Source organism: Ursus americanus, chromosome 20 (assembly GCF_024610735.1).
Source record: "Ursus americanus isolate L20-20 chromosome 20, mUrsAme1.1.p, whole genome shotgun sequence".
In the NCBI taxonomy this organism is placed as follows: domain Eukaryota; kingdom Metazoa; phylum Chordata; class Mammalia; order Carnivora; family Ursidae; genus Ursus; species Ursus americanus.
The window spans coordinates 45252771-45390811 of NC_142146.1; the positions used below are offsets into that span (position 1 = coordinate 45252771).

At 38.1% G+C, this 138041-nt stretch overlaps 3 protein-coding genes across 4 annotated transcripts; 2 read left to right on the forward strand and 1 right to left on the reverse strand.

The window, feature by feature from the left end:
• Positions 1-43889: 43889 nt before the first annotated feature.
• On the reverse strand, positions 43890-47962 carry SERP1 (stress associated endoplasmic reticulum protein 1). Its single transcript, XM_045812761.2, has 3 exons — positions 47489-47962; positions 47115-47190; positions 43890-45910 (listed from the first exon to the last, which is right to left on the reverse strand). The coding sequence occupies exons 1-3, from the start codon at positions 47570-47572 to the stop codon at positions 45870-45872; spliced, it is 201 nt and encodes a 66-aa protein (XP_045668717.1). The 5' UTR covers positions 47573-47962; the 3' UTR covers positions 43890-45869.
• A 177-nt stretch (positions 47963-48139) lies between these two features.
• EIF2A (eukaryotic translation initiation factor 2A) lies at positions 48140-81548 on the forward strand. 2 transcript variants are annotated; one of them, XM_045812742.2, is made up of 14 exons: positions 48140-48270; positions 57302-57371; positions 60323-60397; positions 63877-63995; positions 65187-65286; positions 65639-65721; positions 67128-67201; positions 67339-67483; positions 67666-67782; positions 70243-70814; positions 74149-74262; positions 79576-79704; positions 80478-80543; positions 81153-81548. In XM_045812742.2, exons 1-14 carry the CDS (start codon positions 48243-48245, stop codon positions 81216-81218), a joined length of 1758 nt encoding a protein of 585 aa, XP_045668698.1. In that variant the 5' UTR covers positions 48140-48242; the 3' UTR covers positions 81219-81548. The 2 variants fall into 2 exon arrangements, with proteins under 2 accessions (XP_045668698.1, XP_045668704.1); XM_045812748.2 differs by lacking the exon at positions 63877-63995.
• A 15846-nt stretch (positions 81549-97394) lies between these two features.
• On the forward strand, positions 97395-119110 carry SELENOT (selenoprotein T). The gene is made up of 6 exons (XM_045812730.2): positions 97395-97637; positions 113157-113267; positions 113814-113940; positions 115994-116081; positions 118026-118179; positions 118656-119110. Exons 1-5 carry the CDS (start codon positions 97501-97503, stop codon positions 118148-118150), a joined length of 588 nt encoding a protein of 195 aa, XP_045668686.1. The 5' UTR covers positions 97395-97500; the 3' UTR covers positions 118151-118179; positions 118656-119110.
• The last annotated feature ends 18931 nt before the right edge of the window (positions 119111-138041 follow it).

The following is a 138041-nucleotide window of genomic DNA, read 5'->3' on the forward strand; positions in this document are numbered from 1 at the left end:
ACAGTTCCGTGATGTAAATTACATTCACATTGCTTGCTACCTTTACCACCATCCGTCCACAGAACTCCTTTCATCTTGAAAAACTGAAACTCTGTACCCATTGAACAGTAACTCCCCATTCTTCCCTCCTCCTACCCCTGACAACCACCACTCTACTTTCTGTCTCCATGAATTTGACTACCCTAAGTACGTCATGTTAGTGGAATCATACAGTATTTGTCCTTTTGTGACTGGCTTATTTCACTTAGCATAATGCCCTCAAAGTTCATTCGTGTGGTAGCATGTGTCAGAACTTCTTCTTAAGTATGAATAATATTCCACTGTACATGTATACCGTATTTTGTTTATCCATTCATCCATCAGTGGATACAATGGATGCATCCATCATCCGGATACTCTGGTTACTTCCACCTTTTGTCTACTGCAAATAATGCTGCTATGAACATGGTGATAACACTGGCTATTCTTCCCTTTTAATAAAGAGATAGTGATGCCCTGGCCTGTCTTTAGTAGACTCCTAAGCATCTAGCTGAAATTTAATATCATTTAAGAGCACTATATTGTTTTTGTTATATTTGTTTTTATGGTTTTATTTTTATGGCAACTATATTAGTTTATGAGGGCTAACATAACAAGGAACCACAAACTGGGTGATCAAAAAAAAAAAAATTACTGCCTTACAGTTTTGGAGACTAGAAATCCAAAATCAAGGTGTTGGCAGGGCCATGCTCCATCTGGGACTCCGGGTAGAATTATTCCTTGCTTCTTATAGTTTCCTGTGGTGACCAGCAATGCTTGACATTCCCTGGTTTACCATCAGCCCAGTCTCAGCTTCCCACAGCAGATGGTCATCTTCACATTGTCTTCCTTTTGTGTATGTCTGTGTCTGTGACCAAAATTTCCCTTTCTATAAGGATACCATCAGACTAGATTAAGACCCATCCTAATAACTCCATTTTAACTTGATTATCTCTGTAACGACCCTATTTCAAAATAATGTCATAGTCTAAGGAAATAGGGGTTAGAAATTCAATATACATTTTTGGGGGGGGGGGACACAATTTAACCCATAACAGCAAGGAAAATTGGTTTTCCATTTATACGGTGATATACAATAGTAGAATCTAAATCTCATTAGTGACTAAATATCCATTATTAAGTAAAGATGAACAAGCTCTCCATTAAGATGCATAAATTGCACATGATTCCTTTTCTCTTGAATTTCTATTTTCCATTTCACTCCCCCCACAAAATTATAACCCAATGCGGTGGTTTTTAACCACTGGTGATTTTGTGCCACAAAGAACTTTTGGCAATATCTAGAAACATTTTTGGTTGTCATAACTTGGGAAGTTGGGGGATATGCTACTGGTGTCTAGTTGGTAGAGGCCAGGAATGCTGCTAATTACTCTTAAGAACACAGGAAAGCAAGCCCCAAAACAACAACAGAGAATTAACTGCCCCATAATGGTGGTTAAGAGACCATGACTCCATGTCATACATTCTTAAGCCTGAAAGTCTTTATAACCCTACTTACTGCAATGAAAATATGCTTATAAGAATCAAAATATATTTTTGCGATAGACCGAATGTTTGTGGAACCTCCCCTTCAAATTTATATGTTGTAATTCTAACTACAGTGTGATGGTATTCAGTGTTTGGGAAGTGATTAAGTCATAAGACTGGAAACCCTCATGAATGGGATTCATAGTCTTATAAGCAAGGTTTCAGCGAGATCTCTCATTCCTTCCACCATGTAAGGACACAATAAGAAGATGGCCGTCCATGAAAGAGGAAGTGGGTCTTCACCAGGCTCTGAATCTGCCCACACCTTGATCTTGGACTTCCTAGCCTCTAGAACTGTGAGAGATAAATTTCTGTTGTTTGTCAACCATCTGGTCTAAGGTATTTTTATTATAGCAGCCTGAACAGACTAAAACAATTTTTATTACCCATGACCATAAAGTTCTAGGGGTTAAAATTTGTTTTCAATTAAGTTATTAGTATATCATTAAATCAGTATACAATTAATTTAAGAAATCCAGAAAATATTAAAAACCATGAAAAATATTAAACTTAATAAGCTCTACTGGAAATACATATCTAAATAAGAGAACTATTGCTGATAATTTTAAGTATCCATGGATGAATATTATTAACTTGTTGAATGAGACAGATTTAGTATTAATTTCATTTTTATTTTTCATTTTTATAGACGTCAGCTCTGAAAAACCTTGTTGACATAAGTAGATGGGAATGGGCGGGGATTTTTTGTTTTCATTTTTGTTTTTTAAAGATTTTATTTATTCATTTGACAGAGAGAGAGACAGCCAGTGAGAAAGGGAACACAAGCAGGGGGAGTGGGAGAGGAAGAAGCAGGCTCCCAGCAGAGCAGGGAGCCCGATGCAGGGCTTGATCCCAGCACCCCGCGATCAGGCCCTGAGCCGAAGGCAGACGCTTAACTACTGAGCCACCCAGGCGCCCCAAGGGAATGGGCGTTTTGTTATGGCAACATCAATCCTTGAATTCATTGAGTTCTATCTCAAGATCCACATAGTGATTTCTCCTCACATACTATTTTTAGTGATCCACATGTTGAAAATTCAATTAGGTCTTTCTTCAATTTTGCTGAAATAAAAATTGAGAAATTCCTACCTTGCAAAAGGACTTGTTACCCAAACAATACCTAAACTGATATTTCAAATTATTGTTACCCAAACAATACTTAAGCTGTTTAGACTCCAGAGACTTTTATTCTCCAGAGCAAGGCCTCACAGTAAGAATAGGACAGGGAGAGAAGACAAGGGGAGAAAGTGTCCCCAGGTAGGCTTGTATTAGTAAAGAATACCCACAGAAGGGGCACCTGGTGGCTCAGTCAGTTAAGCGTCTGACTCTTGGTATCAGCTCAGGTCGTAAACTCAGGGTCCTGAGATCGAGCCCCACATCTGGCTCTGTGCCCAGAGAGGAGTCTGAAGATTTTCTCCCTCTGCCCCTCCCCCCTCAAATAAATAATCTTAAAAAAAAAAACTTCCAACTATGGACATTGAGAATCTGAAAATTAATTGCCTTAAAACTATCCTCGCTTGTTCCATTTGTAAAGTCTTCATTCACCACTTTGAAGATCACTAACATAAAATGTCCTTTTAAAATATGCTTATGCAAAATACACCAAAAAAATGAGTCAATTTAAAAATATATCTTAACCAAGAAATAAAGCTGTAGTACATGCAATGAAAATGTGAATGGTGGATAAATGACTGAAGCAGAGAGAATCCCGCCATAGTGGATAAAGCACAGGCTTTGACATCGCACAAATACAAATCTGAATTTTAGGGACCTTGCACAAGTCACTTTACCACTGTGAGCCTCAGGGTTTTTCGTTGAAACCTTCTCCTTTCAGCCTACAGTGACAGTAAAATGGCAACTATACCTGTTTCATAGGTGGTTTCTAAGGGCTGAACAAAATACTATATAGAAAAATGCTCTGTAGACTATAAAAGAAAGTTATAAAGCCTTGTTCAAAGTGATGTTAGAGTGTTTCCTCTCCTCCCCCCCCCCAGTATTAATTGAATTAATAACAGATGTCTCAGTAGAGGAATATCTCCTCCTTGAGCCTGAGTTCTGGGCTGAATAATGCAGATTCAAGATTTGGGTTCTAATATCAGAAAAAAATCAACCCAAAAGTTAAATGCATAGCTTCTTATTAGCATTTTTTATCCCCTTGTTAAGTATAACAATTGTGTCCTTAAACCATCAAGCTTCAGCGAATGCTAAGGTTGCTCCCTCCCTTAGAATGCTAAGAAATTGCAGGAGAAAGAGACTTCATGTGTAAGAGCCCGCCTGCAGAGCTCCTACATCCGTCCGACCGTCTCTTCACACGTCTCTTCACACGTTTTCTCACGGACAACAACTGCTCTGCTCCGTTCCCACTGTCTTATCTCACAGTTGCCATGCACATGTGAGGTTATTATTTGATGTTTATTATTAAGCACTTATAACATACAGAATTGTTCCTCATGGACTGAAGTCTGAAAGAAGAAAGTTTCCAATGAAAAACCAGTGTTGTGGTTCAAAAGCTTTGTGCAAGTTAAAAGAGCAAAATGTTTTAATAGGTCAACATAAAAATGAATGCTTGTACCCGTCAGTTTCTAGAAAAATCAGCAGAGAGCTATCAAACAGGAGATAATGGAAGATTTTTAGAACATCTAAATCAAGAACACACAAAGACAGAGGCGCCTGGGTGGTGCAGTCGTTAAGCGTCTGCCTTCGGCTCAGGGCGTGATCCCAGCATTCTGGGATCGAGCCCCACATCCGGCTCCTCCGCTATGAGCCTGCTTCTTCCTCTCCCACTCCCCCTGCTTGTGTTCCCTCTCTCACTGGCTGTCTCTGTCAAATAAATAAATAAAATCTTTAAAAACACACACACACACAGAGACTATAAAATGTTTGTACTGTTTATGCACTTCTTTCCTTGGTTACAGTGTTCTTATATTTAAAAATGGGATTTTAAAAAATATTGTGTTGGAGACAACATAGGGATATTTTACCACATATAAGATTTTACCCCAAACAGTACTGCCGCTATTAAGCTATGTCGTAAAGTAACCCCAACATGCTATTTTTAGGAGTTAGTTTTTATGTCACATTTTCTAACAAAATATAAAATGAAAACATTTTACTTAATCTCAGTATGCTTTGTTCTTTGTAAAATGCAATGATTTAATTTTTTTCCAGTCTTATTATTCTTCCTGTTTTAAACTTTTTAATGCAATAAATTAAATTTATATCATTCTTGCAGTATTAATGTGTTCAGGAGACATCATTTAGCTGCCTCCTTTAATCCAAGCACATGTTGTCGCCTTGAGTTTTTGGGGATATTCAGTCAAAATACATTCTAATTTAAAAAGTGTTCTGAGGTCAAGTAAGTTTGGTATACGTTAAATTCAACATTTAAAATCTGCTGCTGTTCAAAAATTTTGGCTGGATATGGAAACACACAGGTAAATATTCATGATCAATTGTCTCCTGAAAAACGACAGAATAACATCAATATTAATTTTGTTTTTTAAAGACTATATGTATGTATATTAAAAAGTCAGAAAATAGCCTCCAAATTGTTAGCAACAGTTACTTGGGGGCTAGGGGCTGAGAATGAGAGGGGGTGTCAGAGAATTTTCAGATTTTTATACACATTTTTATAGAATATATTTATAATGCACAGACATTATTTTTCTAACTTATAAAGACTTTATTTTTAATTACAATCAACAGTGAATGTAGTTTTATCAGTAGCAAAACTAAGCGGATTGTGAGAGTTATTTTTATTTTTTATTTATTTATTTTTTAAGATTTTATTTATTCAACAGAGATAGAGACAGCCAGCAAGAGAGGGAACACAAGCCGGAGGAGTGGGAGAGGAAGAAGCAGGCTCATAGCGGAAGAGCCTGATGTGGGGCTCGATCCCATAACGCCGGGATCATGCCCCAAGCCGAAGGCAGACGCTTAACCGCTGTGCCACCCAGGCGCCCCTGTGAGAGTTATTTTTAAACGTGGGGTCTCTAACCCACCCATGTATTTGAAACTTTGCCTGATTCAGCCATGTTGGAATTTGAGACCATCTCCTCCAACATCTACCCCACATCTGCCTCCCGGAGCTGCCCCCCTGCCCAAGGACCGCATACGGTATGAACAGTAGGAACGCAAGGCTCCCTGCCCGAGCACTTCGTTAGCATCCACCGCGAGCTGGAGCCGAGGTGCTGCAGGGAGCTCCAGAGCAAGCTTCTCAGAAGAGAATCTCCGTTTCCGCTCACTCAAAATGAAAGAAAAGTCATTTCATTCAGTTGAGAAATGTTTAGATAATTCTCAGCTTTTCGGGTTCTGGTTTGAATTGCTTATTTCCCCGCTATAGACTTGACTTCTCTAAAACACTGTTTCTGCTCTGTAAAATAGGTTCTGCAGACTCCCTCTCCTCCACATTTCATGGTCAAGTGTCTCCCAAACTCATCTGATCACAGGCATCCCCGGAGACATTTGTTAAAAATAGGATTCCAAGGCCCCAATCCCAGACCTGCTTGGTTAGGATCTCTGAGGGCACTGCAGTTCACCCAGGAGATTCCTAGAGTCAGGGAAATGTGAAAAACGTTGCCTTAGTTAAATGAATATCTGAGTCTTAAACTTTTGTTTTGTGACCCGATGTGTCCTAGAGATGCTCCAGCCGGTGGCTCTGAAACTTAGAACCTCAGAATCACCTGGAACATTCGTTAAACCACAATTGCTGGGTTCCATTCCCACTTTCTGATACAGTCAATCTTAGGTGGGATTGAAGAATTTGCCTTTCTAATAAGTTCCCATATGAATGCTGCTGCTGGCCCTGGGGATGACGCTTTGAGAACCACTCAAGTCCAGTTGCTTCCTACCTTTTGAAACCACAAGCCATAACAGGAGAAACATTTTACATTGGATCCCATGCTCACACGTGTTCATCTGAAAAGTTACACAGAACGAAACTCAATTCTTGCTATTCTTGCTATGAGCAATACACTCTGGTATTTTATATTTTATTTCACTCTTTAAAAAGTCCACTAAGTTAATTGCACATCCCAGCAATAGGTTGTGATCAGCAATTTGGAAAAAAAAATTAAATCTAACCCAATCTTTTAAAGGTCTAGATCAGTAATCACACTTTTTTGATCATATGCATTAAAAGTAAAACGTTTTTGAACATGTACTTTTCCCAAATTTATACATTTATAAATTATATACTTCTACTCTCGTGATCTGTATATAAAATATTAGTAGAGCTTAATATATGTCTCTACATTTTAGATGGAAAAGAAATGTAAATAAAGGTTCTAACACTTCTTCTGGGTCCTGAGTATATCATCTTTGCATACTGCTCCACTTGGAGACTCAGACGCCCAGAAGCTTCCAAGGCCACACAGCTGGCTTCCAGTGAGGCAATTTTGCTTTAGTTTAGAGGCGCCTGGGTGGCTCAGTCGGTGAAGCTTCTGCCTTCAGCTCAGGTCATGATCCTAGGGTCCTGGGGTCAAGTCCCCTTATCAGCTACTTGCTCAGCGGGGAGCTTGCTTCTCCCTCTGCCTGCCACTCCCCCTGCTTGTGCTCTCTCTCTCTCTGACAAATAAATACATAAAATCTTTTTTTTTTAATTTGTTTTTGTTTAAAGCACTTAAAAAGTAAGTAGAGACTGGTTAATTAACAAGACAGTGTTGGCTTTTTTTTTTCTTTTGCTCCATTTTTTAAAATCTCCAAGGGTTATAGGAAGAAATGTGAATACAATCGCATTTTTTTGAAAAGGCTACCAATTTCCATATGACGTAACACCGCAGAAGCATCAAATATGATAAATGGTGGTGATTCACAGTCCTTATGAGATGGGCTTTTCTAAAACAATAAGGCTGGGTCCGATATCCCCACTACTTTCTAGTTACAACTGTGCCAGACCGTTTGCTGAACAAGGAGACCCTCCCGGAGACGTTCTGCCCATAGCTGGAATCTGGCTCCTAATTTTATTGTGTCCAGTTCCTAGTAAATAAGGAGAAGTAAGCTACAGACACTGGGCCATTTCCCCCTCTGTGGTGAGCTGTAGCGACTGAAACTTTTGGATCCCTAAGAGGCAGGAAGCGGGATCTGCTGTTACCCTGTGTTCCCAGAAGAGAAATTTTATCTTTGTTCCTGTCATAGAACATCTTCACAAGGCTCTAATGAGGCAGCTTGCACGTGACCCACTACGGCTGTCACACACATGCGCAGACAACTGATTTGATTGCCAATAAGGTTCAGAATAATTATGTGGCCCCTAGAATGAATGATAACTTTCAAATATGATAGAATGAGAAACCCCTAGCTTAAAAAAAAATAAACCTAAAGCTCCGTGACTGCTGATGAACAGTAAAATATCTCACCCCTGAGGACACTTCTAAAGTTACAAAGAGGGAAGTTAAAGAACTCAAGTGATTTCTTTGCATGAGGTGGGAAGATCTTACGAGTTCAGTGGAAAAAAGACAAAACAAAACACTTGACTTTAAAACTGAACTTTGAAGTTTGCAAATAAAAGCAGCCCCGATTCTCAGTTCAGAAAGGGGATGCTTGAAGGTTAATCAGCCTTTGAAAGAGCTCTGTGGGATTGCTGACCCGGATACCGTCCGAGCACAGGGGCAAGGAGAAGGATCAAAAAGGTGATGGCCCCAAGACAGAGAGTCGGACACAGTCAGACACGGCTCCCATTCTGTGTTTCAGCTCAGCTTTCAACCGCTCCATGTTTCACTCTGTGTAGAGTGTGTGTGTGTCTGCCTCTCTTTCTTCCTCTTTCTCTTTTTTTTTCTGATTTTATTTTCTACTTCATCTCACCCATCCTCCAACTGGCCATAATGTAGCACAGAAATGTAAATATGTTTACTTTTGTTAAACTGATTTAAAGTACACCCGTTTCCCAATTTTAATTATAAAAGTCATTGATTGAACACCTGATGGTTCTCCTTGAAAAATTATGCTTGTTTTGAATTTGCATGTGGTCTTTGATCTGTGAGGCTTTATTCCCTAAGAAATCAGTGGCTCACTCACAAGAGGAAAAAATTCTCTGTGCCCCTAATTTAGATTACAGAATCGCTCTCATTCCGGATAAGCCAGAAGACACTGAGAATACTTTAATTAGTTTTGTTTGGTCTCCACCTGGTGGTGAGAAATCAAAACACAAGCCATTAATAGAACTGGAAAACCAAAACAGTCGTTTCAATTCCTCTTTTAGGTATATGAGATCAAATTCTCTAATGAGAAAATGCTTTCAAACTGGAAAAAAAAGTAATTATTATGAAAATTAAGAAAGACTGTTCTATGCCTTTCTTTCTTTAATTTACTTTTTTTTTTAAGATTTTATTTATTTATTTGACAGAGAAAAACAGTCAGCCAGCCAGAGAGAGAACACAAGCAGGAGGAGTGGGAGAGGAAGAAACAGGCTCCCAGTGGAGGAGCCCCATGTGGGGCTGGATTTCAGGACCCTGGGATCATGCCCTGAACTGAAGGCAGACGCTTAACGACTGAGCCACCCAGGCGCCCCTAATTTGCTCCTTTATAGGAAACAAGAATGGAGAAGGCTTAATTTTCCAACCTCTGGGATGACTTTCTACCAGAGTCTGACATTCTCCCAAACCACCTATGTTCATTTAAAAGTGTCCCTGGATGCACTGATAGTTTTTAATGGAGATTCAAAATTTGTAACTGAAAAACACACAGCTTTGAAAGTACTAATAGCCCATGAAGAAGACAGTGTTTAGAGTATGAGAACTGAACCAAGAAGGCAGCAGTCACCTTGTTCGACTGCAACTGGGAACATACGTGTCACGCAGCACAAATTTTTTTGATGCTCTGCATATGTCTATTAATGACCATGAAAGCATGGTAAGTATTGATTTTGGGGTTACAAATAGATTTTAGGAAGTAGGCTGTTATGGACTAAATTGAGACTCCCCAAAATTGATATGTTGAAGTCCAAACTTCCAGTGTGACTGTATTTAGAGATAGGGTCTTTAAGGAGGTAATTCAGATTGAATGAGATCATAAGGGTGGCGCCTTAACCCAACAGGACTGGTGTCCTTATAAAAAGACTTTGCAGGTGCGTAGAGAAAAGGTATTGTGAGGACATAATGAGAAATTGGTCATCGGCAAGCAAGGAAAACAGACTTCACCAGACATGGAATTTTCCAGCACTTTGATTTTGGACTTATAGCCTCCAGAACTATGAGAAAATAAACTTCTGTTTAAACCACCCATCTGTAATATTTTGTTCTGGCCCTAGCAGACCATACATAGGCAAATTTGCAAATACAGAATCCACAAGGACTGACTTTTTCTGAGGATTGACTGTATTCTTTTTAATGTTAGCCTCCCTGCTGAATTGTAAGCTACATGAGGGCAGGAACTGTGGATCTCCCTGTTCACTGGAATTTCTGAAACACACAGTGCCTTACCTATAGTAAATACCGAATAAATACATCATGAATGAGTGGATAAATACAAGGTATGTCATAGAGTTTCATTTCCAATGTCTTTCCTTCCCCTCCTATTATTCCTGTTCTTTCAATATAGTATCATTATACTTTTCATATATACTACTTTTTTCATATGTTATTATTGCCGAGAAATCAGAACGAGTCCTACGAACTGATGGCATCCTGTGTTCACTGTATTCCAGGCAGGAGCTGTGACGTAGTGGTCATTGCCCGTGGCATGAATGAACGTGGTCATGGCTGTCCAGATTATCTTCACTTCTGTTGAGTTGTGCCCATTGTCCTATTGAATGTGTTAAGCTTTATTGCCTTTTAAAACATCTTCAAAATGTCTACGCTATGATTCCATGTTGAAACAAAAAGTCATTGTATACAAAGGACGGCCTCGTGGTGAAGGTGTGGGACTTAAGTCTGATCTTTGTAAAGCAAATATTTGTTGTTGGAGGAGTTACTGCAGCTCTATATTTTCTTGCAGAGCAGCAAGCAAGTGCTTTACGAGACCTAAGAAAGGAAGATATCCCTGAGCAGATGAAGAGGAATTACATTCTATTAAGGAGGTCTGTGCAAAGACTGCTTGTCACCTTGCTACCCAAAAATTGGTGTAGAACCAGCAGCAGCTGGGAGCTTCTTAGAAATACAAAATTTCAGCTCCACCCCAGACCTACTGAATTAGAATCTGTATTTTAACATGTGCCCAGTCAAGTTTGAGAAACACTGGGTATCACATGCCAAGATACGCACCTGAATGAGTTTGGAGATCTTGCCAAGTCCCGCGGATGAGATGGAAGAATTGTCAGAGTAATGAGAGGTTTGTGTGCCCAATTACGGCCCAAGGACTTCAGCTGTGCCACAGCTTAACTGGCAGCATTCTTTTTCATTCTTAGTGATTCACAAAATAATGGTCCTTCCTACAGTCAGTGGCATCTTAGGTTTGAGGGAATACAGTAGTATTGGTTCGAGACCTTACTTTTGCTCTAAATTATCATTGGCACAGGTGCGGAGACCCAAGAGGAGCTAATTTGTCACAATTTACAGTCACTCAAGCAGCAAACTCTCAAATCAATAATGTTTTTCAGTTTCAGCTCCTGGAAAAGCCCAGATTAAAGCATCAGTGGAGCGGAGAGAGAGAGAGAGAGACAAAGGGCCCTTCTCTGGGAGGAAGCGAAGAAATAAACCATATCTTCACGAATGATCGAAGTCCATGCAAGAAATGCTTCCGTGACTGAAGATTGAAGAGGGATTTGAAAGACGGGGAGAAGAAGTATGCACAAACAGTCTTCATTTTGAGAGGTGGACCTTTTTAAAATTTTCAATTATGACATTTTATGATATTCCTCTTTCATTCTTCACTCTGGTTCACGATGGGGGGATGGTAAGTAAAATGAGCAGAATTGGGGTCTGCAGTAACCGGCTTAATGTTAACAATGATTGTTTTTCTGACTCATTTCTGAGTGTTTACAGGTTCATACATAACTACAAAATGTATACAAATATATTCCTTGCAAGCCCTCCGATACTTTCCTCGATATCATGGAGGTTAATTTAAACCCACAGGCTCCAAAACTGACTACCAAGGTTCATAGCCCAGCACTAGCACTTACTGTGTGACTTTGGGAAAGCTAGGTAACCTCTCTGTGATTCATTTCCATCATTTGAAAACAGAAAAAATAAAAAGCTCTTGTGAAGACAAATGAGCAAAGCACTTAGAATAGTGTCTTGTATATAATAAGTGGCCAGTAACTATGAGACGTGGTTCTTTCTGATATGAACATTTTTAGCCTTGAGCATTAGTTCGCAGGGTATGGTCCCTAGGCTAGCAGCGTTTGCATCACCCGGGGAATTTGTTAGAAATGCAAATTCTGAGTCCAACCCAGACCTATTCAATCAGAAACTCTGGGAGTGGGGCCTGGCATTCCTTTGTTTCCACATGTTTCAGGTGGTTTGATGCCGACTAAAATTTGAGAACAGTTGCCATAGGGGGCTAGCCCTTTAGGAGTGGTGATCTGCGGGTCAGGTACCTAACTCTTCAGCTTCCTGCTCTTGAGCTGTTTAGCATGATGGAAAGAGCCAGTGGAGACACCAAGTCAAGTCACAATCTTGTGCAGGCCTGCTCTGAAAGCTTGGTAACACTGCACTTACATTAGAACGAGCAAGGGATTGAAAAGCAGAGTGTAGTAAAGATCAGGCCGCGTGAACAAGAGAAGCCAAGTCAACAGGAAGCCAAAGTCCCCAAAGTACTTAAAGCACAGCTAGGAGAGAAGATCGGATGGTAAGATTGTAATAATAACGTGCGATCGCAGGGCTGCGACGGCAGTGAATAATCAGGGAAGAAGGCACAATGAGCCAGAGAGAAGACGAAATGGCCAGAGATGTCAAAGCAGCTTAACTGTGTAGTACAACACTTCCCTAGCTCACGGTGAGGCCCTGAGCCCCACTATGAATTTTGCTTAGTCATTCTTTGGGGACGGGTGCCTTTAACATCTCGGTTACTGATGATCAAGATATTGACAAGGTCTGTGGCTAACTACGAAGATTGCTGCGTTTGTTACCTTCTGGGGCCTGGGATGAATTCCCTCCTGGAAATTTGTACTTAGTTTCCTTGGTTATTTGACCACGGTTGCTTGGGCCTTGGCTGCCATTCTCTTGGTGCCTGTGATTGCTGTTTGCTCCCCTTGGCGATGTTGAAGGATGGCCACCGGAAGTGCTCTCAAGAGCAAAGTCTTGTTTACTGAACTTTAGCTGAGGAGTTGATTAGAGACTCGAAGTCATGTGTCCAAATGCTGCTTTTTCATTTTTTGTGGCCTTGGAGAAAATTTTGCTTTGTCGCATGTGAATTTCACACAAGGGCATCAAGAAGGCCCTCTCCATCCCATGTCTCTCTTCCCTCTACCCCCCGCCCCAAGTGCTGCCAGGTCAGGAATAACCCTATCTCTTTATCTCCTGTTAGATCTAGAAATTTCACTGTCCTAGGCAGGGCATTGAACTGTTAAAATGTAAACCCTCAGAGGATTTTGAAGATGCTTGCCTTGCTAAATTGACCCCACAACACTTTGCAAGCCCTTGGTATCACATAAAATCTCAACTAGAAAGAAATAGTACCTCTAAGAAGGGTCCATATCTGATGCTGCCGTGGAATGCTTTATTCTGTTCTCAGCTGAACTGTCCCAAATTAGCCAAGTGACTCATGGTTACTTAGGAAGCACAGAAGAACTGGGGACCATGCAAGGTTGGTAACACAAGTGATCAGAGGGTCACAAAGTCTAACCCAGTGTACTGGCCTGGAAAGACTTTCTTCTAAGATCGTATGGCCGCTTAGAATAAATACACAAAGAACTGTAGTGTCCTATCATCCTTTTCTGCTTACTTTTCCTTCAAATACATCTTGTCCCCAAACACAAAAATATTTCTTATAGCAAAGATAAATCCCCAAAGTGAAAAAGTGGAAGCAACTGAAGTGCCAATCCATGGATAAATGGATAAACAGAATGTGGTATAGACACACAAGGGAATATTATTCAGCCGTAAAAAGGAAGGAGATTCTGACACAGGCTACAGCAGGGATGAACCTGGAGGACATTACGCTAAATAAATAAGCCAGTCACAAAAAAGCAAAGACTACATGATTCCACTTAGATGAGAAATCTAAAGTTGTCCAATTCATAGAGACAAAGTAGAACGGTGGTTGCCAAGGTCTGAGAGGAGGGGAAGATGGGGAGTTATTGACTAATACAGAGTTTAAGTTTTGCAGATGAAAAAATTCTGGAGATCTGTTTCACAGCGTTGCGAATGTCCTCAACACTATTAAACCATACACTGAAAAATGGCTCAAATTGTGAATTTATGTCATGTGTTCTTTACTACAATAAAAAGAAAATCAGGCTTCCCTTGAAAAGTGGCTAAAATAGTAGTCTATGTGTATTTTACCACAGTTAAAAATAAAAACAAAAGGTAAAAAATAATAGAAATAATCCAAAAGGCCAAAGTGCCACATAAGATCCCTGTACTTTTTCCTTATACCTGGATCATAAGAGAGTCCTATTAGACAGTGGCTTTTAATGAAGTACTGAGAAAAAAACTGGAGCCGAGAAAGAACAGTTAACCTGACTGAAGTCCCCCCAAAATATAACCTAGGCGGTCTGCCTCAGCATCTGCTGTCACAAATGCTGAACTAAACAACACTCTTGCACCAGAAAAACAGACAAGTTCAAAAAGGAAAAAAAACTCCTTGTCAATCCAGGGTCGCCGCTGCTGCCCTGCGGAGAGGGGACAACTGTGCCTCTGACCCTGAGCACAGCTTCCGTCTGGACATGCGTGCAGGAGTACCCCGTGTGGGATGGGAAGCAGCTGCTGCCGATTTGATCTGAGACAGGAACTAGAAGGGGGAGCTTGAATTTCATCGGGAGCTTTGGGGTGAATGTTTGCAAGAAACTCCTGTCTCCAGAGTGTACCAGTGAAGGGTTCTGCAGGGAGGTGGTGGAATTCTCTGGAACAGTTTTTCTGCAGTGTTCGTGCAATCCCGTGCCAGGTCAAAAGGGAAAAAGTACTCATCAAGTCTCAAATTTTCACTCCGTAATTTTTTTGTTAACTAAGATGATTTGCATCCGCAGGGACTTAAGCTGAGGTCAGCAGGAGCCACTGTAGTCTCCAAACCTCCTGAGACCAGGGAAGAGGATGAAATCAGGGTCATGGAACACAGCTGCAGGGGGGATGTGTGTGACACACAGGAGAGGAGCCAGGCCCGAGATGAGGCTGGAGTAAAGGTGAATGTCATTTCCCCATTTTTTTTTTAAGATTTTATTTATTTATTCGACAGAGATAGAGACAGCCAGCAAGAGAGGGAACACAAGCAGGGGGAGTGGGAGAGGAAGAAGCAGGCTCCTAGCAGAGGAGCCTGATGTGGGGCTCGATCCCAGAACGCCGGGATCACGCCCTGAGCCAAAGGCAGATGCTTAACCGCTGTGCCACCCAGGCGCCCCCATTTCCCCATTTTGACGTAGGTTTTAGGTACATCCGTGGTTCCAAGTTTCCTACAAGGAACACGTATTATCACTTTGCTCAGGAGAAAAGACCTCCTTCCCGATCCTCAGCCATGCTCTCTTATAATTAATAAGTGAGCAGAGATGAACCTGGCCCCTGTCAAAGGTGATGAAAAGTCATAGACTGTTGTGGATTCTTTCCACTGTCAAATTTTGAACGCCATCTTAAAGAAACATAAAGCTAAATCTCGACTTCACACCATGCATGAAAATAAATTTCGGTTACATTGTAGAATAAATGTTTTAAAACGCACATAAAGAATACTAAGAAAAATACAGTAATATTTGTCTAACTGTGGATGAGAAAGGCCTTTTTTAACATGGCGCCGATGCTGAAAGCAAGATAATGAAATAAAAGGCATACAGGTTGGAAAGAAGTAGAATTATCTCTATTTGCAGGTGACATGGTCTTTTATGTGGAAAATCCTAGGGACTCTACTAAACTGTAAGAATTAATAAATGAGTTTGAAGGGTGCAGGATACAAAAATCAATATGCAAAAATTAATTATATGTCCATACAGCTGCAATGAGCCAACAGAAAATGAACAAATTTATTTATAACAACATCAAAAAAGAATAAAATGCTTATGAATAAATTTAACAAAAATGCAAGACTTATACTCTGAAAACTGCAAAACGCTATAGAAAGAAATGAAAGAAACCCTAAACGTAAGAGCTGAAACTGTAAAACTCTTCAAATGAAACATAGACATAAGTCTTTGTGGCTGGTTTCTTAGACAGGACCCCAAAAGCATAAGTAGCAAAGGGAAAAAATAAACGAGGGGGACACCATTAAAATGAGAAACTTTTGTGCCTCAAAGGACATTATCAAGAAAGTGAAAAAAAAAAACACAGAGTGGGACAAAATTTTGGCAAATCACATATCTGATAAGACTTCTATGCAGAACATACAAGAAACTGTGTGTTGCGGGCAGCGCTGTGAATTGTGTAAGACTGATGAATCACAGACCTGTACCCCTGAAACGAATAATACATTTTATGTTCATAATAATAAAAAAGAATGAAACTATCACAGCTCTGTGATAAAAAGGCAAACAACTCATTTGTTTAAATAGGCAAAGGCTCTGAATAGACATTTCTCCAAGGAAGGTACAGTAATGACGAGCCAGCACATGAAAGGGTGCTCAATATGATTAGCCATCAGGGAAATGTCAGTTAAAAGCCCTGCTGTACCCAGTTACCTTTTCGTGTAGGCAAGGCCTTTACGGATGATCCAGCATCTCAAAACACTGGACACAGACTCTCAGACTGTCACTTGCAGTGGGCCTGGGGGAGGCTCTCAGCCTCCACGCCTTGCAAGGCGTTGGGCAATCTCGTCCAAAGGGTCCCTTCCAGCCCCAGGGAACCCAGAGAGCTGTGCCTCTGGTCTCTCCCACCCTCCTTGACCTCTGGCTTTATTGCTTCTCTAGGCTTTTACAAAAGAGCAGAAGAACTTTTGACTTCTGGTTGCTTCTGCGTTATCCTGCAAGAATCCTGGAGGCCTCAAAGCCCTGAAGACCCCAAATTTAGAAAGAACAAACACGACTTTAAAATTCCGTAAGTTATCTTGCCATAGATATCTCTTTCTCTCCCTTAAATAGCCTGATAATGTATTATTCACAAGACTTCAAGTTTATATGTAAGGGCAAAATGTGGAAGACTGCCCTCTAAGTCCTAATTACAGTACCAATAAGCAATCGCATATTTTTTCTCATGTTTTACTTTTGCTTTTTAAAATTATCCAATTATTATTATGGTCATATTGACCACAATATAAACAATTTTTTAAAATACACAAATGACCCTATTTTGGTTTTAAACAAAACAAAACAAAACAAAAACAAGGGGGCGCCTGGGTGGCTCAGTGAGTTAAGCATCTGCCTTCAGCTCAGGTCATGATCCCAGGGTGCCAGGTCATGATCCCAGGGTGCCAGGATCGAATCCTCCATCGGGCTCCCTGCTCAGTGGGGAGTCTGCTTCTCCCTCTGCCCCTTCCCCCCAACTCATGCTCTCTCTCTCTCAAATGAATAATTTATTCAAAATATTATTAAAAAATCTTTAAAAATTCTACTTCACACAAGTGTTCAGAGCAACCTGACAGTCTTTCCTTCCCTGTAAATTTTCCATCGCTCCCCCCATTTAAGAAAACAGGATGCTTCCGCCTTTTACCCCATCCCCTTAATCTCTTCTACTTGAAACCCCAACTGCCTCTGTCAGGTGCGTCTCCGTGCAGGACACTGCTGTTGCCTCGCAGACGAAGGCATAAAAAGGCATAAAACCAGTGAAGAGCAGTACCAGCTGCTTGCCCATTGCTGGAGGAGGAGGTCATCTTTCCTGGCTTTTATCCCACCTGACAAGGACTTTTCATCCCTCCAGCTTCTTTAGAGTTGCCAGGGTTGAGCAGGAAGGGCCGCCCCCCACGTGCTCTCAGCTGTCTGGTAATCTTACATTAGCCAAATCGGCTTCATCTTCCTTCCTAGAAACAGGAACCAGAAGGTCCAACCCTGACATCTAAAGGAAAATCCTGAACGTGATTTCATCTCTCAGACTCCTGTTGTGGTTTTCAGAATAAGCTCAGAAGCGTGGCTTAGAGTAGTAGGTAGCTGGAGAATGGAGTGTAACCCTAAAGTACTTGTACCCTCTGCGCATTCTGGAAACCAACAACTGCCCTCCGCTACCTGTCACCCACTCCGCTATAAAGAACCTGATACATTAAGGTCCCAAGGGTGACTACAGTCGAGTGTTTATTTATGGCCCCTTCTATTTTCTCCAAAACGTCAAGAGAACGTGGAGGAAATATTAATGTAATTCCTTTTCTTTCTTTACCCCTGATTGCCACCCCCAAGTGAGGCTCCATCACTTGAGCAAAAGATTGGAGAGAAAATGCTGGGTTTTATTACGAAGATAAAGAAACCATTGTGAAGGTAAGGTCTTCTCTGCAACAGAATTACTTTCAAATCCAAGGCTGCGTTCACAAAATGTACTCATGACACCCGTCAAAGAGCAGTAAGGCAGACTTATTCGGGACCATGTCTATAGTTGTAGGGACCACTGAGATGGGGTTTTGCTGGGGGGAGAGATCAGGCTCAACTCCAAATACAATCAGGAAAAGTGGGAACGTATAGCCAAGGATGGACCTGGGGTCAGTGAATGGAAAATTACTAAGAGGAAACATCAGCGGGCAGGGGGACTCTGGCTAAGCTGACCTGACAGGATTCTTGCTGAAGGCGGGCAGGGGGATCAGACATCACCAGGGGGATGGTGGCTGAGGAACCCAACCCCACGTCAAAGAGAGGGGATTCTGGCCGAGCTAACTTAGCAGGATTCTTGCTAAAATTGAACAATGAAAAGGCAAACACAGAAGCCCAAAGTCAGGTCCTAGTTGAAAAGAGATGTCTTAGTCTGAGCTGCTACAACAAAAATACTGTTACAGGATTTTTTTCTCTGTTGGTACCTGCAGTTCTTGGTCACGCCGCTTTGAAGAATGAAGAGATAGACCAGACAGAGTGGTGGGCAGCAAAGCAAAGTTTATCGAGCGATAGCAAAGTGATAATACAAAGCTCCCAAGGAGGAAGGGGACCCAAGAGGGTTGCCACCAGAGTTTCTAAGTCTGGGGGGTTTTGTGGGCTTGTTGTCGCTGCTGTTTTAATCTGATGAACCCTCCCTGCGCCTGTCGTCCAGTCAGGCTTTTGTCATCTATCTCTCACGTGGGGAAGGGTGGAGGGCTCCTTCCAGGGTGCTGTAAAATCCTTTTAAGGGTGGTTTCCTCTTAGGGTGGGGGCCCCTTGTCCCTGCCTGCCTGCCTTCCAATTATCTTCATCAATAACACAGACTAGATGGCTTAAACACCATTTATTTCCCATGTCCCAGAGTCTGGAAAGTCCAAGATAGAGGTGCCAGCATATTTGGTGTCTGATGAGAGCTCATTTTCTGGTTCATAGATGGCCATCTTCTCATGTGTCCTCACATGGTGAAAGAGGTGAGGGGGCTCTCTGGGGGCCTCTTTTATAAGGGCATTAATCCATTCACAAGAGCGCTATCCTCCTGTCCTAATCACCTCCCAAAGGCCCCACCTCCTAATATCATCACTCTGGGGGTGGAATTTCAACATATGAATTTGCAGAGGACACCACATTCAGTCCACAACAAGGGACTTGAGAGGAGACTGATAAAATTTGGTCAAAGAGAGGCTGGCAGTTGTAAGAATATTTGGAAAGAGCAGAAGAGATGATTGGGATTCTTCAAGGCATAACTAAGCCGTATTTAGAGTCCACTTTTGCAGGTACTCTGACTCCAGCCTTTCACTGCCTGTCTGCCACAGTACAATTCTGTAAACTTGTGGACGAGTGGCAGCAAGGCAAAGTTATCTTGTCTATAGACGTGCAAATATATTGTTGGCGGATGTTTGGGATTGACTTTCCTCCCTCCCACAGAAAAAGCCAGTTTTCCTGTTCGCTTGTAAATTTGTTTCAACATTTCTTTATTCCGTATAAATTTGTGCTCCTTTCACATCTCCTTTGAACTAGATAACATCCTACCGATTCCTTCATTAACAATGAGTTGAATAAATCTTTAATTAATCTTTAGTGTTCATATTATATCTGCATGAATGTTCTGATTTTAGCCTTATTTTAAAACCCTGTAACAAGGTCAAGTCTCCCAATTCCAATGAGAGAATGGAAAAATCTACCCTTCCGTTCAAAGAATTGCTAAATAAAATATAAAAATAATCCCCTCAGGAGAATGAATTTACAGGCTATAAGGCACCTGGTTCCACATGGGTTAAGCAGGTGGAGGTGAATAAATTTAGCTTTAAATAAATTTTCTTTAAAGGTCTACACCCTCAGTGAAAGAGTAGATCAGAATGAAATGTGTCCACCATAGTCGGGAAGATGTCAAGGAAGTCTGTCTCTGTTCTGGACTCAGAAAACACAGTCCCAGCTAAAGATGAGTTTACTGTAAAAAATTGTTAAAGCATGAGAAATCATTCCACCATGAGTGACAGTCAGTGAACACAAGTACCAGAAGTTGAGATAACTAAAAAGACAAACTGAAGCAGAGGAACATAATTATCTTTGAAATTATTTAAAATATTTTTTAAATAATCAAAACTAAATAAAACAAGGCCCTATTTTTTAAAAACAGGCAGATTGTGAACAAAATTTGAGAAACAATTGAAGAAATTTTAGAAGTGAAAAAGAGTTATTGGAATTAAAAAAAATTCACACGACTGATAAGTGAAAAAACCAATTAAACAAAACTAAAGAGATAATTATCAGGCTAAAAGTGTGGATAAAATGATTCAAAATACCACAGAGTGATAAAGAGAAGAGATTATGACCAAAAATGAGGAGACACAGAACACCGTGTGAGAAGGCTAAACATAGTTGGAATAGGAATTCTAGGAGGAAAGAATGAAGAGAGAGAAACTTGAAGAGATAGATGGCAGAAAAATGTCGAGCCTTGGTAAAAGACATGAATTCCCAGATTCAAGGATCACTGTGATGTGGAAATCAGGAAAAATAAAAATAGACCCACTGTCGCAAACACCTGAGTAAAACCGAAAAACATCAAACACACAAAGAAAGTCTTTTGAGACTTAAGATCCCTGAGAGAAAATACCTGTAACTCACAAAGAAAGAGCAATAAACTGATAGATGATTTTACAACAGCAATACTAGAATGGCCAGGAAGTGACAGAATACTGTCCTCGGACTGCGGAAGGGAAAGAAGTGTCACTGTGGACATCAATAACCAACTCATTCCAGAAAGAAGAAAAAATTAAAACATTTTCATATAAACACTCACTGTTAGTTGCTGAAAGAATTACTGAGGGATGTACTTCAGGAAGAAGGAAATGGAACTCAGAAGGAATGAGATGTAAGAAAGAACGGTGAGCAAAGAAATTGATAAACATGGAGCAAAGTAAAAACATGTTCATAAAGCCAGTAATGACTAATTTGGGCAAAAAAGCCCCACTATGCAACATTAGCATAAAATATGGGAGAGGGAGATGATTGAAATCAAAGCATTTTAAGGTCTTCCTTCAAGAAGGAAGACTAATTGAAGATTAATTTGAGACTTCATCAAATATACCAAGTTAAGTTTTTAAAGGGTTCACTGAGTCAATAGAAAAGGAATGTTTAATTCTGAGAAACATGGAGTGGCCCAAAAGGGAAACAAGGAACCCCTAGTTGGCTGCTCTCCCACACGTGCTAATGCTCTCGCACACGCAGCACCCAGCCTCCCGAGGCCACTGTGCCTCATGCACCAAGGAGAGAGGCAGAGACCCAGACCGCCATTGCAGCCATGCCCAAGAATAAAGGTGGAAACAGGTGCAGAGGTAAGAATGAGAATGAACCTGAAATAAGAGAACTAGTGTTCAAGGACAATGGAGCAGTAAGCCCACGTGACCTAAATGTTGGGAAATGGGCAACTGGAAGCAATGTGTTTTGATGGTCAGAAGAAATTGAGAAAGAAAGGTTAGGATAAGAACTTCAGACATGTAAGTGTTGAGTTTACAAGCCTCCTAGACAGCGAAGTTACACATTTTACATTGTATTGCTAATAAAGCTGGAGAGATGAACTTCCAGGACAAGCTACAGTCAGAGGCAGGTTACATTTGTTTCCAGAGATGACGTCGAAATCCTGTTTGATGACGGGGATGATGGTGAAGACACTGAGCATATCCAGATTGAACTCAACATTTTACATTCTGATCTTTCTGAGGGTCAGAATTTGGATCATTGCCACGATCCATGAGGGCGCCTGAAACATTGCCAGCATGAGTGAAGTTTGCTCAGCGGACTGATTTTCGATGTTTGTTTTAAAGTATTCTGTTTCTTTAAAAATTGATGATACTAAATTACCTTCAATCAATGTTAAACCCACTCTATTCTTTTATTGTGATGGAATTTACTTGGGCCAAAACCCCACAACATCTGCCGCTTAGAAAAAAAAAGAAAAAACTTATTACTAGTTTCCCTGCTGTGGCCGCTTTTCCTCGAGTATATGGATGTTTTGAAGAAATTCTATGCCATATAATTATCATGGATTAAATATAAACCTCTAGTTTTGACTAGTCTGTTCACTGATCAGAGTCCTTCTGAATATTCTATTTACTTTGAGGTCTTGAGACTTCAAAGGAGACAGAAATCTGCATTTGAGATCACGATGCATGGCTCTTTCCTTCATGGTTTAGTAGCTTGAGCTTTTTCTTTTTTCTACTAATTTTGATATCACACACATTCTTTGCATAATCTTATGTTGCCATCATAAGGAAATCAACAAAAGCTATTTCCGAAGACAGTTTTGAGAAATTGGGTTTGAATTTGTTAGTTTTGTAGTTGCAGAAATTGAACACTGGGTGGCACCCAATCATCAAAAATATTAATGTATTAGGGGTTTTTGTTGTTTTTTACTTGCTATGAATGAAAAATTTAGCAAAGGAACTACCTTTTTAACCTTTTATTAAATATGAAGTTTTAAAACTCCTCCTTTGGAAATAATGTCAAAGTTATAAAATATTGCAAAAATAAAAACAGTACCCAAAACATACATATATCCTTCACCCCGATTTACCTATTACTAGCATTTTATACCATTCACTTTTGTTTCTTTTTAAAGTAAAATTTTTTTTTAAATTTTTATTATTATTTTAATTCCAGTATAGTTAACGTACAGTGTTGTATTAGTTTCAGGTGTACAATACAGTGATTCAACACTTCTGCACATTACCCCTTGCTCATGATGCTAAGCATACTCTCTAATCCCCATCCCCTATTTCCCCAGCACCCCCCCCCCCCCACCTCCCCTCTGGCAACCATCAGCTTGTTTTGTGTAGTTAAGAATCTGTTTCTTGGTTTGTCTCTTTCTTTTTTTCCCTTTGTTTTGTTTCTTAAATTCTACATATGAGTGACATCATATGGTATTTGTCTTTCTCTGACTGACTTATTTTTCTTAGCATTATACTTCCTAGCTCTCTCCATGTTGTTGCAAATGGGGATATTTCATTCTTTTTATGACTGAATAAGATGCCATCGTGTCTGCCCACCACATCTTCTTTATCCATTCATCAGTCAGTGGACACGTGAGCTGCTTCCAAAATTTGCCTATTGCTGACAATGCTGCTAACAACATCGGGTGCATGTATCCCTTTGAATTTAGTATTTTTGTATTCTTTAGGGAAATACTTAGTAGTGCAAATGCTGGTTTATAAGGTAGTTAGTTCTGTTTTTAACTTTTTGAGGAACTTTGCACACTATTTTCCACAGTCGCTGCACCAGTTTGCACTCCCACCAACAGTGCAAAATGGTTCCTTTCTCTCCACATCCTCCCCAACATTTCTTGTTTTCTTGTATACCATTCACTTTTATCATTCTCTCTCTCCTTTTCTTTCTAATAAATCTATCTATGTATGTGTACTTTTCTGAACCATTTTCAATAAGTTACATCATGAGTCTTACCCATAAGTATTTTAGTGTGTATTTCCTAATAACGGGAATACTCAAAAGAATATTCAAAATATTCTTTTGATGGTATTTATAGAATAGAGTATAAAATATTAAAATAAAAAATGTTATTCTTTCCAAAAGCCTCATACACTGTAAGATATTGTTTTGTGTGCTTTATGTACACTTAAATTGTGACTTAGAAAGGAAAATAATTTCAAATTAACTTCTACAAAATATGTTTTTCTCCAATTTTCCCTAAGCTGGAAGAGGAGGAAAGAACTACAACTTAACGAAAAGATGATCTCCAATTTCTGAAATAAAAGAGCTACAGATAAAAATTATAATAAAGAAAATGTCATGCAGGTAAGGTATATTTTACCCTTAAAAAGCCCGGAAATCTGAAGTCCCAGTTGATCCAACAGAAGGTAGGAATGGAAGTTAAAATTAAGCAAAATAAAGCAATGATAATGATGATTACAGAAGTTAAAACACAATCAAAATCCAAGTATATGCTATTTAAACTAGACACAAAACATAGTACCATAGAAAGATTGAACATAAAGGGATAGAAAAAGATACTACAGAAACAACATCCAAAAGAAAGGTGAATATATATTTACACACAAAATAAAATATAATAGACAAAGTCAAAAGGCATTATTAGGATGGATACTACATAATGAAATAAACTATCAAAAAAGATATTCCCGAATTAAAATACACCTAATGGGGTGCTTGGGTGGCTCAATCGGCTAAGCATCTGCCTTCAGCTCAGGTCATGATCCCAGGGTCCTGGAATTAGGCACTGTGTCCAGCTCTTTGCTGCTCGGTGGGGAGCTTCTCCCTCTCCCTCTGCCTGCCCCTTCCCCTGTTTGTGCTTTCTTTCTCTCTCCCTGTCAAATAAATGGATAAAATCTTTAAAAAATAAAATAAATCTAACATATCCTCAAAATATTTAGAGTAAAAATATACAGAAACATTAGAAATTTAGAAACCCATAAATTTTTACCAAGAAGTTGAAACACTAATAAAAATCTATATTTAAACAACATAATTAACAATTTGACCAAAGGAGCAAACACAGGACTGGCACCAAAAACTAGAGAATACACATTGTTATTTTTAAGCTTATATGGCACATTATAGAAGGTAACTACATGGGGATATTGGCTAGGAATGTAAAAACAAAGCAAAACAAAACAAACACAAAAAAAAAAAACGGAAAGGAATTTGCTAAAGTCTGGCTGCATATATTCTTTGACCCAAAATTCTCACTTCTAAGAATTTATCTCAAAAATGTATTTGCACATCTGAAGGCTGGGAAGATGGCAGAGTAGGAGGACCCTAAGCTCACCTCATCCCGTGCATACAACTAGACAACACTCACATCAGTGTAAATAATCCAGAAAACAGGCTGAAGACTAGCAGAACAGAAGAACAGACTGCAGCTGAAGGTAGAGAACAGGCCACATTGAAGAACGTAGAAAGGGTGAAGATGTGGTTTGGGAGCAAAAGAGACTATGACCACTCATGGTTGAGAGAGAGCCAGGTCTTGGAGAAGGGTGAGAAACAGATTATCACACCAGGGAACACAAATCCTTATAACATTTGCCCTTGAAGTCAAGAAGGGCTGAAATTCATGAGTTCTTACAACCAGCAGAACTTAAAGCCTGGAATTTTAAAAATTAGCGGGCTGTGGGAGAGCTCCACGGCATTAGGAAGCTGCGTCTCCACCCTTCGAGAGACAGCTCCACAGCCAGCAGAAATACATCATAGGAGCAGAAATTTGAAAAACACCCATAGCATATGAGATGAAGAGTGATTTACTCATGTCAGAGCATGACGCTGAGAAGCAGAGATCACAGGGAGACCCCTCTGGGAACAAAGAAACTGGTGGGTGCCATTTCTCTCCTGTGCCCCTCAACACAAGCAGGGGGCCACCTGTGGGAACCAGTGCAGTGTGGACATTTGCTGCCTAACTTGCTTACACCAAGCCCTGTCCCCCTGCACTTTGGCAGATCCACCCTTACCAGTTGTGCTTGCCTCAGTCCTGGCACTGCAGCATCTCCCCCCCACCCCCACCTCCACCCCTGGAAGACCGGCACAAACGTCACCAGCACTGTATCTTCTGACCTGCCTTTTGCAGGGCCTCTGTTCTCACAACAGTGGTGGCTGGTCTCATTTTGCAAGCAGACCAGTGCACACCTGGTTAAAATGTGCCCCACCCAGCAGGGACCAAACGCTGCCCACAATAGGCAAAGACAGCCTCTGCAGATGACTGGACTAAAGGAAAAAAAGGCCAGGACCCAACAGCAGAGCACACACGACACACATAGGAGACACTCCCAGAACTGCCAGGTCCTGGGGAACAGAGGCACTGCACTACAGGACACTATAGGACCTTTTCTTCGTAAGGCCATTACCTTAAAGAGCAAGAGACATAGCTAACGTTCCTAACCCTGAGGAAGAGGCACAGAGAGGTAGGGAAGATGAGGAGACAAAGGAATATGTCCCAAATAAAAGAACAGGGCCAAATCATAGCAAGAAACATAAACGAAACAGGTATAAGTAACATATCCCCTAGAGAATTTAAAATAATGATCATAAAGATACTCATAGGACTTAAGAGTGGAGGACATCAGTGAGACCCTTAACAAAGAGATGAACCATCAGTGATAAAGAACACAATAAATGAAATTAAAAATACATTTGATGAAATAAATAGGAGGCTAGAGGAAAGAGAAGAATGAATTAATGACTGGAAGACAGAGTAATGGAAAGTAACCAAGCTGAGCAAATGAGAGAAAATATGAATTATGCAAATCGAGAAGAGTCTTAGGGAACTCAGTGATTCTATTAAACACAGTAACACTCCCATTATGGGGATCCCAACAGAAGACAGAGAAAAGAGGGAAGAAATTTTATTTAAAGAAATAATAGCTAAAAACTTCTCTAACCTGGGGAAGGAAACAGATATCCAGATCCAGGAGGCACAAAGATTCCCCCTGTAAAAATCAACCCAAGGAGGTCTACATCAACACATAGTAAATAAAATGGAAAAAATAGCAATAAAGAAAAAATTTTAAATCAATTAGAGAAAAGAAGATAGTTACATACAAGGGGGAAACCCCATAAGGTTATCAGAAAATTTTACAGCAGAAACTTTGCAAGCTAGAAGAAAGTGGCATGATGCATTCAAAGTGCCGAAAGGGAAAAAGCCATCCAGCAAAGCCATCATTCTGAATATAAGGAGAGGTAAAGAGTTTCTCAGACAAATAAAAACTAAAAGAGTTAGTGACTACTAAACCAGCCCTACGAGAAATATTAAATGGGACCCTTTGAGTGGAAAGGAGAAACCGTAAGTGAGAGTACGGAAAGAAAAATCACAAAAGCAGTAAAAATAAGTATTTCTATAAAAGTCAGTCAAGGAATTCATAAAATAAAAGGATGTAAAGTATGACGTCAGATACCTAAAACATGGGAGGGGAGAGTAGTAAAGAATGGGTTCAAAGTTAAATGACCATCAACTTACTATAGACTGCTATATGCAGAGGATGTCATATACAAACCTAATGGTAACCACTATTCAAAAAACCAGTAACAGATATGCAAACAATAAAGAGGATCCAAGTGTATCACTAAAGAAAGCCAACAAACCACAAAAGAAAGCAAGAGAAGTAGAGAAAAACTACAAAACAACTACAAAACAAATAACAAAATGGCAACAAATACACATCTATTAATAGTTACTTTGAATGTAAATGGAATAAGTGCTCCAATCAAAAGACATAGGATGACAGAGTGAATAAAAAAATAAGACCCAGCTATATGCTGCCCCAAGAGACTCACTTCAGACCTAAAGACATCTGCAGATTGAAAAGTCAAGGGATAGAGAAACATTTATCATGCAAATGGTTGTCAAAAGAAAGCCAAAGTAGCAATACTTCCACGGTACAAAATAAACTTTAAAACAAAGACTATAACAAGAGACAAGGAAGGACACTCTGTAACATTAAAGAGGACGATCCAAAAGAATATATAACAATTATGAATATTCATGCACCCAGCATGGGAGCACCCAAATACATAAAACACTTAATAACAAACATAAAGGAACTAATTGATAGTAATAAAATAATAATAGGGGACTTTGACACCCTACTTACATCAACGGACAGAGCATCCAAACAGAAAATCAGTAAGAGTGGCTTTGAATGACACACTGGATCCAACAGATTTAACAAATATATTCAGAACATTCCACCCTAGAACAGCAGAATACACATTCTTTTCAACTGCACATGGAAAATTCTCCAGAACAGATTATATATTAGGCCACAAAACAAACCTCAACAAATTTTAGAAGATCAAAGTCCTACCGTGCACCTTCTGACCACAACACTATGAAACTAGAAATCAAGCACAAGAAGAAGTCTGGAAAGAGGAAAAATACATAGAGGTTAAGTAACATGCCACTAAACAATCAGTAGGTGAACCAAGAAATCAAAGACATAAAAAAAAACACAACAACACGGAAACAAATAAAAATGAAAACACGTAGGTCCAAAGTCTTTGGGATGCAGCAAAAGTGGTTCCAGGAGGGAAGTTTATAACACCACAAGCCTACTTTAAGAAGCAAGAAAAATCTCAAAAAAACAACCTAATCTTACACCTCAAGGAGCTGGAAAAAGAGGAACAAACAAAACCCTAACCCAGCAGAAGGAAGGAAATAATAAAGATCAGAATAGAAATAAGTGATATAGAAACTAAAAAAAACCTGTAAAACAGATCAATGAACCCAGGAGCTGATTCTTTGAAAACATCAACAAAATTGATAAACCTCTAGTCAGACTCATAAAAAAAGGAGAGAGAGAGAGTAGACCCAAATAAACAAAATCACAAATGAAAGAAAAAAACACCATTACAGACATAAAAACAATTGTAACAGAATATTATGAAAAATCATATGCCAACAAACTGGACAACCCAGCGGAAAATGAATAAACTCCTAGACATATAACCTACCAAAACTGAAGGAAGAAGAAATAGAAAATTTGAATGGACTGGTTACCAGCAATGAAATTGAACCAGTGATATAAAGAAATTCCCAGCAAACAAAAGTCCAGGACCAGACAGCTTTACAGGTAAATTCTAACAAACACTTAAAGAGTTAATACCTATTCTTTTCAAACTATTCCAAAAAATAGAAAAGGAAGGAAAGCTTCCAAATTCATTCCATGAGGCCAGTATCACCCTGGTACAGCAACCAGATAAAGACACCACCAAAAAAAAAAAAAAAAAAAAAAAGGGAGGACTACAGACTAATATCTCCAATATCTCTGGTAAACATAGATGCAAAAATCCTCAACAAAATACTAACAAATGGAATCCAACAATACATTTTTTAAAAAATCATTCAGCACAATCAAGTGGGATATTTTCCCAGGATGCAATTGTGGGTTCAATATTCACAAATCAATCAATGTGATACATCACATCAATAAGAGGATAAAAAACATATGATCATTTCAACAGATGCAGAAAAAGCACCTGACAAAGTACAATATCCATTCATGGTAAAAACCCTTAACAAAGTATGTCGAGGGAATATGCCTCAACATAACAAAGGCCTTATATGAAAAACGCATGGCAATCATCCTACGCACTGGGGAAAAACAGACCTTTTCCTCTAAGGTCAGGAACTAGACAAGGATGTCCACTATCACCACTTTTTTTCAACATAGTACTGGAAGTCCTAGCTACAACAATCAGACAACAAAAAGAAATAAAAGGCATCCAAATTGGAAAGGAAGGCTTAAAACTTAAACTATTTGTGGATGACATGATACTATATAGAGAAAACCCTAAAGACTCCACCAAAAAACTACTAGAACAGATCAATGAATTCAGTAAAGTCACAAGATACAAAATCAATGTACAAAAATCTGTTGTGTTCCTATATGCTAATGATGAAGCAGCAGACAGTGAAACTAAGAAAACAATCTCATTTACAATTGCTCCAAAAACAATAAACTATCTAGGAATAAACTTAACCAAGGAGATGAAAGACCTGTACTTTGGAAACTATAAAACACAGATGAAAGAAATTGAAGATGACACAAAGAAATGGAAAGACATTCCATGCTCATGGATTGGAAGAACAAACATTGTTACAGTGTCTATACTACCCATAGCAATCTACACATTTAATGCAATCCCTACCAAAATACCATTTTTCACAGAACTAGAAAAAACAATCCTAAAATTTATATGGAACCACAAATGACCCTGAATAGCCAAAACAATCTTAAAAAAGAGAAACAAAACAACAAAACTGGTGGTATCACAATTCCAGGCTTCAAGTATATTACAAAGCTGTAGTAATCAAAACAGTATGGTACTGGCACAATAATAGACACATGGATCAATGGAGCAGAATAGAAACCCCAGAAATAGGGATGCCTGGGTGGCTCAGTTGGTTTAGCATCTGCCTTTGGCTTAGGTCATGATCCCAGGGTCCTGGGATCGAGTCCCACATCAGGCTCCTTCCTCAGGGGGCAGCCTGCTTCTCCCTCTGCCTACTGCTTTCTCTGCTTGTGCTCTCTCTCTCTCTCTCCCTGACAAATAAATAAATAAAATCTTTTGAAAAAAGAAAGAAAAGAAAACCCAGAAATAAACCCATGATTATATGGTCAATTAATCTTCAACAAAGGAGGAAAGAATATGTAATGGTGTTGGGAAACTGGACAGCCAAGTGCAGAAGAGTAAAACTGGACCACTTTCTTATACCATACACAAAAATAAACTCAAAATGGGTGAAAAACCTAATATCAGACCTGAAACCACAAAAATCCTGGAAGAGAGCACAGGCAGTAATTTCTCTGACATGGGCTATTGAAACATTTTTTTTAATATGTCTCCTGAGGCAAGGGAAATAAAAGCAAAAATAAACATCAAAATAAAAAGCTTCTGAACAATGAAGGAAACAATCAACAAAACTTAAAGGCAACCTACTGAATGAGAGAAGATATTTGCAAATAACATAACCAATAAAGAGTTAGTACCCAAAATATATAAAGAACTTATAAAATTCAACACCCAAAATATGAATGATCCAATTAAAAAATGGGCAGAAGCCATGAATAGACATTTCTCCAAAGAAGACATTTCTCCAAAGAAGACATGGCCAATAGACACATGAAAAGATGCTTGATATAACTCATCATCAGGGAAATGCAAATCAAAAGTAGAATGAGATATCACCTCACATCTGTCAGAATGGTTAAAATCAAAGACACAAGAAACAACAAGTGTTGGCGAGGATGTGGAGAAAAAGGAATCCTCTTACACTGTTGGTGGGAATGCAAACTGGTACAGCCACTGTAGAAAACACTATGGAGGTTGCTCAAAAAGTTGAAAATAGAACCACCCTATGATCCAGCATTTACACTACTAAGTATTTCCCCAAAGAATACAAAAATAGTAATTCAAAGGGATACATGCACCCCGATGTTTTTAGTAGCATTATCTACAATAGCCAAATTATGGAAGCAGCTCAGGTGTTCATTGATAGATGAATGGATAAAAAAGATGTGGTGTATAGATACAATGGAATATTACTCGGCCATAAAAAAGAATGAAATTTTACCATTGCAATGAAATAGTTGGAGCTAGAGCATTATGCCAAGTGAAATAAGTCATCAGAGAAAGACAAATACCATATGATGTCACTCATATGTAGAATTTAAGAAACAAAACAAAGGAAAAAAAAGAGTGAGAGGCAAACCAAGAAAGAGACTCTTAACGATAGAGAACTGATGGTCACCAGAGCAGGTGTGGGAGAAGGGGTGGGTGAAATAGGTGATGGGGTTAAACAGTACACTTATCGTGATGAGCACTGAGTAATGTATAGAAATTTTTATACACCTGAAACTAATATAACACTGTATGTTAACTATACTGGAATTAAAATTTAAAAACTGAATAAAAATACATATTTGCAAAAGGCATATACTATAAGGGAGTTTATTCCAGTTCAGTTTTTAATAGCAAGAGACTATAAAACAGATATCTATGAATAGGTTATTGGTTGAAGTTGAATAAATCATGGCACATCCTGAGGAATATCTCTATATACTAATATGCCCTAATGCCCAGCATATATACTTTGAATTTTGTTTTCCTCGATATATTTTATTTATTTTTTTAAGATTTTATTTATTTATTTGAGAGAGAGAGTGAGTGAGAGAGAACACATAAGCAGGGGCAGAGGGAGAGGGAGAAGAAGACTCCCCTGATGAGCAGGGAGCCTGATACGGGACTCAGTCCCAGGACCTTGGGATCATGACCTAAGCCAAAGGCAGATGCTTAACTGACTGAGCCACCCAGGTGCCCCACTCCTGGATATATTTTAAATGAAAAAAGGAAAGTGAAGAAAAGTGTATATGTACAATGCTACCATTTATCTAAGAAAGTGGATGTGATACATATCTACTTAAGTAGATGATAGATGATAGATAGATAGATAGATAGATAGATAGATAGATAGATAGATAGAAAGGTAGAATTAGGGAATAAAACAAAACCTCTTTTTAAAAAGTTGTTTACAACCAGCAATTCCCACTTCTAGACATATACCCAAGAGAAAAGAACACACATGTGTCCACACAGAAACTTGAATGTTCATAGAAGAATTATTCATAATAGCCAAAAAAAGGAAACAACCCAATGTCCACCAGCTGATGAATGAGTAAACAAATTGTGTATATCTGTACAATGGAATATTATTCAGCCATGAAAAGGGAACTCTGAATACATTATGCTAAGTGAAATAAGTCAGTCACAAAAGGCCACGTATTGTATTATTCCATTGATAGGAAAGGTCCAGAATAGACAAACTCACAAAGAAACAAAGTAGATTAGTCATTGCCAGTGTCTGGGGGGAGATGATTTGGGGTGACTGATAAAAGGGGTTTCTTTTGGGGGAAATGAAGTATTCTGAAATTAGATAGTGACTGCTGCACAACTTTTAAAATATACTAAAACCCACTGAATTTGTACTCTTTGAAAGGGTGAATGTTAAACTATATTAATTGTATCTCAATAAAAATTTTTACTTCATCAATAGGCACAGGCAACAGAGTGGAAAGGGCAGGAATAGGAATGGATTTCTCTGAATATATCTCGTTTACTAGATTTAAGTTTAGAATTGTGTAAATATGTTACATAGTTGTACAATCATGTTAAATTTAAAAATTAAAAAGCAACCCTTAAGGATGTACTCCTGGTATGACAACATTAAGACCTCTGTGGTCCCTCTCCACAGTGAAATTGGTGAAAATCACTTTTGAAAATTCATTCTCTAGAAATGGTCTTTGGGCCATTTAGCAAATGAAGAAACTTTTATTCAAGAAAACCTACTAAAGCTTAGTAAGAACAGTAAGAATCCGTGGCATCTGAACCATGACCCTCTCCCTCTCCTTTGCAACTCAGAGTGATGGAAACTCCTCTCTAGATGGATACAGTCAAAAACACAGGGTTCCCTTCTTCCACCCAACTCCCACCCATGAGACAGAGACTCTGTGTTGGGTTAGGCACAATGAAAGTACTAGCGTCTGATTCCCTTTGTCCCAGGTCATTCATAAAGCAGAGTTTCCATGCCCAGGCAAGCAAGCCAAGAATACCAGTGGTTACAGAGCAGAAATGAAAAAAGTACAGAACGGAAAAATAATAGAGAAAATGAATAAACCAAAAAGTTGGTTCTTTGAAAAGTGCAACAAAATTGATAAACCTTTAACTAGATTGATCAAGAAAAAGAGAGAGAAGGCTCAGATAAAAGAGGGAACATTACTACTTATCTTTCAGAAATAAAAAGGATTATAAAGGAATATTATGAACACTTGTATGCAAACAAATTAGATGACTTAGATAAAATGAACAAATTCCTAAAAAGACAAAAATCTGAGTCAAGAAGAAATAGAAAATCTGAGTAGAAAACAGATTGAATTTGTTGTTCTAAAGCAATCCACAAAGAAAGTCCAGACCCAGATGACTTCATTGGTGAATTCCCTTTTTCTCCCCCAGTTTTACTGAGATATAATTGATAGATTATGTAAGTTTAAGTTGTACAACATAGTGATTTGAGGTCTGTGTATATTGCAAAATGATAACCATTTACTGGAAAATTCTACCAAATATTTAAAGAACAATTAACATCAATTTTTCATAAACTTCCAGGAAATAGAAGAGGAAAAAAATGTTCCCATTTTGTTCTCTGAGACCACTATTACCCTGATACCAAGACCAGACAAATACAACTCAAGAAACAAAAACTATACCATGATCTTTTATGACTATTAGTGCAGAAATTTTTAACAAAAGTGTAGCAAATTAAAATATCTAACTGAAAAAACCACAGCTAACATCCCACTTAATGGTGAAAGGCTGAATGCCTTCCTCCTATGGTCAGGAATAAGACAAAGATAGCTGCTGTTGCCATGTCTAGTGGCAATATTGTACTAGAGTTTCCAGCCAGAGTAATTAGACAAGAAAAAGAAATAAAAGGCATTCAGATTGGAAAGCAAAGAAGAAAAATCATCTCTATTTGCAGATAACATAATCTTCTTCGTAGAAAATCCCAAAGAATCCACTAAAAAACTATCAGGACTAATGAATTAGTTCAGTAAGAAAGTAGGACACAAGGTCAATATAAAAACAGAAATTGTATTTTTATACAGTAGCACTGAACAAATAAAAAATGAAATTAAGAAAACAGTTCTGTTTATAATGAAATCAAAAAGAATAATACTTAGGAATAAATTTAACAAAAGTTAAAAATATACACCCTGAACACTGCAAACCATTGTTGACAGAAATGTAAATAAATGAAAAGATACATGTTTATGGATTGGAAGACTTGATATTGTTAAAATGGCAATGTTCCCCAAGTTGATCTCCAACATCATCCCTGACTGAATGCAAGTTGGCTTCTTTATAGAAATTGACAAGCAGATCCTAAAATTCATATGGAAACACAAGGGGACCAAAATAGCCAAAATAATCTTGAAAAAGAACTAAGTTGGATGACTCAAAACTTACTACAAAGCAAGAGTGATCAAGACATTGTGTTACTGGCATAAAGCTAGCCATATAGATCAATGGAATAGAATTGAAAGTCCAGAAAAAAACCCATTTATAGTCACTTGAGTTTTCAACAAGGATGCCAAGAGAATCAATGGGGAAACAGTAGCCTTTTCAACAAATGGTGCTAAGACAACTGGATAACCACACACAAAATAATAAAATTGGACCCTTACCTCATACTATCTACAAAAATTAACTCAAAATTGATCCAAGACCTAAATGTAAAATCCAAAATTATGAAACTCTAAGAAGCAAACATAGGGGTAAATCTTCACGGCCTTGGATTCAACAGTGATTTCTTGGATATGACACAAAAGCACACGCGACAAAAGATACAGATAAACTGGACTTCATCTAGATTTAAAACTTTTGTACTTCAAAAGACACTGTCAAAAAAGTTAAAAGGACAACACACTGACTGAGAGAATATATTTGCAAATCATATATCTGATAAAGGACTTGTATCTAGAATTATATGAAGACCTCTTACAACTCAATAACAAGAAATAAGTAACTCAATTTTTTAAATGGACAAAAGAGATCTTACATTGAGTATTTTTTTTAAAGATTTTATTTATTTATTTGAGAGAGAGAGCACATGAGCAGGGGGGAGGGGCAGAGGAAGAGGGAGAAGCAGACTCCCCGCTGAGCAGGGAGCCCAATGTAGGACTCAATCCCAGGACCCTGGGATCATGACCTGAACCAAAGGTAGACGCTTAATCCACTGAGCCACCCAGGTGCCCTGTATTGAATATTCTTACTAAACAAAACTAAGCAAAGGATCTCCAAAAATATTTCACTAAAGAAGGTATGCACATGGCCAATAAGCATATGAAAATCATTAGCCATCTGGGAAATGAAAATCAAAGCCACAATGAGATACCGCTTCATACTCACTAGGATGGCTAGAATAAAAAAGACAGTAATAACAAAGGATGTTGACATCCTTTGACAAGGGTTGACAAGGATGTAGAGAAATTAGAACCTTTATACACTGCTGGAATGTAAAGTGGTGTATCCACTTTGGAAAACGCTCTAGTGGTCCTCAAAAAAGTTAAAGCATAGAGTCCACACTTGACCAAACAATTCTACTCCTAGGTATATATCCAAGAGAAATGTAAACACATGTCCACACAAGAACTTGTACATAAATGTCTATAGCAACATTATCCATGATAGTCAAGGGTGGAAAAAACCTTATTATCCATGATAATATCCATAGTCAAGGGTGGAAAAAACCTTAATCTCCATTAAATGATGAGTGGATCCACGAAATATGGCATATCCATATAATGGAATACTGTTCAGCCTTAAAAACGAATTAAGTGCTGATACATGCTACAACATGCATGAGGCTAGTTATAAAATACCACATAGTAAATGATTCCATTTATATGAGATGTCCATAATAGGCAAATATAGAGACAAAATAAATTAGCGGTTGCATTAGGCTATGGAGTGGGGGGAATGTTGAGTGGTCATAGCCAAGAGGTACTAGATTTCCTCTTGAGGTTATGAAAATCTGACCATGGTGGTCATTGCACAACTCTGAATATGCTGAAAACCATTTAAGTGCACATTTTAAAAGGGTGAATTGTATGGTATGTGAATTATATCTCAATAAAGCTGTTAAAAAAAAAAAAAAACAAATCCTGAAAAGCAAAGTCAAATGGAACAAATGAACCTAACTGGATATCAAGTTAGTGGCATAATCACACAGAGAAATTTCAGATGATTTAAAAGCTAGTAATTTGGCTCTATATCCCTCATGAAATATTGCCTAAGGACAAAAAGAACTTCAAAGGCATTTTTTCTTTTTTTTAGAAAACTGCTTTTAATAGTCATATTGTTAATAAAATTATTATTTTATTTTGAAACTGTTGTATAGTTAGTGGGATAAAGCAACTAAGTAATCACATTATTGTTGTTAGGAACCAAGATTTTTCAAATTAAGAAAAAATAAAGAATACAAATATAAAATTCAAGAAACAAGTGAAAACCTGTCATCTTAAATTTGAATTTGAAATACCACTATAAAATCATGATGTACTTTCCCCTAAAAATACCTATTTTTTAGTTTCACTCACTAAAAGTCTTAGAAACAGTGAGAACACAGCTGCAATAAACTCCCCTAGAGTTTAGATTGTAATCTCTGTAAACTGTAAAATACCATATTGTGGTAAAAAGAACCATGGCTGACAGTTCCAAGTCTAGGGAAGGAAATATCTCAGATGAATTTGGGGCATCTTGCTATGCCAGTCTTTTTCTATGTGCTTTACCTGTAGTTGCTCATTCAATTCATTTGTAATTGAAAAAACAGAATTAAAAATATTGCCCAACGTCACGAGGGAACAAAGTGAAAAAACAAACAAACAAACAAACATACAAATCAGGCTTCAGAGCCAGCCCTTGAAAAGCTGCTCAACCTTGCTAGTAATTAGAGAAATGCATATTAAAATAACTCTGAGCCAATTTTACCCTCTTATTAGAAGGGCAAAAGTTAACGTCTATTGAAATAAAATTTTACAGAGCTCTCAAGAAAATAAAAACTCTTACATATTGCTGGTGGAAACTTAATTTTTCAGAATCTGTTTTGGGTAGTTAATTTACCATACCTAATTACATTTGAAGATGCATATACCTCGTGCTCAGAAATTCCCCTTCCAGGGGCGCCTGGGTGGCTTAGTCAGTTGAGCATTTGACTCTTGATTTTGACTCAGGTCATGATCTCGGGGTTGTGGGATCCAGCCCTGCATCAGGCTCCACACTCAACGGGGAGTCTGCTTGGGATTCTCTCTCTCTCCCTCTGCCCCTCCCCCCTAAATAAATGAATAAATAAAATTCTTTTTTAAAAAATTCCACTTCTAGACGGAGAAATTATATATTTATACAAGGAAACAATATATAAACATCCCTACTCATTGCAGCCCAGAGTACAACAGTGAACAAGTAGAAACAGCCTCAGCATCTCTCAGAATTCTGGATGCATTAAGTGTGGCTTAGTCATAATAGGTATACTCTGTGTGGCAATTAAAATGAGTGAATCAGATCCACTGGAGAAACCTCAAAATTATGTTGAGTGAAAGGGAAAATTGCATATAAAATGTACAGTTTGATGCTACCTATGTAAATTTCCAAAGTTCTCAAGAGTATGTATTGTTTATGAATTTATGTATGTGTAGTAAGGTACAAAAATGCATATGAATGGCCTACACTAACTTCATAAGGCAAAGAAAGGGTGTTTTTGTCATATCTTTAACATTTCATTTATACTTAAAAAAAGATTTAAAGCAAATATGCCAAAATTTTAACAACTGTGGCATATTGATGATGGCATGTAGACATCTCGTGTTATTTTGCATATATTGGAAATTTTTTATGATTACAATATTTAAAAATCCAAAGCACAATATTCTATATTAAGCACAGTCTGCTCATTTAAAAAAAAAAAAAAAGGAGTGAAGGCTAAATTGCAATGTGGTAGCTTGCACTGGATTCTAAAACAAAGAAAGGACATTAGTGGAAAAACTGGTGAAATCCAAATAGAGTCCTAATCTAGTTGATAGTACCACCCCAGAGTTAGTCTTAATTCTGACAAGTGTACCGTGGTTATGTAAGATGTTTACATTAGGGGAAGCTGAGTGAAGGGCACAAAGGAACTTTCTGTACTATCTTTGCAACTTCTCTGTAAATCTAAGCTTATTTTTTTTAGTTTAAATTTAATTAGCCAACATACAACACATCATTAGTTTTTGGTGTAGTAGTTCAAGAATTCATCAGTTGTGTATAACACCCAGTGCTCATCACATCACGTGCCCTCCTTAATGCCCATCACATAAGTTTAGTTTTAAAATGCATGAAAGTGTCAAATCAAATTCCATATATTTTCTCTAAATGTTTTTCTGTTTTCTTTTTTTTTAAAGATTTTATTTATTTATTTGACAGAGAGAGAGACAGCCAGCGAGAGAGGGAACACAAGCAGGGGGAGTGGGAGAGGAAGAAGCAGGCTCATAGCGGAGGAGCCTGATGTGGGGCTGGATCCCAGAACGCCGGGATCACGCCCTGAGCCGAAGGCAGACGCTTAATGACTGCGCCACCCACGCGCCCCCCTGTTTTCTTTTAACAGGGATCCAAGCATTTCCTAAGGACAAATTTCATGAGCTTATATATTTACCAAGTGCCCTTTCCATGTCTGAGGTAGCATTGCCTGTCGCTGTGAGCACTACCCTTCCCCAGCAATGGCAACTTTGATGCGAGGTAATAAAAAGGGATGTCACAAGAGCCTCTAAAGCGGAGATAACCGTGGGGACAAGCAGTTTGTGAGACAATGTATCCCCGGTTTCTCTTCAGCTTTGCAAATGCAGTAGATCTTCTTACTGCAGTCCTAATTAGCGGGATAGGAGTCACAGCCCAGTAAGCTTTGAAACGCCATTCAGAAGGCAGGACTTTGGGAAAGTACAATTACAGTTCAAGGTATATGAATAGCAAGTGACCCTAAGAAATACGTGACTTCCTGCCAAGTCATACACAGAGGCTACTGTTACTTTCTGTTCTCAATGAGGAAGGCCCCTCACCCTATCAGAGATGTCTTGTTTTTTGCAGTTCATGAAGTTAGTGGATCGTATTTATGTAGATAGAGCATTCTAGCTTTTCAAAGTGCCTTCACTACCAAGGTTTCATAACAGTTGCATGAAACAGGAGGGCAAGTGCTTTCTTTTCTGTAGGCAAAGAGAACAAGGCCTAAGGAGGGTAGGTATTTGTTTAGGAACCAGAACTCTGAGACCTCTTGAACACTTCTCAAAGTTTAATTTGTATATGAATTACCTAAGGATCCTGTGAAACTGAAAATACTGATTCAGTGGGCCTTGGGTGAGGCCTAAGTTCTATTCCTAGCAGGCTCCCAGGTTACTGTGGGTCCCCTGGCCACACTCTGAGTGATAGATTAGACCATTGACATAGGCTGGGTATTAAACTCTATTGGTCTACTTTTCCTGCGATTACTTGTTGGTGCAGATGGACTCTAACATAATGTTTAGCAAAGAAAGGGATCTGGCCTTGGAAAGCATTCTTTTTTTCAAAAGGTTTTGTTTCATTCATTCATTTATTCATTCATTCATTCATTTGACAGAGAGAGAGAGAGCGCACCCAAGCAGGGGGAGCAGCAGGCAGAGAGAGAGGGAGAAACAGGTTCCCTGCTGAGCAAGGAGCCTGATGCGGAACTTGATCCCAGGACCCCGGGATCATGACCTGAGCCAAAGGCAGATGCTTAACCACCCAGGCGTCCCTAAAGGTTTTATTTTTAAGTAATCTCTACACCCAATGTGGGGCTTGAACCCATGACCCCGTGATCAAGTCTCATGCTTTACTGACTAAGCCAGCCAGGCACACCTTGAAAAGAATTCTGATGCTGTTCTCAATCAAGCAGAAGTGACTGTTAGACCTTCCTTCTTCATGTAATCCATCTGTAATTAACAGGAAGTTGTGCACAAGTAACCAAGGGTGGAAATATTCTTGGATATTGCCAGTGTTTATTTATCTTTATGATTTGGGCTTTGTCAGATCTGTCTCAATCCCAGAGGCATTTGGACCTTGGCATCTACAGTTGTTCATTAATTGGTGCCTCAAGTATCAGAACACAAACTTGTAAGCTTTGGTGGCTCATCCTAGTCCCATGGCACTCCTGGGTGTCAGGAGTTAAGTGGTTCTCCAAAGCTCCACATGGCTGCATGGACGGCATTTTCCCAAGTGGGCACTGAGAGTTTCCTTTGCCCAATGTATGAGATCTGGTTTGGTAACTACATGACATGGTAAATGCTAGTCAGTGTGCTGTGGCGTTGCTGTAGGGAATTTCTTTGTGAAGGAAACAAGCTGTCCCTTTCAGGGACTGGATCTGGTTTGGGAGGAACAGAGCCATCTGGGTTTGCAGTCTGATTTGGAGAAAGGTGCACCCCTGTGACATCCTTGTCCCTTCCTATGCTCTAGGATCGGGTCTGGGACAGAGGACAGCTAACAGCCCACAGGCACCTGCTCTGAACAGTGTGGTTGTCGGACACCTTCCTTATAACTGGACAGACTGGTGTGGTGAGGTATCAGCTTTCTTTATAAAGCACTTTTTATAGTTTTCTCAATGACACTTATAATGAACGGTTCTCAAATATGCCTGAAGGACAAATACCACTGTTGATGTATTTCCAAATATCAAGCCTATACTGAAAGAGTTCATTTCAAGGGTAGACTTGGATTATGGTGCTGAGCCCAGCCATCAAGCAGAGGTTGCCAAGAATGGAAGTAGTTGGGAGGGCTGTTGTATCAGAGATGGATTATTTTACGAGACATGTTCTTACTTTAAAGATTATTCTGATGTGATAGGGCATTTGGTGCTCTATCATTCATCTAAAACGTTGAGCTCCCCTTATGTGTGTGAAGTTTTGTGCTAGCCTCAGGGCCCCTGGATGGCTCAGTTGGTTAAGCGTCTGCCGTCAGCTCGGGTCATGATCTCAGGGTCCTGGGATCGAGCCCCATTATCAGGCTCCCTGCTCATGGGGAGCCTGCTTCTCCCTCTCTTGCTCCCCACTGCTTGTGCTAATAAATAATCTTTAAAATAAAAGTTTCATACTAGCCTCAAAGGTGGTGAAAGTAGATGAAAAAAAAGAATGAAAAATATGACATTTGTTCTTAAGGATTTCATATTACAGCTGAGAAACTGAGAAACAAAACTAATAAACATGGCAACATAATAAATGCTGACTGGTCCAGAGTCATCAATCCCAAAGAGTGTTTCTAATTCCCATGACATGGGAAAACTTCACAGAGGTGGAATTTAAGCTGGACTTTGAAGGATAAATAGTATTGTAAAGTAGGGAAAATGAACAAAAAGAGCACAAGGTATTTGAAAAGTGAAAGTAAACTTTTTGGGCTAATTTGGCTGTGGAGAGAAGCGGTGGGGGACAAAGCTGAAAAGGTAGGTTGGGCCATGCTGTGAAGTCTCCTGAAAAATCAGAGCTAAAGAGGTATTTCATCCCCATGGCAGCAGGAAGCCACTGAAGTTTGGTAAAAACTCAGGTTTTACCTTCACAGAACTGTTACGGGGTTTCATAAGATTCATACATAATCTAAAAAAAAAGAGCAAGAGACATTCCTAAAGAATCAGAATTCCTTGGCACTAAATAAAGAGCCAATTTGGTCACCACAAAACTAGTTTTCTAATCCTTGTTCTGCTACTGGTTCACTGACGATGGGAAAGACCACTTCTCTAGGCCATAATTTCCTCAACGGGCTAATCAAGATAATTTCTAAAGTTCCTTCTGGCTCAAAAATCAATTATTTTCATTCTCCTGATTCAGACTTCTTCATAACAATGAGAAAAGAAGAAAAACCTGTTACTAATGCTTTTAATGATATTGGAATCATAGTTTTATTTAAATTTGCAGATTTGTTCTATCTGCATCCCATAGAAGTTTGCATTGTGAAAAAAAAGTCACACGTGATTTATTCACTGAAATTTTGTAATAATATGAGTCTAGGGAGGGCACATGATTGCATTTTTTTTTTTTTTGCTACCAGATTATAAGATTTTTCAACATCGCAGGTGAAAATTTTTAAAACAAAATACAGTAAGATTATATAACAAAATACTTTTTAAAAATGTACTCTTGAATATGTTACAGTGGATAACATCACTGATTTGATCTATTTTTTGTGCTGTACAGGAAGTATCAATAGTAAATTTGTCACCTAAATTCATTTTCAAAAGAAATTACATCCATATAAGGACAAGTTTTTTTGTTTTTTTTTTTTTTTTGAATTGGCAACATGCAAAAAAATTTTTTAAATTAAGAGTTTTTCTAAAAGCAGAAGTAAAGAGCTTGTGAAAACAGAAGCGTTCTGTGTGGTTGTTCTGCAATCATTCCTATGGTTTCTCTAGGGTACAGTTGAGTCCGGAAATCTTGGTTCTAGTTTCTGCTCTACTTCAACTAGCTCTGTGAGAGTGGACACCATTTATCTGGTTTTACTTTTGAAATACTGACCACAATTATGGTCTTCATTTTATTGTCTTTCCCCCCCCACTACTGGACTGGAAGATAACTTCAACGCTGGGACTCTGTATTCACAGCTGTAACTCTGTATCTGGCACATAAATCAATATTCACTGAATAAATGAATTTTTTCTCTGTAAACTGGGGCAGTTGGACTAAACTGTCCATGTCCTTTCTATCTTTAGGATTCTGTACAATACACAAATTTACTTTGAATTAACGAAGTCCAGATAGTTGAATTTTCCCCTTTAGCTTGGCTTCTAGCCTTTTATTGCTCATTAGTATTCTTTTCAAATTAGGACGTTTCTGTCCTAATTCAACCTGAAGGTAAAGCACTACAAGTAGCTAGAGCGGGATGAAGTTTTGACAGGAAATGATTCTCTAAGGGAGTGACACAGAATTTGCTGTTGAACCCAACTCCTGCTTGTCGAAGTTCTGGTTTGCATCTAAAACAGTAAGCCAAAAAACTAAAAAGGTAGGTAAAGACGAATCGAACTTCCAAACAATTTCTAAGTGGAAAATTTGATGCTCCCAATTTTACAGATGCTGTAAGAGTAATACAATGTTGTTGACGATGACCCTCCCAAGAACACGATCCAGCTCTCCAGGATAGTCCTTTGTGCCAGCACAACCCCAGTAACCTCAGTGAGAAGAGCCGTGGCCCCCCCAGTTGAAGATACACACTTCTTTGATGTAAGTCAAAGCCCGTTACAATACATCCTGTTACAATGAAAAGCTTTCCTTATTTTGGAAGCCCACTCAATTATTTTGAGTAACATTATATACATCCCAACAGATACAATGAAATCATTGACAACTCCTTGAAATGTTAAAGGTAAATGACAGAGTAATTGGATAATGTAGACAACCTCCCAATATTATCATGCTGTGTTTAACGCTGGATGACGTAAAATTCAACTGGGGAAGGGAGACCGAAAGAACTGTGATTTTTCCTTGAATGAGACTTGGATAATGAGATGAGGGTAAATCCTAGGAAAGGAACTATTTAATTCACTGTGCTTTTAATGTATTTCTTGCTACTTATTCCCAGTTATAAACTTTTAATCTGTGTCTCTAGGTACTATTTATTTTAACTCAAGTACAACATAATACTAGGCATTCTTTAAAATAATTTTCTATTGACCATAAAAAGTACACTCCGATAAGAAATCTGTAAAATCATTTCCTTTTAGAAGGCATGAAATATTCAGGGAACTTTATTTTTAAAGGATAAATCAAATAAGACATAGCTTTCATTGACCCAAACATGCATATTCCATCCTTAATATAAAATGTACTCAATTAGGAAATTACACATGAAATACAAAGGGAATGCAACTTTACATATGTAAAATGACTGCTAGCTATAGCAATTTAACAAATTAATAGACATTGTACAATTAAAAACAAAAACAAAAACCCTAACATCTTAAAGCCAATTATCTATAGTAAACCAGGGGAAATTCTAATATGGAATGGTTTGACTCAAAGCAAAGAATAAGGCACCTGCTATAAATTTAGAACAATAACTTTCATTTTTAAAGTTACAATAAAATAGAATTAGTCAACCAAGACACTTGCTTCCAAGAGGGAAACAAGTACAGGGTTGATTTCCTGGGTGAGAAAGGCAGGTAACAATGCAGATAAAAACCTGCTGGTCCAAGGTCCTCAAATTCCTTCCCTATTTCTTGAGTAGTTAAGTTCCTAAACATCCTTACCTGCTCCTCTCCCTCATTCTACCCTTATATTTAGGGTTATCAGAAGCTCTCTCTGAGGTTCACACTGTGTATGACTAGGCAGCAGATTTCCCTTCTGTTCCTCTTAAAACAGCTTATTTTAAAAGAGATATCCTGAGGCAATTAACAAAGCAAATGAGCAGCTTTCTTTCCAATTCATTGATACATAAAGACATTTCTCAGGCTTTTTTTTTTTTTTTTTTTTTTTTTTGGTAAATCAAGTTATACTATGTATTTAAATAGCCAAAACTTAACAATTTTCAACAGTACCAGAAAGCCCAAAACCTGCCTTCTCACCCTTACCATTAGTAAAAAGAAACTTTGATCAATCATAACCTATAAAATTATACAACAAAGGGAAGACTAAAGACTGATCCTTATCAGTAAATCCATTTAATTCCAGATGGTACTTTAGTCTGATGTATCTAGTACCCTAACAAAATTTTCATCATAAATCTAAAAAATTATTTCCAAACTAACTTTTTAGTTGATGTGCCTTTTTTGGTATTAAAAGTGCTATTAATGTGCGAAGATGTCTTATGGCACATTGGACTCATCAGTATGTCCTGATGAGACACCCAGTTTTAGTAGTATTTTTCCCTAAAATGTTGTCTAGCATAGTAGACCCCTTTGATATATTAAAGTAATTCTGGTGAAATCAATGGTGACATAAACTTTCCCTGACTTTACTCCACCATGGTAGCTTTTAGTGAAAACGAAGTGACTCATTAAGTTACAAAATGCTCAATCAAGTTGTTTTCTTATGGCATTTCAGGTTAGTATAATTACTCATGCAAAATCCAAGGTAGTGTAACAGAAATAATATTGTTAAAATAGATGTTGTAGCTATAAGCATCTCCCTTTATATTAAGCATTTAGCTTTTTAAAAATTTAGGTGCTAAAGATTATGGGAAAACTAGGCTGTGTAGTTGTTCCATTATAAGCACTTTATTACAGGACAGTTACATGACCCTATGTGGGAGTGTGCTTTCAATTTAAGATACAGTAATAAAGTGCCTAGCTATATAAAAACCGTAACTCCAAATTTTAAATTAAGCTAATTGCATTTACACATTAGGGTTAACAAAATCTAGACCCTGTCTACACAGATTTAATCTAATTACCTATACTGGATACTGTTTTAATAACCACATTAAAAAAATTTACTCTCTACTGACTGAATAAGTAGGGTCCACTACTGTAGCTTAACAATCAAATTTTATTGCTTTATTCATGTGGTGCTTTTGCAAGGCACTGTGGTATGGACTAGAAAACTTGGAATGACTCGTGAAGAAACCTTGGAATGACAAATGAAGAATGATATGAAAAGTCATTCTGAGGCAGGATGCTTTACTGAATTGTTTTTAACCAGGGTATCAAACATCAGGAATGAGTTCAAGTTAAAATTCACAGGAGAATGGAAACATCTTAAGGTCAGTCACTTCACATGCCCATCCTGATACTTTGAATAATCTGGAAAATTGCTGTAAAGAGAAAGAGCAAATGATTTAGTAAGCACATTTTGAATAAAATAGGTCTGGCAACTGACAAATACTTATTACGGTAGTTCACAAGAATCCAAGAGCACCCTTAAAATTACTTGCAAATGCTATGTAACTTCATTGAAATAAAAAATGAAGACAAGCCTACTCTAACAACTGAATGTCTAAATTATATTTTTAAATTTCAGGTTCTCTGAATTTTACGTCGAAATGTCCAAGAGATTTTGCAATACACAATCGTTTTAGAAAGAACTTAAAGCACCAAAGCAAACAGGTTTTTCTAGCATAGAATTATTTTGATTTATTCCCAAAATATTAAGTGTCTTTTTAAGGCCTGGCCTGTAATATAACCATGTTTCCTCATTCTCACAAAGCTGAAATTTGATAATCTTTAGGTTATATAAATTGCTTGGCTCTTGGCCATTTATCAAGAGAGCTTCTACTAGTAAGTTTAGGAGGCAGGCAAAGTGAAATGTTTAAGAGAAACCTCAGTAACTTTAGAATGTCAGAATGTAAAAACAGAAACGTGTACTTCAGTATCAACAACTTGCACATTAAAATAATAAATGGAGAGAGGAAAGATATTCTGTAATTTGCAGAGGCAAGAATCTATTAACAGCAGGCTAATCTGATAACTTATTTTTCCTACCATATGCCAAACGTTTCTTTAATCTAAAAACATTTATCTCATACATTAAGTCAGGTCCGTTTCCTTTATGCGGATTCAATTCTTTGCAAGAGCTTTACTTTATAAAATATACCCAATTTTGATAAAAAGACATTAGATTCTGGGACACGTTAAATTAAGTTCAACGTCCATGCATACACCATGTTCCTAAGCTTTTTGCAAATGTATCGATAATGAGGCTGCAAAACATTCTGAATTCTCATTCCATGAAGGTTTTTTGTTTTGGTCTAAATTTCTTCCAACTTGATCATTACTAACTAAGGATCTGACCTCGTTTTCTGATCTCCTGTGAGCACAAATCAAGCTGTGAGAAGTTTCTGGAGCACCACCCTCTGTGCATATGTGGGACAAGGAATTCGTTCGGATGAAAGAGACTTATGTGGTGCTCCCGGCAGGTGAGTTGAAAACTACGCTGGTAGGATTCACCACTGATGGGTCACCACGTCATTCAAACCCTACATCCAACGCCCTACCCAATGGTAGCCCCAAAACACTTACCAGAACCACAAACAACAAAAATGAAGAGAGCCAATAACCAGGGTCCTACAGACGCCTTCTCTTCGGGAGCATTTCTCTGCAAAAATGAAAATTCGCTTTTCAAATGCAAAACCCCACTCCGACCCCGAGCTCCTGCAGCCTACACCTCGGGCCAGGTGACCAGGTCCTCTCACCTCACAGGTTTCCCCTCCGTTCCCGAACCGCCAAGCTCCAGCACCCACGTTCCCGAACCCCCTCCCCCAGTCTGCCCCCGCCAACTTAAAGAGTCCAGCTCGTGGCCTCGGTCCCCTAGCCTGGGGGAGAACTCGACGCGGCCCTACGACCCGGGCCTGAGCCCAGGCTGCTGGACCGAGGGGCGCCTGCTCTTTCCTTACCGAGGTCTTGGCGACGTTGCCGCGCTGGGTGATGTTCTTGCTGTGCTTCTCGTTGGCCATACGGATTCGCTGCTTGGCGACCATCTTCCCGGCGCCACCACCTGCCCAGCCACCCCCTGGACTCGCTCGCTCGCCTCCCCTTGGGCCGCCGCGACGCTCTGCTCCCGGAGCCTGTGCCGCCGGAGCTAGGAGGCTCTCAGGCGGGGCGCTAGCTCCGGCCGCTGGGCCTGGGCTAGGCGAGCGCGAGTGCCGAGCGACTGACGACGGCGGACTGGCCGGCCGAGAGGCGGGCGCGCGGGACGACAGCAGGCCGCCGGGATATTCTTGCGCCGCCGCTCTGGCCGCCGCCGGGAGCGTGGAGTGAAAGAGGAAGGAAATGCAACGCAACAACCGGGCAGCGCTGTCCGTAGCCTCGAACTACTTCGGGTTCGGCTGCCAACGTCAGCACTGGGCGGGCTCCGCCCCGCGGAAGTGCGGGCTCCGCCTGCTAAAACAGAAGCAGAGGGAGGACTAAGGCGGGCGCACGGGCCCTAACCCAGCCCCCCGACGCTCTTTAAAGTGTTGTTCCGGAGCTGCGCGTGCGCCTTCGGGCTCCTTTTCCGGGGCTCTCTCCAACCGGAAGTGAATTGGCCCCGAGGCTTGTGATACCGGAAACAGCTATGCGCGGTTTCCCCGCCTGAGAAGACGTGTAGGGGCCGGGTTTGGCCCTCGTGAACTCTGACCCAAGCGCGTGGGTTTCTCTTTCCGGGACAAGATGGCGCCGTCCACGCCGCTCCTGACAGGTAAGTCCTGAACGAGCAGGGGACTGTTTTTCAGAGCAGTTTCTTTTTGTGTCTTTGCTCTTGGGGATAACTCGAGAAACACTGGTGTCTGATCCACCTTTCCTTGTGGGCTGTAGAAGAGCTAGAGAGCCTTTTGCGTTTCTTGGTGTAGCGTGGCAATCGGAAGTGAGGCCCCCGCCTCTGGGCTTCAGCATTCCCCTCCCTTTTGGCCCATCCATCATTCCTCCCCGTCGCTTCAAGTTCCACTGGAATTGAGGAAGGAAAATAAGATCGGAAAGTGCTAGTTGAATTTGTTGCCCCGGGTGTACAACACTGGTTTTATACGAACCCTTATCTGGTGACAGACCTTGTTGACAGTGAGAAATCGTTTATCTCTTTAATAAGGGACAAACATAAACAAATGACTAAGTCCCTAGAATGAGCACACACATAAAATACACCCGAACTTAAGTAATACCCAATTCTGCGCTGCTTGCTTTAATGAGATTTGTAGGACCGGATAGAGAGAGTAGAGCTGTGGTAGTGTAAATTTAAAGTGATAAAAGTGTGCTCTGGGGTTGTAGCAGTGAGCAATATAGAAGAGATCTAGCAACGTTTGATGTTGAAATGATTATGAGCATTTTCGAATTTGAACATGAGAGGATTCCTGAGATTTTGAAGAGGAGGCAGAGTTTATAATTTTGGAAAAGATAATTAACTTAGTCTTGGACTGTGCCTGGGAAGACTGGACCACGGTAGTGCTTGGGATTCTCATATGAGTATCAAATAAAGAGAGGGAAGTTGGGAGAGAAAAGAATAGAGGCTTTTTTAAAGTCATGGATAGCTTGCACGGAAGGGAAAAAGTCATTAACAGAAAGGTTGTCTACTTTTGAGGAAGGGGGTTATGTCCCCTGAGACTTGAAAGGAACCTTAAAAAACTTTTGCACTTTTTCCCATTCTACATTTTAAGATCTTTATTATTAAACACCACATCCACTCATATCAATCTGGCTACTGCAGTTCCTTCATCAGATATTTATCAAATACTGAGATAATTTGTTAGATGATTATGGCAGGCAGATACTGTTTAAAAGGCATAATTACATAATTAAATGAATTTTTTTCTTTAGCTTCATGAAGATAACTAGTATGTTATTCACAGTTTTGGAATGCTTATTTGAACTCTAATAAAAAATAGTACATTAAACTTATCTGATAAATTTTCTCTCCTTTAAAAATCCTTACAGGGTCTTCTCAGTGCTAACAGGGTAAATTCCATCCTGTTTAGCATAGCATATGGAACCCTTCATAATCCTTGAAGAGCTCTTTGCATTTCCTTGTCTGCCACCGTATTTTGTGCTTCATCAATATTGAACTGCTTATAAAACCCTCAAAAAATCTACCTCTTCAGTCTAGGACTATCCTGTTCCTCTTAATTTGGCTTACTTCTTTTCATCTTTTAAAATTCATTTCAAACATCATTGCTTTTTGAAGTTTTTCTTCACTCTTCCCAGATGATCAGTCAGTCCCAGGCTATTTTTGTACCTCATATATATTTGAATTTTTTTTTTCCACATAGGTTAATTATCTGATTGTTTAGATGCTTTTCTGCCTTGCTTGACTGTGAACTCCTTGGTGGCAGGGGCAAAGTTTTACTCATCCCTATCTTCTCAGTACCAGGTACAGGCATGGTAAACAATAGACACTCTAGATGTTTGATGGAGGAATAAAATAATGAAGGATAATCACTTCATTTATAGTCAGATTAATTAAGAATGACAATTTTCTTACAATGCTTAAAATCAAGGACTTTGTAAGAGCTTAAAGGTGAGATAGTCATTCTTTTCCTCATATTCTCATATTCATAGAGGCCCAGAGAGATTCACGTTGCAAATTAGCAGAATCAGGATTGTATTTAGTCATTCAAATCCATGGTCCATTTTTCTTTTACTTGAACACACTGGTTAATTTTTTAAACGTTGTTAGTATAGATATTTCAGCCAGTAATAGATTCTTTTACCTCCAAAATCTTTTTTTTAAACTTAAACTCATGGGATTTTGGAGTTTAAATTAATTTGGACAGTAAATTTTGTTAGTTACAACTTTTAATTGGAAATGACAAAAAGCCCAAGCACGCCTGGGTAGCTCAATCCCTTGAGCACCCGACTCGATTTCAGCTCAGGTCATGGTCTTGGGGTCCTGAGATTAAGCCTCTCACTGTGGGCTCTGCACTCTGGGGGGGGGGCGGTCTGCTTGGGATTCTTTCCATCTTTCTCTCCCTCTGCCCCTCCGGGTTGCATGTGTGCGCTCTTTCTCTAAAATAAATAAATAAATATTTAAAACAAAATTCATTCTCAGGCTAACATTCTCCATATTTACATTTAACCAGCTCAGCAGCCCCAAAGGAAAGCACATTTTTTGCGAGTCTCAATGCTGGTTGACTTTGGCTCAGCTGGATCTTGCTCATCTTTGAATCAGTCAATTTTTAATCGAATCACCAGGACTAAATTATATTCTCACCCTTGGATAGTTTCCCCTGGAAAATTAGAGTCTTCTAAAAGGTGGGTCCTGGATGCCAGGCATATAAAACAGTGGCCCTTACGTGAAACCCATATTTCTAATCAGCTTATTATGTGAAACCCGTATTTCTAATCTGGTTGAGGCCACTGAGATAATTTTTTCAAAATGGAGTTATTGTCCTACATTGATAGGTACTGCACATTCAGTCACTTCTAATTAAAATAAATTCCTCATTAGAAAGTCATATGTAGAAAAATTGTTTTCGTTATTGAACTTTTGAATCCGTACTTATTTTTGCTTTTATTAACTTGTAATATAGTTTATGTTCTGTTATGAATCTGATTTTATGTGTCGTCTTCTTTTTTTTTTTTTTTAAAGATTTTATTTATTTATTTGACAGATAGAGACAGTCAGCGAGAGAGGGAACACAAGCAGGGGGAGTGGGAGAGGAAGAAGCAGGCTCATAGTGGAGGAGCCTGATGTGGGGCTCGATCCCAGAACGCCAGGATCACGCCCTGAGCCGAAGGCAGACGCTTAACCGCTGTGCCACCCAGGCGCCCCTGATTTTATGTGTCTTCTAATACACTTTGTATATCCATTTATTCTTGTATAAGTTACTCAAACTGATTAAATCTAGTAAAGTATCTTAGTGTTCCAAAATGTCTTACAGCACTTTTTCATAGTTATGCTTCTGTGTAAGAACGTATGAAATAAAATATTTGCTTTAAATAGTGATTTATATGTACAAACAAGACTGTAGTGACTCAATATGATTTTTATGATGAATTCAATTGATAATTAGTTCCCCTAAAATAGACATATCTGGCATAAAGAATAAAACCAACAGTTTCACCAGTTTTAAAGTAGCTGTGGTTTGTACTTTTGTTTCATGGACTTTATTTTTACCTTAGTACAAAATCTTGATCTATTCAATTTTTTATTTTAATGAAACACTTTTGTTCGGTGTTCCCAAGCAAATCCGTTCTTGAGAAATGTTGAAAAACTCTTTTCCAGAGGCACCTGGGTGGCTCAGTCGGTTAAGCGTCTGCCTTCAGCTAGGTCATGATCTCAGGGTCCTGGGATCGAGCCCCACATCGGGCTCCCTGCTCAGTGGGCAGTCTCCTTTTCCCTCTCACTGTCCCTCTGTGTGTCTCTCTCAAATAAATAAAATCTTTAAAAAAAAAAAAAAGGAAAAAGAAGAAAAACTTTTCCCCAAACTTTTGATTGGTTTAATTTCTTGCCATATTGTGAACAAACATTATTAAAAATGATGGTCTTTTAAAAAGCCTTATATATTGATATAACTTAAGACTTATAAGAAGTTGCAAAAACAATAAAGGGAGTTCTCATGTACCCTTCACCTAGGTTTCTCCAATGATAATATATAACCATAGTACATTATTAATACCAGCAAATCGGTGCTTGTACAGTAGTATGTACTAAACTATAATCCCTATTTGGATTTCACCAGTTTGTGTGTGTATATGGTACTAAGAAATTTGATCACTTATGTAGATTCATGTAACCACCACTGTCAGAATATAGAACTGCTCCATCATCACAAAGAAGACGCTACCCTGGGGCGCCTGGGTGGCTCATCCAGTTAAGCGTCCGACTCTTGATTTCGGCTCAGGTCATGATCTCAGGGTGGTGAAGTCAAGCCCCGTGTCAGGCTCTGCCCTGGATGTGGAACCTACTTAAGGTTCTCTCTCTGCACCACCACCTCCCCCACTGGACACATGCTCTTTCTCTCTAGAAAAAGAAGAAAAAGATGCTCTCCTTTTATAGTCAGACCCTCTTTCCACCTCTAACCATGGGCATCCACTGATCTGTCCTCAGTAATTTTGTCATTTCAAGAGTGTTATATAAATGGAATCAGAATGTACAACTTTCGGATTTTTGTTTTAAAACTGTTCTTTAGGGGCGCCTGGGTGGCACAGCGGTTAAGCGTCTGCCTTTGGCTCAGGGCGTGATCCCAGCGTTATAGGATCGAGCCCCACATCAGGCTCTTCTGCTATGAGCCTGCTTCTTCCTCTCCCACTCCCCCTGCTTGTGTTCCCTCTCTCGCTGGCTGTCTCTCTCTCTGTCCAATAAATAAATAAAATCTTTAAAATAAAAAATAAATAAATAAAACTGTTCTTTATTTAGAATGTGAACATGTGCATGTTGAAAAGCAGTTGATCAATTTGACTGAAGATTTTTCTTCTCCAGAAACACATTAAAACGAGGAAGTGAAAACCACATGAGACTGATTGCTACTTGAGTGACACTCAAGAGTGACACTTTTCACACTGACTTTTCTGTCAAGTGTTGCCTTTTAAGATTTTGAGTTAACAATCTGTATGAAAGAGTGTGGGTTAAGTAGTTTTTGTTCCTCACTCCTGTTCTGTCTTAGTCCATTCAGGCTCCAGTAACAAAAATATCATAGAGTAGGTGGCTTAAACACCATTTATTTCCCATACTTCTGCAGTCTGGGAAAGTCTGCTCCACGGTGCTGGCAGATGCGGTGTCTCCTGAGAGTCCACTACCTGGTTCACAGACAGCCCATGTCTGCTGTGTCCTCATAGGGCGGAGGGGCAAGGAAGCTTCCTGGAGTCTCTTTGATACGGGTGCTAATCCCATTCCTGAGGGCTCTGCTGCCCTAATCTAATTACTCTCAAAGGCCTATCTCCAAATACCACCACATTAGGGATTAAGTTTCAACATTTGAATGAGGAGGGTGATAAACAGTCTATAGTAGATCCTTTGGAGTTTTCCACCTGTCTTAGTTTGGTAAGTAGGTACGAAATAGAAATTTTAGAGAAGGAAAACCTTGTACTGGTTGCCCTGAATAGTCTGAAAGTTCCCACTGTTGTGGTCAGAAGGCTGCCTTCATGGGTTCTGCAGTATAGCTACCACTTTAGTCCAGTCGACCCTTGGACAAATGTGTTTGAACTGTGCAGGTCCACTTACACATTTCTTTTAAATACAGTACAACACTGTAAATTTATTTCCCTTACGATTTTCTTAATAACACTTTCTTTTCTGTAGATTATTCAATTGTAGGAATATAATAAATAATACATACACAAATATGTGTTAATTGACCATTTATGTTATCAGTAAGGCTTCTGGTCAGCTGTAGGCTATTAGTAGTTAAATATTTGGGGGAGTCAGGTTATTCATGCATTTTCGGTTGCACAGGATTCAGCACCCCTAACCCCTGTGTTGTTCAAGGGTCAGCTGTATAATGTACAAACACTTTGAATTTCACCCCAAGTAAACATTGTGGTTGGTGATAACAGCAAAGTGAACAAATATGGAGGACCAAGGTCACTAGTTACAAGTTCATGAGAGCACGAGAAGCTGAGATGAGGTCGATAAAGCTTGTTTTTTCTTTTTTGCCAGTCACTTCAGGCATATGTTCTCAGGGCCAGCAGTTAAGGCAACAGAACATGGTTTGGTTGCATCATCATATGGCACATTTTCTAATTACACAGCAGCTTCATTGGGGCTTCACTGACAATATGCTGTTTTATTTTCCTAGGCCTTTATGTAAATAAGAGAGCCCTTACTGTGTTAAATTTGCAATAGCATCTTGTGGGAGGCACCTCATTAGGCTGACACAATTTTACGTAACCTAGTAATAATGTGTAATCTGGTAACTAAACTCCCTGGTTTGGTAAATTCACTTTTTATTGATCCCTCAAATAAATGTTTGTTAAAACCATTATTATAGTATTAAGAAAAGAATGGCCTGTTTTCTTCTAAATGCTAATGTGTCGTACATGATACTACAGCAATTGATTTGGTGACGAGAAATAGCACTATTTTGCCTGTGCAGTAAGAGAATTTTGATGCTAAATGATGAGAATTATAGTTCATAGTTTTAAAATGTTTTAGGAAACATTTTCTGGCACAAAATGTATTTGAATGTCATTAGAGATTTTTTAAATAGGTAACTTCAGTGTTTCAGTCAAGGCATAGCAATAGCCTGAGCTCCTTTGAAATTATTGTCTTGAGTGCAGTTATGGATTCATTTTTTTTAAATCCCTAATGCCTAGCACATAGAGCTGTGCAGGGACCAGATCATATAGTGCCTTGTAAGCCGTGTATTGTTAGGAGTTTAGATCTTGACGTATGCAGAACACTTTGCTAGGCTTCATTCTATTCAAGGCCAAATGACCTGTAACAGTTCGACAATTCGGCCTAGTGCTCTGCATGTGAGGAAACATGGTATCAACTTGCGTACTTGTGGATATTTAACAAGAAACTCACTATTTAGTGACATGTTTATTTATCTTATGTCCCTCCACTAGAATGGAAGCTCCATGAGGTTATAGGTTTTTGTCTTATTCATCAGTGCTGCTTTTCCTTAATAACTTTCTAACCTCAAATTACTTACTTTGGGACTGTAAGTTATATTACTTTCAATATCTGAAAATTGAGCTAGTTAATTCTCAGGTAGAAAATCAGTGTTAATGAGAAGGGAAGTGGAGGCAAGAGTGACCGCTATTTACCAGTTTTGCTTCTTTCTCAGTAAAGAATGGAAGATTTGTGAACAGCTGGCAGAAACGGAAGCAGATAGAATTAAACCATGAACCTCAGTATAAGTTTTTCTTCTATTCAGAGCTTAAACTGTTGCTGCTAGCAAGAATTGTAGCTGATAAAATAGTAACTTATCACCAAGTTCTGCCAGTTTTATCTCCTAAATATTCAACACTCATTCACCATTTCCACTGCTCCCCACCAGTCCAAGTTTCCATACTCTCTTATGGGACCACTGCAAAACTGTCTTGAATAGTCTTATCCACTCTTACTCTCTTCCAGTTTATTCTCTGCACTGGACCAGATTGACCTTTTCAAAATGCAAATCTGGTTCTGGAAATTCACTTAAAACCCTTTTGAAGTTTCCCACCTTAGGCTTACAGACCAGTGTTGCCTAACTTAGGCCACAGGATCTTGCTTGGTCTGAGCCCTGTTTGCTTCTCCAGCTCCAGTTACTTCCATAAAGGCCTTCTTCACATTCCTCTGATGCTCTGTCGTCTCTCTTGCCATGGAGTTTTTGCACTTGTTCCTGTTCTCTTTGCTCGTTAACTGCTATCCATCCTCCCGATCTCTGCACACAAATCCTGTATTCAAGGACACTTTCCCTGATCTTCCATTTTTAGATCAAAACTCCTCTTATTTGCTGGATTAGCCCCATAGATCTTTACTTTGTAGCACTAAGCACACTTAACAGAATTCCATGTATTTGACTAATTATGTGATTAATGAGGTCAGGGACAGGGCTGATTTTCTTCCCTATTGTATCTCTGGTACTCAGAAGAGGGTCTGGGAGGTAGTTTTTATTTTTTACTCAGTAAACATTTTTCAGATGAACAAATCAATTTCTTTGATTCAGCTTTAGAAGCTTCTGACTCAGCCACTTAAAAATATGTAATTAATGTGGAGCGCCTGGGTGGCTCAGTTATTAAATGTCTGCCTTCAGCTCAGGTCATGATCCCAGGGTCCTGGGATTGAGCCCCGCATCAGGCTCCCTGCTCAGTGAGGAGCCTGCTTCTTCCTCTCCCTCTGCCTGCTGCTCCCCCTGTTTGTGCTCACTTGCTCTGTCAAATAAATAAATAATCTCTTTTAAAAATAAAAATATATAATTAATTCTGTTGATGTTTTTGCTTAATCTTGAACTCTGTTCCCACTTTACTTTTTAGGATATTACTGTTACTGGGAACTTAGTAAGTGAATGTGTCTCATCCCACTTGTTCTCTTAGTTTGAGAAATTGTAAATATATTAATAATGCCTTACATTTTTTAAGAACTTTGAATATATTCTGTATTTTTATGGTTTTTTTTTTTTTTTTTTGTATAAAGCACACAGCCACCCTGTTTTCTAATATTTCCTCTTCTTCCAGGTTGCAGACTGCCAACTTTTTATTGTAGCTTTACATGGCAGAAAGAAAGCTAGCTAGCTCTCTGGGGCTCTTAGAAGGGCACTAATCCCATTCATGAGGTCTCTACTCATGATCAAATTGCTTCCAAAAGGCCCCAGTTCCAAATACCATCATCACATTGGGATTAGGGTTTCAACATGAGAACTTGATGGGGGGGGGGATAAACATACATTTTACCTATTGATTTCTCAGTAGTTGCATGATTTCATGCAATAGGGTTAAGAAAAATGTACCCTTTTTTAAAATTAATTAGTTTTTTGGAAAATGTACCCTTTTAAGGCTAACATTCTATAGTTCTATGAAATGTTTAATAATTTCATTGATACTTTGAATTTTTTTTTTTAAGATTGTATTTCTTTATTTGAGAGAGAGAGAGTGAGAGAGTACCTGAGCTGGGGGGAGAAGCCGCCTCCCCAGTGAGCAGGGAGCCCGATGCGGGACTTGATCCCAGGATCCCTGGATCAGGACCTGAACTGAAGGCAGACGCTTAACCAACTGAGCCACCCAGGCACCCCTAAAAGCTTTTTGTTTTTTAAAATATTTGTGATTACTGAGTATTTGTTAACAAACTAATGGTGGTTCTTTCCATTTTGTTTCTGTAGTCCGAGGATCAGAAGGACTGTACATGGTAAATGGACCACCACATTTTACAGAAAGTGCTTTGTTTCCAAGGTATGGTTTATATTGTTGACTGATGTTATAGGGAACTATATGATACATCCTAAATTGTTTTTGTTATTGTTATATTCTGAACAAAAAAGGAAGAACAGATAGGCTGGTTTCTTGGGGTGTGTTATATAATATTAACAGAAGATGGAACGAATGCATATTCTTTATCAAGAAAAATGATCGATCTTTAGATTTGAAAATAATAGCTTCAGCATGTTTAAAAGAAAAAATGTAGACATTAGTATATTTGAGTTCAAGCCTTTAGCTCGATTGTGATCTTTAAACACCGTTCTTTACTAACAGGAACTAGTTCCTTGCAGAAGCAACTGACTTTAGGTCTAGAACAGAAGACATACAGATTGAGCTAGAGACATCTTGGGCCAAAAAGCAAGGAAACTATAAAAGACAAACAGGACTTTGTTAAAGGGTCATAGGAGTCAACTTTAGGGGGTTCACACTAACTTAAGATGAGACATTTTGAGCATTGGGAAGAATCATGACTGAACGAATTAAGACATTCAAGTATATAAACACTCTCCCCAAAATTCCTCTCTCTCCAAATCTTATTGGTCAGCATTGGAGGTTGATGGGGTCCTCATTCGTTACTTTGAAAACTGATAAATCAAGAGAAGGAGTCAAGCATTTATTTTGCCTTTCCTGTACAAATAGTTTTTCAGAGTAAACAAATTATTGATGAGGAAATCTTATTTATAGGAGAATTCCAGTTAATACAAAAGGAATGATGGGATTAGATAATCATTGTAATCTTAAAGAAATCATGTATCAGTGGTTCTCAGACTTTAACATGCATCAGAATCATCTGAAGAGCTTGGTAAAACACAGATTGCTGCTCCTTCCCCAGATTTTCTGATTCATTGGATCTGGGGTGGGCCCAAGAATAGGAATTTTTAACAAGTTTTCCAGTAATGCCAAAGCTGCAAGTCTGGGGACCCTACTTTGAGAACTACTGATCTGGGCAAATGATCATCAGAAGATGCTGAAATTGTTAGATGAACCATCGATGGGGAACTGTATAATAAGGCTGACATCACCTGAATCTATTGCCCAATTTTTTTACTAGACCCAGTTCTCTAGAACCATGATACAGGAAGTATAGGCCCGAGAACAGCTGTATTGGCTTCACCTTGAGCCAGTGCAGAAATACAACATCGCAGTCCCTGATTCAGCTTAGTGAATCAGAACCTGTGTTTTAGCCAGATCCTCTGGTGATTTGTATGCATGTTGATATTTGAAAAGCACTGCTCTAGTAAACAAGTCTGTTTTAGAGCTTTTATGCTGCATGCCCTTCACTGGGGTGTATAATCCCAAGGCAGCAGGAATGGGGGGGGGGGGGACGAAGAGAAGGGAATAAGTCAAGGAAGACGTGAAAGCAAATATACTGTGAGGTGCACTGAGGTGACCACAGATTCACAAAATATAGCCAGGCTGCTTGGTCATGCAAAATGTCTCTGGAGAGGCTATAAGGAACCACTGTGCCCGAGAACATTCAGTTGTGGAGAGGAAGCGTAAGAAATGTTATCTGCAGCCGGAGCTGCTTTTGGTCTATTCAGGTCGAATTTGAGTGTCGGAACTCCTCTTCCTGCTACTGCAATAGGCATAGCGGAAGCCATGCTAAAATGTGGCCCTCACTCCTAGAGAGTCTGAGACAGCCAGTGGTGTTAGGAGATGAGGTGGCCAGGTCTCTTCATTGAATAACTGATGCCTGGAAGCAGGAAAGGTAAGGTGAGTCTGAGCAGGCACGTACGTAATGAGTCCAGCACAGTCTCAGCATCACTAAGAGTAGAACAAGGAGACGGTACGTGTCTCCTGGTGGGTAGTAATGGGAACTACATGATACTTAACTTCTATGCAGGTTGAAATAAAAAACAACCTGATTCTAGTCAAGCTTTTAGATGAGTGGTTCTCAAATTTGGCTGCACGCTAGAGTGACATGGGGATTTTTTAAAAACCTGGATATCCAAGGACTGGGTATTAAACGAAATAAGGTGCAGCACAAGTGTAGGATGGAGGACCTCTTGGTCATAGTTGTTCATGTGAGAAGAGGACAAAAAATAATGTTTCAGTAACCACATGCTGAGTATAAGCTACCGTTATTATGTGATTGCAGAAACACAAATGTCATCTTTAGGTGAATTAATACTGTAAAGATAGTATCCAGTTTAAGGGGGATGTACTGGTCAGTTCTCAGTGCTTGTTATTTAATAATTTAAATGGTTATTAGCTATGAAGTTCTGGTTTTCTGTGACTACACATATGGACAGCCTATGTGTGCCCACATACACATTTCTGTTTGTGTTCCTTATCACTGGGAGTTGTACTCCTAGTAGCCATCTCCAGCTAAGAGATACAGCACTTAGAGTTTTGATCATTGGATAGAATATTGCTAAGAAGTCTGATTTCCTAGGTCTATTTTTATAGAGAGTCTTGTATCCACACTTACTGTTGTTATACTTCCTGTCTCTATACATCAGAAATTGATGGAAGATCTTTGTCCTTCAAATCCAGGGACACTTCATGGCTACTTGAGGATATTCTGTCCATAGTTATGTTGGTATGCAGGTGATCTGGGGCATTCTTCACGAAGTCTCCCTATTGAAATCCTTCAGCCCTCTCAAGATTAGGGCTGACAGCTAGTGACTTCCACGTTCGCTTACATTTTTGAGTTCTCACGCAAACTAGTTATTCACCCAAAAGGGCTCTGTTTTCTTCTTAAGATTGATCTGTTGATGTAACATCAATTTCCACCTTACTTTACAGTGGTTGTTGGCACTGCATTTTAAGAGATAAGGCATTTGGTAGACTAAAGCATTTTGGAATTACTTAAGTTTATGTAGGTTCATAATCATTAAATTAGTAGTAAAATTGTAAATTTTTAACCATTTTTTTTTGAAAAGTAGTAATGCTTATTAAACTTTTTTTCTTGTCATTTTCAGGGAATCTGGGAAAAATTGCAAAGTCTATACCTTTAGTAAGGATGGCACCTTGTTTGCCTGGGGCAACGGAGAAAAGTTAGTGTTTCTTTATATAACATATTTTATGTGTGTATCATCAGTATAAAACAAGTGGCATTATTTGAATAATATGTGTTGGGTGTCATTAATAAAGTCTGTCTTTTGGGGCGCCTGGGTGGCACAGCGGTTAAGCGTCTGCCTTTGGCTCAGGGCGTGATCCCGGCATTATGGGATCGAGCCCCACATCAGGCTCCTCCGCTATGAGCCTGCTTCTTCCTCTCCCACTCCCCCTGCTTGTGTTCCCTCTCTCGCTGGCTGTCTCTATCTCTGTCAAATAAATAAATAAAAATCTTTAAAAAATAAAAAATAAAGTCCGTCTTTTAATGTCGTGGTGTAGTTAGGTATTATCTCCAGTGCAACTCCCATAGAACTCTGAAGTGACTAGCTTCTGTTTATGTGCCATGACTTGACTTACCTAGTTTCTTAGGATTAAAAAGTAATATATGAAAAGGGGCAATTAATTTAATGCTGGAGAAGCTGAGAAGTTGTTTTAAGTAGTGCTCTACATGATCGGTTAGGGTTTCTTAAGTTCTGCACTAACACTTAGAGAATAACTCTTCGTTTGTTTACCTTAGACTTAGATACTTATATCTGTGCTATTAAATTAGTAACAACTGTCTACAGTTATTTCTGAGTTTTTTAATGTATAAAAATATGTCATTTAAGTATTTTATAAATTATTCTAAAGTATATTAGTATAGTCTATTATATAATCAGATTACAATACCGGTTTTGCAGGAAAAACGTATTCTGATTAAATACTCATAATTTCACTAAGAAAATCACTCTTTGAATTTTTCCATAGTCACTACAACATTTCAGTTCAAAGAACCAGGAAAATGCCTAAATATTTGTTGCTTGATTTTTTTTTTTTTTACATCTTTTTCTATGTTCTCTCTCTCTTTTTTAAGATTTTATTTATTTGCCACAGAGAGAGAGAGAAGGTGTACAAATGGGGGGAGCGACAGGCAGAGGGAGAAGCAGGGTCCCCGCTGAGCAGGGAACCCAATGCGGGACTTGATCCCAGGACCCTGGGACCATGACCTGAGCTGAAGACAGACGCTCAACTGACTGAGTCACCCAGGCATCCCTGTTACTTGATTTAAAGTTATTTTTATTGTTGTTTTTAACCAGGTTTTTTAAAATGGAGAAAATGTATGCATTAGTATGAAAAGTACATTTTAAATGTTGTTTGTTACACAGTGGTGATGGATTCTGAAGTCAGGTTGGATTAAACACATGATTTTTTAAAAATTAATGCTAAAAAGATAGTGTTGAATTAGATGATTCACTTATTTTTTTAGATGATTGACTTTTTATGACTATGGGTAGCTGGTAGAATTAGTTTTTGTAATTAAAAATGTTAGTCACTTTATTATTTTTTTAAGTTATTGAATCCAACCAGTATACTACTATTCATAAATTATTAAGAATATAATCATATTGGAGGTGCCTGGGTGGATCAGTCAGTTGAGCATTCGGCTCTTGATTTTGGCTCAAGTCATGATCTCAGGGTCCTGGACTCGAGCCAAGTGTTGGGGGCTGCGTGTGATGTGGAGTCATCTTGTCCCTCTCCCTCTGCTCCCCCCTCCCGCTCACATTCTCTCTCTCAAATGAATGAATACAATCTTAAAAAAAAAAAGAATATAATCATATTGGGTCTCATCCACAATATTAACAGACAGTCTTAGTCCCAAAGAATGTACTCTCAAATTTTCTTATTTTTGGTGTAACCTATTGTCGGTTTTGAGTTTTATCTTTTAAAATCTATATTTTAGTTTATACTGTGAGTAATGAGTTAATAGAAATTTACTCTCTAAAGGGGCATACCATACTTCCTTTCATTGTCTATTATCTTTTTGAGGTATTCCTTATTCTACTAGCTTAGAGTTGGTTGAATAAATCTGTTTTCACCTTCACAATTATTAATTATTTTATATATTTCATAACCCCACTTGGCTTTCTATTGGATTCAACTCTGAACCCTTTTAATATGTGCCATTTGTTGTGTCCATCTTTTTAATAGATATTTTCTATCCCTGTTTCTAGCATTTATTTCCTTAAAGTGCTGTGGCCACAACAACAGATAATGTTCCTGGGGGCAAGAGAAACAGATGTAGTGTATTGATTGTGGTCTGCTGAGGTCGTAGTTAATTAATCAGAAACTATAACTGATTTTTCCTTAAATATGTGGAGTTTTTCAGTGTAAATAAATACTCTTTATTAAACTAAGAATAAGTATTAAAGGCTATCAACAGCAACAAAAAGTTTCATGTAATTTTAAAATACGTAATTTATATAATTTGTGAAGAATCCTCTGTGTGTGTGTGTGTGTGTGTGTGTGTGTGTGTGTGTTTAAACAGTATGCAGTAATTGTTCATTCTTACCAATTTCTGCTTATCCTAAACCAGTGGCACAAACTTGAGTAGAACAAAGTAACTTTAGGGGCGCCTGGGTGGCTCAGTCATTAAGTGTCTGCCTTGGGCTCAGAGCGTGATCCTGGCGTTATGGGATCGAGCCCCACATCAGGCTCCTCTGCTGGGAGCCTGCTTCTTCCTCTCCCACTCCCCCTGCTTGTGTTCCCTGTCTCTCTGGCTGTCTCTCTCTCTGTCAAATGAATAAATAAAATCTTAAAAAAAAAAAAAAAAGAACAAAGTAACTTTAAGCAATTTCTAAAGTAAGATGGAGTGCCATTTTTTTTTCTTACCCCAAAGAGTACATAAGATAAGTCAAGCCAAACTGGTTTTAAAACTTGACTTTGGCATTTTCAGTAGTATGATCTTGGACAAATCATCAAATCATTTATTTCTCTAAGCCTCACTTTTACCATTTGTAAAATGGAGATGATAATACCTATCTTACAAGTCTCTTGTAAGGATTAAATGAGAAAATGTACATAAAGTGGTTAGACCAGAACATGGTTCATAAGAAGTATCCAAAAAGGGAACTGCTTTTATTATACAATTATTATAATTTTTATCATTACCATATCATAATTCTTAGTCTTATCTTTTGGAGATTGCTTCCGAGATTTTAATAGACATCAAAAGTCTCCTTGATGATTTCACAGCTGCTACAACTTCCATTTAGTCAAATTAAAAAAAATACTTTTGGTTTAGCACCTCTGTTTTCCCTTGGTTTGACACACCTCAGGTTATCTGTAGGTTAGCTCTGTGCCCACTTAAAGGCCTGTTGTTTTCTTTTCAGCCAAAAATGGAATCATCTATTATATCCTTCTACTAAGTCTGTATTTCCCAATACCAACCTTACATAGGGACATTTTGGTAAAATGTACACTTGGTTTTTGTTGTTATTAAGGTGTTTTTTGGATATTTTCTAGCATTAACTGAAAATTTATTTTTATGAAAATGACCACCTTATAGCGATCTGTATTTGAAAAGAGGCATGAATGTTTTGGATAGTGCTGTTATTTTAAAACAATATTTCATTGCTGAAGTAATTTCTTTTGAAACCAGAATAAATGTTATCAATGTCACTAACAAGGGACTGCTGCACTCCTTCGACCTCCCAAAGGCAGTTTGCCTTGAGTTCTCGCCAAAAAACACTATCCTGGCAACGTGGCAGCCTTACACTAGTAAGTATTTTCCAATTGTAAAAATATTGACAGGACCAATTTGATTCAGTGGGAAAAAAAGAGAGGGTTTATAACCTTATAAGAGAGTAATTAATCATTAGATAGTAAATAGTGTTTGTGAATATCTCTACTGAGCAATGAATCTTGTATTGCCCCAATATAATGTACTTTAAGTAATTTCAGGTTAGTGAAAAGATCCATCGTGAGATAGAGAAAAAGAAAAAGCTCAAGTGAATAACCACTGGATGGAGAAGATCTCAAAAATTAAGGATAATAATGACCCTTAAATGAAAAACCTTTCCAATAATCATTGTCAATGAAAGAGGAAGTACAATAGACACAACATGTAAGAAATGTGTATGGTGTGACAAAGAGTAGGAAATTGTCATTTTTTAACACATTTAAAAAAGATAAGATAGTATGTTACATGAGCATTTTATATGGCTGTGCTTCATAGATGAATAATAATGTAGAACTGGTATAGGGACTTTTTAAACATGTTTTAGTAATGTGGGCATTGTTAAGTATATAATAGTCCATTGTTGGGTTAATAAACCTCTAGGTTTATTCTTCCAAGAGACATAGACTTGAGTGAATCTTCATTTCTAAGAAAATAAAAGGGAAATTGAGAATCTCGAGTAGTTTATGAAGCTTTGTGTGTTTGTGTGTGTGACTTACAGACACAAGATTTCATAAGAGAATTTAATCCATTTACCTGCAAACCATGTCAAACTTAATAATCAAGTCTCTTAAGTATTCTTAAAATCTATAGTAATTAACTCATTTCAGAAATGCTGAACTTTTGGGGTGCCTGGGTGGCTCAGTCGGTTATACGTCTGCCTTTGGCTCAGGTCATGATCCCTGGATCGAGCCCCGTGTCGGGCTCCCTGCTCACTAGGGAGCCTGCTTCTCCCTCTCCCTCTTACTTATGGTCTCTCTCTATCAAATAAATAAATAAAATGTTAAAACACACACACACACACAAAACTGAACTTTTGCTTAAACAGCTGTCATGTTGTCATGGCTTTAGGAGTGGATGATTAAATCCATAATTAAAGCTAAAAGGGAAAGTTGATTTACAGCAACTCTTTTACTTGATTTTTATAATCTTACTCAAAGTTCTAAGAATGAATTCTTTTTACTAGTGTTAAGAGACAATTAGTGCGAAAAAAAATTTTGTTTTTATTTTAGCTTCTAAAGATGGCACAGCTGGGATACCCAACTTACAACTGTATGATGTGAAAACTGGTACATGTTTGAAGTCTTTCATCCAGAAAAAAATGCAAAATTGGTAAATAAATGCTTTAAAACACTAATTATTTACAAGCTATTTTAAATATCTTCATTATATAATATTTTTTCTCAGGTACTAATATAGGAAATTATTTGTCAGACCAAAATCTTGATCTTTAGGGATTTTGTATGTGGGAACGTAATAGAGGAAAAACTTGATCTTTCTTTTGCTTAGTATTTGAGTGAAAAAGAATGATATCTTTCTACTACAAATGCTGTTAGGATCTGACTTGACATCATATTTATAAGTGTTTTTCCTTAAATAGTAAGCAATATCACAAACTTCAGTGTATTAACGTGTGAAGTTACACCTATCTAAATTTTGTTTATATTCTTTCTTTTCAACATAGGTGTCCATCTTGGTCGGAAGATGAAAGTATCTGTGCCCGAAATGTTAACAACGAAGTTCACTTCTTTGAAAACAACAATTTTAGTATGGAAAGATAGATGAAATAAGTTTATTATTTACTATAAATGTGTATAGTTTTATTGCCTTATATGGCATCATAGGGTTCTCCTAAATACTGTTAATATTTTAGTAATTGCTATTAATTCATTTGAATAACTTTTCTAAGCCTAAGTGCTAACTAAAGAAATTCTATAACAAAGATTTTCTTTTATAATAAACTTTTATTATCTAATAATTGCTATAAAATTAAGACATTTGTATACCTCTTTCTGAGTTTAGTTGTTGAAATTCTGTGATACAAAATTTTTAAATGTTTTATTATTTAGTATTTGAAACATAAAAGTAGACACCTAGTCCCAGTAACCTTCAACCCATTGCCAGTCCTACCTCATCCATACATCTCTCTATCTAACATCTTTCTTACTCTGCTAAAGCAAATGCTAGACATGGCATCATTTTCCCTATAAATATCTCATTATGTGTCTTTGAAGATTAGGGCTCTTCAATTTTTTAAAACTTAGCCACAATACCATTATCACATTATAAAATATCTGGTCAGTGTTCAAATTCTAATAATACAACTGTTACAAAATTTTTTTTTTAAAGATTTTATTTATTCATTTGAGAGAGAGAGAGACAGCCAGCGAGAGAGGGAACACAAGCAGGGGGAGTGGGAGAGGAAGAAGCAGGCTCCCAGAAGAAGAGCCTGATGTGGGGCTCGATCCCAGAACTCTGGGATCACGCCCTGAGCTGAAGGCAGATGCTTAACGACTGAGCCACCCAGGCGCCCCTGTTACAAATTTTTTTTAAACTTGGGCTCCTATCCTATAGTTTAACGTGTTCATCTGTCCCCTAAATAGCTACTTGGATCTAGAACTGGTTAGCTTCAGATTCTTTTTTTGGGGAGATGAGGGCAAGTCTGCCTTATAAGCGGTGCTCAATTCTTTTATCAAGACCATAACATCTTATGGTCTTTAATTTTGTGGGATTAGCTGACATTAATGTTCAGTGCCTAGATCCATTATTTCATTAGTGGTTGCAAATGGGTGATTTTCCAAGTCTCCCCACCTCCTCTATCACTTATAAACTGTATTACTTCTATAAAGAGAAATTCCCACAGCTACTACTCGGTTACCGAGTGGTACCATTTATATAAAAAAGAGCACTGTTCTCTTAAAATCAATCAGTGGGAGTTAGATGTACAGTCCCGTTACTTACCCAAGGTCACCCGCTAGTAAGTGACTAGGTAGGAATTCAAGTGTAGGTCTGTGTTCCCACTCCACATTTTTTCCACTATGCTGCCTTACCTACATGAGACTTCCAATGAGTAGTATCAGTATGTAATTACATTAATCTTCTATAATGCATTCAGGTTTGATCATGTTCCTATTAGCTTCTCTCTTCCATCTAACACTATTTGCTTTTTTCAGACACAATTGCAAATAAATTGCATTTGCAAAAAATTAATGATTTTGTGTTATCACCTGGACCCCAACCATACAAGGTAATTTCTATGTTTTTGTTCATGTGGAATGTTATTAAATTAAACCTTTTCCTGGTTCTTAGAGACTGTCAAAACAAGTCCATCTTGGTTTATATGCCTCAGAAAACTAAGTAATGATTTATACGTGTGTATTTCAGGTGGCTGTCTATGTTCCAGGAAGTAAGGGTGCGCCCTCATTTGTTAGATTGTATCAGTACCCCAATTTTGATGGACCTCATGCAGCTTTAGCTAATAAAAGTTTCTTTAAAGCTGATAAGGTTACAATGCTATGGAATAAAAAAGGTATGATAATTATATTTTATCTTATTTATCAAGTATTGAGACATATTCCTGTATGTTTAGAAAAAATGAATACTAGTGCTTATATAATGAAAATGTGCTCTGTTACATTTTAAAATATTTTTTCTTATCAGCATTAGTTTAATTTGTGTTTTAAAATCTAATCAAAGTTTTTATTGTTGTAGCTACTGCTGTGTTAGTAATAGCCAGTACAGATGTTGACAAGACAGGAGCGTCCTACTATGGGGAACAAACACTGCACTACATTGCAGCGAATGGAGAGAGTGCTGTCGTGCAATTGCGTGAGTATTCCGATAGTCTTCTTGTGATAAAACAATAAAACAATAAAAAGAATAAACAATAGAAAGAAGGCTATGCTATAAGGAGGATCACGTGATAAAACTCAACTATTTTAATAACCATTAAGGTAAAATTTCTCTTAATTAATAAACTTAAAATCATCCCCGGGCATAGATTATTTTGACAAAATCCAATTAATTTAGTTCTGGGGAGCTTGGTGAGTGAGGTAATTTCATTGTAGTAGTTCTTTGGGGACTTACTTATTATGACAGGAAGTTGGTCTAGTGAGTTTAGCACTGTATTCGGAACTGAGGAATGTTACCATTTCATCTTTTATTTTGATGAGCTAAATTACTTTAGAAAAATACAGTTCTAAAATTCTGTGGGATGTTAAACTCCCTGACTTTTCATTTTGAATTGAACATGTAAAAGTAAGATAAACTTCCTTATAAAAATACTATGTATTCCCTCTGAAGTCAGAAAGGGAACAAGGATGACTCCTCTTTTTACTATAATTTAACGTTCTCAAAGACCTAGTCAGTGTAACTGATCGAAAGAATAAATACACAATTTTGGAAGGAGAAAACAGAATCATCTGTGCATGTACATGAAATCACAGTATAAACAGCCACTTAAAAAACATAATGAAAGGAAAGATCCCATACAGACTAACAAAAGGCAAGAAATATATAGGACTAATGGGAAGAAAACTTTAAAACTTCTAAGGGATAAAATGTGACCTCTATTAAGAAGAGTTTTATAGGGACACCTGGGTGGCTCAGTCAGCTAAGTGTCTGCCTTTGGCCCGGGTCATGATCCCAGGTCCTGGGATCGAGCCCTGCTCAGCGGAGAGCCTCCTTCTCCCTCTCCCTGTGCCGCTCCCCCTGCTTGTGCTCTCTCTCTCTCTGTCAAATAAATAAATAAAATCTTTAAAAGAAAAAAAGAGTTTTATAAAGATGTCATTTCTCTCCAAATTAACCTAAAATTTAAAATGCCAGTAGGGTTTTTTTGAGCTAGATTAACTGGTTCTAAAGTTGGTGTTTCTTGCCTTTTTTTCTAATCTTTTTTTCTTTTTAATTTATTTGAGAGAGAGAGAGAATGAAGGAGCATGATCAGGGAAGGGGCAGAGGGAGAGGGAGAAGCAGACTTCCCGTTGAGCAAGGAGCCCAATACAGGGCTCAGTCCCAGGACCCTGAGATCACGATCTGAGCTGAAGTCAGATGCTTAACTGACTGAGCCACCCAGACACCCCAACCTTCTTTCCTAATCTTAAAAGTGAAAAAATATTTTCTAACAAGGCAGAATAACAAGGGAAAAGTGAATATATAAAATATAGATTTCTACATGGGGGGAAGAAAAGTCCATAAACTAAGCAAGTCAAAAAAAATGGAAAAGTTTTTTAGACAGACAAGGGATGAATATGAGAAAGGTGAATTTTGTTAATCTATCAAGTAAATCAGTAAAAGACCAATAACTGAACAGAAAAAGAAGCATGGGACAGTAAAAAATAGTCCACAGAAACAGAAACAAAATTATGTATAAATATATTAAAAGGTGCTTAGTTTATAGTAAAAAATAGAAGGAAGATAAGAGAACGGTTTTTCTCTTACATTAGCAGAGATAAAAATATGAAACTACACAGGGTGAGGGAGAGGGGAAAATACGTACTCTCAAGAACTGGTGGGGCGGGTGGCTCAGTCAGAGGAGCATGTGACTCTTAATCGTGGGTTGTGAGTTCAAACCCCACGTTAGGGGTAGAGATTGCTTAAAAAAAAAAGAATAATCTTAAATAAAAACCTTTTGATAGTATAAAATGGTACATCTTCTCTGGGTGGCATTTTGGTATTATCAAGTAAATGTACACACCTTTGAGCAATCAGGTTCACTCCTACAGCTGTGTTTGTGTGTACTTACAGTTGAGAATATACAGGAATACAGTACCACTGGAAGAGTGAGGCAGATCTTAATGTGCTTATATGGAAGAATCTCCAAGATAGAGTACCAAATGAAACAGCAGAGAACTTTAGTGTGAGTGTGTATGCGTGTTTAAGAGAGATGCTTGATTTCAATAAAAATACTCTGAAAGCATGTACAAGGAATTTAGTAGAGGGTTGCCTTTCTGTAGAGGGACTTATTTCGTGGAGTATCATTTCATGTAATTTGTATTTTTATTACTATGTGCCTATTTTACCTCTTCTAATGAAAACTAGTTTATTAGTAGGACTAATAATGTATGTTTCTGTGAGCCTACATTGCCAAAATGTTTAAAAGAAATAAAGATAAAGCATCAATCTCCATAGTATATCATATAAAAATATTTTAATTGTAACATATCTTGAAATTTTTGGATTTTTTTTACTGTTTGAGATGTTTATGAGTATTGTACAGTTATAACTTGGCAAATAAATATTGTATTCATGTAATGATTTATTGCTAATTTGGGTTTTATATTCTTTTTATAGCAAAAAATGGCCCCATTTATGATGTCGTTTGGAATTCTAGTTCTACTGAGTTTTGTGCTGTTTATGGTTTCATGCCTGCCAAAGCAACGATTTTCAACTTGAAATGCGATCCTGTGTTTGACTTTGGAACCGGTCCTCGGAATGCAGCCTACTATAGCCCACACGGACATATATTAGTACTAGCTGGATTTGGAAATCTGAGGGGACAAATGGAAGTGTGGGATGTTAAAAACTACAAACTTATTTCTAAACCAGTGGCCTCTGATTCTACCTATTTTGCTTGGTGCCCTGATGGTGAGCATATTTTAACAGCCACGTGTGCTCCCAGGTTACGTGTTAATAATGGGTACAAGATTTGGCATTATACTGGCTCTGTCTTGCACAAGTATGATGTGCCGTCAAATGGAGAATTATGGCAGGTTTCGTGGCAGCCATTTTTAGATGGAATATTTCCAGTAAAAACAATAATGTACCAAGCAGTTCGAAGTGATGTACCCAGTGAAGAACCTAAAGTTGCAACAGCTTACAGACCCCCAGCTTTACGAAATAAGCCAGTCACCAATTCCAAACTGGTAAGTAAAGTTATACTACTTTGGTGGGAAAAGATTTTTTCAGTGTGTGGAGTTCTTAAGACCTTTTTCTTATGCACGTTCTTGCATTACTTAGCACCTGATTAGAATATAAACTCTAGAGTAGAGTCATGGAGGACCTACTGCTGAAGACGGTGGACAGCTCCCATTGTCAAGTTGACAGAGTAGTCAATTTAGAACAGTTTACATTTTACATCTGTGGGAAAGGGAACAGAGTATGACATACCGGCTTTATAGAGATCATGTGCTCAAATTCAGATGCCTGTCAGGCTAGGCTGGTAGTGTAAGGCTTTGGTGCCTGGGAGAGAATGGTGAAAGGGAGAGACCATGCCCTCTCTAAAGGCCATAGCAACTGCACAGCAGCAGCCAATTGTTTCCATAGCAGATTTAGGCCCAGTTTGCCAAAATGTTTGATTTTTCAAGACAAAACAAGTCTGGATGCTTATGTAAAATTTCTCAATTTTTAAAACACTGTTGGTCAAACAAAACATATTTGTTTTCCTTAGGCTGTCAGTTCCCATCTGTATCATAAAGTTAGAACCAGAGCATTGGTCAGATTCTGATGTGCTTTAAATTGTTAGCATTTCAGAGCTCCGGGGAAGCATTTATTAATGACCTGAGTTTCTGGGATGATGTTAAAGAAGAAAGAACAACGGTATTATTGGTATTATAAAGGTGACCATACAATAGGTATACACTGGAACCAAGTAAACAGGGATATATAGCCACTTAAATATTAGGCACTCAGGGAAGTAGATACTTTTTCAGAGGACAGATATTCCTATGCCTCCCTCATGCCACTCCTAACCCTCCCAAAAACAAAAACAAAAGAATAACCCTTTCTCCTCCACAAAATCTAGCAGTGGTCTGTAACTTCTTGACTTCATTGAAATGTTCTGTTTAAACATTTTTTGTATTATTTACTAAAAACATGTAAAAGTTTATGAACAAATTAAGCCCCATTTATGATACTTGGCATTTAGATTTAAAAAAGGATGTAGTAGTCTTTGCATTTGTCTTACCTCTGTATGAAAATTTTCCTTACCTAAGATAAAAACAGAAATAACCTCAACATATCCTGCTTTCTAAATATCTGTAAGGTAGCACAAGAGGAATAAATTCTGATTCAGTATATATTTTTATTCTCTGATTCAGAAAACTAATTTGTTTTGATAGGGAGAGGAAGAGAGAGATACTTTAAAAATAGTGATAAAACTTGGTAAGAATGTCTTAAAACCATTGTTTTAACATTTAAGATTTCCACTAAATTTTTGATTTTCTATGTGACATGGTGATTATGTGTTCCTATCAAATCATTTTAGTTGAAGGAACCACACGCACAATGAGAAATTTTTGTTTGTATCAAATTCCAGAAATGAGCTAAATGGCAAAAAAATACTGTCAAGAAATTGCTAGGAACAGAGACATTCTAGTAAATAACTTCACAAAGGAGGAGGGTTATATAGCACAAGGGAAAAAATAGATGGGATTCTCTCCCAAGAAAAAACTTACTTTTTTAATAAATAAAAATTCACATATGAATTATACTTATTTCTTGGCTTTCCAAAAAAACCCTTTGCTTTTACAATGTATTCATCAAAACCGTCCCATAACAATTGACATAAATGAAAAAACAAATTTTATTACTAGGGATGAAATTATATACAGTAGGCACAGTACTAAAGCCGGAAAAGCTCATGATCCCCAGCAGCCATGTGGATTTTGTGTGTGTGTCTGGAACGAAGGTCTGTCAGTGACTACATCGTGTTCATAGTGTAGAAGACCTTACAACACGTCCTTTCTTACATCATTTTTAATTGCTTTGTCAGTTTTTGGAGTTGTCATGACTAGAAACTTCTCACCCAAAGCGAGGTACTGCAGGAGAGCCCACTATGGAAAGAATTTTGATGTGTGAAACAAATATTCAGCTGCTGTGTCCTAACTAACGTTGTGTACAGTGTGGATAACAAAGAAGTGAAAGAGACTTGCCGTCAAGCTGTCCGTTGTGCGAACGTGGGTTCTCAAATATTCAGTTACTTCAGGGAGAACACGTACACACACAGCTTTTATGACCTGAAAGAGTTGATGCAGCTAAGATAAAGTCACAGCATGGTTTCTTATTTCTTCCTCCCTAGCTTCAGTGTTTGAGCTCTGCCCATTTCCTTACAGCACTTCTAAGTACCACGTGGATCTGAGATCTGGTATTTAAGAAACTTCCTGGAGATCTGGTTCTTTGGATGTGCGAGTATGATAGAGTCCAAGAGACAGTTAACACTGAGATAACAGCAGTTTGGAGGGCAATCAATAAGTAAACGTGAACCTGATAAGAAGCTGTAGTTTGATCACACATGCCCCCTGTTGCCTCGAGCAACTGTGGAGATGACTTAAACCAGCATACGTATATTCTTTTATTGAAATATAACTGACTTGTAAACCTGTAAGATATTTAAAGTGTACATCATGGTGTTTTGATACATGTATGCATTGTAAGAGGATTCCTCCCATCTGGTTAATTAATGAATCTATCACCTCACTTTTTTTTTTTTTTTTTTGGTGAGAATATTTGATTTCTCAGCACATTTTAATTATATGATACAGTGTTACCAACCATAGTCACCATGTTTTATACAAGCTCCTCCTTGATCCTATCCTTAATTCACCCTGTCTGTTGTGGAATGTAGCCGATGGATGGTTATATAAATATCTCATGAGGGAAATGATTATCTGTTTTTAATATTAGGGTCTGAAGTGTTCTGTGGGCCTCTTCATTATGTTAATCCTGGATTTACAAATATGCAGTTACCACTTCCTATTTGGTTTTTTTTCTTCTGGTCTGTTTTAGTTCTTAATTTGCTTTTATTTTTAATCTTCTAATCTCTGATTTTACATGTAAAGACCTAGCAAGTAATTCTTGTGCAGAGAAAGCAAATGAGGCAACAGGGTTTCTGTTGGCAGTAGTCAGATCCGAAAAGACCCTGGAAGAAGCTGTTGTTAGCATCTAATTTGATATGAGGCACATGTCGGTAGTCGTACCTAAGAAAAGTTCCGTTGCTTTAACAAAACTATACTGTATTTGCCAGCACTTGTATAACTGAAAGACATCGTGTATCAACTAATAGGAAGATGCTCATTAAATCCGTCCTGACACTTGGAGTGTGCCTGCTACTGATAAGAGTTTTGAAATACTCTTTGCCAGTCATCTTAAAATAAATTTAATGAAATAAGTTTTTCCCACAATAACAATACTGTATAATTTGTGCATGTTTTTAAAAACATGGATTCCATTTCACAACCCTTTATTTTACATTTTCCACAGCATGAGGAGGAACCACCTCAGAATATGAAACCACAAGCAGGAAATGATAAGCCATTATCAAAAACAGCCCTGAAAAATCAAAGGAAACACGAGGCTAAGAAAGCTGCAAAACAGGTATTTGGGACACTAATCTTTTCAAAACAAAATTTTCAAAATCAATTAAATTAGCTTAATTTAAGCCTCAAAGTTTAAAGATTGTAGTCCTAAAGACTCGACTGTTATTGGTTGGTTTTTTTTTTTTTTTTTTTTTAAGATTTGTGTATTTATTTGAAAGTGCATGGACACGAGCAGGGGCAAGGGCAGGAGAGGGAGAGAATCCTCAAGCAGACTCCCCTGCTGAGCACAGAGCCTGACAGCTCAGACAACGCAGAGCTCGATCCCAGGACCCTGAGATCATGATCTGAGCCCAAATCAAGAGTCGGCCACTTAACCGGCTGAGCCACCCAGGCGCCCCAAAACTTGACTCTTATGTTATAAAATGTAGTTGGAGTTAGACTTAAATAGCCAGAATGCCTTTCTTTTGTGTTTGCCTATGAGTTTCTGAGTAGTTCTGGTTGTATAATGAGGCATTGAGGAAACTGGACCTGGCCTTAAAACCTGAAACCCTACTGGGATTGTGTAGTAGGTTACTTGTTATAGACCCTTTTGTTGGAGCCTGTGTAAAGTGGTATAGTTTGCTCTCTGAAAGCATATGTTTGTTAAGAGAGATCAGGAATTACATGACCATAAAGCCATTTTGTTACTCAGTATTACATTACTATAGGTAATTATTCAGCTGGGAGTCTAACACCAGAGTACCCAAAACAGTGGAATTGTTCTAAAATAATTTTTTATGTGATTTTATAGTTGAAAAACCACAGCAGTGTAATAATTGATAAATTGTGATTGTGTATGGCTTATGGTGATAGTGCAATCAGCTAGGCTAGGAGTATCTGGTTAGTAAAGTCATCATGATCACATTTTTAAGATTCAGATAATGCAGTCTTGCGGGTAATGCTTGAATTTTGACAATTCTAGGTTGCTTATGTGTTTTGGTAGGCAATTACTATTTTAAGGCATAGAATTGCATTATGCAACCATAGTCTGCTGAAATCTGAACTTTAAAAAAAATCAGTGTGCTCTTTTGTAGTTAATATATTTCATCTCCAGAAATATCTTTAAATAGGTCAGGTTTAGATCATTCTAAGCATAATGTTCTATTCCATGTATTTGACTTGTATAAAAGCAGAAATTGTTCTTTCATCCGTATGAGTAGAGATCTTTTACTGGCCCTGAATAGTACAAGTTAGTAGTATCCTTTTAAGTACTGGCAGATAAGATTTCTTCTTTTTTTATTTTTTTCCTAGCTAATATTTTCAGGCATAATTGACAAAAATTTTTAAGTGAACAAAGTGGTAAGTTGTTATAGGTAAACATTGTGAAAAGATGCCCACAATTGAGGTAACTAACACATCCATCACTTTACGTATTTACTTTTTGAGAGGTGAGGACACTAAAGTTCTACTCTTTAGCAAATTTCAGTTGTAAGTACAGTATTTTAAGCTGTGGTCACCATGTTATATATTAGATCCTCAGACTTTATTCATCTTATAACTGTAAGTTTGTACCCTTTTACCAATCTGTCCCCATTCCCCCTACTCCATAGCCCCTGGCAACCAGCATTCTACTCTTTGTTTGTAAGAGTTTGACTTTATTTTTAATAGATTCCACATATAAGTGATCCCATGCACTATTTTCTTTCACAGTCTGGCTTATTTCACTTAGCATAATCCCTCCACGTTCATTCATGTTGTTGCAAATGGTAGGATTTCCCCTCTCTTTTTTCCCCCAAATATTTCATATATTTATTTATTTGAGAGAGAGAGAGCATGCACACTCGAGAGAACACAAGCAGGGGGAGTGGCAGAGGGAGAGGGAGAAGCAGGCTTCCCACTGAGCAAGGAGCCCAACGTGGGGCTCAATCCCCGGATGCCAGGATCATGACCTGAGCCGAAGGCAGACACCTAACCAACTGAGTCACCCAGGCTCCCCTGAATAATAGTCCATTTTATATATATATTCCACATTTTCTTTATCCATTCATCCATTGATGGACACTTAGGTTATTTCCACCGTGGCTATTGTGAATAACACTGCAATGAACATGAGAATATAGGTATCTCTTTGAGATAATGATTTCATTTCCTTTGTTTTATCTCCAGAAGTGGGATTACTGGATCATGTGGTAGCTCTATTTTTAGTTTTCTGAGGAACGTCCATACTGTTTTCCATAGTGGCAGTATAAGATTCCTTCTCATTGAGATTTAAGGGCCTTCTGAAACCCACTCAACTTAATCTTATTTTTATAAACGATGTGTCTTCCTTTTACCAGAAATTAATTAATTAATTTATTTATTTATTTTAGAAGATTTTTTAAAGCTTTTATTTAAACTCCAGTTAGTTAACATGCAGTGTAATGGCAGTTTCAGGTGTAGAATACAGTGATTCAGCACTTCCATACAACACTCAGTGCTCATCACACTTAAGTGCCCTCTTTAACCCGCATCACCTGTTTAACCCATCCCCCCCCCCACCTCCCCTTTGGTAACCATCAGTTTGTTCTCTATAGTTAAGGGTCTGTTTCTTGGTTTGCCTCTCTCTCTTTTTCCCCTTTGCTTGTTTGTTTTGTTTCTTATATTCCACATATGAATGAAATCATATGGTATTTGTCTCTCTCTGACTAATCTCACTTAGCATAATACACTCTGCCTCCATCCATGTCTTTGCAAATGGCAAAATTCATTTTTTTTTATGGCTAGGTAATAATTTCATTGTATGTATATACAGCATCTTTATCCATTCATCTGTCGATAGACACTTGGGTTGTTTCCGTAATTTGGCTCTTGTAGAAAAATGCTGCTGTAAGCATCAGAGTGTATGTATCCCTTTGAATTAGTATTTTTGTATTCTTTGTGTAAGTACCCAGTAGTGTGATTGCTGGATCATAGGGTAGTTCTATTTTTAACTTTTTGAGGAACCTCCATACTGTTTCAGAGTGGCTGCAGTAGTTTGCATTCCCACCAACAGTGCAAGAGTGGTCCCCTTTCTCCACATCCTTGCCAACACCCATTGTTTCTCTTGTTGATTTTAGCCATTCTGCCAGGTATGAGGTGATATCTCATTGTGGTTTTGATTTGTGTTTCCCTGATGATGAGTGGTGTTGAGCATCTCTTCATGTGTTTGTTGACCATCTGTATGTCTTCTTGGGAAAAATGTCTATTGAGATGACTGGTTGGAGTTAGTTATGGTCGTGTGATAGAACAAAGGTAAATGGTCCATGACAAGATCCACTTTCTCAGCCCTGACTCTGAGTTAAGTAATCAAAGATAAAAGAGTCAGATGTATATAATCTAACCAAGTACTTTTATAAACTGGCAATGACTTTATAAGCTTATGAACTTTACCAAAAGGAATTGAAACTAATAATTTAATCTTACCAAATATGCATCATTTTCAGAGAATGACCAGAATTTAAGTATAATAATGCACACATTTTATTTTTTTTTTAATTTTTTTTTTAAAGATTTTATTTATTTATTCGACAGAGATAGAGACAGCCAGCGAGAGAGGGAACACAAGCAGGGGGAGTGGGAGAGGAAGAAGCAGGCTCATAGCAGCGGAGCCTGATGTGGGGCTTGATCCCATAACGCCGGGATCACGCCCTGAGCCGAAGGCAGACGCTTAACCGCTGTGCCACCCAGGCGCCCCTAATGCACACATTTTAACTTACTGTTGGTTATTTAAAATATGGTGGAGAGTTAAATTTCATATTTCACTTAACTTTAATAGTTTTTCACATGTATTGACATTAAGCTTCTTTTCTAGAACAAAATTTTCCTCAGCTCTTTGCAAACTAAATTTTAAAAATTGTTTCTTGATATCAAAAGTGAATTTTGATAGGCAAAATGTTTCTCTTCTCCTTTTACCCACTCTTCTCTTTTAGTTTACTATTATGAAAATACCAAACTGAATATTATTAGAACTTACAGGCTTCTTAAGAGTAGAATCTAAACAATTTCTTTCTGACTACTTCAAGTGCTTGCTCAGTACTGCGTTTTTACAAAGAAGGTTAGAAATTAATATTTGTTGAAATGTACAAAAAGTACAACTAACATAACTTTAAAAAGAAAAAGTGACTCCAGTTCTATACTCTTCAAAAACTACCAGGCAGACATTTCTAGATATGAAGATACAGGAGTGATACCCTGTTTCATGTCCACCTGGGATGCTTTGGCATTCAGAGCATTTTACCCAGAACTCTGAGTAAGAGTTTTAGCCTTGGGGCTTTATGTATTCCACTGGAAACTCTATAAGGAAGAAGTAGAAGTCCTGTCTTGGGGCCAGTAAAGCCTTAAATAACTTCTTTTTCCCCCCCTTGTCAAAATGTATGTCTTGTCATAATTACAAAAGGAGAGTGGTTCCTTGACTACTTCGTTTATTTAGCATGTGCAATAAAGCAGGTCTTACGCTGGGGGCACAAACAGAACAGTGAACAAACTCTGGTGCAATCTAATGGGGGATAGTACAATACACTGTTAAAGTAGGGATACATACCATGTGTTGGGCAACTAATCCAGTCTTTTGGATTGGGAGAGAATTTTCCAGAAGGCCTAAAGGATAAGTCGGGTCAGCCAGGTAGCCTGAAGCTGTTCTAGCATACACAAAGGCCACGAGACAAGTATACAGCACGTGAGGGGCAACTGAAGTGGTTCAGAATCAGAGGTCTGATCACACTGAGAGCAATATCCATCTGAGTTTTCCTTGGCACTTTGTTGCAGAGCTGAACTGGTCTGATTATAAATAAATCTCTGTATGACTTATCCGGTAACATTATCCATTACATGTACTTGATCATACATACTCATTAGAGTTTTGAAGGACATCACAAAAGTGAAACTTCAAACACCTTAAATTAGAAAAGCTCCCTCGTATTTCTAAACCATTCATAGTGGCACATCCCAACATATCCAAAAATTTGGAATGCTAATTGGCTGATACAGAAACCTCCTGGTTTTTTCCGTTAAAGTCATTTCTTTTCATTTGTCCTTTTATTGTATTACTAACATAGTGTTATTTTTTATTATTATACTACTTTAACTCTAAATTTTAGATCTAGCAAAGTGTTCCCTATAACGATTACATAGTAAAAACCTTTTGGGTTTCTCCTTATACTGTGATTTTCTTTTCTTTTCTTTTCTTTTTTTAAGCTGTATTATATCTTTCTGTTATGGGACAATGTGGCTATTTCATGAGACCTTCAATTCAGATCATTTATATAAAGTGTAATATAAAAGATAAAATCACGTTTTATATAACAACGCTATGTTGGTTGAAGTACCTTAATGTTTTCATTTTAGAAAATTGACTTTTTGAAAATATTTCCTGCAGGAAGCAAGAAATGAGAAGAGTCCAGATTTGGCACCTACTCCTGCCCCACAGAGCACACCACGAAATACTGTATCGCAGTCAACCTCTGGAGACCCTGAAATAGATAAAAAAATCAAGAACCTAAAAAAGGTGAGACACTTAAGTAAAAACCAGATGTGTTTATTGAAAGAAATCCATGAGAAATGTATAAAGGTAGGCATCTAAGAAGTTTGTAGCAGCTCTGATTATTGCTTTCTCACTATGAAATACTATAATTTGGGAATGGCACTGATTTTAGTTCTATTCACAAATGTCTAAAGACTATTATTAGACTTTATTATTGATTTTTGGAGTAGTAAGAAATGTACATTTGTACAGAAATACACTAAACACTTTTATACTCAGTATTTCATCAGACATTTGTGAGATAGGTAGGAACAGATATTTATCCCAGTTTTAAAGATGAAGAAACAGAGACAAAAAGAAGTTTATTAATTTGTCATGTTGCAGCCAGTTTGTGGTGATGGCCCTGGGGTAAAACGAGGTTTCTAGAGCCTTCCCAGGATGCATTACAAAGTATCTCATAAAGCCAAAGACATTGTCCAGGTACAGTGAAGTGCTGGAATAAATGGTAAAGTTGGTGATATATTTACATACTTGTACATATATAATACCATTACTTGAAAGCTTGAAAAATTTTTTGCCAAATCCCATGTTCTTAAGATTTAATTTTACATCTAAGTTAAAAACCAAAAAATGTTACCTTAGCATTTTAACAGACTATCCTGATCCAAAGGTAAGATAATTGATTCTCCTTACTCATTTTTCCCATTCGTGTGACTGAGTTATAACAGAGAAAATTTGCATTCTGAAATTACTTATTCTTCCTTCCTCTTGACTCATAATATATTTGATGTTTGCAGAAACTGAAAGCAATCGAACAACTGAAAGAACAAGCAGCAGCTGGAAAACAGCTAGAAAAAAATCAGGTCATTTTTATGTGTTTCATGTATGCATGTAGTCACTACCACTCTTCCCCTTTTCATTATAAACAGTTGTTTAATCAAGTGGGAGAGCGTATAAATTTAAGAATAATTTTGAAAACATATGGCATATATTTGGTAAAATATTTTTACACTGAAACAGAAAAGCATAGGGGAAGATATGATGTAGATCATGATGAATGAGAGAATCATTATTCCTGAGAGGCATACTGAGGCCATTGCTATTAAAAATAAAGGCAATTTATTAAAATAAATAAACATAAGATTCTCTTCCTTCGTTTATCTCAGGTTACACTGCTCTGTTTGCTCCTTTCCTCTCCTTCTGAGGGAAGCCCAAGTGTAGAATGGAAAATTTCTTAGACCCTCAGTGTTGCAATAAGACAGCACCTGTCCTTTGCCCCCTTGATTCATACCAAGAAACAAATTAGAATTTGTTTCTCTGTATTTTTAAATCTGTATTTTCCAGTAGATCTGTTAAAGTGTCAGAAATATTCTTTTTATAAATTGTTTCTCCTTTGCTGCTTTGACTGTAGATCCGATAATTATGTTATTTCATTTCCTATTCAATAATTTTGTTGTTTTAAACTTTTCTAGTTGGAGAAAATTCAAAAAGAGAAAGCCCTTCTCCAGGAGCTGGAAGATTTGGAATTGGGTATTTAAAGATTCACAGAAAGCAAGTTGTTACCAGAAATCAGTGCAAACACATTTTCTGTTAAACCCATTGGAGGACATGAAATATCCATGTGCCTACATTTAATGTTCATCTCTAATTCTAACCATTTATCCAAGATTCTGCATATGTGTGAAATTATTTAATAATGTCTATTAAATTGATTTTTACATCCTGCATCCTATACCATGTCAACACAGGATTTAGAAAAGAAACACATGAATTTTTTAGTAAGTTTGACAGACTGAAAGACAATGTCATTGGTTTTTTATTAGGGGACAGTATTTACCGTACATGTGAATAAAAACATTTAAATTTAATCATCATTGGCTTTATTATAAGTTCCTAAGTTAACAAGTCCTTTATTATTTAATAAGGCAAGTTGAGGAAATTTTTCCTTTGAATATATAATATGGCTTTTTTTATCCTAAAGAATTATTATATTGTTCAAATTTTAAAGAAAAGCCTTAAAATCTGTACTAAATATATTAAATTGATTATATTATTTGTAGTATTTGAAATAGTTTTTCTGATAAGTTCTAAAGTAAATATAGACTTTAAAAATAGAAAATAGTAAAATATTTTATTTTGATATTTCAAATAATCTAGTCATTTAAGGATTAAGTAAATATTTTCAAAACATGAACTATGATTATTTTGCTATAGTCAAGTCGATTATTTTGATTGTTTATTCATATGAAAAAAAGATGTAATGATAATGCAAGATACCTATGAAAACTAATTTATATATAGTATTAGAGTCTATTACAATTAATTTTTTTTAATCAGGCTCACATTTGAAATCACTTTTTTTAAAAGTTTGATTAATTTAAGTAATGTCTACAACCAGCTTGGGGCTGAACTCACGACCCTGAGATCAAGAGTCACACACTCTCCTGACTGAGCCAACCAGGCACCCCAACATTTGAAACTGCTTTTATTTCATTTGCATTAATACAGGTTTTCATTTTCCAGAGGTAATCTCTAAACTGGTAGGTAAAGAAATACAGAAACAGCTTGAGAGACAAAAATAGGTAACTGAGTTTACTGACACCCCAGAGCTTCTACTAAGATTTGGTAATTCATTACAGTTGAGTGGTATTTTGACACGAAGCAATAGTCCAAAATAGTGGTATTTTGACACGAAGAGGAATAGGAGACCTTAGTTTCATCTGGTCCCAGGAATTCAGCTAGATATCTAGCTAACAAATCATTCTGAATACCTGCGAACACGACCAAAGATCTAAGAAAAAGCTGCAACTCTACAAATAGAGAAGGGACAACTTTCTGCAAGGTAGAAGGTGCAGAGAAGTGAATCTGAGGCAATAAATGGGAAGGTAAACTGTGGGAGGAGGGAGCCTCTGTCAGCAGCCCAGGAAAGTGATATAGCAGCAGAGCACAAAATCAGAACTTTTAAAAGTCTGCTCCAGGGGCGCCTGGGTGGCTCAGTCAGTTAAGCGTCTGCCTTCAGCTCAGGTCATGATCCTGGGGTCCTGGGATCGAGCCCCATGTTGGGCTCTCTGCTCAGCAGGGAGCCTACTTCTCCCTCTGCCCATTGTCATCTGTGCCCCCATGTCAGCATTCCCCCCCGCCCCGGCTCGTGCTCTCTCTCTGTCAAATAAAGAAATAAAATAAAAAGTCTGCTCCAGTGAGGAACATCCTTGCCTGAAAGGCGCAGAGGTGGTGGAGCAGGGTGGAATCCTAGGTGGACAGTGTGGTCTCAGGATCCTTGAGGTCACAGGAAGGGGGGAGGGGGGTGTGCCTGCATGTGGCAGAGTTCCCAGGCATCGGAGCATGGAAGCCAGCTGCAATCAGCAAGCGCAGGAGTGGGTTCTCAGCTCAGGGTGGCCTTAAACCAGGAACTGTGGCACAGTTGGGCAACCACTCTCCAAGCAGGGGCCCAGCAAGTGGCAGAACTGCAGCGAAACCGCCCCCCACTTCCTCCCCTGGGAGGAGTTGTGTGGGTGCACACCATAGGAGTCCACAGGGTTTGGAGACTAGAAACAGGGTCACGTGCCTGAGATAGAAACTCTTGGTCACAGGCTGGGTGAGTACACAGTGTGGTTGGAGACCAGGGAGACAGGAGTGATTGACTGCAGTTTTCAGTTTTGTACTTACATTCTGTCCTTTCCGTGTATTTAAGTTTATTTTTGTATATATATGTAAGTTTTTCTTTCTTTAGAATTTTGGGAGGCAGTTTCCTCTAACAAACCAAAATACACCCAGAATCTAGTGTATTGCTCTGTTTTCATCACCTGTCTGATAACATTCTCTCCTTTTTTTGGAGTTTTTTCAAAATTTTCATCTTTACACTTACATTCTGTCCTTTCCATATATTTAATTTCATTTTTGTACATATATAAGTTTTTCTTTCTTTACAATTTTGGGATCTAGTTTTCTAACAAACAGACCAAAATACACACAGGATCCAGTGTATTTCTTCATTCTGTTCATCTGTCTGATTATATCCCCTGCCACTGTTTCAGGTCCCTTCTGATTTGTTAAGTGATTTAGTGATTTGTTTCTCTGGGGTCATTGATGACATCTTAGTATTTTGTTCTGTTGTTCATCTGTTCTTCTCTGGACAGAATGACAAGATTGAAAAACTCACCTCAAAAAAGAGAACAAGAGGCAGTACTGACTGCCAGGGACCTAAACAATATGGATATAAGTAATATGTCAGAACTAGAGTTCAAAATAATGATTTTAAAGATACTAGCTGGGCTTGAAAACATACAAGACCCAAGAATCCCTTTATGGAGAAATGAACTAAAATGTAATCAAGTCAAAATAAAGACTTAATGAGATGCAATAAAAAATGGAGGCTCTAACTGCTAGGATAAATGAGGCAGAAGAGAGAATTAGTGATATAGAAGACAAAATGATGAAGAATAAAGCCGAGAAAAAGATAACTACTGGATCATAAGAGGAGAATTTGAAAGATAAGTGATCCATAAAGTGAAGCAATATTAGAATAATTGGGATGCCAGAAGAAAAGGAAAGGGGGATGGGCAGAAAGTATACTGGAGCAAATTATAGAGAAGAACATCCCTAATCTGGGGAAGGAAACAGGCATCCACGTCCAGAGAACTCTTCTCAAAATCAATAAAAATAGGTCACAACCCAACTTATGATAGTGAAACTCAGAAATCTCAGAGACAAAGAGAAAATCCTGAAAGCAGCTCAGGACAGAAGTCCCATAACCTACAAGGATAGAAGCATTAGACTGACAGCAGACTTATCCCCAGAGACCTGGTAGGACAGAAAGGACTGGTATGATATATTCAGGGTGCTGAATATGCAGCCAAGAATACTTTATCCAGCTAGGATGTTATTCAAATAGAAGGAGAGAGAAAAAGCTTCTAGCACAAACAGAAACTAAAAGAATTTGGTCACCAAACCAGCCCTACAAGAAATATTAAGAGGAATCCTTTAAGCAAAGAGAGAACCCAAAAGTAACATAGACCAGAAAGGAACAGAGACAATATACAGAAATAGTGACTTTATAGGTGATACAATGGCACTAATTCATATCTTTCAATAGTTGCTCTGAATGTAAATGGGCTAAATTGCCCCAATCAAAAGACACAGGGTATCAGATTGGATAAAAAAGCAAGACCCATCGTTATGCTGTCTGCAGGAGACACATTTTAGACCCAAAGACTCTTCCAGATTGAAAGTGAGGGGGTGGAAAACCATTTATCATGCTAATGGACATCAAAAGAAAGCTGGGGTAACCATCCTTATATTAGACAAATTAGATTTTAAACCAAAGACTGTAATAAAAGGTAAGAAAGGACAGTATATCATAATTAAAGGGTCTATCCAACAAGAAGATCTAACAATTGTAAATATGCCCCTAACATGGGAGCAGCCCATTATAGAAACCAATTAATAACAAAATTAAAGAAACATTGATAATAATACAATAATAGGTGGCGCCTGGGTGGCGCAGTCATTAAGCGTCTGCCTTTGGCTCAGGGCGTGATCCTGGCGTTGCGGGATCGAGTCCCACATCGGGCTCCTCTGCTGGGAGCCTGCTTCTTCCTCTCCCACTCCCCTGCTGTGTTCCTTCTCTTGCTGGCTGTCTCTCTGTCACATAAATAAATAAAATCTTAAAAAAAAAATAATCCTCTTTTTAAAAAAATAATAATACAATAATAGTAGGAGACTTTAACACCCCACTCACTGCAATGGACAGATCATCTATGTAGATCAACAAGGAAACAAGGGCTTTGAATGACACATTAGACCAGGTGGACGTCAAGATATATTCAGTGCATTCTAACCTAAAGCAACAGAATACACATTCTCAAGTGCACATGGAACATTCTCCAGAATAGATCACATATTGGGTCACAAATCAGGTCTCAACTGGTACAAAAAGATTGAGGTCATATCATGCATATTTTCAGACCACAATCCTATGAAGCTTGAAGTCTACCACAAGAAAAAATTTGGAAGGACCACAAATACATGGAGGTTAAAGAACATACAACTAAAGAATGAATGGGTCAACCAGAAAATTAAAGAAAAATTTTAAAAATTCATGGAAACAAATGAAAATGAAAGCAACAACTCAAAACCTTTGAAATGCAGCAAAGGCGGCCCTAAATGGGAAGTATATAGGATTATATGAGCACTCTTCAAGAAACAAGAAAAGTCTCAAATACACAACCTTATACCTAAAGGAGCTGGAGAAAGAACAGCAAATAAAGCCAAAACCCAGCAGGAGAAGAGAATTAATAAAGATTAGAACAGCAATCAATGAAATAGAAATCAAAAGAACAGTAGAACAGATCAATGAAACTAGGAGCTTGTTCTATGAAAGAATTAATAAGACTGATAAACCCCTTGCCAGACTTATCAAAAAGGACCAAATAAAATCATGAATGAAAGAGGAGAGATCACAACGAACACCAAAGAAATATAAGAACATATTCTGAACAGCTATATGCCAACATTTTAGGCAATCTGGAAGAAATGGATGCATTCCTAGAGACATATAAACTACCAAAACGGAACCAGGAAGAAATAGAAAACCTGAACAGACCCATAACCACAAGGAAATCAAAGCAGTAATCAAAAACCTCCCAAAAAAACAAAGAGTCCAGGGCTGGATCTGGATGGCTTCCCAGGGGAATTCTACTAAACATTTAAAGAAGAGTTAATCACTATTCTTGTGAAACTGTTTCAAAAAATACAATTGGAAGGAAAATTTCCAAAGTCTATGAGGCCAGCATTACCTTGATCCCCAAACCAGACAAAGACCCGACCAAAAAGGAGAATTACAGACCAATATCCCTGGTGCATATGGATACAAAAATTCTCACCAAGATACTAACCAATAGTATCCAACAGTACATTAAAAGGATTATTCACCATGACCAAGTGGGATTTATTCCTGGGCTGCAAGGGTGGTTCAACATCCACAAATCAATCAATGCGGTACACTACATTAGTAAAGGACAAGAACCATATGATCCTCTCAATAGATGCAGAAAAAGCATTTGACAAAGTACAACATCCTCTCTTGATTAAAAGTCTTCACAGTGTACAGATAGAGGGGACATACCTCAAGATCATAAAAGCCATCTGTGAAAAGCCCACAGCAGATATCTTTCTCAATGGGGAAGAACTGAGAGCTTTTCCCCTAAGGTCAGGAACATGGCAGGAATGTCCACTATCACCACTGCTGTTCAACTTAATACTAGAAGTCCTAGCCTCAGCAATCAGACAACAAAAAGAGATAAAAGGCATCCAAATTGGCAAAGAAGTAAAACTCTCACTCTTCATAGATGATGTGGTACTCTATGTGGAAAACCCAAAGACCACCCCAAAATTGCTAGAACTCATACAGGAATTCAGCAAAGTAGCAGGATATAAAAATCAAAGCACAGAAATCAGTTGCATTTCTATACACTGAAATAGAAGAAAGAGAAATTAAGGAGCCGATCCCATTTACAATAGTACAAAAAACTGTAAGATACCTAGGAATAAACCTAACCAAAAGAAGCAAAGGATCTGTGCTCAGAAAACTATAGAACACTCATGAAAGAAATTGAGGAAGACTCAAAGAAATGGAAAAATGTTCCATGCTCATGAATTGGAAGAACAAATATTGTTAAAATGTCTATGCTACCTAGAGAAATCAATACATTCAGTACAGTCCCTATCAAAGTACTATCAACTTTTTTCACAGAGCTGGAACAAATAATCCTAAAATGTGTATGGAATTAGGAAAGATCCCATTGAATAACCAAAGGAATATTGAAAAAAAAAAAACCCAAAGCAGGTGGCATCATAATCCGAGACTTCAAACCCTATTGCAAAGCTGTAATCATCAAGACGGTATTGTACTGGCACAAAAGCAGACACATAGATCAATGGGACAGAATAGAGAACCCAGAAATGGACCCTCAACCCTGTGGTCAACCAATCTTCAACAAAGCAGAAAAGAATATCCAATGGAAAAAAGACAGTCTCTTCAACAAATGCTGTTGGGAAAATTGGATAGCCACATGCAGAAGAATGAAACTGGACCATTTCCTTACACAATACACAATAAATAAACTCGAATGAAAGACCTAAATGTGAGACGGGAATCCATTAAATCCTAGAGAATACAGGCAGCAACCTCTGTGACCTCGGCTGCAGCAACTTCTTGCTAGACATATCTCCAAAGGTAAGGGAAACAACGGCAAAAATGAACTATTGGAACTTCATCAAGATGAAAAGCTTTTGCACAGTAAAGGAAACAGTTGACAAAACCAAAAGATAATCAACAGAATGGGAAAAGATATATGCAAATGTCTTATCAGATAAAGGGTTAGCATCCAAAATCTATAAAGAACTTAACAAACCCAACACCCAAAGAACAAATAATACAATCAAGAAATGGGCAGAAGACATGAACAGACATTTCTCCAAAGAAGACATGCAAATGGCCAACAGACACATGAAAAAATGCTCCACATCACTCAGCATCAGGGAAATACAAATGAAAACCACAGTGAGATACCAACTCACACCAGTCAGAACGGCTAAAATGAACAAGTCAGGACATGACAGATGTTGGTGAGGATGCAGAGAGAGGGGAACCCTCTTACACTGTTGGTAGGAATGCAAGCTGGTGCATCCACTCTAGAAAACAGTATGGAGGTTCCTCAAAAAGTTGAAAATAGAGCTGTCCTACAACCCAGCAATTGCACTACTCAGGATTTACCCCAAAGATACAAATGTAGTGATCCAAAGGGGCACCTACACCCCAATATTTGTAGCAGCCATATCCACAATAGCCAAACTATGGAAAGAGCCCAGATGTCCACCTACAGATGAATGGATAAAGAAGATATATATACACACCATATATTATATATATATACACACACAATGGAATACTACTGAGATGTCAAAAAAAATGAAATCTTGCCACTTGTAACTGTGGATGGAACTAGAGGGTATTATGTTAAGCAAAATAAGTCAATCAGAGAAAGAATTATCACATGATCTCACTCATATGTGGAATTTAAGAAACAAAACAGAGAATCATAGGGGAAGAGAGAAAAAAAAGAAAAGGCAAAATCAGAGAGGAAGACCAACCATAAGAGAATCTTAATCATAGGAAACATCCTGAGGGTTGCTGGAGGGGAAATAGGTGGGGGGATGGGGTAAGTGGGTGATAGACATTAAGGAGGACATGTGATGTAAGGAGCACTGGGTATAATATAGGAGTGATGAATCACTGACCTCTACCTCTGAAGCTAATAATACATTATATGTTAATTAATTGAATTTAAATTTAAAAAATTAAAAAAACAAAACGTCAAAAAAAACAATTGTGATATTTTAAAAGTTTTGTGTGTAGAATGTGTGTGCGTGTGGGTGGGTGGGAGGGCACTTGCACACATAATTGCTTTCAACATTAATTCATTTCTGATAATAGAAACTTAAGCAGATAGATTACTTTTACAATGTATTACCTTAAAAATTGTTTTTCTGGGGCGCCTGGGTGGCTCAGTTGGTTAGGCGTCTGCCTTCAGCTCAGGTCATGATCCCAGGGTCCTGGGATTGAGCCTCACATTGGGCTCCCTGCTCAGTGGGGAGTCTGCTTCTCCCTCTGTCTCTCCCCCTGACTTGTGCTCTCTCATCACTCTCTCTCTCTCAAATAAATAAATAAAATCTTTTTTTAAATTGTTTTTTAAAAAATATTAATGCATTCTAAGATAGTGTTATGTTTTTTAGCCTGGTAGCCTAACAATTTTTTAAAAAATTAATTACTCATTTATACTAGAGTTTACAGTAAACATTATCTTTAAAATGTTTATCTCAAAGATAGTATCATTGACTTCTGTTTTAGTCAGATGCATTTAAATTGTTCCAAGCTAACTGTTCCTACCAAAATTCTTGGGCTCCTATTTTTAGAATTGTCTGTATTTCTGTAATCATTAAATCCATTCAACTCTTCAAAAAAAAATTTTATTTCTGAGCACACGTCAGTATAAAAATCACTGATGTGTTCTTTGACTACATATTTTGATTTTTATTTTAAACATAGCCTCTGGGAGTAACAGTAAGGTGATAGAAAAAAGAGATAAGGTGATGTAAGTCTGCTTGAAAATGAAATTTTAAATACATTGCTGTATTCATTATAAAGGAAAATCTATAAATCCTGGATTTTCATAAAAATCTCCCTTGCTCGATTATCTCAAAAATGGTTTTGCATTTACCATAAGCATCTCTGAAGGGCGTCATCTTGAGGAGAGGCGCTTTAGTTGACACAAAGGCTCTCTTTATCTTTCACGAGTTAAGCAAGCTTCCCAGTGAGGGAAGAGAAAAAAACCAAAACGCAACTCTGTCATTTGAAAAAAAGGAATTCTTTTCTTAGAAAAGAAATAAAGAGATCATTTGTGTCCAAAAATGCTATGTATGTTGCCAAAAAAGAAAATGCTGAATATTTTCATACTAACACCCTTGTTTCTGGGTACATTTAAGTATTTAAGCATGTAAACTTAACAGGAAAAGTTTGGCGAGGGTGTATACTAACTGTCGATGACATTGACTAGGGTGGAGGGTGGTCAAAAGGAACATTAACCTTATTGTTATGTGTAATTTTTTTATATAAGGGATATTATAGTTTTGTAGTGTTTAAAAATCATAATCAACTGAGACTAGACTTCAGAATAAGAAATTGTCTTCTTGCAGTTCAATGTATGACTACCGTATACCTTTCATTTCTAAGATAAGGACTCAGGGTTATAAAGATTGGGTGGAATTCATTTAGTCTTCGGAATGTATCTCCTGATATCTGAGGTAGCAAGAGAGGAAAGCAAATGTCTGCAAAAATGTGTGATGTTTACAACCGTGAAAATTTTTAATAGTAGGATGGAATACCATGCAGCCTTTAAAAAAATGGCGCTGTACACAAGGGCTGAGCAGCGACAGTCCTTGAGCTAAATCCTGTGCAGCATAGCATAGTTTTTGCATTTTTAAAAAAGAGTTTGTTTATGTAATTGTCAGAGAAAGAGCACAAGTAGGGGGAGTGGCAGGTGGAGGGAGAAGCAGGCTCCCCGCCGAGGAAGGGCTCTGATGCAGGGCTCAATCCTAGGACCCTGGGATCATGACCTGAGCTGAAGCAGACACTTAATTGACTGAGCCACCCAGGGGGGCCTAGTTTTGGCATTTTTAAATGTTTGAGAAATCAAAAGATTATTTGGTGACACATGAAAATTCTATGAAATTAAGCTTTCTGTGTCTTTAAAGTTTTATTGGAATATAGCCATACCTGCTTTCACGCTACAACAGCAGTTGGGTTGTTGCAAGAGACTATGTGGCTTGCAAAATCTAGAACATTTCTCCTCTGGCCCTTTACAGAAAAAGTTTGCTAAAAAAAAAAAAAAAGTAATTAATAATAAAAAGAAAAAAGTTTGCTAACTTCTACTTTACAAAAATACAAAATAACATGGAAAAAAATCAGAATACAGTATATAGTTATTTTGCTTCCTATATTCTCCACTATATAAATGCCCAGAAGTGGAATTGCTGGGTCACATCATATTTTAAAATTTAAATGTTCCTGGAGTGCCTGGGTGGCTCAGGCAGTTAAGCATCTGCTTACAGCTCAGGTAATGGTCTCAGGGTCCTGGGATTAAGCCTGGTGTCAGGCTCCCTGCTCAACGGGGAGTCTGCTTCTCCTCTCTCGGTGCTCTCTGTCTCTCTCTCTCTCCCCCTCGCTCTCGCTCTCCCTCAAATAAAATCTTTTTTAAAAATTTAAATGTTCCTTTTATTGTTTTTTTTCCTTCACGAACCTCACCTGTTTGGGTTTTTATTCAATCTGTTTTGATATTGGGTACTGCGATCACTCTGAGACCTGCCTTTACTTAATGGAAGTATGATCGAGTTACTTGAGTGAATCTCCTGAATGACTGCAAATTGGCATCTTAACACCTAAACTTTTTTTTTTCTTTTTTAAGAAGTAAGGCAATGGACCAGATTGATTTTGATGAGGATCGAACCATTTAAGCCTTTATTGTTCAAAAAGGAGTTCACGAGCCACCAACCTACTTCAGATAAACTGTTACATTACTTCTTTAAACTAAATACTTCCAGAATGTATACCCTTTGGCAAGTAAAAGTTAATATGCATAAATTCCAAAAGAAATTTCGTATCAGAAAGTCTGTGAAAAGAGTAAGATGTTGAGTTTTCCAAAAGTAAATCGTAAGATAAGCATTTTAATCTGGGCTCTTTCGTTTACGTAAAGACACAATCCCCTGCAGCCGAAGTCCTGCCGACACTGTCCTGCCGACACTGTCCTGCCGACACTGTCTGTAACCCCTCCGTCACACGAGGGCTCAGCCACAGGCCCAGCAGGGTTACCACTCTACAGGGACAACTCAGGGGCAACTGTAGAGTCAGTGAGGTTAGGTGTCAGGCACGGAAACGCTGCTGCAGTCGTGGGCACCTGTTTACGGTGAGGGCTTCTTCATGGAACCTCTCTGGGGCTTGACCAGCTCCTAGCTTTACTTCACCTTTTTCTTGGTATGTTGTGGAGATGATAGGTGAGCCAATAAGTATGATTCCATCTACTTTCTGTTTTCTAGAGTTTTTACAGTTTCTACACCACTGCCTTCGTTCCAGAGTTACCATAGATATATTGCTTGCGCCACTACTTTCTTGGCATTTCTCTGAGATCCTGAGACAGGAGAGAGCCAAATGCATGTGCTTATTTTACTGTCTTAAATTAGGAGTCAGAAAAGCGCACTTCTAAAAGTGTTTGTAACATACATAATTATATTTTAAGTGAATTTGAAAATTAAAAGCCTTTTGTTTTACCCAAACGATTCCTTCCTTATATGGCCACTAGAGGGTGCCAAAAATCAAAGCATTTTATATGGAAATGAAAGAATTATAGAGATTTTACAACATAACCTGGAAAATATGTTCACTCACTTAAAAGTTGCCAGTCTAATAGGCTGGTTTGCTGCTCTTTCTTTTTTTCATTGCCTAGTTCCTTGAATGAACCCTCTTTAGCCCCTTGCCATCAGACTTATTTCTACCGTTCTCCTGATCCTGTCAGTTATTTATTGGCTGAGCATGAATCGTGTCCCAAGAGTTTACTTATAGGTCAAATGTTTACAAAATGGAATGTGTTTTCCCAAAGAGGTAATAATGTAACTAGTTATTGGTGCTGAGGTGAGCCCATGAAGAATTAAATGGAAGAACTATGTATACATTCCTTTGTTTTTTTAGATTTTATTTATTTATTTATTTATTTATTTATTTATTTATTTATTTATTTAGAAGGAGCCGGGGAAGGGGCAGAGGGAGAGGGAGAAGCGGATTCCCTGCTGAGCAAGGAGCCCAATGTGGGACTTGATCCCAGGACCCTGAGGTCATGACCTGAGCCAAAGGCAGATGCTTAACCCACTGAGCCACCCAGGCACCCAGCACTTTTTTTTTTAAGGCAGTTTAAAAATTAATTTTTTAAAAAAATAGTGCCAGAATAAGAAATATCTAAAAAGGAAATGAAAATTCCTTTAGAAAGTTTGAATGCTACTTTTTTTAAAAAGCAGATTTAAATAAAGAAAAAAGAAAAAAATAATTTTTAGGATATTACTAAGGATGATTTTGGTCATTTTTGTGTGCTTTAGATACTCGTTCTTTACTATAAACATACATAGATATATTCTCTTTTCCTTGATACAAATTTTCACTACTCTTAAATTTAATTACAACTGAGGTAATTTGGTACTTACAAATGAATGAAAGAAAGAAGAGAGATTTCTTTTCCTAAGATCACTAAGCAAAAAATGGAAGCAATAGGGAAAGAAAAAAGTATTACAGACAAAAAGGTATACAGGAGATGCCCAGAGGAAGAGGGAAAGCAAGGGAGAAGTGATGGAAAGATTTGGAATTGGGTCAGAGGCATCACACCCAGGCAACTTCTCAGTTGCTTGTTTGAGCTGCGGAGGGATGGGGGGTGGTGAGCACACTTGGAAGAGGAAATAGGTACTACGTAACCCTGAGATAGTTGCAGATCAAGCACTATGTGACTTGGGAATACTTTCAGAAATCTCTTAGGAATTTGTTTTCGAAGAAAAGGGAGCCACATTTTTAGAGTCCTGAAAGATCTTAGCAAAGCAGAGCTGCTTACATTTCCACCCTGAGGAAAAATGACTCCTGGGTACAGTTTTATTTATTTTTCTATGTTTAATTGAAGCTAAACAGGTCAAATCCTAGAATTGTAGTATCACCAGAGAGAATCTTTTATTGTGCCCCACCTGTTTTGTTTTTGCATCCCTCCCCACCTCCTTGGACATCTGGCACCCACTTAAGGAACCTGAAGTCCCTGGCTTGTGCTTCTTCTCGCAAGCCCCTAATTGTATCATAGAGACAATCCATGCATATTTATTGATTGAAATCATATGTTTGGACCATAAAACCCAAGAAGACATTTGCGTTTTAAACACTGGCAATGAAAGATTTTCTCAAGGAATTTAGCTAGAGTTTGGTAATGATGATGGTAGAGAAGTGATACACATTGGGCATAGAAGTAATGGCCCCAGTGCAAAATAAAAATGTGGACTTCCTTCTTCAAAAAGAAGAATTTTAAGATGGTAACAGCAAAGCGTTAATAAGCCAAGTACAAATCCCTTCCCCTGCTTTTTTTAAAAGCAAACTCTATCCCCAAGGTGAGACGAACTCATGACCCCAAGATCAAGAGTCACATGCTTTACCGACTGAGCCAGCCAGGTGCCCCATGTACAGGCCTAAGATTTTAAAGTAATCTCTACACCCAACATAAGGCTCAAACTTATAACCCCAAGATCGAGAGTCACATGTTCTACAGACTGAGCCAGCCAGATGCCCCTACTTTTGCATCTTATTGGTCCCACTTGAAATATTTTCTTACCCATTCATGACCTTCTTTAAGACCAAAAACCCACCAACTCTAATTATTCCTTGTGCCCTAGTTTTGCACTATGCCAGTGGTTTACAATAACTGCTTTTTGTTAACTTTCTTCCTGTTGTATATGACTCCTTTCCTTTAGATAGTTGTTACTTCAATCTTTACTCATACAGTTACCACATCTGTCTTCCGAAGATAGTGCTTTGATAATGCCACCAATCTCTAATGGCTCCCATTTTTTATAGTAAAAAAATTCAAACTGCTTAGCCTGGCATTTAAGACCTTCCACAATCTGCCCTACCTACATTCTCATTCTTGCTTCCCATTCATTTCTAAGAGGATATGAATAAAAATAATATGGGTAAAGCCCTTAACAGCACCTTGTATATAGTAGACACTTGATAAACAGTAGCTTGATAGTGTTTGTTTTCATTTTATTCTCATTGTAATATTACAAAAACTCCATGGTCACCTGGGCTACAAGGATAAATGACAGTCCCTACCCTTGCCAAACTCAGCTAAGAGCAGAAGAGAGTGACATAGTACTAACTGATTACAATGAAATATGATGACTAAGTAAAGAGGTCAGTTCTCAGTGCTTAAGGGCCACAGTGCAGCGAAGGCTCAGTGAATTTGCCTTGGCGCGTTAGTAGAAAGGTTTATACTTTTCTTTGTAGAGGTTTGCACATTTCATGTAGATTTATTCTAGAAAATATTGTTAAGAGATACACTTTTTTAAACACTACATTTTCTAACTATTGATGAAAGATAACTAGTGATTTTTTAAAATTGAACTTGCATCTAGCAACCTTCCTGGACACCGAATTTGTAGGTTCTTTTTGGTTTTCTATGTATATAATTACATTGTTTACAAACAGTGCAGTTTTGTTTCTTTCTTTGCAGTCCTTACATGTTCTAATTCTTTTTCTTATCTTATTAAATTTGCTAGGTACAGTGCACAATTGTACAATTGAGCACAATGCTGAACAGGAGCAGTGAATGTGGGTATACTTGACCTGTTTCTGACTGAACTGGGAATTTCTTGGGATTCTAATGTTTCAAGTTAAGTATGATATCTGCATTTTTTTGTTAGATAACTTTTATCAGGTTAAGGAAATTTCCTTCTAACTCATTGAGAATTTTTATAATAAATGATTTTAATTTTATCAAATTCTATGGAAATGATCATATGATGTGTCTTCTCTAATCCATTATTGCAAAGGATTCTGATAGATTTCTTAATTTAAAAAATTCTTGTACTCTTATCCACTTCCTCATGATGTATTTCTTAACACATTAATTTAAGTCTATTTCCTTTCTCCAACTGCAAGTTTCCATTCCCATTGACACCAATATAATCACTCATTTACTTTATCCCACATTACATGCAGCAGTCTTAGAATAATAATACAAAAAAATAGTATTGCCATCAGTGTGATTACTGAAAAAAGTTTGATTTTGGTTTTGCGGTTCCTTTTGTGCTAAGATATATAAAATTTATATTAGTCACTTAAAGTCTAAGTGAACTGGAATTAACAGCTGCGGAATGTTTTCAGACTCCCACTGCATCCTTAAATTAGAAAAAAAATTCGATCATGTGCTGCATTTGAGCTATTAGATATAAGAAACTATGGGCACACACTTATTGAGAATTTCCTTTGCCACTGTTCCTCAAACTCATATTTGATGTACTTCATTATCGAAATACCTGGGATAAATGATCCAGAATGACCTATATTTATTAATACTGAGACTTTGAAAAGTATGATCAGATTTTCCATTGCAACTCCCAACACTCTTCCCCAAATCACCCAGTTGAAGCCCATGTACTATAAGGGTCTTTCTAATACCATCTTTCTGAGACTCGCCTTGGTTCCCAGTGGTGTGTGTTCCCCTTTGCTACAATATATGATAAATGAAACTTCTCAATTTCTGGTATTTTCTTGTTTTTAAATGCTCTGACAGAAACTAAAAGACCTATCAACCAATGTCAATGGATTTTACTTTGGTCTGATTTCAGAAAAACATTTATTAAGACAGAAGACATTTGAATACTGGATATGTGGTATTAAAGAATTACTGATTTGTTTTTTTTGTGTTTTTTTTTTAAGGTGGAATAAGGGGCTCATCGTCAGATTTTTCTTTTCTTCCCCAAAGGCTAGTTATTTTCTAGACATACATGTTTAAATACCTGCAAATGAAATAATAGGATGTCTGATATTTGCATCCCTGGGGGAAGAACAGGTTAGAGCTACAATCAAGACTGTCAAAATGCCAGTAATTGTTCAAGGTTGTTAATGAGTAAGGTAATTATTCTACTCCTCTACATGACCGAAATTTTCCAAAAGTCTTTTTAAAAATATTCATTCTTTTAGGAGAGAGCAATATTGTAAGATCAAAGAAAAAGCCGTAGTATGGCACTCAAAAAGACTGAAGCATTAACCTTTAGGAAGGCTGGGGCTTTCTCTTTTATCTCCCACACCTGCATCAAGGCTGCTAAATGGGTGCTCCTGAGTGTCTCGGGCAGAGCACTGTTTGAATTAAGTGAAATTGTATGTAGAACCCACATGTGCTATGATTAAGGCTCCTCTGACATTCTACCAACTACTTCGTTCCTCCCTACCCAACTCACTCCATCCCAGTCTCTGCACACATCCAAGATGGTGGGTCAGGACAGTGAAACAGGTCAGCTCTGACTCCCAGAGCGTGCGTTGGCGCCGGCCTGCGCAGGCGCATTTCTGCTTCCCTCCCCGACCTTGGCGGATCGCGCCTGCGCGTTGGGGAGCTGCTCGCAGCTCCCGCTCGGCCTTGGGCTGGCTGCAGTCTCAGTTTGAGCGCGGCCGAAGTGGCTGGCTCGATTAAGATGAGGATTCTGCTAGTTCTCCTGGTGGCGGCGTCGGCGGTGATCCGGAGCGATGCCTCGGCCAACCTGGGCGGCGTGCCTAGCAAAAGATTAAAGATGCAGTACGCCACGGGGCCGCTGCTCAAGTTCCAGATTTGGTGAGTATGCCGCCGGGCCCCGGCAACGCCGCCGCACCTCTGCGAGGCCCCTGTCGCTACGCGAGGCGCCGGTTTCGCGGCCTAGCGGGCTGAACCTGCCCCGGCCCGGAAGAACGGCGCCAGCAGCCTTCCGCAGCTTGCCTTCTCCGGGCTCCTTCCCGGGACTGCCAGGCCGCCCTTCTTTCCTGCAAGCATAACCGTTCACTTGGCTCAATTCTTTTCTGCCTCCTAGAATGGTGGGAGTGGGGAAGGAGGGCACGAAAAGGTTAAATACTGAAAGGCGAAGACGTGGGGACACTTGTCAGTACGGAGGACCGGTCGGCGGCGTCACGCCATGGCCACCCCGGCTGCCTGCGGAGGTGGGCATGAGTCGGCGCAGCCTCGGCGGAGGAGCTCGAGTGTTTGCCACCCGGTGCCCCTTTCCTCTCCCCTTTCCCAGGGGTATGCCAGGCGCCCTCGCTGCCCCTCGCTGAATTTGGCTTGTTGGAGGAGACCCGCGACTGACCGACGCCTCTTCTCCAGGACCTCCCGGGGTGACTGTTGAATGAGGGAGTGGGGATTCTGACAGCCGGAGGGCGAGGAGAGGTCCAGGGAGGCTCATTCTCAGTTTGCAATTTCCAAAATGTCTTTAAAAAGGAGCACGTTGCTCTTCTGACAAGGGTTCACTTCCAGACAACTCTTATCTTTTCCCCCAAACCCCCTTACACCCGCCTCCCAGGAGTTGTCTGTACTGGCATGTCTTTTCTTTGCTGCCTTTCAAATCTCCTGTGCATTCAGAGAAACAGACAAAAAGAAAAAAAAAACCCTAAACCAGAAAAAACCCCAGCAGTTTTGGACTTTGTTCTATAAGTGATTTTGTCGTTACCTGGTTAAGTGTTAAAACCTGAGCAGTGATGCATGTAATAAAGTAGGTGGGGTTGGGGGAAGAGTTGAAAGGCAAACTAAAATTGTAAAACTGTAGAAATTAGAATCCTGTATCACAAAAGATGACATTTTTTCAAGATTGGATGGTCAGATCGGTAAATTTTCAGAGTGCTGATACTTTGGGGTATTGGTGTTGGCTGTAATGCAGTTAAAATGGTTTTTTAAAACTTTATGTATTTATTTAAGCGTACTAAAGGTTAGATTTCCTATGTACCCAACTAGTTTTTGCTTATCCTTTAAAGAGTAAGCAAATATTTAAAATTTTAAAAAGACTTTAAGTAAGCCTTAGAGTCAGAAAGTGAGACGGTGAGGCTTTATTTTTGGAGTGAAAACTATAAAAAACTTTGCACTTTCCTCCTGACTAAAACAAAAACAAAAACAGAACTCCCTGTATTGCTATGTGGCCAGCATATTATCATTTTCATATAATACTGTAAACAGGAGTTCATGACTTGATCTTTCTGATTTTTTGCATATATATATATATTTTTAATTAGAAAGCGTCTGTCATTTTTCACCCTATAATTATTGTTAAGGATTGTGGTGCTGTGGATGTAAGTAGTTTAAAAAAGACTGCATTTTCCAAGTTATGTAATTTTTCTGTTTCCTACATTTGCACATCTTGGTTTCACTTGTGCTTTTCCAAATTACTCTTCTTTTATAATTGCTTCTAATGGAATACTTGTCACAATAATTTAACAAGTGTACCTTCCACTGAGGATGTTCATAATAAAGTTTTCCAAGTGTGTGAACAAATATAGGGAAGGGCATTTAGTTCTTCAATTAAACTTTTTAAAAAGTCTTAAATACTTCAGTTGAGTTTCTGATACGTAATTTCTCTTTCATTTTTTCTTTTCCTCTTCTTTTTTTTCCCCCTGTAAGCACAAACTTATCAGGAAAGTCTGATGAGAGTTGTCTTTTGCAGTAACCTGGAGCATATTACATACAAAAGTTCTTCAGTTTTGTTTTGTTTTTTATTCGTAGATAGGAAATAATTTTATTAGTATACCCTCCATATACAGGTAAATTTAGCTTGTTGTTTGTTACTTTTTCCCCCAGAGATTAATCTGTATATAGTAAATTTAATATTGGGTGTCTGGTTTTGGTAGAATCTCTTGGACATTCATTTGCGAGTTTGGGAAAGAAGAGGAAGCTAAAACAAATGTGAAAATTCTTTTAATTCTATTTGAAATCTGAGTGCTATAAAATGCAGGGTTTTTTAATTACCTCTGTGAACAAAGGAGAGAATTATTTTTGCCTTCCTTTCAATCGCTTTTGTCCTTTATTATTTTATGAGTGCTCTTTGTTTAACGGTAGCTCAATATATCATCTATTAATTATACCATTTTTATAATGGCTACTAGAACAAGATAGCAGCACAATACACAAATGGAATTAAAGGGAGAGAGTGTGAAAATAGCTTAAAACAAACTTTCCTGTTCTATATTCATGTATTTTTTCAATAAATATTCATTCAGTACCTGCTTGTGCCAGGGGCTAAAGATACCATGGTGAACAATATAGATATGGTCCCCCATGAAGCTTCCAGAAGTGCACAGTATTGCATTACACGCCTAAGTCTTTGGTTTATGTCACTTGATGGAGCAATAGAATTAGATGAGTTTGATGACATTGACTCCTATTTAGGGGAAAAATTTATCCTGCTTATTTGGATGTTTAAACATTGAACACAAGAAAAATGAAGTTCTCTAATCAGAGCTTAAAGCAAAGTTCCCTTGTAACATTTTCCTTTCTTGTGATTTTTATGAAAAAATGCATTTTATGTGTAAATGTATACTGACAGGTGCTGTTTGGCATGGTGTTTGTATGCATGTTTTATTTTCTCCATGTATGAGATTTAACATGTAGTCAGACCTACAGCATTTAATCAGTTGTTGTAGTTTAAAGAGCGTACTGGCGACAGCTCTTTACAGTTAATCCTTATTTGGATATTTAACAATTGATTCACTACGAATAGTAGATTAAAGATAAGATTTCAAAGCATAAGCAGAATACAGAATTTTCCAATTTTTGTTAATTTAAGAATCCACTGTTATAATTTTAGGGCAGCCAACTTCTAAAAGTATTTTTCAGAGGTAAATGAAACAACTACTCCAAGAACAGATTTTTATTTAAATTTATACAAACTCAGCCTTTGCTTTCATGATATGGAGGCAAGAAAATAAAGACCTAAGGCTAATTTGGTTGTTGATACTTACTGAGATTAGTAAAAGGCCGAATTGAAGAAATCTGAGAAATTCTGAGTCTTAAAGGCCATGTTAGTTACTGTAGACTTATATTTGCATATTCAAATATTTGAGCACCTACTCTGTGCAGGCACTTTGGTGCTTGGAATTCAATTCAGTTTTCTCATAGACATCATAGGCAAGAGTGGAAAGGCAGTCATTAATCCATAGACAACATATAAAATTACAGTTAAGTGCTGTAAAGGAAAGGTTATGTGGTAGGAGAGAGACCTAGTCAGGGCATTAGGGAGGGTTTCCATGAGGAAATCAACTTTGAACTGAGATCTAAAGGATACGATTTATTGCTGGAGAGCTTTCAAGCTATGGGAATAACACGGTCAGTGGCCTTGGTAGTAAAGAGAACATAATTGTTTAAGGAGGCCAAGGCTACTGTCCTCAAAGACCAAAGAGAAGGTGGCACAGATCGTGGAAGATCTGGCAGGCCATAAGGAAAGATCAGTTAGCCTCACTGGGAAAAGACATTAGAGGGGACAAAGAATAGATATGGGGAAACCATTTAGGTGGACCCAGGTGAGAGATGATGGAGCTTGGAATACAGTGGTGGTGGTAGAAGTAGAATGTAAAGGAACAGGTTTAACGGATCTTTAGGAGATAAATTTTGTGGTTTTGGTGATGGGTTACATATTTTGGGGGAAGGAGAGGAGGTATGGAGTGAGAGGTGTCAAAGATGGCTCCTGAGTTCTGGAGTGGTGCTGTGCCATTCACTAGAATGATAAACAAAGGAGACAAATTTTATGGATTTTTTTTTCTTTTTAATGGGAAGGAATGGGAGGAATCCTGAGTTTTTAAAACAATAACAGGGGAATATCCTACAAAGAAATTTTCATCTCCCCAAAATAGCCATAGTAACTAAAACTAAAAACTTATTTTTTTACTTTTATTTATTTATTTTAAAGATTTTGTTTATTTGTCAGGGAAAGAAAGAGCACAAGCAGGGGGAGCGTTAGGCAGAGGGAGAAGCAGACTCCCTGCTGAGCAAGGAGCCTGATGCAGACTCAATCCCAGGACCCTGGGATCATGACCTGAGCCAAAGGCAGACAGACGCTTAACCCGCTAAGCCACGCAGGCGTCCCTAAAACTAAAAACTTAAATACCAGTTACTGTATTTCACCAAACCTAATATATGATGGATTATAAGATACACCATTATTTTACATACCACTCAGAGGGAGAAAAATACTGCCATTTAGTCTGTGACACAGAAATGATTATAAGATAAATCCTGATTTTTCAAAAAGATGCTAAATAGGAGAAATGTACTTCTTAGAATCATTGAAATAAAGGAGTAGTAAATTAATCCAGATAGAAGAGTACTAATGGAGTGTTACTAGAGAACAAATAAAATGCTGGCTGCTACACCTATCACTATGTTAGATTTTTTAAGTTTCTGTAATTACATAGAACTTAGTCACCTTTTGCTTTGTTTTTTACTATTTAAACAAAAAACTGCAGTATCTAACTGAATAATGTACACAGAATAGTGGTTTCTACTTAATAATGAACAAAGTACTTTAGTCCAAAGCTTTTAGAGGTAGGTAAAATATGAATGGTTTTAAAGGTTTTATCTCCTCTTACAGAAAAATTGCAACATTCTTTCCTTACCATTTGCCATTAAGGTAAGTGGTGGAAATCAAATTGAATGTATCATTTGGAAATACCAAGATAACCTCATAAATTTTGAATAGTATAGTTACTGGAAAACGGCATTTGCTGGACTAACAGTTTGGAGGCCCAGATTCTTATTTGATCTGCCTCTTCTGAATGACTTTCCGGAAATTATTGAATCTCTTAGCTCTCAACTTGTTCATCTGTAACATGATGATGTTGGTTGCATTCCAGTTACGTCTAATAATTCTGTTACTGCTTTATACTGTAGGAAGCTTCAAGGCAAAAAATGAAAGCACACATATGTGTTTCATTTCTGTCACCTTTCCTCCTTTCCAGAAAGGGAAATCAAGTCATGTTTTCCCATATCTTACCTTGATTGGGGTGCAGCCTAGGATTGGTGAGGAAGAAATCTTGCCGTGTGGGTTTTAGCAAGAACTGCTGATGAAATCGAGTCCTTGTTTTTTATGCCTTTTTTTTACATGCCACTTATTTTCCCCTTTGTCCAATATTTAGGAAGATAAATATTAGTGTTTTACAGTAATGTTTGAAAACCCATTGTCTCTGGTGGGAGAAACAGAGACATGTTAAACAATATTATAGTAAAGCATTCTGTCTGTTCACGTGTTCTAAAAAAGGTCATAATGGAAGGCTTTAAAAACCTAGTGGAAAGAAAGGTTATTCAGGGAGAGTTGGATGGCTTTGAGAGGAGAAAATGAAATCTTGAAGGGTATGGGAAAAGCACCAGGAGATGTGGAGAAAGAGCTTTATAAGTAATGGAAGATCATATGTAAATGAAGCCTGACTCAGCACAGAGAAGGGGGAAGGGACAGGAAATAAAGCCAGAGTCAGATAATCGATTAAAAACTAGCACAGCATAAATGCTATCATTTATGAAGTTCCATTGTACTGTGTTATTTTTATTGTCTTTAATGTTGTGATGAGAACTTTGGTAAACCTTTGAAAACTTTACTCTGAGACTTTCATCTTTTAAAAAAATGAAATTAGCTTTCTGGCTATAAAAATAATGCAGGTTTCTTGTAAAAATAATTTAAAAAGTGTAGGGGAGGAAACATTTTTATTCTACCCTTGTAGGTTCTTTTGGCTGGTCTATTAATCAAAATGACGTAAGACAGATGAACAGGAGAAAAACATTCAATTACATACTTATGAGAGCCCTATAAAAAATACGAGAGTCCAGAACAAATTGGGCAATTGAGGCTTATATAATATCCTGAGCTAAGGAACAGAATGGAGTCTGGGGCTTCAAAGGGGAGGAGGGTAATTCACTGCACAATAAGAAGAGCAGATGTTTGGTTAAATACATGTTTGTCCTGCCACACTACTGTTTCAGATAAAAAGTTACCCCTGATAATAGCTTTCTGTTTGGGCCTATCCAAATTCTTTTAAGTAGTTAAGGAAGTTAAGTGAGTTTTTTTGTTTTTGTTTGTTTGGTTGGTTTTTTGTTTTTGTTTTTGTTTTTTTTTTTTTTGGAGTCCCTTTGGTCTAAATTGCCTTCAGCTCAAAATAAGTCACATGCCAAAGTGGCATATTTTGGGGTCACATATATTGCTCTCCCCTCATAAGTATACACAAGTAAAAAATCCTTGTAGCCCTCTACTAACATTTTGAAGAACCTCCTTCAAGACAACTCTGCTCACATATACTGTATTATGTAATTTTACAGAAGTGATCATGTTCATAGTTGTATTCTTTTTTTTTTTTAATTTTCCTTCCCCTCCATCATTTACCGTTCAGTGTCAGTAAATACAGATATGCGTCAGCAGGCATACTATTATGAAAGATGAGTGTTCCTTAATTTATTTAACCAGTGCCTTATTGGTTAACGCTTAGGTTGATCCTGATTTTTCACAAAATTACTTTGCTAAGGTAAATATCCTCAAATATGTTGTATACTTGTCCAATAATTTCTGTAAACTAAATTCACAGAAGTACAATATTATGATTATGTCAAAGGGTATTACATTTAAAATTTGACATTGTTAAATTAGTTAATACTCCTAGAAGATCTTAAGCAGGTTAAAAATTTCTAGTTTATTCTACTGTAATCAGTATATGACATTGGCTATTTTTACTTACTGGGCTTTCTTTGTGATGTAACGTGATCAGCTGTTGCAGATGTTCTTTGGGCTATCAGGGGTTTCTCTTATTGAAAATAAAGCTGATAGATCTGTGAAATCTGCTAATGATAGTATTCAGATCTTCTGCAATTTTTATTATCTTCTATCACTTGCTCAGTTTTCTACCCATCAGTTTTTTTTAGGGCCTCATATATATTTGTGCCTCAAAATATTTTTTGATTCTGCTTTTCGGTTTTGAGATTTCTTGTAGTGCTTCTGAAGAGGGAACGGAAGGCAAGCTGAGGACAAAGCAGAAGCTGACACCCTGCAATTCCCCCCCCCCCCCAAGGGATGTATGTGACATTCCTCAGGCACTCCTGGCTGCCCTAAAGGACAAAGAAACAGTTAACCACAATCTTGCAAGACTTGAGTCTCCCTCAGTTTACAAACGTCTTAGCAATTTACAAGAACAAAGCTATCAGTAACCTAGCCTCCAGAAGGGAATGTGTGTAGACACAATTAAATTTCCTTACTTACTACCGACAGCCCATTGACAAGTCCTTGAAACAGGCACAGTGATGTTCCTCTAGGAACTCAGCTGCCTCGATGTTAATACTTTGCTAAGGGCCAAAGGCAGTCCTAGCCTGACCCTCTCCCCTCCACCAAGATTCTATAAGTCTACTTTAATGTATAAAAATTCCTTTGGAAACTTCCTTTTATCTCTAAACCCCCCCCCCAAAATACATATTGGCAATCATCCCCCAAGCATATGGCCCATCGATACACATCTGAAGGTCTCATGACTAAGGTTTTATTAGACGGTAATAAATGACCTTTTCCCAAAAATAGCTAGCCCCCTCAAGGTCCTGGAAACCTTGCTTCCAAAATTCCTTAGAGACTTAACGCTATCCCTAACCCCCTCCCAACTTGAGGGTATATAATGGGCCATTCCTCACAACCCTGGTGCAGCAGCTCTTTCTGCCCACGGGTCCTGTCCCCGTGCTTTAATAAACGACCATTTTGTACCAAAGACGCCTCAAGAATTCTTTCTTGGTCGTTGGCTCCAGACTCCACCCCACTGAACCTCACCTATATTCCACAACCTCATCACTTCCTTACCTCTCCTTATCCTTCTGCTTCTTGTAGAATATTTTTGGATGTAGGCTCTTATTTTGACTTCTTTCTGTTTGCTGTTTCTTTATTTTCATTTTATGACATTTTCCGTAGTCCCTCAAGTGTTTTTTTTTTTTCTGTTTCTTCTCCCTGTTTCTCAAAACAAGAGAAACAGCTGCAGATATTATCAATTGATGAACTGTATCCTCTTAAGTAGACTATTACCAGTTTACTCTCTCCATTAGAATATTGCCTGCACCAAAAAGGCATAGGTTTTTGTCTGTTTTGCTTCCTCTTGTTCTAGGTTCTATCTCTTTTGACTGTCATCAGTGAATATTTATTGACTACCTGCTATAGTCCACTGTGGTTTGCCGTCAAATAACCTAACTGCCCTCCCTGTGGCCCCCCCCTTTATATTCCTAACTGGAGTATAGATAGATATCACCTAATTATTGTTCATTTCTGGTAGGTTTTTACCTGGTTGGCTTCTGTTCAAATTTGGTAGCTGTTAGGCATAGAATGTAATAATGTAAAACTTCAGTTTTGAACATAACTCTTATCAGTAACACTCTTGGCCTAGCCTCCATGCCTCTACCGGTGGGGCTAAGCTTCCAGAATTCATTGTGCCACTGCCAGTCCTCTTTCTGCTGCTGTGATATCTGACACACCCTTACTTATTATTACAACTGCATTATCCTGTTGGTGGTTTTCTAAGATTCCTGGCTTCTTTATTGAGTTTATTCTAATGTCATGTGAAATCAGTCTACAACCAACAGGTAAATAAATATATATGTCAAATAAGAAAGCAATAAAGCAGCCCAGAGACTTCTTCAGTGTGGCCATTGACTCAGCATAGAACACAGTGTATTTTTTTATCAGACTCTTTAGCAACTTACAAAAATGCACTGAGGGTGAGTTCTGTGGCATGTGAATCATACATCTAATTAAAAAATGTATTGAAAAGAATAAAAGCTCGGCATCATATGTGAAGTATTTTAAGATGAAACAAAGAATTCTGCAAAATGTAGTTGTCACCATTTCTTGAATGCTTTAATCAAGTCATCTTTATTGAGTGATCGTATACCTTATAAATCTATTAATAAGTGTTTTCCAGAGTAAACAGATAAAATGCTTTCCCCAGGAAGAGCTGAAGGAACTAAGCAGTTTATAAATTTTTGGTGGAATACTCTTTAGCAAAAGAATTCCTGAAATGGTATGCCAAAGGTGTGGAGAAACTAGAAGATAGTGACCTCAAGAATAAGACAAAAGAATGAAGAGAATAAAAAGAGATTACTAATCAAATTTTAGGTTTGTCACATCTTTGGAATACACTTAGTAAAGAAGCCAGGAATCTTAGAAGCTACTTTAGGCATATTTCATGTATGTGTTTTTACTGTGGTGGCCACTGTAGTGTTGCAAGAGTTGAGGTAGCTGGAAGAGAAATCACTGGATGTCATATGATACTGTTCCTTCATCTGACACGCTGATACCTCTTCAGTGCTGCTTTTGCAGCTTCTTAAAAAACTGAGCAAATTCTGGGCCACATTGTGATCTTTGAAGTGTGTAAGCCCTCCTGTTTCTATTTTTAAAAATATTTATCACTTTAGTCTATTTTTCACTCCCTGAATACCTTGTTTCTTGTGTGATTTATAGCACATGCTGCAGACTTCATTCCTGAAATCTTGGAGCAGGTGATGCGCCAGACAAACGTTGATTATTGTAGTACTTCATCTATAATCAGAAAACAGAGAGGTAAAGATTTTATCTAAAAACACAGCTTTCAGTGATCAGTGAGCTGTTGGACTGAGCAATGCTGTAGACAATTAGAAAGTACAGATTTACAAAATATCTTCCTGATTTTCCTGGTATAGTGTGCGAGAAATATTAGTTGAAATTATTGGGACGCAAGTAGCAGAAACCTTTTTGAACTGGTTTGAACAATACATTTGGAGATGTATTTTAAAATTATTGAGAGAATAGTCTTAGAACACAATGGCAGGGATGCAGCAGGGCCTTAAGATGAACTAAAATGGAAAACTGGAGAGTTGGAGAAGACGTCATGCACTCTTCCCTGGTTCACATCTGTACTCAGTAAAAGGTACTTTATCTTTCTGTTTCTCTGAAGATTCACTTGTCTTCTCAGTCCTTTGAAAGATTAAACATGTTAAACGTTCACCTTTATGGATATAGTCAATTTTTAAAATCCCATTTCTTAGCTTTTAGAGAGGGAGCTCAAGCCTTCTTTTGAAAGGTTTGCATTTTTCTGGACTGTCAACGATGGCAAGGGGTTGGTTTCATTATGTAAACAGGATCCAATCCTGTGTGTGGGTGAAAGGACAGTTGGAGAGGAGGTTATTGTAAATAAAACGGGAAGGTGAATTCAAGAGATGCTAAAAGTAGAAATCTTGAATATTTTTTTCATAGATATCTGAAATTTTGCCCTGTTTTCTTTTAGTAAGAAGATGTGAGAGATTGGGGTTTGTGATGGGCGCAAGTTTGATCTAAGCATTTGACTACAGTTAGGGGCAGACGTAAATATAGAAAGGGGAGAAGGGGGCTGGTTGGCATCATGAATCGGGACACTGAAAACATGATGGACTCAGAAAAGCACAGCATCTGTTTGAAATAGCATAGACAAGGCATTGTCTTTATTTCTTAAGTGTCCTCTCACATAGATCATCTGATCTGTATGCAAGTTTTTTCTTTTAGAAAAGTACTGTGAAAAATATTTTAAAGTGAGCCATTGCAAAAGTTGACTCTATATAGTGAGATATTTCCATATTACTAGAGATTTGCAAAGTGATTAGGACTCAACGTTAAGATTCCAAAGTTCAAATGTCCTTCTTAAGGACCATTGGTCCCAGGGCAGAGGCAGAGGCAGAGGCAGCTGCTGCAGCGTGGTTTTAGCATGTTGCCCTGTTTATGTGTTGGGGGTATACTGGCCGCCATAGTTTCACTCACGCACCCAGAAAGAATGAAGTAAGTTGAAAGAGCTGGGTGTGGTAGTAGAAGTGGAAATGCCTGGCTCCTCAGCATGTGTGCCTTGAATTTCACATTTTGTCCACCTCAGTAAACATTAGGTATGTTTCGTTTTGGAAAACGTCTGTCAGCAGTAGAGATTGCTATTTCAAAAGAGGAAAATTGATTTGAGGAAAATAATTATATAGGAAAAAAGCTCCTTAGGTTTTCTTCACAATTCTGAAGGCAATGATAGGAAAGGTTACTTAAATGTAAGTAAACTTGTCTAAAAGTACGTTGTGTCAGTATTGTAAACTTCATCTTTCAGAAGTAAAATCGGTACAGGTTTTTTGTTTTGTTTTTGTTTTTTTGTTGAGGTATAATTGACATATTAGTTTTAGTTGTACAACATAAAGATTCAGTATTTGTAGTTCAAAATGATTGCCACTACAAGCCCAGTTAACAGCGATCACCATAGAGTCACACATTTTTTTCTTGTGATGAGAACTTTTAACATCCACTCTCCTAGCTCCTCTCAAATATGCCATATGCTATTAACTATAGTGACTGTGCTGTACATTCCATCCTCATGATTTACACGTTTTATAACTGCAAATTTGAAAAAGGGTACAGTTTTAAAGTCCTTTTTGGATTTCAAGATTATGGGCTGATTCCATTTGGAGTTTGGTCCAAAGGTCTAAGACCATACTGAAGACTTGGGACTGGGAGAATGGAGGCTGGAGCTAGACTTCTGAGCACAGTAGCCAGAAAAGTAGGTGACTAGGAGGAATCTGACCCGAAGTGTTGCCTGCACATAGGTACACCTCTCTAGCTGGGCCTCTTAGGGCTTCCCCTGGCAAAGGATTGGAACTCCCAGCGCAGATATGAGGGACTTCTGGGGGCCCACAGGTTTTTAGTTCTCCCAGAGGAAGGATCTCTAGGTCTTCATCATAGAAGAACCTCAGAGATCTCTGCTGTCAAGAGGTCAACTGTGTGGGTACTTACTTGTGGCATTTTGGCCAAAGGGAACCTATTTCCTGGACAAAGGGAAGAATAGCTCTTGCATCATCTAACTGTTTTATTGCGGTCTAGTGGAAAGGTCTATCACAAAGTCCATGTTGTAGTCTCTCAGCCCTGACTAAAGGCAGGGACCACATCTGTATCACTCATCACTACATACCCAATGTCTGATATAGTGCTTGACATGCAGTAGGCTTTCAGTAAGGATTTGAGTGAGTGAATTAGTAAGTAGTATATATGGATGTGTAACCGTGGAAAAGTCACTTCATCTCTTTGGGCTGCATATTTCCCCCTTCATCTCTAAAAAAAGTTTTAACTCAATTAACTTTGTCTCTAGCTCTCACAATATTTCATTAAAAGTTAGAGAACATCATTTTAAGTAATTAACTCCATTGTAAACACTGATGCAAGCTTGAGGGCATTGAAATCAGTTGCCATTTCTTGGTTTCAAGGTAGTTAGGCATATAGGTATTATTTTTTGTAATATCCTCAAAACAAAAGCAACATTAAAAATTTTCTTATACAGAAAGTAATTGTGACAAAATACTACAATTTGGTAACTCTAACAACAGTAATAATAAAATATTAGATAAGGTGAATGTTTACTAAACAAAATATGTGGAAATTCGAAGTTCTTTTAAGTATTTAGCTGTAGAGATTTGTTTCCCTTTGCAAAAATTTCATACTTTTTAGGGACTTAATCTCTTGTGAAATGTTTATTCTAAATGTAGAGGAAGTATTAATTGTAAAGAAAACTGGTGACTCTCTCTCTTTCTCTCTCTTACTCCCTCCTTTTTTCCCCCCGAAAAGTGAGTTTTCTTAAATTGAGATCTACTAATATTTGGACTGTTATACCCTGCCAGATATAAACCTGATGCTGGGGGTTGGTATGTTTTTCCTTGATGACAGTGTGATCAACAAAGCTGGCACCTTAGGTTTTACGTTACTATTACTTAGTTACTGATTCTGCTTCCTCTGTACTTTCCTTGCTTTGTGTGTTCCTTAACTTAAAATTTAATGTAGTTAAGTGCTTAACAATCTTACCTGAATTTGTAAGCTCTTCTGTTGATTTGGTGGTACCACCTCCTTTTTTTCTCTCAGCGTTATTGAACTATGGTTGACAAATAGAAATGATGTATATTTAAGGTGATGAGTTCATATACATGTGTATTGTGAAATGATTCACAGTAAGTGTTAACACATCCATCACCTCATATAATTACCTTTTTTTATTGGGTGAGAACATCTAATATTTATTCTTTTAGCAACTTTCAAGTGTACACTACAATATTGTTAGCTACAGTCACCTTGCTGTGAATTAGATCCCTAGAATTTGTTTTACAATTGGAGGTTTGTATCCTTCCACCAACATCTCCCCATTTTGCCTATTCCACAGCCCCTGGCAGCCACCAGTCTGCTCTCCATGTCTCTGAGCTTGGCTTTTCTTAGATTCCATGTAAAATGAGATTATACAATTTGTGTTTCTCTGTCTGATTTATATCACTTAGCATAATGCGGTCAAATTTCATCCATATTGTTGCAAATGGTAGGATTTTTTTTGCTGAATGATATTCCTATGTGTATTTATACCACATTTTCTTTATCCATTCGTCTGTCTATGGACATTGCAAGTAATGCTAAAATGAACATGGGGTTGCAGATACCTCTTAAAGAGAGCGATTTAATTTCTTTTGGGTGTATCTAGAATTGGGATTGCTAGATCATATGGTAGTTCTATGTTTAATTTTTTGAAGAATTTCCAAAATGTTTTCCATAATGGCTGCACCATTTACATTCCCACCAACAGTGCACAAGGATTCCCTTTTGTCTACATCCTTGCCAACACTTATTATCTCTTGTGTTTTTGATGATAGGCATCCTAGGGAGCACTTTTTCGTGTATCTGTTGGCCATTTTTATGTCATCTTTGGAAAAGTGTCTGTTCAGGTCCTTTTGCCCATTTTTAGTCAGCTTATTGACTTTTGGCTATTGAGTTGTATGGGTTCCTTTACATTTTGGATATTAACCCCCTTTGTCAGGTATCTAATTTGCAAATATTTTCTCCCATTCTGTAGGTTGCCTGTTTATTTTGTTGATGGGTTCCTTTGCTATGCAGAAGCTTTTTAGTTTGATGTAGTCCCACTTGTTTATTTTGCTTTTGATACCTTTGCTTTTATGGTCATATCCACAAAATCATTGCCAAGACAATGTCAAGGTGCTTACCCTCTGTGTTTTCTTCTAGGAGGCTTATGGTTTCAGGTCTTACGTTTAAGTCTTCAATCCATTTTGAGTTGATTTTTGTGTATGATATGGGAGATAGTTGGTCCATTTTCATTCTTTTCATGTTGGTGACAGTTTCCCCAACACCATTTGTTAAAGAGACTATCCTTTCTGCAGTCTTGGCTCCTTTGTTGTAAATTAATTGACCATATTTGTGTGGATTTATTACTGAGCTCTTGATTCTGTCCCATTGATCTATGTGTCTGTTTTTGTGCTACTACTATATAATTTTGATTACTGTAGCTTTGTAATATAGTTTGACATAAGGAAGCATGGTGCCTCCAGCTTTGTTCTTCCTTCTCAAGATTGCTATGGCTATTCTGGGTTTTTTGTGGTTCCATACAAACTGTAGGATTGTTTGTTCTAGTTCTGTGAAAAATGCCACTGGAATTTTGACAGGGATTGCATTGAACCTGTAAATTGCCTTTGGTAGTGTGGACATTTTAACAATATGAATTCTGATCCATGAACTCCATGAACACAAGATATCTTTTATTTTTGTCTTCAGTTTTTTTCATCGGTGTCTTAAAGTTTTCAGTGTATCCTCCCCGTATATATGCACTCTGGTGGCCTTTTCCCCTTTTCTTGCTGGGGAAACATATATCCGCACTATAGTTGTTCAAAAATTTTAATGGAGATATTTGATGCTGTTGACTTAATTTCTGGAGTAATGTTATAGATTGCTGTCATACTGCTGAAAATTGTCTTCCCAATCTTTGTTTTCCTTTGCAAAGTAGAAGCAAATTTTAGAGTCAGAAGGGATGTAAGAGTTCTTTAAGTTCCCTTTACTGTGATTGAGCAGGCATGGTTGCCCAGTTAGGGGCAGAATAGGAATAAGAACCAAAGTTTTCATGTCTCATGCCTTGGTATTTTTTAAGATCTCTGTGCCCCACTTTTGAAAGCCCCTATTTCAGATGTATAAGAGTTGGTTTCATTTCAGTATATTCATTGATACCCCTGCAAAAAGCGAGTTGATCTGAGAGCTCAAAATATGCTGGCATACATGAATAGGTATTTGCTGCTGCCCAACAATAATCCAGATCTATGAAGTTTAATGTTCTAATAGATGAATATGCATGGTGGGGAGGCAGTTTAAATATGTGAAATTAGTGGACAAACCTCCGTGTTGCCATCATCCAGCATGGGTTGTTACTACTTTGTCACTGTGAGAAACACTTTTTTCATCTTGGCAATTTTTAGGTTTTGTATAAATGCAAAATAAGTGTAAGGTATTCTAAGTCACTTAACAGAAGCACTTTTATTTTTCTGCAGTGTTTCCTGAGGTTATAGGCGGGTGTTTGAGGAGTACATGCGGGTTATAAGCCAGCGGTACCCAGACATCCGCATTGAAGGAGAAAATTACCTCCCTCAACCCATATATAGGTAAGTGAATTTTTTTACTTTTTTGAGTAAAGTTTTGTGAATTGGCTCAATTAACTTTTCTTGGTTATTATAATTTCTTAGTTGGTTACAGTAAACAGAGAACAGTGTTTTATAAGTGGCAAGTTTCTTTGATCCGAATATGGAAGAATTTTTCTGTAAGAAGGAAAAGAGGAGGATTATTTCAGAGGTGACAACCTTCTAAGGATGTGTTTTCTTATATAATTTTTACTGTGGAAACAGACCAAGAACTCCCAAATTTTTATACAAAGTCAATGATATGAAATTCTGTACTGTTAAAATAATAATTGTAAAGGCTAATGCTATATAATTTTACAAGTTAATTTTTGATTGATTAAGATATTAAACATATTTGTTTTAAAACTCCACAATAAACTTTGGTTACTGTCTTTTTCACTACTTGTAATTAATTAGTAACCTTTAGATTTGGTGTCTAGAAAATGTCTATACACATATACCTGAGTTATGAAGTTTCGAATTAGGTGAGAAATTGTGGCTTCTGATGAATTTTTTTTTTTCTTTCAATAGACACATAGCATCTTTCCTGTCAGTCTTCAAACTAGTATTAATAGGCTTAATAATTGTTGGCAAGGATCCTTTTGCTTTCTTTGGCATGCAAGCTCCTAGCATCTGGCAGTGGGGCCAAGAAAATAAGGTATGTAACCTAATAGTTTTGATAGTTGTAGGTTTTTAGGTTGTCAGTGAAAATATTTTAATGGATTATTTGGTTTTTTAAGTACTTGTTGCTGATTCACCTGTTCACTTGTATTATTTCAGCTTCAGTCACTTTTTAATCTTTGGGCATGGCACTTAACCTTTCTTGGCCTCAGTTTTTTGTTTGTGATTTTTTTTTTCTTGGCCTTAGTTTTTATAATGCTATATTAAGAATGATTGGGTCTTATCTTTTTACTATTTGAAGGATAGGGAGGTGTGGCTAGTAGAAACTGGGCACAAAATAATTTAATACCTAATATTGATTTTGTAGATTAGGTCAAATCATATCCAACAAAACATAATATACACATAATGTAGGCCTTTTATACTAACTTTTATGGGTGATAATGAGTATCCACATTAAAAATGACATTTCCACAGATTATTCTTATTAAAATTTTGTTTTTATTATTTGTCCTTTGACTCTTCTGTGTGTGTGTGTGTGTGTAGAGAGAGATATAGATATATGAATCTTGTGCTATTTCTTTTTTCCTTTGTAGGGTCTTGCTGTGGCATACATTCCTTTCAGATTTCTTTCATTTTCTAGAGGGCCTGTCTTTCTGCTGTGAGGAATGGGACTAATTCTATTTCTCTCGTGGATGAGATTGCTTAGGTTGCTTGTAAGAAGTATTCTGTTTTGGAGTCCTCTCTCTGGTCTTGTTCTTTAGTTCTAGGCTGAAACCACCTTCAGTGGACTCCTGCATACCTGTGCTGCTTTTTCTTAGGGAACCACTTATTTCCAGTAACAGGCAAGGCATCTTAACATAAGCATCGTCAGGTGCTACCTCTTACTGAACTGTGTCTCTACCCATTATTCGTAAGATTGATATGCCTAAGATTATGAATTGAAAGTTAAGTACACATAACGTTTTGTGTTATATTTATTAATTCTGTTGATTCCAACTTCAGTGCATTTTACTTGTGAAGACATATAACATTGTTAATCTGTGGAAGAGGAATGTACTTGAAAGCTAAAGCTTTCATGACACTTCCTTGTGTATTGTTCCCATGAAAATAGACTTAATGTTCCCAAATGCGAGGGTAACCTCTATGAAATCAAAGCCCACCTAGCTCAAGTGGGACTGGGAGGAGAGCTTTTTCTCACTCGCTATGGGCATTTTTATTCACTTTTTTGAAATAACTTGCTGTGAATTGACATCCTCATTACATCCTGTTTTTTAGTCAGGTGATTTTGTTAAATGAAAACCTTTCTGTCCACAAAGGAACGTCTAGTCTCTTTTGAAAGGGTAGGTAGAGATTTGCCTTCAAAGGGGGAGCACATATCATTTAATATGCTAGTGCTTTCTAATCTACTTTTTTCTTATTTGACTTCAAATGATTTGTTTGGAACTTGGACAGGTTGTATACATGGAGTTGCTGATTATTGCATCACTAGTCTCTTGTGAATTCACACCTTATATTATAAAAATGGTGAAATAAACCCTTCTTCTGCTGGTATTCTTTTGTTTAACTTATTAAGGCTATTATGAAATCTCTAGAAATTCTGTCTCTACATTATGAATATGTATTCTTCAATGTGTATAAAGCTATGAATTAATGTTGCATTTTCCTTGTTCTGTGTATGTTACTGGAACATACAGAATAGCAATAGTAGTCTGCATAGAAACTTTTTTTTTAAAGATTTTATTTATTTATTTATTTGAGAGAGAAAGAGAGAGTGAAAGAGCAGGGGGAGGAAAAGGGAGGGGAAAGAATCTCAGGTTCCGCGCTGAGTGCAGAGCCCACATGGGACTTGATACCACAACCCATTACCCTGAGATCATGACCTGAGCCGAAACCAAGAGTCGGACACTTAACTGACTGAGCCACCCAGGAGCCCCTACCCCTGTATAGAAACTTTTAAAGTAGATTTAAAAACAGCTGTTACCAAATAAAAATGAGACTCTATATTTAAAAGATTACTGTGTCTTCAGTTGTAATGTTTTGCCCTTAAAATAACTTTGCCTGCGGTACTTATTTATATTCTCTTTTAGGTCTATGCATGTATGATGGTTTTCTTCTTGAGCAACATGATTGAGAACCAGTGTATGTCAACAGGTGCATTTGAGATAACTTTGAATGGTGGGTTCTGAATAGTTTGCATTCTGTAACACATTTTAAATGATTTGTAATGATCACTGGGCCTTTCTGTTTTTCGTAGTATGCAAAACTATCACTTTATGTGGTCCTCACCTCCCCTAGCTTGAGAATTATATCCATATGATGACCTCTGAATGTATAACTCTATAAGAGCTCTGAATCTCTCTTCGAGGTGCTATACCTGGGAATCTTCAACTACTCCCAAACTGTGGATTACCTCTGCTTCCTGCAATTCCCGTGTACTCCAGTTTGCTCCTTCCCTGGCATTGCTCATTTATTTATAATGGCACCATTATCATTCTACCCAGTTGCCTATGTCAGAAAGCTGGAATAACCTCAATTTCTCCCTTACTCTCCATGTCTAATGGATTACCAAGTCTGATTCTTAATTCTCCTTCTACATTTCTCAGAGTTCTATTTGTTTATCTTTATCACAATTACAGTAGTCCAAGCCCCAATTATTTTGTTACCCTCTAATACATTCTCTAAACTAGAGGTTGTCAGATATGGCCTATGAGTTAACAGTAGTTTTTAAATTTTTTTAATGGTTACAAAAAATCAAAAGACTATTTTATGACACATGGAAATTATATGAAATTCAAATTTGAGTGTTTATACCTAAAGTTTTGAGTTTCATCAATGAAAAATTTGTGGAAATTTATTTGGTTATGTAAGTACCTATGTGATATCTTTGATTTTCTCTTAAGCCGTAAAGCCTTAAATATTTATTACCTGGCTTCTTACAGAAAAGTCTGCTGATACCAGCTCCAAACAGTAGAGTGATTTTTTTTTTTTTTTTAATGCACATCATTTTCATCTCCCTGCTTCCCTGCATCAAGTTCATTAAGTGGCTTTACTTTGTCCTCAAGATAAAGACCGGAACATTTAATACACCCAAAACGCCCTGCTTGATGTGGTGTCAGGACTGGCAGACCATGGCCATGTGGACCCTATGTCCAGCTGCCTTTTTTTTTTTAAAGATTTTTTATTTATTTGACAGAGAGAGAGACAGCCAGCGAGAGAGGGAACACAAGCAGGGGGAGTGGGAGAGGAAGAAGCAGGCTCCCCGCAGAGGAGCCTGACGTGGGGCTCAATCCCAGGACCCTGGGATCACGCCCTGAGCCGAAGGCAGACGCTTAACCGCTGTGCCACCCAGGCACCCCCAGCTGCCTTTTTTTAAAATAAAATTTTATTGGAGCGCAGCTGTGCCCACTCATTTATGTATTGCCTGTTGTTTCTTTCAGACTACAATTAGAGTTGAACAGCTGTGATGGACTGTATGTCTTCCCAAGCTGAAAATGTTTACTGTCTGGCGCTTTATAGTTTGTTGACCCTGATCTAGTCCCTGCTTGCCTCTCCAGTTTCTTTGTGCCCGTCTTCTCCTGTATTTAAGCTCTCACTTTTAAGGACAGTATTTTTCAATTTTAGTGATACCTCTCACTTTTAATAATAATAAGTACAGAGGCTCCTTTCTAGCCTCCTATGTCCCTCAGCATCTTCTAGTTTTAATTTTTTTTTAAGATTTTATTTATTTATTTGACAGAGATAGAGACAGCCAGCGAGAGAGGGAACACAAGCAGGGGGAGCTGGAGAGGAAGAAGCAGGCTCATAGCGGAGGAGCCTGATGTGGGGCTCGATCCCAGAATGCCGGGATCACGCCCTGAGCCAAAGGCAGACGCTTAACGACTGCGCCACCCAGGCACCCCTCTAGTTTTAATTCTTAGCATAGAATTGTGATTTGTAGCTATTTGTATAGTGCTTTTTGTATCTCCCCTACTGGAATGTAAACTCCATAGCAGCAAGAAGGGTAATTCTCTGATTTGCTTCTGTATCCCCAGCTGTATATATAGACAATAAATACTTGTGAAATGAACATTTATTATAGACTCTACTTTTAAGGGGTGGTACTGTTTATTTTTATTACAGATGTGCCTGTGTGGTCCAAGCTAGAATCTGGTCACCTCCCATCCATGCAACAGCTTGTTCAAATTCTTGACAATGAAATGAAGCTCAATGTGCATATGGATTCAATCCCACATCATCGATCATAGCCCCACCTATCAGCACTGTAAACTCTTTTGTAAGTAGTTTAAAAATACAGTAATCATTTATAGGCATCATTCTTATCACAAATCAGCAAAATCCTAGATATTCCATATAGTACCACTTGAGTTCCCAATTTAAGATTTAATAGATGGATGTTTTCTTTATTAAAATTTATAAAGTGATCAAGAGTATTTGGACCTGACGAAATAAGGTAAGGTTGTGCTACTAATTTTATCTTCAAGGCTTAGTAGCTGGGCCTGTAACATCATTTTTTTTGACTGGAACTCCTAATAGAGTTGGTATATTATGCTAGATTATTTATATACATATCTTTTTTTAACATTCAGATTCTTTTAACATATTCGAGATAGAAAATTTATAAGCAAATGTGTGTAAACACAGAGAGGTGAATGTTAGTTAACTTTTGCATAGCAGAGATGTTCTCAGTTCTTATCAATGAGTTAATTTTATAAGGTGAATTTTGAAATGAAATGTTCTTTTTTCTTTCAGACATTAAGGGATTTTTTGCAAGAGCAGCGTGACTGACATTATGAAGGCCTGTACTGAAGACAGCAAGCTGTTAGTACAGACCAGATGCTTTCTTGGCAGGCTCGTTGTACCTCTTGAAAAACCTCAATGCAAGACAGTTTTTCAGTGCTGGCACATTCTGGAATTCTGCACATTCGTGGAGTGCAATAATACTGTATAGCTTTTTTTTCTTCCCCAAATCCACTCAGTTAACAGTTTTTAAAAAGTGTAGACATTACCACTTGTACCTTTTTTTCCTTAGTCACATTTGGAAAAGTAGAAAATTGAGTTACAGTTTGACTTTCTTTTCAAAGATGTCTGTTAAATCTGTTGTGGTTTTATATGAATTTTCCTTTTTTATAGTTTAAAATTGATCTTTTTGGGAATACAGCCGAAGTTCCCAAATACTTTATAAGAGTTTATCAGGCATCTTTAATTTGGTCATGTCCAATTTATATAGTTTTCAAAATACTGCAGATTGTGAACAGTGCATTATACGAGATTATGGGGGGAAATCGTATATCCAGAGTACTCTACCAATTTGTGTGTATGTGCGTGTGTGTGTGTGTGTGATTACCAGAGAATTACTAAAAGACCAACTGCTTTTTAAATACTGTTATGTAGTTCAAGTGTCTTGCCTTGACCAATCTAATGAGTTGATTAACTGGGCCTTTATACTTAACTCAATAAAAAGCTAAGCAGATGTAAGTTAAATAAAAAGTTTGAATTTATTGCCCAGCGTACCTATTAACATTATATTTGAAAGTTGTCTTCCTCAATTTTTGTTTTTGACTTACAGATAATTTCATAAGGAACATACTTTAGTTTTGCACACAAATAATAAGTCATTTACCATTTTTAGGATAATTGAAACTCAGTTCCTTTGAAAGTTCAGTTAAACCTCTTTACATTAATTTTAAGTGAATAGAAGTGACTTGTCTAATAATTTAACTTGTTTAACATCATATATCAGAATTTTATTATATTTAAGGAACAAAATTGAAAAGTTTTTTATTCAGTGAATTTAATATCTTTTTAGAGTTCTAAAAAGATAGTTTTTTATGCAAAAAACTTAAACTGCTGGACTATAAAGGTAATTTAACAGAAATAGGATCATAATGTAGCAAATTAGTCATATATCAACAGTCTTAACATATTTTAGCTTCCATATGGGAATAGAAGTGGTAGGTCTAGATTTGTTGCTAGAAATAAAGGGATTTGAGGAAAAATTATGAGATAATTCAATATCTGGTCTACCAAACACTTAGCACAACCTTATACTTCATTTATTGCTGAATATTTGTTGAATTATTGTCTGTAATCATCATGATTTTACAGCTTCAAGGTGGAACATACTCTAATCTCTAGCTAACAGGACAGTAGTCTGATAATTCACTGCAGAAAATTGATTTAGTGATTTCTCCTTTTAATTAAGACTGCAGAACTGTTAACCTAAGCTGATTCAGTGGCAAGAGTCAATAGAGGCTAAGCTGGAAGTTACTTAGAGGTCATTATTCAGGCATAATATTTTATCTTTGACTAGCCTTGGTAAAGGCGAGTCCGGCTTAAAGCCTCGTTACCTTCTTTTGTAGCAGAAGACGTCTGTCTTCTGCAAGTTGAACACAGTGCTCAGTGTGCGTAGAGCCCTTCTTCAACTGATGGCCATTCCGCTAGTGACAAGTTAACCGTTTCGCATTTAGACCTTCCAGACTCCAGCCTTGGATGCTCCCATGTATCTGACAGGTCAACCCTGAAAAACTTAAGATTAAATTCTAACTTTTTTCGTGTTTGTCTTGGGTGAATAACTTATCTTTGGAGAATAGCTTTAAGTGGCTTAGACACTGATAAAACCCAGTGTGTTATTTTTTTGACACTCATCTCAATATTGTTTTATCTTTGACCCTATTTAAATCTAGGATTTAATAGAGTCTAGTGAAAAAATTAGTGGGAAGCATGCATATAAACAAGGAAAAGGGGAAGGTTAAAAAGAAACTATTTAGAATTAGTTTTATTATATTTCTAACATTTCAGAATTTATTAGTTGCTTACAAATTGGTGTGCCTATGTTGTTTATAAATGTTTATGTACTATATTAAGTAGAAGACCATAGAACATTATAGCAGGTTGTCTAATGTTATTGGGGTTTTTACCACAGTTGCTGTTGTGGAAGAAATTACTTGTTAGATTAATAAAAAAATGTTGGCAAAACATGGCTTTATACCTCAGTGTCGAGATGTGCAAGACAAATACGCTTTCAGAATATAAATACATTTCTTATGGCATTAACATTAATGACAGCAGTTGGTCAGCCTTTACCATTGTCAAAATACAACAGGATTCCAATAATAATTCCTTCTTATTTTGAATGTTGTTAGTTTGGGACCTTGATTGGTTGGCATTTTATCATTGTCATAATTTTAATTAGATTTTAAAACCAGCCTGCAGAATTTTTAAGCATGATTTGATGATATTCAACACTAAGGCTTTAAAAAGTATCTCTTGAGAGAAACGTGAGGGATTATAAAGTTTAGGGGCTTACTACCATAGCATTGTGAAAATAAACTTCCATTAAGCTGATATAAAAGGAACCCCTCTTTTGTGGAATTAAATCTATGCTCGAGCATTTCACATGATAACTGTAGGAAGTTTTGTTTTGTAAAAATCATTGGTATCAAATAGTATTTTCACTTTCTAATAACTCCTTAACCCAACCAGTGCTAACACTTCACTCCTCCATCTCCGTCTGGCACTCAAGTCTTACTGCTTGTTCTTGGACCTTAAACCACTTCTCAAGCCTTATGGTCCACTTGTGTTTCAGTGTTGCCGAAGTAACAACAGCTCTGTGGTGTAATTCTGTGCTGGGTTGGAGCAGAGAGCAGCAGTTTACTTCATTGTCCATCATTACCCCCCAACCTCCAGAATTCCTGAGAAAGTGATACTGACATTCCCAAATCTGGAGGAAAAATAGTATGAGGACCTTCCGTCTCGACAAATAGAAACAACTTAATCTCAGAAGAGAAAACAAAGTTCAGATATTTTTTAAGAATCCAGATGAGGCTTTCCCTTCACAGTCCTTGGCTCTTTTTCCCTAGGCTTCAGAAAAGCAAATAGATCTAGACTCGGCTCTGAACTGTATCTTAAAGAATAATATAAACTGGTCTCAGAGTGGGAAGAGTGTTAAGTCACCCACTCCATCAAAGCTTATGGAATGACTTCTGTTGCCTATGTTAAGCTTGAGCAAAATAAAAGAAACATAACTATGTAAATATACAGCAGAATTAGTTCAAAGACTTGCATGTGCCTAAGAATCATTGGGACAAAATCCAGGATTCCATCCATGGAGATTCTGATTCAGCTGGTCTGAGATGGGACCAAATAATTTGCATTTCAAACAAGCTTCCGGGTAATGGCGCCATCAGTCCTAGAGCAGAATGCAAACGACTCATCCCGGAGGAAAACGTAATTCATGGAACAGAAGAAAATTTTGTCTGTTTGCTTCACATTTATAGAATGACTTAATAAGAGGGGCACCTGGGTGACTCAGTTGATTAAGTGTCTGCCTTTGGCTCAGGTCATGATCTCAGGGTCCTGGGAGAACTCCACATGGGCTCTCTCTCAGCAGGGAGCCTGCTTCTCCCTCTCCCTCTGCCTCTCCCCCAGCTTGTGTGCATGCTCTCTCTCAAATAAATAAAATCTTAAAAAAAAAAAAAAGAATGACTTAATAAGAATTCAGTAAAATGGGAGCTCAGGAGAGAAACAGCGAGATGAGAGGGAGATTTTGTTTCTAGAAAACATTGAGGACTTCATTGTCCCAAGTAGTCTGTTTTATCAGTGCAGCCTATTTGTTAGTTATACTTTGTTGAGTTTGTATTTTGAAACTTTTTAGATGACATTAAAAGGAAATGTTAAATCTTTGGATATAAAATTGCTTTCAATTGCTAGATTTTCCCAGAGGCTACATTATGCTTGTGTTTAATAGTCACAACCAATCTTGATCTTTATCTAAAACAAATCTATTTTTATTTTTTTTTAAAGATTTTATTTATTTGATAGCGCAAGCAGGGGGAGCAGCAGGTAGAGGGAAAGGGAGAAGCAGGCTGCCCGCCGAGCAGAGAGCCCACTGTTGGGCTTGATCCCTGGGCCCTGGGATCATGACCCAAACTGAAGGCACACACTTCACCAGCTGAGCACCCAGGCCTCGCAAAACAAATCTATTTAAATGCTTACAATTCTGAGTAGAGAAAATGCATACTTTTAGTTTCGTTGTAGTAACCGTAATAGAACCCATAAAATAGTAGGGAAACCCAATCTCAATTTATTAATTCAGTCCTCCCCACCAAAGCAAAGGATTTATTGGTTCATGTAACTGAAAAATCCGGTGTAGAGTTGTCCTCAGGGATTCAAATGTGATTGTCAGAACTTTCCATCTAAGTTGGTCTTACTTCTCCCTGAGCCTTCACCAAAGTGGGAGAAGACTCTGTGGGGCTGGGGAGGATGGGGAGGAAAGCGCATGGAGGAGGTCTCAGAAAATTCTGGTGCAACTTGGGTCACGTTCCTGTCTTTGAATCCTATTTCCCACTTGATAGCCACTCTAAAAATACTGTGCTCTGTTAACCCTTCCTTTCCTCTAATGACTTCACTCCCTCCACTTAGGCTTTGTGGGTTTATAAACTGCTCAGATTAAGTGCTTTGCTATTTGGGAATTAATCTGGAATGGATAGAGCCAGCATTGGGTCACTTGGCCTGGTTAATACAGGTATTAAAACCTGGGCAGTGGGTTCCCAAATTCCCTCGGGCCACTGGCTATGCTCATTTACTTTGTGTACTAGCAAGTCCTACTAGAGAAAAAACAGTTACTGCTCCTTTGTTTATTGTTACTGTTGAGTTGCTAGGAGCACATCTGTTTGCAGGTAAGTGTGCTGACGACATTTTCTAGAGGTGGAATCTAGATGGAATCTAGAGGTGAGACGCTTTTTTTAAGGTATTAAAATATATGTTTAAACAATAGGTTACCTATTAATGTGATTGTCCCAGTAAAATTTTATAACATACAGATATATAGAAATTTGGTGGTGTGAAAGATTTTGAGATCTACTTCAATACTTGAAGGAAAGGGCAAGAGAGATTAAGTATCTTGCCATGATTCTGTAGTTTGTGGCAGTGCTAAAACTGAAAGAAAAACAACTGCATCCTTGGTGCGGCTTGGGGAAGAAGGAGTGACAGCAAAGAGGGCTTCATTAGAAATTATTCTGGGTAGGAAGAGAAGAGACAGTAACAGCAGACTTAAAATTTTAATCTCAGTTTCACTTCACAGCTGTTTATTTTACTTTTACTTTAGCTAAGATGGACTGGTATTTTCCAAATCAACAACTAAAAAAAGGCAAGGGAGTGCAGGAGACACCAGGAGAGAAGGCAAGTTGACATGACAAATTCTTATCCTAACACAAGCAAATGCAAGCTACAGATTGACTCAGCCTATTTCCCCACCTGGAAAGACCCTTCCCTTAAATCGAATTTATGAATTGCGGTTTTCCTGACCACTTATCCTCTTCGCCGCTTATGTGATAATTGCAAAGCCTATGGAGAGATTTCCATTTAGTTGTCGGCAAGAAAGTTACCTCATCCATAAGATGAGTTTAAAAACACCGCACCTGCCTCTGAGCTGGAGTTTGGATCATGTGTTCTCTTTAGGTTCTTGAATTTTTAATTCAAGGAAGATTCTTCGTGCCACTAAACTAGGGTGTCTCAGTGTGTCTCCTGAAGCACAGGTCCGCCTAGGACCGAGGCTCGATGTGACCCATTGCAAAAAAACTTTGCTGACATATTTTAGTTTAAAATTCATGCGAAAAAAATTCATTTCACTCCAAATTGTTCATACTGGTTTTAACATAAAATTTTTGTTTTATTCTTTCTGAAGCTTCAAGCAAAATTCGTACAGTTACAAAATTGTGTTTCTCCTGAGGCTATGTGTAACTTCTGTTCCGTTGCATATTACTTCTCTTGGGGTGTTGGGGGAGTGTGCTTGTGTGTACACATCATCCTGGGAAACAAAGTGACCTACATTATAGACTCACTTCCTTTAAACTTATATGAACTTTCTGTATAATCTGCAGTAAAGCGCCGTGCTTAAGAATTACTCTAGTGACTGAAGGAATATGTTCCAGGAAATTTCGTTTCCAGAAGATGCATGTGGGAAGATCATATAGGAGGACAACTATGAGTTCTAGAATGTTACATAAAGAGAATTATAATACCAGAAAGCTAATTAAATACTGTACAGATTAAAGTAATGACAAATATGTTGAGAACATAAGCCCCTGAAAGTCTTAAGGAAGGCAAAAAAGCTGGTCCGATAAACGCTGCCTATGAGCCAATGGGTAGATGGAGGAATGGGTTTTGTTAAGGCACTGGTTCTCAACTGGGAATTTTACTGTCTAGGGGACATGGGTGATGAGATACTTTTGACTGTCATGACTAGGAGGCAGGGGTGCATTGTTCCTGGCAGCTGAGTAGAGCCAGAGATGCTGCAAAAGAACCTACAACGTCCAAGACAACTTCTCACCACAACGAATAATCTGGTCGAAGCGTCAGTAGGGCTGGTGTTGAGAACTCTGGGTTAAGGTTAAGAGAGTTGGAGGAGGGTGCTGGGAAAGGAGAAGAAAAAGATCAGTCAGGGGACACATGCTTGGAGACATGCTTGTGCAGAGTGCCTCTTGGGGTCCTGGAATGGAGCCTCACCACCACAGCTTCTAGTTGGAACCCAGGCGGGGAGATGCCTTAGCCGCATTTGCCCCTTGGGGTGGGGGAGGGCAGCCCTTCTCTTCCAGCCAAGCCTGAAAGGGATTTGCTATCAGAGGGGCCTAGTGTGCTTTCAAAGCGTCTCCTTTGCGTCTTTGAGAAGTTTTTCTGTGCTTATGTTTAAAATTACCTCAGCAGAGGAAGTCTTTCATTCCAATAATGAAAAATAAAGGCTAAACTGAAGGTGACAAACATTTTCATGAGAAAGACTATGAAATGTAACAAGCCAACAAAGAGAAATGGCTCTGATGAAATCCTTTTTCTTTTTGAATCGGGGAAGATGCCAGAGAACTTCGAGGGCTTAAAGTTGGTAGTGGGCCACCTCAGAGGACAGAAGGGGGTACAGAAAGAAGAGGTTTCACAGTGCTTTCTAGGGAAGTTCTTGTTTCCTTGGAACGTGTGGGAAAGTGAAGCTGTGATCAGAAGCAGCTTTGAAATATAACTTAAAAAAAAGATTTTATTTATTTATTTGAAATATATAACTTAAGGGGGAAAAAAGACTGACTTTGGTGTAGAGCCCCCCCCCCGCCCCAGCTTTTGTATTAATGAGTTGAATGGAAGAAGTGATAACATTCTGGACCACTGGGGTCCAGAAATGTTTTCCGACAAATAAAATAACCTGTATTTTAATCCTCTGGGCTTCTACATTTCCTTAGGTTCACTGAGGGGGGGAAACTAGCTTTGGAATCTGCCCCGAGAGCCAAGCAAATCCACCCTTGTAAATCAACCCTATTCTTGAAATTTTCCACCTTCAGAATAACATTTCCATTTAGTTTCATAAAAGCTTTTTTTGGAGGGGTTCCTATGTGTTTGGTAGCATGGAAGATAAAAGTTGTGAAGATGTGTAACACAATTTCTGCATTCAGGGGGCTTGTAGCAGAAGAGACAACCACACGAAAATATCAAACACAGCAAAACGTGTTAAATCCTGGTAAAAGAAGCCTCATATGAGGGCTACAGGAACAGAGAGGATGGGGCATTGGATTTAAACCCTTGAAGAAGAATTTTCAATAAATGGGTGTGAGAGGGGAAGGCACAGAAGATAAGCACAGAGGCACGGCGTCTTTGTGGTAATTCCTGTAGGGGAAGGTGGCTGGAGCATAGCATGTGGGGGAGGGGCACGGGAGGAGGGATGGGTGACACGGTGGGAAGTAGGCTGGAAGGGAGGCTGGCGAAAGACGACTGAGGGCATTAAGAGCTGTGAAACTGGACTGCCTTCTATGGATGATAGCCGCAGAAGGTTTTTATGCAGATGAGCAGTACCATCAGATCTGGGTTTTAAGAAGTGATTCTGCGTGTAGTGAGGCTATGGGAGTCAGAACGGAGAGGAGGCAGCAGAGAGAAATATCCAGAGGCTCTAACAGAAACATTACTCCGGCATTCTTTTAGTATCTCTTTTACAGATCTTTGACCTTGGAAATATATATACAGTGATTTATTCAATTAAAAAATCACTGTCAGCTTTTGTGGTCACAGTCCCTTTGTATTCCAGAGTTTTCTCTTACTTTAGGGTTCAGGGTCATGCTGAAACTAGACTCCCTCAGAATTTTCCTCCTTAAATCTAAAGTTTCGTGTTTACAATCTGGCTTTTAACCCTTGGGCATCATTTACATTCCTCTTGGTATCTATTTTCTCCTCGGCTTAGGAGCTTCCCTTCTTGCCCCGAGAGCATGAAATTCACTGTAATTAAAGTGCCTGTGGTTTAGTGTGATTGTTCTTTCTTGTTTTTCTGAGAAGTCATCCTTGCTCTTTGTGGCCCAGCCCAGGATATAATCTTGGCTTTAATCTCCAGGGACAATACATGTCCTTCGAGTACTGATTTGAGGAAGGACACTGAGCCTAGACATTCACCTGGGGATTAATTTTGTGTATTAATTCCAAGGAAAATTGTATGATGGAAAGTAAATTGATTACTCTCTTGGACTGAATGAGAACGCCATGTCAGTACAAGTATGAATAGGAGTGGAAGTGTTATCAAGCTGAAATCTGAAATCTTGCTGGGACTGTGCTGGGCTGCCTGACGTATACAGGATCCTCACTCCCACCCCAATCAAGATGGCATAATGTACTTGTTTTTTTCCTAGAGAATAGTGGGTGGTGACTGAAGATTTCTCAAGTGTACCTCATGGTGGGGTTGTGACTCTCCATGTTTTCCTCTTTTCAGTAATTTCTGAAAATCATTCAGTTAAAAGATACAAAACATGTTGCAAAGAGACTCATCCTTCTGGCCATGATGGATTAGCTGGGACTGAACTAGCCTTCCTGAATGAACTAGAAGTAGATGAAATATGTGAAATGGCTATTTTAAGGAACTGGGCAGCAGGCAGTGAAGGACCTTGATCCCTAAGAGGAAAATAGCAAGGAACCACATATAGTGGTCCAGGCTTTCTCTTGGAGGCTGTGTTGGCTCAGGGTGCTGTAAGAAAACACCATAGCGGGGTGGCTTAACCAACAGAAATTTATGTTCTCACAGTTCTGAAAAGTAGAAGGCCAAAGTCGGGGTGAGATCAGGCTTGGTTCCTGGTGAGGCCTCCCTCTGGCTTGTGGATGACTGTCTTCTCACTGTGTCCTGACATGAATTTTCGTCTGTGCCCACATGGAGAGAGAGAGAGGAGAACCCTGGTGTCTCTTCTTATAAGGACACCAGTCCTATAGGATTAGGGCCCCATTCTTATGAGCTTATTTACTTTAATTACCTTACTAAAGGCCCTGTCTCTAAATATAGTCACATGGAGGGTTAGGGCTTCAACATATTGGAGGGAACACAATTCAGTCCATAACAGGGGCACTTTTCAGACCAAGGTTCAGAGATCCCAAGCAGAACACAGTAATTTTACCAAGCTGAGGATGCAGATTGGAGTTCAAGGTGGTGGCCAGAATTTTAGGGCAGAAACCACAGAGTGGGAGCTTTGTGAAGAAAACCCCCCAGAAGTCTCTGTAGGAGTTTCCTTGAGTATTGCTGAAATGCCAGGAGGCTGCAAAAAGAACGGGGAGTTATAGGCTGAACAATTACGAGAGCTCAAAAGGACCGGGAAACATTCATGTTCTGAGCTGCCAGAATGGAGTTATACATATAGGGCATTCAATAGAGACTCTGGAAGGCTCACACCTTGGCAGTAGGGCTAAACTAGCCCAGAGTAAAGACTGCCCTCAACTCACACCTATGAGCTTAATAACAAGCCTTGAGCTTAATAACAAGCCTTGAAAGGCTCAGCATGATTCAAAATTAAACTAACTGCCTCAGAGAACACTCTTACACCCTGTAAAAGAAACAACGAAATTTAACACTTTAATAAGAAATTACCACACATGGGAAGAAGCAGGAAAATGTGAGTCGTAGCCAGTTGAAAAACCAATAAAGAGAAACCACCCAGAAATGACCAAAATGATGGAATTAGCAAAAAAGATTTTAATATTTGTATACATATGTTCATATTTAAAAACATGAATACAATAATGAGAGAAATTGGATGTATAAAAAAAGAACCAAATGGAATTTCTAGCAGTGAAACAATGCAATATCTTGTATGAATAATTCACTGAAGGAGCTTATAAGAAGATTAAACACTGATGAAAAGATTGGAGAACATGAAGACATGGCAAAAGGAACTAAACTGAAGGAAGAGACCAAAGACTGAAAAAATTTACAGAGCATCAGTGACCTATGGGACAATATTATGAGATATATTTTTTAAATAATTTTTTTAATGATTTTTGAATCTCAAAGGGGGCAGGGAGAAGAAAATATTTGAAAAATAATGGTGAAAAATGTTCCAAAAATTTTTCAAGTTTTTTAAAAAAGATTATTTATTTATTTATTTATTTATCTGAGAGAGAGAGAAAGAGCATAAGAGAGGCGAGGGTCAGAGGGAGAAGCAGACTCCTCGCTGAGCAGGGAGCCTGATGTGGGCCTCGATCCTGGGACTCCAGGATCATGACCTGAGCCGAAGGCAGACGATTAACCAACTGAGCCACCCAGGGGCCCCAACTTTTTAAAGTTTTATTGAAATATAATTCACATGCCATACAATTCATTCATTTAAACTATACAGTTGAGGTTTAGTATATTTACAGCCTTGTGCAACTATCACTACAACCTAATTTTAGATAATTTTTGCCCTCCCTAAAACAAACCCTGCAATTACAGTCAGAGTATTGTCATCACCTCAAAGAGAAAGCCTATGCCTGTTAGCTATCGTCTCGGAATTCTGGCATCCTCTAGCCCTAGGCAACCTTAATCTATGTTCCGTCTCTATAGATATGCTAATTCTGGACAATTCATATAAATGAAGTCATCATATAATATGTGGTCTTGTGTGACTAGTTTTTTTCACTTAGCATAATATTTTCGAGGTTCATCCATGTTGTAGCATGTGGTCAGGACTTCTTATTGCTGAATAACATGCCCTTCTATGGATATACCACATTCTAGTGCGTCAGTCGATGGGTATTTTGGGTTGTTTCTTTTGCCTGGTAAGGGTAATGCTGCCGTAAACATTTGCGTGAACGTTTTTCTTTGGAAATACGTTTTCGATTCTCTTGGGTATATACCTAGGAGTGCAGTTACCAGATCATTTGGTAACTTCACGTTTAGCATTTTGAGGAATGAACAGACTGTTTTCCAAAGTGGCTATACCATTTTACATTCCCACCAGCATTGTATGAGTATTATATTTTCTCTACATCCTTGGCCAGCGCTTGTTATCTTATCTCACTTTTTGATTATAGCCATCCTTGTGGTTATGATGTGGTATTTCATTGTGGGTTCTATTTGCATTTTTGTCTTGATAGCAGGTGAGGTTGATCTTTTCATTTGTTATTGGCCATTTGTATATCTTCCTTGAGAAATGTCTATTCAGATCTTTCGTCCATTTTTAATTGGGGTATTTGTCTTATTTATGAGTTGTAAGAGTTCTTTATATATTCTACATACTAGATTTTTATTAGATATATGATTCGCGAGTATTTTCTCCCATTCTAGAGGTTGTCTTTTTATTTTCTTGTGTCTTTTGAAGCACAAAATGTTTTAATATTGATGAATTGGTGTCTTTTTCTTTTGGGGTCATATCTGAGGAACCATTGCCTAATTCAAGGTCATTGAGATTTATGCTTATGTTTTCTTTTAATGGTTTTATAGTTTAAGTTCTTACAGTTAGGTCTCTGATCCATTTTGTATTAATTTTTGTATATGGTATGGGGAGGGGGGCCCAATTTTGATATTTGCATGTGAATATCCAGTTATCCCAGACCATTTGTTGAAAAGACTATTGTTTCTTTGGTGAATTGTGCTGTCACCTTGTCAAAAAAATCAATTGACTATTTATGTGAGAATTTATATATGGATTCTCAGTTCTGTTCAATTGATCTATATGTCTAGCCTTATGCCAGGATGACACTGTCTTAATCACTGTAGTTTTGTAGTAAGGTTTTTTTCTTTTTTTAAGATTAATTTTTTTATTTTGAGAGGGAGAGAGTGAGGAGAGGGGCAGAGGGAGAGAGAGAGAGAGAGAGAATCTCCAGCAGACTCCCCACTGAATGTGGAGCCTGATGCAGGGCTTAATGCAGGGCTTGATCTCACGACCCTGAGATCATGACCTGAGTTGAAATCAAGAGTTGGACACTTAACTGACTGAGCCACTCAGGTGACCCTGCAGTGAGTTATAAAATAGGAGTGCATGAGTCCTTCAACTTTCTTCTGCCTTTTCAAAATTATTTGGGGTATTTTGGGTCCCTTGCATTTCCACATGAATTTTAGGTAATTAACTTGTTAATTTCTTTAAAAAAGCCAGGATTTGGGTAGAAATTATGTCAATCTGTAGATCATTTTGGAGAGTATTTCCATTCTAACAATATTAAGTCTTCCGATCCATGAACATGGGTGTTATTCCATTTACGTACGTTTTAATTTCTTTAAATGATGTTTTGTAAATTTCAGTGTGTAAGTTTTGGCTTGGCTTCTTTTGTTAAAATTATAACGAGGTATTTATTTTTCTGATGATATAAATGGAACTGTTTTCTTAATTTCATTTCAGAATGTTCATTGCTAGTATGTAGAAAGTTTATTTTTGTATGTTAATCCTGTGTTCTGTAACTTTGCTGAATTTGTTTATTCGTTCTAATACTTATGTGTATGTGTGGATTACTTAGGGTTTTCTACATATAAGATCATTCCATCTGCAAATAGAGAAAGTTTTACTTTTTTCTTTTTTGATCTGGATGCTTTCTATTTCTTTTTCTTGCCCTGACCCGAACCTCTAGTACAATGATAATTTGAAGTAACTAGAGCAGACACCCTTGCTTTTTCTGATCTTGGTGGAAAGTATCCAGTCTTTCACCTTTAAGCCTGATGCCGGCTGTGAAGTGTCCAGAGATGTCCTGTGTCAGGGTGAGGAAGTTCCCTGCTTTTTCTGCATCTAGTGAAATGATCGTATTTTCTCCCCTTTACACTGTATGATTGTCTGTTACGTTAATTAATTTTCAGTTGCTAAACCAGCCTTATATTTCTGGGATAAATTTCACTTGGTTATGGTGTATAATCTTTTTTATATGTTGCTGGATTTGATTTGCTAGCATTTGTTGAGAATTTTTACATCTCTGTTCACAAGGAATACAGATCTTTAGTTTCTTGTGCAATTTTTGTCTGGTTGCTATTAGGGTAATACTGGTCTCATAAATGGATTAGGAAGTGTCTATTCCTCTTCTATTTTCTGGAACTTGTGAAGAATTCATATTAATTCTTCTTTGACTATTTGGTAAAATTTACCAGTGACACTATCTTTTCTCTGGCCTGAGATTTTCTTTGTGGAAATTTAAAAATTAGATCTGTTATTATTATTATAGACCAACTCACATTTTCCATTTCATTTTATGTCAGTTTCCGTATTTTGTGTATCTTGGCAATTTCTCCATTTCATTTAAATTATCTGATGTGTTAGCATACAGCCGCCCCTAGTTTTTTTATATATAATCCTTTTTATTTCTGTAGGTTAGGTAAATGGCCCCTCTTTTATTCCTATTTGAAGTAATTTGAGTCTTCTCTCTTCCTTTGGCTGGTCTAGCTAAAGATTTAGACTTTAGCTAGTTCAATTCTGTTGATCTTTTCAAAGAACCAAATTTTGGTTTCATTGATTTTTTTTTTCCTATTGCTTTTCTACCTTCTGGAAACCAATAATAAAGAGAAAAATCTTTAAAGCAGCTGTTGGAACACCAGACACATTGCTTATAGAGGCAGACGAAGCCCTGCGATACAGCAGATGATGGAATAACCCAACACTTGAAACGGATGTATTGATTCTTTAGGGAAGTTGATTAAACAAAAAAAAGCACATTTCCTTTGAGGTTGTCAGCTTCATCTCTGAATGAGGCAGTACGCTTTACGAGAAAGAACCCTTCGCTGTGCCTGGATTCCCGGACAACCACTGTGTCCCAGAGTTCTTCAGAGTAGAGGCGGTGATTTTTCTTTCCAGCACAAAGGGAAAGAACACAAGGAGTAGGCCCTGCTGCCCCTACCTACAGTGCTGGGCCCAGTGTCGGCAGGACTCTGTGCTGATTAGCATGCTTTTAGGGAAATGGTTTTTCTCCCTGATGTTAGCCCTAATCCAGGTGTTACCAACCTTGGCTGCTCTGGAGAATCAGCTGGGAAGCTTTAAAAAAAAAAATGCTGAGGCCCATCTACATACCAGACCAATTTAAATTTAGAATCTAGTGCTGGAACCAGGCCATCTGATTTTGTGCATGTGTATGTGTATGTGTGTATCGATATAAAAAATATGAATATATATAAATATAAAATGTATGTATACATATTTGTATGTTGTATGTGGTACTTTTTGTTTGTCTGTTTACTTATTATGTGGAACTTTTAAAATATATACCAAGGGGGAAAGAAAAGTGATCTTCAAACTGGTGGTATGCTGGTGAGGAGCTAGTTCATATGTTTTTTAAATGGATAAAGCTGGGTGTCATATTACATTAAGGTTGGTGGCATTTAGATTCCGCTGAACTCATCTTAGAAAGTAATGTTTTATTTCAAAATGTCAAGATTCACAGTACATTAGAGATTACGTTCCTCACAACCTCTTAAATTTATGAATCCTATTATTATAGACATCAAATGAAAGATATGCAAGGAAGAACATGCATTAAAAATGTTTTTTTAAGGGCATGAGAAGGGAAAAGTTTGACCATCACTGGTCTGGATGGATTGCTTTTTTCCTTCTGGAGGGCCTACAGCTATTCACTAGGATATAATTTCTTTTAAACCTTGTCTTTGTAGTTCGACGAAGTAGAAACGGATTCATCCTCTGCAACTTCATCTGTTTTAGGATTGATAAACAATAAACACGGCAGAAACTTCAAGGTGCACTTACAGAATTGTGTGCATATGTTTAATCTAGCACTTTCTATCTGTAATCTGTGGGTAGCAGAGAAGCCAATGTGTTTGTATGGTACAAAGTTACTTTCACTATTTTTAATACTTATTAATATAACTTATTTTAATAGTAATAGTGAAATCATCCTCTTCTGAAATCAGCTTTCCATTCCTATTCGTACTTTTAAATTACCTAACCTAATTCTGTGATCTGTTTCTAATTCTGTTGGTCCTCAGAAGAGAGGTGAGGTCATTTCCTGGTTTGGGAAGGACTGTGTGAGTGGGCTGCTGGGATCCGCGCATGGGCTTTGCCGGGTCTCTGTAGCGATCACAGTGGCTCCCATTACCGAGCACAGCTTGCCGCTGGCTGGGCGCTGTACCCATATTCTAATGGTCACTAGAGCTGTGGGAAGTTGATTTTATCTTTTTCAGTTTACAGCTGAGAGAACTGAGGCTCACTGAGGTTAAGTAACTAGCCCAAGGGCACAGACCTAGTTGGTGGAGAGGTGGGACTCGCCCCTGGAATGTCTAACGGATGATTTCCACCTCAGCACATGGCCCTCAGGGCTCTGGCTCTGGGCAAAGAGCATCCAGGTGAGGAACAGAAGGAAGAACATTGGATCAGATCTGAAGATCAGGGCTTGTTTTCTCGCTCCACTGCCTGGTTAGCTGTGGGATCTAAGTAAGTCACTTAGCATCTTTCAGTCTGAGTTGTTGTTGGAAATTTTTGAACTGTAATCAATATGAGTATGACAGAGGATTATTGTGTCTCCTAGCTCTTATTTTGTCATAGAATTAGTAAAAAACCATCATCATATCACCTTTTTTTTTTTTTTAAGATTTTATTTATTTATTTGACAGTGAGAGAGGGAACACAGGCAGGGGAGTGGGAGAGGAAGAAGCAGGCTCCCAGCAGAGGAGCCCGATGTGGGGCTCGATCCCAGGACCCCGGGATCACGCCCTGAGCCGACGGCAGATGCTTAACAACTGAGCCACCCAGGCACCCCCATCATATCACCTTTTGACCACAGAGGAATTCATAAAACATCACTTGATTTTATGGAATTAGGAATGAGATTTTTCCCCCATCTCTGTTGAATGCTACAGTGAATGGATTGTTAAAGCTTGGAAGTATGTAGTATCCCTGCCCAATTCTGGTGCTGGGGAAAGGAGTCAGGTAGTGTGGACACAGGAAAATGTAGCACATCTTTTTAGATAGAAAAATACTACCTGTGAGCATTCCAGATAATCCATGAATTGAACGAACCTGAGTAAAGAATGTCTAAATTGTTCATGTTAAGCTCTGAATCTGGTCTCTGTCTCTGGTGAATTATGTAAGGGTAGAGCTAAAAAAAAAAGAAGAATGTTATTTGTATTAAAGGAACATCACTTATTCTTTGGATGAGGAGAGAAGAAATTTCTAGCTTACATACTCTAATTTTAAGAATCCAGTTAAAGCTTCTGCTGACTCAAAGAATTGTTGCTTCTCCTAAAAAATTCTTCAGGCATCTTCTGTGTTTGCTCACCTGCTTCTGGCTAGCCTTTTAAAAGAGAAAAAAAGACCAATTTTGGATATTAAAAATATATATAAAGAATGAAGGCCCACGAACTTACCACCTTGCTTGAGAGATGGTCAAATCTCGGGCATCCCCCTCCCCATCATATATGCGTCCAGTGGTCAGCACCAGCCTGAAACCTGGTGTTTAGCACTCCCACGCCTTTCTTCATACCTCTGTGCATAGGTGTGTCTACCTAAATGGTACGTGGGATTGCTTTGCCTGTTTTAAGACTTTACATAAATAGAATAATACTGAAGGTATTCCTCTTCCCTTTTGATTTTTTCCTTCAAAATGAGAATGTTTTTGTTTAAAGATTTCATTTATTTATTTGAGAGAGAGAGTGAGAGCATGAGCAGGGGGGAGGGGCAGAGGGAGAGGGAGAAGCAGACTCCCCGCTGAGCAGGGAACCTGATGTGGGACTTGATCCCAGGACCCTGGGATCACGTCCTGAACCGAAGGCAGGCGCTCAACCCACTGAGCCACCCAGGCGCCCCAAAATGAGAATGTTTTTGAGGATCGTTTATATTGATTAGATAGTTCTAGTTTATTCATTTTCACTGTTGTATGAAAATTGCACTGTATGGAGACACCGTGTCTTAGTTTGGGCCGCTATAACAACACACCCCAGACTCGATAGCTTATTAACAACATGGATTTATTTCTCACAGCTCTGGAAGCCGGAAGTCTGAGATCAGGCTGTCAGTATGGTTGGGCTCTGGTGAAAGCCCTCCTCTGGGTTGCAGACTGATTTCTCCTTTTATTCTTATGTGGAGGAAAGAGTGTGAGCTAACTCTCGGGGTTCTTCTTATAAGGGCACTCGCCCCATTCTAAAGGGCTCTGTCTTTATGACCTAATAATCTCCCAAAGGCCCCACCTCCAGATACCACCATACTGGGGATTAGATTTCAACGTACGAGTGTTGGAGGAACACAAACATTCAGTCCATAACACACCACAATTTACCCTCCTTCTGTCAATGGACGATTCGTTTTGCTATTACAAACAGCCGCAGCGCACAAGCGTGCTTTTGTCTCCTTGTGTTGGGTATACACATCCTTGGCTTTACTAGTGCAGATCGCTGTCCGAAGTGATGCTGCCAATTTCTATTTTCTCCAAAGGTACTTGAGTGTCCCATGGCTTTTCATCCTTGCTCCCAGCTGTCCTTACTGGGCAGGACAGAGAAAAAGTGCAGGGTGATGAGTTAAAAGTGCAGTTAGAGCGACTCCACGACTGGAAATTGGAGCCCCTTAAAGAAAAGGACAAGTGCCTGTGGAATAAACTCTAAACTCCTTACCATGGCACACACGGCCTCGCCTTACCTGGCTTCCTCTTTCCCGGCCAGCCTCTCCAGCCTCACCTCATTCCAGGTGGCCTCCTTCCTATGACGGGAACAGGCAGGCAGACTCATTCCCACCTCAGAACTGGATGCTCTCTTGCCTGGAACACTGTCCTCCCAGCTCATTGCATGACTGGTTTCTTTTCAACCTTTGTATATCAGCCCCTCAGCGAGGCCTTCTCTGACCACATAATATAAAGTAGCCCCCCTATTTATCTTCCTACTTACCCCATAGCTCTCAGTCACGTTACTGGGTTGTTGTTTTTTTTCATTGTATTTATCAGAATTTGAAATTATTTACTTTCTTACTGGAATATAAACTCCACGAGGGCCACATACAATGCCTGACATGTGCCAAATTTTTATTGAGTGAATGAATGTACCCATTGATGCCTTCTTCACTCGGTAGCTTGTTACCCCTTCCTATCACTTCTCCCACATTCACTGTCCCAACATTTTGCTGACCACTGGTGTACAGATTAGGGTGAATGTAGAGGACCCTGATAGTATCCTATACAGGCGCCCTGTCTAGGGATGTCCCAAGATCTCATGCATTGACTCTCCACAGTTGAATGTTTCTCTTTGGACTGAAGTCAGGCCATCCCCTTCTACCTGCAACACCCAGAACCGATGACTCCTACCATCTTTCTGGAGGTCACTGTGGCTTCCAGAAGTGCTTAGTAAAGGATGAGGTTGCCTGACTCATCTCTGGCCCTTTCTTGCTAACCGATGGTGTGGAAGACTCCTCAAGGCGCTGACGATAGATTCATTTACTCATCGTCTGGGCGGTGGTGGCCTTGTGGGCATCATTGAATCACTTGTGATTCCTGCATCCAGTTGACCACTAAAGGATTACTTGTTGCTTCTGGGAGAAAATACGGCGATTATTCTGAGATGGATCAGTTGATTCGCTCACCTTTGTGCCCTCCAGCCCTCGTGACACCTAGATATTGGGCTGGGACAGGTGGTCTCTTTTGGGTGTTCACTGTACTACTTCCAGTCACTGCACTTACCTCATTGTTGTGTCGTGCTTTTTCCCTGAGGAGACAAAACTATGATTTTAAACTTTGTATCACCAGTGCTTGGCACAAAGTAGTCATTTAATAAATGTTTATTAAGCAAATGAACAAATAAATGGGGTGACTTCTAGACCTGGAATGAAAACCTGGTTTATTGATACATTTGATTTATACAGAGAGAGTGCCAGCTGTGTGTCTGACAGAAATTTGTAAGCAGTCGCAGCTCAGCTCCAGAGAAAACCAGGTTCTCCACAAACTGTTGAGGTAAGAACTAGCCTTTGAACG

Excerpts from the sequence above, each read along its gene's own strand:
- SERP1 (XM_045812761.2), bottom strand. The coding sequence starts at position 47,572 with ATGGTCGCCAAGCAGCGAATCCGTATGGCCAACGAGAAGCACAGCAAG. Across the intron at positions 47,191-47,488 it reads GCAACGTCGCCAAGACCTCG|AGAAATGCTCCCGAAGAGAA; the intron begins GTAAGGAAAGAG and ends TCATTTTTGCAG. Across the intron at positions 45,911-47,114 it reads TTTTGTTGTTTGTGGTTCTG|CAATTTTCCAGATTATTCAA; the intron begins GTAAGTGTTTTG and ends TTCTCTTTACAG.
- EIF2A (XM_045812742.2), top strand. The coding sequence starts at position 48,243 with ATGGCGCCGTCCACGCCGCTCCTGACAG. Across the intron at positions 67,202-67,338 it reads CTGGACCCCAACCATACAAG|GTGGCTGTCTATGTTCCAGG; the intron begins GTAATTTCTATG and ends TGTGTATTTCAG. Across the intron at positions 74,263-79,575 it reads CTAAGAAAGCTGCAAAACAG|GAAGCAAGAAATGAGAAGAG; the intron begins GTATTTGGGACA and ends TATTTCCTGCAG.